Source organism: Pituophis catenifer, unplaced genomic scaffold (genome assembly GCF_029215685.1).
Source record: "Pituophis catenifer annectens isolate HBS135680 unplaced genomic scaffold, rPitCat1.0.hap2 SCAF_18, whole genome shotgun sequence".
Taxonomy (NCBI): Eukaryota; Metazoa; Chordata; class Lepidosauria; order Squamata; family Colubridae; genus Pituophis; species Pituophis catenifer.
The window spans coordinates 3,602,299-3,742,949 of NW_027256898.1; the positions used below are offsets into that span (position 1 = coordinate 3,602,299).

At 44.6% G+C, this 140,651-nt stretch overlaps 7 protein-coding genes and 1 long non-coding RNA gene across 13 annotated transcripts in view; 6 read left to right on the forward strand and 2 right to left on the reverse strand.

Moving 5' to 3' along the window:
* Nucleotides 1–15,221: 15,221 nt before the first annotated feature.
* Nucleotides 15,222–29,701, reverse strand: TMEM88B (transmembrane protein 88B). The gene is made up of 2 exons (XM_070956354.1): nt 29,432–29,701; nt 15,222–15,491 (listed from the first exon to the last, which is right to left on the reverse strand). The coding sequence occupies exons 1-2, from the start codon at nt 29,699–29,701 to the stop codon at nt 15,222–15,224; spliced, it is 540 nt and encodes a 179-aa protein (XP_070812455.1).
* Nucleotides 29,702–40,629: 10,928 nt separating this feature from the next.
* ANKRD65 (ankyrin repeat domain 65) lies at nt 40,630–50,989 on the forward strand. Its single transcript, XM_070956283.1, has 6 exons — nt 40,630–40,830; nt 41,540–41,785; nt 47,480–47,657; nt 48,301–48,529; nt 49,691–50,240; nt 50,603–50,989. The coding sequence occupies exons 1-6, from the start codon at nt 40,630–40,632 to the stop codon at nt 50,987–50,989; spliced, it is 1,791 nt and encodes a 596-aa protein (XP_070812384.1).
* Nucleotides 50,990–53,950: 2,961 nt separating this feature from the next.
* MRPL20 (mitochondrial ribosomal protein L20) lies at nt 53,951–59,404 on the forward strand. The gene is made up of 4 exons (XM_070956105.1): nt 53,951–54,197; nt 56,019–56,129; nt 57,445–57,522; nt 59,152–59,404. The coding sequence occupies exons 1-4, from the start codon at nt 54,111–54,113 to the stop codon at nt 59,323–59,325; spliced, it is 450 nt and encodes a 149-aa protein (XP_070812206.1). The 5' UTR covers nt 53,951–54,110; the 3' UTR covers nt 59,326–59,404.
* Nucleotides 59,405–61,964: 2,560 nt separating this feature from the next.
* Nucleotides 61,965–83,101, forward strand: CCNL2 (cyclin L2). 4 transcript variants are annotated; one of them, XM_070956294.1, is made up of 11 exons: nt 61,965–62,339; nt 66,396–66,470; nt 67,903–68,012; nt 69,263–69,383; nt 71,437–71,501; nt 75,007–75,106; nt 76,670–76,774; nt 77,801–77,939; nt 79,321–79,441; nt 80,496–80,588; nt 81,642–83,101. In XM_070956294.1, the coding sequence occupies exons 1-11, from the start codon at nt 61,977–61,979 to the stop codon at nt 82,000–82,002; spliced, it is 1,653 nt and encodes a 550-aa protein (XP_070812395.1). In that variant the 5' UTR covers nt 61,965–61,976; the 3' UTR covers nt 82,003–83,101. The 4 variants fall into 4 exon arrangements, with proteins under 4 accessions (XP_070812395.1, XP_070812398.1, XP_070812396.1 ...); XM_070956295.1 differs by lacking the exons at nt 61,965–62,339; nt 66,396–66,470; nt 67,903–68,012; nt 69,263–69,383; nt 71,437–71,501 and adding an exon at nt 72,575–72,669; XM_070956296.1 differs by lacking the exons at nt 61,965–62,339; nt 66,396–66,470; nt 67,903–68,012; nt 69,263–69,383; nt 71,437–71,501 and adding an exon at nt 72,580–73,341.
* Nucleotides 83,102–85,833: 2,732 nt separating this feature from the next.
* AURKAIP1 (aurora kinase A interacting protein 1) lies at nt 85,834–89,644 on the forward strand. 3 transcript variants are annotated; one of them, XM_070956101.1, is made up of 4 exons: nt 85,834–85,896; nt 86,090–86,152; nt 87,742–88,217; nt 89,491–89,644. In XM_070956101.1, exons 2-4 carry the CDS (start codon nt 86,101–86,103, stop codon nt 89,596–89,598), a joined length of 636 nt encoding a protein of 211 aa, XP_070812202.1. In that variant the 5' UTR covers nt 85,834–85,896; nt 86,090–86,100; the 3' UTR covers nt 89,599–89,644. The 3 variants fall into 3 exon arrangements, with proteins under 3 accessions (XP_070812202.1, XP_070812201.1, XP_070812203.1); XM_070956100.1 differs by having other exon boundaries at nt 85,869–85,908; XM_070956102.1 differs by lacking the exon at nt 85,834–85,896 and adding an exon at nt 85,901–85,916.
* Nucleotides 89,645–104,672: 15,028 nt separating this feature from the next.
* Nucleotides 104,673–123,328, forward strand: MXRA8 (matrix remodeling associated 8). The gene is made up of 10 exons (XM_070956108.1): nt 104,673–104,985; nt 109,969–109,992; nt 110,873–111,166; nt 112,510–112,611; nt 114,994–115,455; nt 119,486–119,644; nt 121,020–121,050; nt 121,353–121,429; nt 122,054–122,131; nt 123,201–123,328. The coding sequence occupies exons 1-10, from the start codon at nt 104,937–104,939 to the stop codon at nt 123,224–123,226; spliced, it is 1,302 nt and encodes a 433-aa protein (XP_070812209.1). The 5' UTR covers nt 104,673–104,936; the 3' UTR covers nt 123,227–123,328.
* LOC139326022 (uncharacterized) lies at nt 119,415–122,333 on the reverse strand. Its single transcript, XR_011601131.1, has 2 exons — nt 122,278–122,333; nt 119,415–119,706 (listed from the first exon to the last, which is right to left on the reverse strand). It is a non-coding gene; the product is annotated as an uncharacterized lncRNA (long non-coding RNA).
* Nucleotides 123,329–131,085: 7,757 nt separating the features above from the next.
* Nucleotides 131,086–140,651, forward strand: part of DVL1 (dishevelled segment polarity protein 1) — a 52,167-nt gene continuing 42,601 nt past the window's right edge. Inside the window, 1 exon segment of the mRNA XM_070956284.1 lies at nt 131,086–131,623. Coding sequence (XP_070812385.1) covers nt 131,454–131,623 — 170 coding nt within the window. The 5' untranslated portion in view covers nt 131,086–131,453.

Sequence of the window (140,651 nt, forward strand, 5' to 3'; positions counted from 1 at the left end):
TTCTCCAGAACGTGTCAGAACCCGCTGGATTTCACCCCTAGATTGTGGGGTGCTCCACCATCAGAGGTTTGTAAGGAAGAGACTGGACAGCCATTTATCCAGAAGGGTGTAGTCTTCTTGCTTGACTGGAGGGTTAGACTAGAAAACCTCCGAGGTCCCTTCCGACTCTTATTTTGTATTCTGTAACCTTGGCAACTTTAAGACTTGTGGACTTCAACTCCCAGAATTCCTTGCAGACTTCCACTCCCAGAATTTTGGGAGTTGAAAGTCTTAAAAGTTCCCAAGATTGGACCCACACATCACACCGATCAAAAGTATGCTTAGAACTGGGGACTTTTGAGGTCCCCTATTCAGAAGTAGCCTTTCCAATTCATGCTTTTTTTTTTTAATTAAAAGCCTTTTTTTATTATTATTACTTTATTTTTATTAAAAGCCTTTGTGAGTTGGAGCTCGTTATATTGGGCGCATGATGAGGTTTCTGCCTTTTAATAACATCTGGAAAGGATTTAATGACATTGAACAGAAAGATTAGCTGGTAGCAGAATGAAAAAATGCCTGAAATTCCACACAAGGGCTCTTTCTAAGGTTTAAACAAGGTTTTAGTTTTTTTTCACTAAATTAAAACCAAATAGAAACGAAAACTAAATTAAAACTGAATAAGTTTTAATTGCACCGTCATCTTTAATAAAATTGATTGTACATTAAAAAAAAAGAAAGAAACCAGCTGGTATTTGCATGGCCCCACCCCTTCATTAGCATGGCTCCGCCTTGTATTCTATTTGGACGAGAAGAGATAACCAAGAAGCTAACAAAAGGCCAGCGAGAAAAGTTAGGAGTGATTTATCCTTTAGGTTGTTCAGGGGTGAAATCCAGCAGGTTCTGGCGAACCGGTAGCGGAAATTTTGAGTACTTCGGAGAACCGGCAAATACCACCTCTGGCTGGTCCCAGAGTGGGGTGGGAATGGAGATTTTGCAGTATCCTTCCCCTGGAGTGGGGAGGGAATGGGGATTTTGCAGTATCCTTCCCCCAGGAATGGGGATTTTGCAATATCCTCCTGGAGTGGGGAGGGAATGGGAATTTTGCGGTATCCTTCCCCTGGAGTGGGGTGGGAATGGAGATTTTGCAATTTCCTTCCCCCATGAGTGGGGAGGGAATGGAGATTTTGCAGTATCCGTCCCCCATGAGTGGGGTGGGAATGGAGATTTTGCAATGTCCTTCCCCCATGAGTGGGGAGGGAATGGAGATTTTGCAGTATCCGTCCCCCATGAGTGGGGTGGGAATGGAGTTTTTGCAATGTCCTTCCCCCATGTGTGGGGTGGGAATGGAGATTTTTCAGTATCCTGTCCCTGGAGTGGGGAGGGAATGGGGATTTTGCAGTATCCTTCCCCTGCCACGCCCGCCACGCCACACCCCGCCCACAGAACCGGTGGCAAAAAAAAAAAAAAAATTGGATTTCACCACTGCCACAATCTCTGCTTTCTATAAAGCACGCATATACATTTAATCATAATTTTTTTAAAAAAAACCCTGTTCCTTGCCTCTTCCGCTGCAAATCTGTGGGGCCCAAGAATGACGCTGGCTGCCTCCCCTCCTTCTTAAACCATCCTTCTTTCTTTCTTTCCTTCTTTCTTTCTTTCTTTCTTTCTTTCTTTCTTTCTTTCTTTCTTTCTTTCTTTCTTTCTTTCCCTCTTTCTTTTTTTTTGGGAACTTCTTGACCTCGTGCTAAACGGTGCAGCTTTTTTCGTTTCCGGAGGCCAGTTTCCAGACACCTTTGTGACTAGTTTTTCCCAACTTGGCGTAAATCAGCAGGGCTCCCCGTGTGCGCTATTTTTCATTTGCTCTGTCTCGGGCATAAATAATTTCCCGGCCTCCCCTCTATGGCAGGGTCGGCTTCCTGAGTTATTTCTGATAAATGTTTCATAGCAGAGAAGGCAGCAGACAACCGGAGGCCCATCATGAAATATTTCATAAGGACGGTGGTTTTATAAGTAACCTTTATAAGCCTAGATTCCCACTTCTTCTCTTCTTTTCTTTTTAATTTAAAAAAACAACAACAACCCTAGACATAATTTTGAAGCTAAGGAACTTAGGAGGGTGACATCAGAAGGTTTCTTTTTACGGCTCTCCACTTTTTCCCAGAGGTGATCCCAACTGAGTTGTCAGAACACCAGCCAGATTCAGTTATTTTTTTATTGATCGGTTAGATTAAATCTACTTTACTCAGGTTATTCTCTGGTGAATATTTGGGGGACATTTTAAAAAAGAAAGAAAAAAAAAAGAAAGGCTAATGTGCCTTTGAGCAAAATAGCTCTGCTGCTTTTAAGCATCCTTATCTGCTGTATTTCTAACACGGGGTGAATAATCTGTGAGTAATTTGTGCTCTGGGATATCTTTGAAAGTTCAAAATACTTCCCTGGCACCATGAAGTTTGGAGAGAGAGAGGGAGAGAGGAGAGAGGGAGGGAGAGAGGCAAGGGAGGGAGGGAGGAGAGAGGAAGGGAGGGAGGGAGAGGGAGAGAGGAGAGAGGGAGGGAGAGAGGAGAGAGGGAGGGAGGGAGAGAGGAGAGAGGGTGGGAGAGAAGAGAGGGAGGGAGAGGCAAGGGAGGGAGGAGAGGGAGGGAGGAAGAGGCAAGGGAGGGAGGGAGAGAGGAGAGAGGAAGGGACATGAGGGAGGGAGAGAGAAGAGAGGGAGGAAGGGAGGGAGAGAGAAGAGAAGGAGGGAGGGAGGAGAGGAAGGGAGGGAGGGAGAGAGGAAAGGGAAGGAGGGAGAGAGGAGAGAGGGAGGGAGAGAAGAGAGGGAGGAAGGGAGGGAGGGAGGGAGGGAGGAGAGGAAGGGAGGGAAGGAGAGAGGGAGAGAGGAAAGGGAAGGAGGGAGAGAGGAGAGGGAGGGAGAGAGGGGAGGGAGGGAGAGGGAGAGGGGAGGGAGGAAGAGAGGCAACGGAGGGAGGGAGGAGAGAGAGGGAGGAAGGGAGGAGAGAAAAAACTCTTTCCATTTCCCTTGTCTTGTGGATTTTAACATTGTTGTGGTTACTTCACTCTTAAACAAGTTTCTGTAACATGTTGGGAAACTTTTTTTTTTTTTAATTGATCAAATGTATTTTCTTTGCCCCCAAATTTGCAGGCATTTTGGGTTATCTGGAACGAATTTAGCTGCCGATTGCATCAGAAACATCTCCCAGTGACGGTTTTGGGTGGATCGCTGCATTTTGATCCCAAAGTGTCAGGCAGGTAAGTCTGCATAAAAAAGAAAAAAAAATACAAATTCAATTAAGTTCTGCCGTGCGCGTCAGAAGCTTGGTTTAAGATGAAATGACTTAAGATCAGCTATATTTTTTTCCCCACCGGTCCTGAAACTTAATTTTTCTACGGCTCTTTGATTTTCCCAGGGATAATCTCTACCGAGTAGGAATTGTGAGTCATCATGCCACCCAAATGTATCTTGGGAAAGTATCTCTGAGTTGAGATTTCTTCCTTTTTAGGTAGAACTCTCTAAACCAGGGGTCACCAACCTTTCGTACCTCAGGGACCACTAAATTCATAATTTTAAATCCTGCGGGCCACTAATATGATCGGCAGAAAAGGTAATCACATGCTTCAAGATGTTGGGTGAAGAGATGCTGAGAGCCCCTTGGTTTTATACCCTCTCTTTGTTCTGCCCCAGCTACGGACCCCAAAGAACGCAGCACACACAAAGTCTGTTTACTAAATTAAATCAGTCTTTTTTTCAAATAAAGGCTGTTAATTGACTTTCTTAACAGCCTACAAGAATCCAAAGAATAAATAAACGTAACCTTACTATGGTTGGCAGAAAGCCCAGAAGCAATTTGCAGGAAGCTGACAAGAGAACTAAGATCCAGACGCGAAGGAGAGTGAACGAAGTTGTTCCCTGCAAATTGCTTCAGTCGGTGTTCCTCCTTAAATAGGCTAAGGGAGTGGCTAATTAGCCCCAAGCCTTACTCTCGAGGAGACCTCCTCCTGAGGAGCCTTTTGGCAGCTCTGCGCGCCCGTGCATCGAGAAGAGGCTCCTCCTCTTCTTCCTCTTCACTTATGGGAGCTTCTGGAGGTTCTGAAGATCCTGGCTGAATCCCCGCCTCTGGCACCACATCTTCTCCAGCCTCCTCACTTGTCCGACTCGAGTGCCAACTGCACAGGCTGCTGGCACAGCACCAATCCAGCCTCCTCGCTGTCGGAATCAGCTACTAGCTGCACAGACCGCTGACGGGCCACAACATTCTGGGGGTCCCACCTTAGTGTTTCCTGTTCCCGTATAAGAAATGTGCCCTGATTGGTTGTCAGACTCCCAGGAGGCGGGGGGTCTTAGCTTACTTTGTAGGTGGTCTCCCAAGCTTGCTTGAGCCTGGCTCAGACCTTAATGGTCCATTGACAAAGGGGGGGGGGGCGCAGGGTTGTCTTTAAAACATGTTTCTCCATTTCTCTATTATATTTCCCTTTTTTGATATTTCCTAAAATATTTCATTCTTCTAGGAGTGGGGTGGGTTTTAACTTCCTCCAGACCTTTGTTTTGTTAGAGAAAGTATTTTCCAATTTTGTTTTGTTAGAGAAAGTATTTTCCAAAAGGATTTGACAATGCCAGAACTCAAGTAAGCTGGAAAATCAATTTCAAGCGATGACGATCCCATTTGGCTTTTTTCGCTCTGAGCCAGGCCTGTGTTTTTTACTACGTCTCACACAGCCTTCAGTGTGGCCCTTTTTTCTCATTCGGTGCCTGAATCACACACCTCATCATTTTAATGTCGCCCATTTCGACTCGACACACACAAAATAAAGTATAAAACCCAAGCCACCGGATTCAAGTTTTGCACACCACGGGCAGTGGTGGGTTTCGATTTTTTTTTACTACCGGTTCTGTGGGTGTGGCTTGGTGGGCGTGCATGGCGTGGCTTGGTGGGCGTGGCAAGGGGAGGATACTGTAAAATCTCCATTCCCACCCCATTCCAGGGGAAGGATACTGCAAAATCCCCATTTCTTCCCAATCAGCTGGGACTTGGGAGGCAGAGAATAGATGGGGGCGGGACCAGTGGGATTTTTACTACTGGTTCTCCGAACTACTCAAAATTTCCGCTACTGGTTCTCCAGAATTGGTCAGAACCTGCTGAAACCCATCTCTGACCACGGGTATTTGCAACATCGGTGAGTTTAGCACAGTTTATTAATAAACACTCTTGCAAAGTTGAGTGGGAGAATATAAATGAATGCAGAGGGGACATATACGGTATATATATATATATATATATATATATATATATATATATATATATATATATATATATATATATGTTTTCTCAGGTTTTCGCGGGTGTTTGTATGTAGGTCTTTGGTTATTCGGGTCTTCTCCCACGTAAAATTGGAAGTGTCTTGGCGACGTTTCGACGAAGTCTCATTCGTCATCTTCAGGCTGGTGTTCTCGGCTTCATGCTTCCAGGAGCAATGTGAGATCGCAGCTGTCTCTTCCTTTTAACTGCTAGTGGGGGTGTGAGCTGATTGGGTGGGAACTTGGCTGTGTTCTGATTGGGTGGAGGTGTATATATATATATATATATATATATACAGATATACAGAAAGATATATATGTGTGTGTGTGTGTAGGTCTTTGGTTATTCGGGTTTTCTTCCGCGTAAAGTTGGAGGTGTCTTGGCAACGTTTCGACGAAGTCTCATTCGTCATGTTCAGGCTGAAGATGATGAATGAGACTTCGTCGAAACGTTGCCAAGACACCTCCAACTTTACGCGGGAGAAAACCCGAATAACCAAAGACCTACACACACACACACACACATATATATCTTTCTGTATATCTGTATATATATATATATTTGTTTTCTTCTCTTATCGTAGGCCGTTTATGTGTATTTCTCCTCAGCCGAGTATTTTCCTACGTAAACCAAGATTTTAAAATGCAGCCATAGCTCAGTGAAATCACATCCACTAGTTCTAGGCTATTGGTCAGCAAGCAAGCACTTTGCTGCCTTTTGGGAGACTAATATAGATCTCTTTCGGACTAATTAGTCCTCATCAGTTAGCCACACCCTCATCCCATGTTTCCTCCCCGTAGAGGTCAAGTATTTGTTTTCTTCTCTTATTGTAGGCCCTTTATGTGTATTTCTCCTCAGCCGGGTATTTTCCTACATAAATTTTGAATGTTTTAATTGGTTTGTATTTTTAATTTTGGGCCAAATTTATATATATATTAATTGTTTTTAATATTTGTATTTCATGTTTTTTAATTCTGGCTGTACACCGCCCTGAGTCCTCAGGGAGAAGGGCGGTATATAAATTTAAAAATAAATAAATAAATAAATAAATAAATAAATAAATAAATAAATAAATAATAAATAATAAATAATAAATAATAAATAATAAATAAACAAACCAAGCTTTTAAAATGCTTGCTTGCTGACCAATAGCCTCGAACTAGTGGATGTGATTTCACTGAGCCATGGCTGCATTTTAAAATCTTGGTTTACATAGGAAAATACCCGGCTGAGGAGAAATACAAGTTCGAATCCAAGTAAGGGTATGGCTAGCTGATGAGAGCTAAATAGCTTGAAATAGATCTACACTAGTCTCCCTTTATTTCTTTATCAGCGAAATATATATATATATATATATATATATATATATATATATATATATATATATATATATATATATGTTTTTCTTCTAGCCAGGTTTTCCCTAAGTACCTGGCTAGAAGAAAAACACACATAAACCCTACGAAGAAGTAAGAAATATATATATACATATATATATACATATATATATATATATATATATATATATATATATATATATATATATATATATATATAAATATATATATTGCAAAGGACAGGGATTTCAGTAAAGAAGTGATGCAGAGGCTGTATGCAGAAAGGGAAGAGATTCTGCATGAGGCACCGCAATGTTTTTCCGTGCCAGAATAAGTGTCTTGCATAAGTGTGTGTGTGCACGCACTGGGGGAGAACAGAACAAGTGTTTTTTCTTGCGTTGAATTAGATCAAGTTCTACAATAGAGGCAGTTCAGCAAAGCAAAGTTTCTTTCAAGCTTGTTGGCGACCGTCAAGGGAACCCACAAACACAATCTCGCCAAACAAAAAAATGCTTAGAAGCTTTCGACTTTGGGCTTTTCTCTTGGGGAGGTGGGGGTGGGTGGGAAAGAAACAAATCTATTTAAATTAAATTAAGCCCCCCCCCTCCCTCCCTGCTTGCTAAGCCTTTGTATTTTTCTTCTACTTCTTATTCTTCTTCCCCCTCTCCCTTTTTCTCCTTGTTCTTCTCCGGCGCCAACATAAACAGCCGCCTCATTCTGTCATAAAATCCACCCAGTTTTTTTTCTGGGTCGTGTGGAGCATCTGTTTGCGCCGTTCCATAAAATACTGGTTAGGAAATATATATATATATATATATATATAGGCAGCAGTAAGGGGGGAGGAAAAAGCTGCCCGTTTCTTTGAAGGACACTGGGCAGCTACGTGGCAGGCGGACTCTCTCGGAATACTGATTAAAGCTGCACCAATACGAAAGAGAAAACCTTGGCCTTTCCACCCCCTTCTGCCAGCATGTGGTGCTGATCTTAGAATCTTTGAACGGGAAGGCTCCTCAGAGGACATCCATCCCAACCCCCCATCTTAGTGAACAAAATGAATACACAGAGCCCTGGTGGCGCAGCAGACTAAAGCGCTGTTAAGTAGCACCAGCTGCCTGCAATTACTGCAAATTCAAATCTCACCAGGCTCAAGGTTGACTCGGCCTTCCATCCTTTCGAGGTAGGTAAAATGAGGACCCGGATTGTGGGGGCAATAAGCTGACTTTGTATAAAAAAAGAACACCGCTTTGGGGGGGGGGCGAAAGCCCTACTAAGCATGTATATACAAAAGTATGAAGGCTATCGCTTAACGCATTGTAAGCCGCCCTGAGTCTCCGGAGAAAGGGCGGCATATAAATCGAACTAATAAATAAATAAATAAATAAATAAATAAATAAATAAATAAATAAATAAATAAATAAATCTCTTCTTGAGTCTGAGAGAAAGGACAGGTGCTTGAAAAAAGGATGAAGGCTAGGGAGAATGGATGGTCCTTTCCCTTCACTGGAAACTTTTTCTAAGTTCTCTCAGAAGCTTGTTGCAGAGGCCTAGTTCCTGGCTGTCATAACATCTCCCATCTTCCCCAGCCAACACTGGGGAAGCCAGTGGGAAATGAGGTGTAAGAAATGCATTTTGACTCCGCTGTGGGCTATGAGTGTAGGAGGAACAGCATCTGAAGCAAGGATGGAGGGGAAGCGAGAGGAGAGGAGAGGAGGAGAGTTATAGCTTAATAGAGTTGGAAGGGACCTTGTAGGTCATCTAGTCCAACCCCCCGCCCAAACAGGAGACCCTACACCATTTCTGACAGAGGGCAGCCCAGTCTCTTCTTGAAAGCCTCCAGGGATGAAGCTCCCACAACTTCCGAAGGCAACTTCTGTTCCACGGGTTGATGGTTCTCCCTGTCGGAAAATTTCTCCTCATTTCTAGGCGGAATTTCTCTCCTTGATCAGTTTCCATCCATTGTTCCTTGTCTGGCCTTCGGGTGCCGTGGAAAACCGCTCGATCTCCCTCTTCTCCGTGGCAGCCCCTCCAAATATTGGAACGCTGTTATCATGTCTCCCCTGATAGACTTTAATGTCACGATCTTCGATTCACCCACGCTAGGCTTGGCTGCCTGAATCCATTAACACTTTTCGGGTCTCTGCACAATATATTAACTTCCCCATTAAGCAATAGTAGCCTTGTGAGTTTGCATAGGATTCGCAGATGGACCGGAAATTGCAGCTGTGTAAACATCATCCGATCCAAAGCTCCATTGCAAATCTTGTTTTGTCCAGTTGTGCCTGCTATTCGGAGGGCCTTGCTACTTTCATGTCACATAGTGGTACAGAGAGGATACTGTTACCATGGAAATATAATTTCCGCCATTAACCCAAATTAAGAGGAGAAAGTCGATTTGCATTCCCGGCTGTTGGCCTGGACACACTCGTCCTGAAGAGGCAGAATTCTGCCCAGGTAATTCCATTTATTTTATTTTATTTTATTTTTTTCCCTTAGATTTGGAGAAGCAATCATTCATCCCCTTACTCTCAGTCATACCGTCCTTCCCTCTAATTTTATTTTTTTAAAAAAAATAATCTTTATTTACATTTCAGTTAAAAAGAAAAAAAAAGCAACACAACACAAAATGACACACAAAACACAATACAGCAATAAACATACATACTTCCTACTTACATATAGTTCCTTAATGAACAAGTATTCGGTACTATAGCTCTAAATTATCCTTCCCTCTAATTTTAGACCCTTTATAGTCAATGCATGTAGTTCTGAACCAGGGGTGGGCTGCTGGCAGCAGTGAAATCCAATTTTTTTTTTACTACCGGTTCTGTGGGCGTAGCTTGGTGGGCGTGGTGTGGCTTGGTGGGCGTGGCAGGGGAAGGATACTGCAAAATCTCCCTTCCCTCCCCACTCTGGGACCAGCCAGAGGTGGTATTTGCCGGTTCTCCAAACTGCTCAAAATTTCCGCTACCGGTTCTCTGGAACCTGTCAGAACCTGCTGGATTTCACCCCAGTTGGTTCGCAGGGGTTCGGGAGAACCTCTAGCTAAGATTCTGTGCAGTTCGGAGAAACCCCAAAATCCCACTCCTGGCTGGCCCCGCCCACCCTGCCCCTCCCCTCCCAGGAGTTCCCATGCGGCCTGTTTTGGATGCAGGTAAGTGCAGGGCACGCGCGGAGGCTCGGGGAGGGCGAAAAACAGGCCTAGCGGAAGTTCAGGAAGGTCGGAAACTTCCAGAACCTGGGGAGGCCATTTTCGCCCTCCCGGAGGCTCAAGAAAAGCCTCCGGAACCCGGGGATAGCAAAAACGGCCCCACCCCCTAGCTGTGGTGCAGGAGGCCGACTAGGCCACACCCACCGTGGCCACGCCCACCGGGTAGAGACCCCCTTGCTAAAACTTTTGAAGCCCACCCCTCCTTACCACCATTGCAGCATCCCCATGGTCATGTGATCGAAATCCAGATGCTTGCCAACTGATTCGTCTTTATGACGGTGGCCGTCATCCGATCCCCCTTTTGCGACCTTGTCCCGAGCGAACTCAACGGGGAAGCCAGATTCACTTTAACAGCCGTGTGACTAATTTAATAATGGAAAAAGAATCACTTAACAACCTTGGCAAGAAAGGTCGCAAAACGGGGCACTTAATCGCTGACTTGCTCAGCAGAGGGAAACGTTGGGATCAATTGGGGTCGTAAGTCGAGGACTTCCTGTAACGACACGGATCGAAGTGCTAAACTTGCCACGAATCTTCTTTTTGGCTTAACTACATTTCCCATGGTGCCCTCCCCTCACCGCAGCATTAAAACCCCAAGCCTAGCATTTTACAGCTGAATTTTGCTGCTGTGGTTTTTTTATTTAACAAGCTGCGTTTCAGCTTTGCTGCCCGAGTTTTCACCCTGGCATCTTTCCCAGGTCCTAATAAAATAAAAGAGAGAGAGAGAGAGAAAGAGAGAGAGAGAGAGAGAGAGAGAGAGAGAGAGATCTTTGGTAGGGAAAGTAAGGATACAGAATTCAACCCTATTAATATTTGATATAAACGGCTTTTTTTTTTTTAATTTGATTTATATGCTGCCCTTCTCCGGAGACTCAGGGCGGCTTACAATGCGCTAAGCAATAGCCTTCATCCTTTTGTATATTTATACAAAGTCAGCTTATTGCCCCCACAAACAGGGTCCTCAATTTACCCACCTTAGAAAGGATGGAAGGCTGAGTCAACCTTGAGCCTTGGCGAGATTCGAACCTGCAGTAATTGCAGGCAGCTGGTCTTAATAACCAGCTTAATAACAGGGTGCCTTAAACCCCTGTACTACCAAGGCTTCTGATTCCGTGAGCCTGATTTTCCGAGACGAGGAATTTGCTTGCCGTTTAACTTATTGCGGTATTTATTTATTTATTTATTTTATTGCGATACGGTAAACCCTTCCAAAACGCCGCCACAGAGTTAATTAAGGAATGGATTATCCTGGGCAGTCAAGGAGCAGAGAGTCTGGAAATTTAGGATTTTGAGAAAGATTATTATTTAACGCATGGGTGATATCAGAAAGACACAGAAGCGGAGAAGGGGAAGGATATATGACATCATTTATCTCCTGCCTACTACACAGTCCTTTAAAGCAGTTCCAAAAAGGCTCCATGCCAGGGGTGGGTTCTAAATTTTTTTACTACCGGTTCTGTGGGCGTGGCTTATTTTGTGGGTTTGGCTTGGAGGTCATGTGACTAGGTGAGCGTGGCTAGCTGGTCAGAGTCATTTCTGGAAGGTCCTCTCACTACCAGTCCTCGCACTTACGACCCAACTCATTTGTTTGCTTTTAACACTGATCAGCTGTAGGACGGCCCTTTGAAGCCCCCTGGCAAGAGTTTAAACAGTATATTTTCCCTCTAGTCATCAGCTGGGACTCAGGAGGCAGCAATAGATTGGGGGTGGGACTAAATAAAAGGTAAGAATAATGTTGGGAGGGCGGGGGGGGAGAGAACCGGTTCGGTGATGTCATATCGTCACCGCTACCGACTCGGCCGAACCGGACCGAACTGGGAGGAACCCACCACTGCTCCACGCCCACTTGCCCCACTCAGGTGACTCACGAGGACACAGACCTAACTCCAAGTGGCCTCAAGGACTCTCTAAAAAAGAATGCAAATGACCAGCTGTCTGCAAAGACTATAAATCCAGCAAAGAATAAAATAGAATAACAAGAGTTGGAAGCAGGGGTGAAATCCAGCAGGTTCTGACAGGTTCTGGAGAACCAGCAGCGGAAATTTTGAGTAGTTCGGAGAACCGGCAAATTCCACCTCTGGCTGGCCCCAGAGCGGGGTGGGAATGGGGATTTTGCAATATCCTTCTCCCTGGAGTGGGGGGGGGGAATGGAGACTCTCCGCAGCAACACAAACGTTCATTGCACGTATCTGGTCCAGGGGTCGTAGTTTGAGGAGCCCTGTTTGAGTGCAATCTAAAAAAACGCAAATAATTTTTCTGCGGACTTTCAGTTGGTGACGGCTGACTTGGAGGACTGAGAATTTCCATCGACCTGATCTCAAGAGAGTATCAGGAGCTCAGGGCAGCTGAAGGGGTTAAACCCCCACCCTCCCACCCCCAGAAAAAACAAGACAGCTTATGAAAAGCCGGAATCATGAACAGAGACATTTAGCCCGCATCATATCCGATCAAGGAAGTAAATGAAAGCTGTTTTTAATTTCACCCCTGAAAGAGTTGCCTCCGAGACGGAAGGTTAATAGCTGCCTTTTGGCACATCCATTTTTCCCCATTGACGGTATTAACGCTCCTCTCCAGGAAATAAAACGAGTGAATTAAATCTCCGCTGATGCGTCTTAAAACCGGGATCGTCGTTGCTTTGCAGTTTTGTTTTTTTTTTAAATAGAAAAAGCAGAGCTTAGAACGGAGGGAAAGACGGCGGACTTTCTCTCCCTTGTCTCAAAGGAGCAGAATTTGGGGTGGAGATGGAAAGAAGGTACACAGGGGAAACCTCGTAATTGAGTCCAAAATTTCTTTTGCTAAGCGAAAACATTGGTCGCCTGAGTTGTTTGTTTTTTTTTGGTCCCCTTTTTACGACTTTTCCTGCCACGGTTGTTAAGTGAATAACTGCTGTCGAGTCACCTGGCTAGAATGATATAAGCTTGCTAAATGTAATCAATACGATTAATAACTGTTCTATTTTTATTAAAAGGGATGACACTTAGAATAGGGTGATTGCAGTGGTGGGATTCAGATTTTTTTTTACTACCGGTTCTGTGGGCGTGGCTTGGTGGGTGTGGCTTGGTGGGCATCCCACCCCACTCCAGGGGAAGGTTACTGCAAAATCCCCATTCCCACCTAACTCCAGGGGAAGGATACTGCAAAATCTCCATTCCCTCCCCACTCCAGGGGAAGGTTACTGCAAAATCCCCATTCCCACCTAACTCCAGGGGAAGGTTACTGCAAAATCCCCATTCCCAACCCACTCCAGGGGAAGGTTACTGCAAAATCCCCATTCCCACCCCACTCCAGGGGAAGGATACTACAAAATCTCCAGGACAGAGAGAAGGAAGACCAAGAACTTAAGGAAACAGACGATGGGAAAAAAAGGAGTTAAATACTGTAAATAAATATAATGCTGAAACTGGAGGCAATGATAAATGATTGTGTTGACAGTGGCCAGTCACAAAACACTTGCCAGTTGTGGCACATTCACTCCTGTAGTGTTAAGGAGTTCAGAAGACCCATTTCCCGCAACAGAGAAGAAAGACCGATGGACATGCATATTTTAAAAGAATCTTTAATATCTAGCTAGACAGCGTAGGAGCATCGGGCATCGTCTGTGGTGTCCCCACAATACTGATACACAACAGCAGCTGGAAGAGTTACACAGGACAGGAAGAAGAGTAGCCAGAAACACCACTCCGTGGAGCTCACAATCGGTGCGTTACAGGAAGCATCTCTTTGCCCAACAATGACGGGTTTCAGAAATATTACACCCCGGTTCCCGTTTTAAGGATAGCCACGAGACATCGGCGAGGGCACAGCTGGACTGCCAAGCGAAAATGTAGCTGGCTCAGCGATTCGGGAAACATTTGGGCGCGTTTCAACTACACCTCGTGTAGTTGCGAATGCAGAGGTGACGTGCCATGTCCCTGCCTCGCTGCCGCTGCGCCAGTCCTCACTGCATTCATGAGCTGGCGCATCAAATCAGCTGGAAGCCACGAAAACCAGCTGGGTTTGGAGCGGGATGTGACCCCAACGCAGCACACAGCGAAATACGGAAGCTGCTGCGGCCGACGGAGGGCCCGAGGGCGAGGCAACTCTTGCTAATGGGGATAAAATTTTGGATTAAAGCCTATATTGGGGAAAAAGGGGGGGCTGACTCTTCCCGCTATGCTGCGGAGGTGGTATTCAGGCGGTTCGGACCGGTTCGAGCGAAGTGGTAGCAGAAATTGCAGGTGGGCCTGCCCACCCGCCCCGGATCTATGCCGTCCTATTTAGGCATGTTTTTGTGGCCGTGCACATACGCGGAAGGCACGAGTGCGAGCAAAGCGCATACACGGAAGGCCGTGCGCATGTGCGGAAGTGGCGCACACGCTCACATTTGCAAACCGGTAGCGAAGGTAGGTGAATACCACCCCTGAACGGCGCCTCCTTGGATATTTTCCATCTGAGGGAATCTTAAGAGACCCTCAGAGTCGCCAATGTTGCCCTGTTTGTGAGAGTGAAGCGTTTTCATCGTGTCTTCTGACTGCTAGTTGACGTCCCGCATTTTAAGAGGTAACTAACTATCTCTTAATTTAAAAAAAAAATGTATTGAAAAGAAGGATCGCTCATCAACCTGCAAACTAGGGCGTGAAATTGAGGATGGTTGCAACCAGGGGACATCCTACCTTATTGTCAGGATAATGACGATTTAATAGCTGACCAGCTGCCGTAATGCTGTAATGAGGATGCAATGATGAGGAATGAGTCAGCAGAGTTATTTGACTGTTATCACTTTAAAAGGCTGTATTATAAGAGAGGCCCTGTGAGGGTGTATCTCTCTCTCTCCAAGTGTGCTTCCATGCTGTACATTGCTGATTGTTTGACTTTTGCCTAGTATGTGTATGTATATATCCTTTTGTAGAGATAAACCACTATTTATTATTACAAACCTCTGTTTACTGTATTTGCTCCTGGGTTATCTCACCTAACAACACTGTGTGCATTCGGACACTTATCCTGAATTAATCCATTTTCTGGGTTTGTGGCACACATTGACTCCATAAACTCACCTAAAATGTATGAATCACAAAGTAAGCGAAGTTGCAGAAAAACCAAATCGGAGACTCGAAGTCATCGCATGAACCGGTGAAGTGAATTAGGTGGGAATGGAATGCTCCCGCCCACTTGGGCTCCGGCCCCACCCACCACTGCTTCGGCCCCGCCCCTTGTGCAGCTCACAACGACAAATAACAGACAGCCCAATGGGATTATCTAGCCCAAAGCTGCCTTGAAACCCAGGGAGGCCTTTAGCCCGGCTACTCCTTAGCACAAAGAGCCCGCGGGAAAAAAACATGGCGGTGGGTTACTATCACTGCTCTTCCTTGGTGCCCCCCACTGAAAATAACCAAGCTGCATGGAGAGGCTGGGAGGACCAGCTCAGACCCAAGCCTTGACTTGGTGGTTCCACTCCTTCGCACACCCGCACAGCCCCCCTTCTTCGTACCACCGCCACTTCACGCCTTTGTACACGGCCCGGGCGCATGGTTGGAAGCAGAGGAAGAGGTGCAGGCGCCGGGCCAGGCTGCAGTAGAGAGCCATGGAGACCACGATGAGGGGAGACATGATGACGAAGCCCAGGATGATCAAGGCCGAAGAGCTGTTGTCGTCCAGGATGGTCTGGCAGTAGTAGGCAGTCGAGTGGAGCACCTGCGAAGAGCAGAGGAAGTGAGTCAGGGGCGGTGGAATAGAATAGAATAGAATAGAATAGAATAGAGTAGAGTAGAGTAGAGTAGAGTAGAGTAGAGTAGAGTAGAGTAGGGTAGGGTAGGGTAAGGTAGGGTAGGGCAGGGCAGGGCAGGGCAGGGCAGGGTAGGGTAGGGTAGGGTAGGGTAGAGTAGAGTAGAGTAGAGTAGAGTAGAGTAGAGTAGAGTAGCGTGTCAGGTTACGATGTCGTCTCAAATAAATTGCATTTCCAAACAAGTAGTCTTTGATGAAATCTTTCATTGATTGAGCACAACAATCTATCCCCGACTCCATCGTAGTCAGCACTGACCTTCTGACCCCAAACCCTCCCTTTCCGTTCCCCAATTCTCTGCGTCTCATTGGCCATCTTCCAAGTCACTCTCCCCATATCTACTACTTCAGCTCACAGGAATGTCCCCCCCTCCCATCCCATCTCCTAGGGGATATTATCTTCAGGGAAAATAAGTAGGTGAAGAGTCAAGTGTCCTCTTCTCTTCCTTATGTCAGCACTGGAGTGAATGTAGCTTGGAGTGCTGGCATAGCGTAGCGTAGCATAGTGTAGCATAGCATAGCCAAGGACTAGCTATTTTCTCACCCCGTGGATCCCAACGCAGACTCGCTGGAGATGAGGAACTTCAGAGCCAACGGTTTTCCCCCCCCCCCTCTCTACAATTGGCCCACTCGACACCAGGAATCTTCCCCCACGAAATATTTTAGCTTTTCTAGAAATAGAATACCTCTTAATAGAAGATCTGTTCTATTCAGAATTAAAACAGAGGTAGAAACTAGAAAGGGGGAAATATTATTGTGTTATATTTCTATATAACACTTTAATTAATATGTAGATGTAAAGATCAGAAGTTGAAAGATGTTCCTATTAGGTATACCTAAATAATACCACTATGGCTATTAGTATTGTGTATTAAAATATTGAATTAATTAAACGATGAAGGCTTATATACAGGGTGGAGGAACGAGTAACATGTCAACAACTTTAATTTTAATATGTAGAATAATTATTAGAATTATATGTGTTTGATTAATGTAACTAATATTATCAGTATTATCACTGTCACTGTGTATTGAAACGAACGATACCAGACGCCACACTGCTCATGTATTCAATGCTTGCGTCCATTTAAAAATAAAAATAAAATATTTCAGCTTTTCTGATCCTACAATCTGGAGAAAAATCTATATTTTATCTTGGAGAGCACGTTGAATCAGAGGCGGTGGTCCAGATCGATTTTCTTCAGGCTGAAATCATATTTTCTAAATTGAACGCCCACGCCGAAGCCTCGGGGAGCCCAAAAGCAGAAAAGCAACCTCGATTCAATTTTATTTACATTTATGGATAGTTCCCATCCAATCCAATCCTCTCTCTTGTCATGTTAAAGTGCCCATTTGGTGGGTAATTGGCTTTTTTGCTTTGCCGAAAGGAAAAGAGGAGAGAAAAAGAGGAGCGAAAAAAAGGAGAGGAGGAGAGATCAGGGAAGAAGAAAAAATCAGAATGATACTTTGAGTGCTAAGTCTGAGGCTCCGAATTCTTTCTCATGGTTTAAAAAAAAAAAAAAAGGATTGGAACATTGAACCGCATTGAAACAAAACCAGCAACCTGATGTTTAGCCAGTCCTCGACTTATGACAGTTCGTTTAATGACCGTTCGAAGTTACGATGACACTGGAGGGGGGGGAAAGTGACTTACGACGGCTTTCCACACTTACACGACCATTGCAACATCCCCATGGCGATCAAAGTGATGAAAATTCAAGACGCTTGTCAACTGACTCATATTTACGACAATTGCAGTGTCCTGGGGTCACGTCAATTGGGAAGCCAGGTTCACTCAACAACCTTATCAACTGCAGTGATTCACTTAACAACTGCGGCAAGAAAATTCGTCAAATTGAGACATAACTCACTTAACAACCTGTCTCGCTCAGCCACAGACATTCTAGGCTCCATCGGGGTCGTAGATCGAGGGATTGGATTCGCCTGTGTTGAATTTTTCATTCCCCTTTACAGCTTGGGAAAGTCGGCCATTTTTTAAAAAAAATATCCCAGTGCTGTTTTCTTAAACTCCCGTATCCATTTTGGTTTGCTTTCCTTGATTAATTGGCTGTAGAAAACAGAAATAATATCCTTCTGTGTTCCCTAATTATCGGAAACGGGCAAAATTTTGGCTTATATTATCAGAGAAAACTCATCTTGGTCTTGAGGGCTTGTTTAACATTCTACATTCAGTGATGGGATTCAGCCGGTTCGGGCAAGTTCAGAAGAACTGGTTTTCGCTCCCGGGGGGGGGTGCAGGAGGCCGACTGCTGCCTGTCACACCCTCTGGCCACACCCACCATGGCCACGCCCACACAGCCGGTCATTAGGGCAGAGAACCTGTTGTTAAATTATTTGAATCCCACCACTGTCTACATTGGAAGGGTTTTTGCGTTAAGCCAGGATTTGTTTTAGAAAGTGGCTGGGTACAGGCCAGACAAAGCCAGAATCCAAAACTCATATCTTGGCTTGACTTCTGTATGTAAATTCAAACCGAGATTTAACATTCTATAAAAGGGGGTGGGGTTTTTTTGGGGTTAGGTGAAAGAGATGCTTAATTAACATCTAATTTTCCTTAGCAAATTACCCTCTTTGAGCTTTTTGCCTTGATTGATTGATTAATTTATATGGCAATCTATCAGCGTGTCTTCCTTGGGCAGCCCGCAGAGCAAAGGAAAACAAAATAAAACGTTACGGCTTAGCAAAATGGACTGTAATAATAATAATAATAATATTAAAAAAGACAGCAACTCAATATTAAGACCGGGAGACAAATTTCAGTGAAAGGCAACGGCCTCAATTACTATCAAGAACTAAAAATTGGACAGACCCACCAAGAACCTAGGAAGCGTTTAAGAAAACTTGGCAGGGGTGGATTTCAAAAATTTTAGCAAGGGGTTCTCTGCCCAGTGGCGTGGCCATGGTGGGCGTGGCCTAGTCAGCTTCCTGCACCACGGTGGGAGGGTTGTTTTTGCCCTCCCCAGGCTCCGGAGGCCCTCTGGAGGCCGGAAATGAACTTCCGGTAGGCCCATTTTTCGCCCTCCCCCGAGCCTCTGCGTGTGCCCTGCACTTATCTGCATCCAAAACAGGCCGCGTGGGGACCCCGGGGAGGGGAGGGGCGGGCAGGGTGGGGCCAGCCAGGAGTGGGATCTGAGGTTCACTCCCAGATGGCCCTGGCCCCAACTCTGCCTCCGACGCAGAGCCCTCGTCTGGGCCTTCCCCAGACTCCAGGACTGGCCCATGTTCCTCCCTCACTGTCCTACTCGCTGCCAACTCCGTGGGCTGCTGGCGGACCACAACTAATAAGTTACACATTGCTTTTCTACCTCTTGAAGATAAATCTCTTTGATTTTTCAGTTTTCTATAGATACCTAGATGCTGGACCAGGATGAATAATCCTACCATCCTATAAATACATGTGTCCAAGCCATCAAGGTATAAACTCTGTGAGCCATTTCACCTTTTCAATATTCCCTGTTATGCCAAGGTGCAATTTATTTCTCTCACCTCCAGCGAGAGGCATTCTTTGCGCTTCTGCCTCCGTGTGCCTTCGATTCCCATTTTTTTATCATCTTTTGGGGAAAAGATACTGTAAATGGCAAAAGAAATGTGAAACCTAAGAGCGAATGGAAAAAAAAAAGCAGGGCGTTGAATTTTCATGTTTTCCTCTGGAAGCTTTTCAAGAGGGATACCGGACACAAGAAGAAGTACAACTTGAATAAAATCTCCGGCAGCCGGAGAGAGGTGATCCAGGCCATCTTGCAGAAAAAAAGATCAGTGTTCACAAAATAAGAAAATAAGGCCCAAGGTGGCAAAGCAAATATTTTTGATATCTCTCAAGCAGTCAAAAAGTCAAGATTTGTATTAAGGGGACTTATAATTTGACGTTGATATGATGGCTGTTGCTTTGCAAAGGACACAGATGATTCAGAGTACATACAACAAACCGGCTTTCCCTGGGGAGAATCCAGTGATGGGATTCAGCCGGTTCGGGCCAATTCGGACAAACTGGTAGTTAAATTGCTGGCTGGCCCCACCCCACCCTGCCTCTTCCAGGAGTCCCCATGTACCCCATTTTGGCTCCGAGGCAAGCGCAGGGAGGCCTCCTAGGCCCAAAATGGGGCACGGGAGGGGGGGCGGTGCTCTCCCCCCCCCCATGTGGCCCGTTTTCGCTCCCAGGCCCGTTTTCGCTCCTAGGAGGCTTCAGGGATGCTTACTAGGCCCAAAACAGAGTGCGGGGGGGGGCATGTCCCCTCCACGGCCCGTTTTTGTTCCCAGGGGGTTGCAGGAGGCGGAGTGCTGCCTGTCACACCCCTGGCCACGCCCACCAAGCCACGCCCACAGAACCGGTAGTAAAAAAATTTGAATCCCACCACTGGGAGAATCCACCCTGCAGACCCTTTCTCCATTTCTTCCCTTTCCCCGCTGCCGAAAGCAGTAGCCATGACAACCATTGGGGTAGTGAGTTTACAAGTGGTTCGACAGGGGAACTGACTGCCACAAGATGTCACCGCTTCCGCTTTAGCTAGCTGGAAAGGGGAAGAGCTGGAGGGAAGAAATACCTTTGCCAAAGTTGAAATCTCCCAACAATTATTGGTAAAAAAAAAAAAAAAAAAGACCTAAAGCTTGGCAAAGACTTCTAACTCCACAACCCTCCATTCCCCACTCCGCTGAATACTCAATCATCCTGCCTTCTCCCTTAATGGCCTACTTTCTAAACTAATTCCAATGCCAAGTTACTTTGTAAGGTTCCAGTATCTAGCGGTTTCTGTTGCTTTGCTTCTTCGGTGTTATCTTCTCACCGCAGCAGTGAGATTTTTTATTTCCCCCCCCCCCTTTTTTTTTTTTAGAACTGTGATAAAATGGTGGGAATCTCCTGCAGTCTTATGGGAGGCAATTAGGGTCTATAAAGTCCAGGAGAGTTTGATTGTTCTTTAATATGCGGTAATAAACAACTCCGGGGAGATGAGCCCAGATTAAGGAAGCGCCTGCGCTAATTTCTGCAGGGACACGAGATGGGGGAGAGAGAGAGAGAGAAAGAGAACGGGGAAATTAAATCATGAGCTGCTTCAGAGGTTCCCAGTTCTCTTTTTCCTTCAGGACTGAGGGGAAACTGTTGCTCTAAAAATACAGGAACCTCTGAAGATTTGCAGGGCTGGGATTCACCCGGTTCGGACCAGTTCGGGGCAAACCGGATGCTAATTTTATATCTGGTTCACCGAGCCTGTAGTTGCAAGGACTGGCTGACACCACCCGCCCTGTCCCGCCCTGCCCCTCCCAGGAGTCTCCACGCGGCCTGTTTTGGATGTGAGGTAAGTGCAGGGCCCGTGCGGAGGCTCTAGGAGGGTGAAAAATGGGCCTACCAGAAGTACCCGAAGTCCAAAAATGGGCCCGTTTCTGGCCTCCGGAGGGCCCCCAGAAGCCCTCCCAGAAGCTCAAGGAAAGCCTCCGGAGCATGAGGAGGGCGAAAATGTCCCCCACACCTGTTGTAACTCAGGCCCACGTAGTTGATACTAAATGCAAACAGTTCCAAAAAACAAACAGATTTTATTAAAACCGCTCATTCTGAGAATTAACTCATTCTCAGCGTATTCTAAATGAAATGAAAGCAAAGTCCTCGAAACACCATTTATCGCTGACCTTGGGATAATTAGGCAAACCGCCAAAGGCTTTTCTTGGCAACAGTTCAGGAACAGAAGAAATAACTACAGCCAAACTAGAAGTAAATGTCTCAACGGTTGTTTTCCGGCAAAGATCCCAAGAGCCTTTGCTGCTCTTTTAAGCCTTATGGGAGGGGCCAATCATCTCCTGGCCTTACTCCTGAGTCGTCCTCTTTGGTTTAGCTGCTCTTGCCTTCTGGCAGCTCTTCTCATGCGTGCACTAGGAACAGGCTCCTCCTGTTCCTCTACCTCTCTACTGTCAGCCTCTGGAGGCTCCGGAGTCCGCACATCACTCCCCGATGGCCCTGGCCCCATCTCTGCCTCCGACGCAGAGCCCTCATCCGGGCCTTCCCCAGCCTCCAGGACTGGCCCATGTTCTTCCTCAGCCTCATCGCTGTCCGACTCCGCTGTCAGCTCCGCAGGCTGCTGGCGGACCACAACACCACCGTGATGCAGGAGGCCAAGGAGACCACATCCACCCAGCAACAGGGCAGAGAACCGTTTGCTAAAATTTTTCAATCCCAACCTTACACACAGTCTGCTAAAAGTAACCGGGGGGGGGGATTTCGAACATAATGTGGGCAAACCGAGCTGCGAAAAGTTTTTTTCTGTTTCATTCCCGGTCGGCCGAGGAAAACATAAGCTGAGTAATGGGGAAGGGAGCTTGCCTGGGCTTTGCATTCCCTCGTGTCCCATCTGCAAGGGATGGCTGAGTGACTTTCCAGAGAAGTTCCTGCTTGGATAATGCGACCGATATTCAGCGCGTAGTTAGTAGCAGCATCCTGATCTGTTGCTGCTCTGCGGGAACCGCTGGCCTCAAAAGCTGACATCCTGGGGAGCCATTAGCTAACCATACTCTTGAATACCCAAAGGTGTCATTTACCTCTATTGATGGTCTGTTTGCCACTATAGAAAGGAAAATAACCATCTGGCATCTCCTGGGGTGGGTGAGTGGGTGGGTGGGATGGATGGATAGATTTTTTGTTCGCTACTCATCTCAAACGGGGGCTCAGCCTGGAGCAGCGGACAGCCGCTGCTTTGCAAACGTCGCCATCGATTCCAGAAGAGGTCATTTAGAGAACAAAGTTACAATCCGGGATTGATTTAGCATTTTAATCGCCCCCCTCCCCCTTTAATTAAGCTGGTTTGAACCGCCGCTGGGGCTCCCGCTCTCCCATCGATTAAAAAAGTAATTGGGAGGCAGAGGAAGCAGCAAAGGATTCCATCAACTGGTCCCAGATCAGATCTCACCGAATGGACATGCTGTGGGTCCTGTCATCGAGGGAGATAGATTGAGTGGCCTGCCTTTTCTGCTGGGGGGAATCTCCTCCCACCCCCCACCCCCCCAAAAAGTGAGGATGGCCTCATCCCTCTCACAAGAGAGGGTTATGCCAGCAGGCCCCGGGGATCCCAGGGGATGGACGAAATAGTGGGGAGGCTCCATTAATATTAGCATTCTCTATCTATTATTCCTGTTTAACAGTTTTTATCGGGTTATTTAAATGCTCTTTATATTGGTTAACGGTAGTGATTTTAGATATTTATTGTTTGCTTTGATGTACGTCACCCAAGGTCATTTGCTGGTGAGATAGATAGATAGATAGATAGATAGATAGATAGATGATAGATAGATAGATAGATAGATAGATAGATAGATGATAGATAGATAGATAGATAGATAGATAGATAGATAGATAGATAGATAGATATCCTGTTTCCCCTGATAATAAGCCCAATCAGGCTTTTGAGCACATGGCAATAAGGCCATGCACTTATTTCAGGGTTCAAAAAAATGCAAGACAGGGTCTTATTTTCAGGGAAACATAGTAGATAGATAGATAGATAGAGAGGGAGAGAGAGAGAGATGGATAGAGAGAGAGAGAGAGAGAGAGAGGTGGATAGAGAGAGCGAGAGATGGATAGAGATAGAGAGAGAGATGGGTAGAAATAGATAGAGATGGATAGAGATAGAGAGATGCATAGAGAGGGGTAGAAATAGAGAGAGATGGATAGAGAGAAAGTTAGAGAGATAGATGGATAAAGATAGAGAGATGGGTAGAAATAGAGATGGATAGAGATATAGAGAGAGATGGGTAGATAGAGATGGAAAGAGATGGATAAAGATATATATATATATATGGAGAGAGATGGATAGATGGATAGATGGATGGATAGAGATAGAGATGGAGAGAGATGGAGAGAGAGAGATGGAGAGAGTTAGAGATAGAGAGAGATGAATAGAGATAGAGAGATGGATAGAGAGAGATTGATAAAGATAGAAAGATGGGTAGAGATGGATAAAGATAGAGAGAGATGGATAGATAGATAGATAGATAGATAGATAGATAGATAGATAGATAAACAGACAAAATATTTTTTCAACACTTCAAGACCATGGACAGCTCCTGATATTTGCATCAGGACTGGCTGATGAGGGAATCTTGAGGGCTTTTCCCCATTTTCCCAACATAGACCTTTTGCCTTTTGACATTTTCCGTGGGGGGGGGATCAGTCCCCTTTTGGTATTGCTCTTCCCGTTAAGAGAAAGTGCCTTCCCCACCCACTCCCCACCAAACAAACCCTTCTCATTGTAAGGGACCCTTTTGATAAAAAGGCGAAAGAGAAAGCAGTCGTATCCTCTCTTCCCTGGGATTCATCCTCAGACCATCCAAAGCACATTCTCTCCATCCCTCCTAGGTTTTTCCGGTGCCCTTCCTGATCATCCCGCCCCCATTGCCCTTTTCTGAATTCCTGATTCTGAAAAAGCCCCCCCCCTCCTTTTTTTTTGCGAGGGGTGGGTGGGGGAGAACTTCTGCAAGGAAGGTTTGATAAAGCTCAAACTTCCTAGGGATGCAAAGGAAGGGAGCAGATGAAATGCCTTTTGAGTAGATTTGTCCCTAATGGCACGCATGCACTACCTTGGCAGGTCGATCCGCAGAATACTTAATGAGAAGAAAATGAATTTGTCAATCGGAATGAATCAAGGGTTGGTCGAGATGGCCTGAGCCCAAAACCTCCACGCTTGAAGCCATGGATAATATTGATTCAGGATTTTTAACAGATGAACAGAGTTGGAAGGGACCTCGTGGGTCATCTAGTCCAACCCCCTGCCCAAGTAGGAGAACCTACACCCCTGGTGGTGAACCTATGGCGTGCGTGCCAGAGGTGGCACACAGAGCCCCTCTCTGTGGGCACGCGTGCTGTCACCCCAGCCCAGCTCCATCGGGTTTCTTCAGGGAAAGAGAGGGGAAGAGAGAAAGGGAGAGAGGGAGGGAAAGAGAGACAGAGAGAGAAAGAGAGAGAGAGACACAGAGAGAGAAAGAGGGGATGAAGAGAGAGAGAGGGAGGGGAAGAGAGGGGGGAAGAGAAAGGGGGAAAAAGGGAGGGAGGGAAAGAGAGAAAGAGAGGGAGAGGGAGGGGAAGAGAGGGAGGGGAAGAGAGAGGGAAGAGAGAAAAGGAGGGGGAAAGAGGGAGGGAGGGAAAAAGAGGGGAAGAGAGAGAAGAGAGAGGGAAAGAGAGAAAGAGGGAGGGGAAGAGAGAGGGAGAGGGAGGGAAACAGAGAGGGAAGGAAAGAGAGAAAGAGGGAGGGAAAAAGAAATGATATTACAAAAGTTTTTCTTTTTTATTGTTGCTAAACGTAATATTTCAAAAGCAGAAAAAAATGAAGGGGCATAAAAGTGCATTGATCATGTTTTTCTTAGAACAATTAGCTGAACTCTGCCTTGTTTATCATTATTTTAGGTAGTAAAACCTCAGTATTCAGGTTAACTTGCCGTATTGGCATTTTGGTTTTGGGTTGAAGTTTGGGCACTCGGTCTCTAAAAGGTTCGCCATCACTGCCCTACACCATTTTTTTCAAAAAACAACATCTTTTATCTTCTTGAAGATTTGCTGCAATCTGGAATCCTCTCCTTGCTTTTCCCAAATGCAGAATATTTTAGAAGCATTTCTGCCACCACTGGAATTCTTGGGCCATTTTTTCCCCCCCAATCAGAAAATAGACTCTTAGTTTTATAGATTTGGGGGTGTTTTTTTTCTCATCTTGGTTTTTTTCCCCCTTTTACTGACCTCCGCGCCCCTCCGCCCCACTTTTTTTCTCCCTCCTGTCTTTAATTTATCAGACAAATCCTGGAGACTGACTGCGGTAAGTGTGTGCTGGGGGGAGAAATCCTTAATTAAAAAGACATTAAATGGAATTCAGTCCGTGTCGGCAAATACAGACAGAAGCTAAGGAGCAGGAGGGAGGCTGGGAGAAAAAAAGAGAAGCAAGCCACACACACACACACACAAAATACTGTTAGAATTAGACAAAAATTCTGCAGGAGCCAAGAAAGAAAGAAAGGAAGGAAGGAAGGAAGGAAGGAAGGAAGGAAGGAAGGAAGGAAGGAAGGAAGGAAGGAAGAGCTCCTGTCAATGAAGATCTGGAATTTATTGAGATTGTAATTAATTACTGAAGAGGAAATTTAGATCAGTGTGTATGCGTCTCCACCAAGAGACGCATAGTGCAATAACTTGAATTCCTCTCTTCTCTTCCTGCTCTGTTTCCTACCCCAAAACTGATAACAAAGCTGTTTTTCCTTAATATTACGGGCAGACTGTTCTTACAATCCATTTGTAAGATTTGTATACATCAGTGGAAGCTTTTTGAATGACAGAGGCCTTGATGGGACACAAAATTATCTGTGTAGCAAATTTAACTTTTCTCCTAAAAGGTAAAGGTTCCCTTCACACATATGTGCTAGTCGTTCCCGACTCTAGGGGGCGGTGCTCATCTCCCTTTCAAAGCCGAAGAGCGAGCGCTGTCCGAAGACGTCTCCGCGGTCATGCGGCCGGCATGACTCAACGCCAAAGGCGCACGAAACACTGTTCCCTTCCCACCAAAGTTGGTCCCTGTTTTTCTACTTGCATTTTTTACCTGCTTTCGAACTGCTAGGTTGGCAGAAGCTGGGACAAGTCACGGGAGCTCACCCCATTACGCAGCACTAGGGATTCGAACCGCTGAACTGCCGACCTTTCGATCGACAAGCTCAGCTCTTAGCCACTGAGCCACCGCATCCCCATATCATATAAATACTGCAACTTATTTATTACATTTTACGGCAGTTTTTTATTCATACTAACACATGCCAATAAAATAAACATATCTTTAATTTGATCAACCATTTACATTTTTATTCCTGTGAGTAGTTGTCGTAGGCTAAACCCCCCCCCCCCCTCCTCAGTACACTGCTTTGCCTGGGGGCCCGTAATGCTGTTAAGACAGCCCCTGGAGCAACTCTTAGCAGGTTGAATCCGATGCCCGTGCCAAAAACAAGCCTGATCAAGTTGGCTTTTTAAAACAGGATGGAATTCGGAAAGTCAATGAAAGCCGTGGACTCTTTTCAAGATTACAGTATACAACCGCCCTCATTCTCAACCTCTTAACTGGGGTAGGATGCAGCCAAGATAGGGCGACAGCTATGCTTGCTAGGAATGCTAGATTCCCCATATTTGGAAAATTGGGAAACAGATTTAGTTTTGGTGGGCACGATGTAAAAAAGATGTGGAGACTCTAGAAAGAGTGCAGAGAAGAGCAACCAAGAGGATTAGGGGACTGGAGGCTAAAACATATGAAGAACAATTGCAGGAACTGGGTATGTCTAGTTTAATGAAGAGAAGGACTAGGGGAGACATGATAGCAGTCTTCCGATATCTCAGGGGCTGCCCCAAAGAAGAGGGAGTCAAGCTATTCTCCAAAGCACCTGAGGGCAGGACAAGAAGCAACGGGTGGAAACTAATCAAGGAGAGAAGCAACTTAGAACTAAGGGGAAATTTCCTGACTGTGAGAACAATTAATCCATGGAACAACTTGCCTCCAGAAGTTGTGAATGCTCCAACACTGGAAGTTTTTAAGAAGACGTTGGATAACCATTTGTCTGAAGTGGTGTCAGGTTTCCTACCTAAGCAGGGGGTTGGACTAGAAGACCTCCGAGGTCCCTTCCAATGCTTCTATTCTATTCTATTCTATTCTATTCTATTCTATTCTATTCTATTCTATTCTATTCTATTCTATTCTATTCTATTCTATTCTATTCTATTCTATTCTATTCTGTTCTGTTCTGTTCTGTTCTATTCTATTCTATTCTATTCTATTCAGATGCTGCAAGCTTCACCGGTCCCTCTCTTGGGTATTAATGACTGGTGGCTACTAGCTTTCCAAGAGATCCTTTCCCCTCTCTTGCAGGGTGAGGGAGAACAACCTGGATTTTTGCAGAGAACTACTTTCGTATTCATAAAATTACAGGGTTAGAAGGGGCCTTTGAGATCTTCTAGTCCAACCCTCCCACATACACATACTTAAGGAGGAGATCCTATACCATTCTGTCCAATCTCTTCTTTAAAAACTTCCAGTGTTGGAGCAACCCACAACTTCTGAAGGCAAAGTCGTTCTACTGGTGAATGGTTCTCACTGTCAGGAAATTTCTCCTTAGAAATTCTTAGGTTGGATCTCTCTTTATAGTGATTTTCAACCTGTTACTTCTTGCAATGGGTTATTCAGGAGAAGGAACCAGCAGTTGAGAAGAGGGTGGGGTGGGGGTCTTTGCTCACTAGGGCTAACAGTCTGAGAGCCAGATAACTTCCAAAGAAAAGGCGTTTTCTTTTAGACTAAGATCCTTGTTCGAATCTGACTTCTGTTTAAGAAGGGCATTTTGCACAAAGATAGTAACAAAAAATTTAGAATGTGCCGAAATGAACAAACTGAACATTTGAAATTAAGGAAAAGGAAGACACTGAATGTTTCGAGGTATGGGATCTGTTCTAGCAATGGTTACGTAAGAGAAACAGGAGATAGAACTTCAAAAAGCATAAGAGAAAGACTAATCTTATTATTAGGATTGTTTACCGTAACTTATTGATTAATTTTGATTAGTATTAACAATTAATCTATATTGATGTTACGAGGGAATTACCCATGTTAGTGTGAGATTACGATTAGAGAATACTATCATCATTACTGTGATGCTTATTGCTCAAAAGAACTGTAACCAGACAACACATATATATAAAATCCACTATATGGATTTTGAATATGTTGCTCTTGTTTATTTATATTAATATATATATATATATATATATATATATATATATATATATATATATATATATATCTTTTTTCTTTTTTCATAGGCTTTTATGTGCATATTCTTTCTAGCCAGGTTTTACCTATGTAAACTATGTAAACTACCTAGGTAAACTTAGTTGTTCTAGGGCTGTAGAACAACTAAGTTTACATAGGTAAAACCTGGCTAGAAAGAATATGCATATATATATATATATATATGCATATTCTTTCTAGCCAGGTTTTACCTACGTAAACTTAGTTGTTCTACAGCCCTAGAACAACTAAGTTTACCTAGGTAAAACCTGGCTAGAAAGAATATGCACATAAAAGCCTACGAAAAAGGAAAATATATATATATATATATATATATATATATATATATATATATATATATATATATATAGTATTTTGCAAAGGCGAACATTATCTTTTCCTTGTCATAGCATCACGCCCCATCAACATCATGTCTGTCAACAGCCAGCATTCTTTCTCTTCACAACGAAACAAAGCCAACGAAGGAACTCCCCGACACTTGAGGAAGTGAACAGGTTGGCTGTTTTTGGATCTCTACCCTCCCCCCCCCTTTCCTTAACAACTTGAGTGTACAGTCAACAATGCCCTTTGGGTAGGACTTAGTGGGTCAAGTCCCATTTAGCATTATGCGTCTGAAGCATCCATTGCATCGAAGCTACCTTGTGATGCTTGTCATCCAACGAAGGACCACATATCCCATGCTGGCAGAGCGATTAAGGGGTTGGGCAAAGACGGAGGAACTCCAGGTTCCTTTCTGTCCCTTATCTATGAAGCTTCCTGGCTGACTTTGGACCAGTCACTCTCTCAGCTCAACCTAGCTCACTGCTCCTGCAGTGAAAAATAAGAGAATGGAAACACTATGTAAATAGATCTCCTTGAGGTCATTGGATGAAAGGCAGAATAGAAACCTACGGGGAGCCATCAAATCTAGCACAGTGTGATGACTTAACTGACGACAGACGATGCCTCTGAGAACAGACAGAGTACAAACCTCCCCTATCCACTAGGCTTCTCTCTCTATCCTCACCCAGAAAGTTCGGCTTGCTGTATAATACTTACCCGGGAGTGACACTGGAATCCGAAATAGACCACGACGATGGCGGGCAAAAGGACCACTGAAAAGATGGCAGCCATCAGAAGGAAGTTCAGGAGAAAAGCCAAAGAGTTCATTGCCCCCACCAAGCAAGTCCAGGCCCAACAGCCACAGGTGCTACGACGCTCCATGGGCAGGAGCTGGTCCTCCATGTTGTAAGGTGGGAGAGTTTGGATGGTGTGGGACGTGTCGGAGAAGTTGTCCCCTTCGTAGTCGTCAATCTCCTGATCGGACATCTTCAGGAAGATCAAACCGGGCGTCTCAATTCCTTAATTTCCTCCTCTCCCTTTTCTGTCCGTTCAAAATGGAGCACCCCAAGTTAGGGGAGAAGATAGTGGCCGAGGTGGGTTTTTCCCAAAGTGGTGCCCACTTCCAGGAAACAGGAGATTGAATGGAGGTGGCCTTGGGAGCATAAGACAGAAGTTCTTACATGTCCTTTCGGGGATCAGGTGGTTGCCTCACCTGAACCGGTGGGACGAGACGGAGAAGACCTTCCAAGAGATGGGATGAAGTTTTCCTAGAGGGTGGACAGTTCTCCAGCTTTGCCTACTGGAATTCTTGGTGCCAGAAGAGCTTGCCGGTGTGAAATTTGCAAGGGAAGGGGCCAAACACACACGCCATCTTCTGCTTCCACCTTGTGGGTTTGAGTTTCCAGCGAGATGCTCAATTTTCCAGAAGTTCTACACCGGTCGCACCGGTCCTTCCCTCGGCACTCCTCAAGTCTCCACGGCAGTTTGCGCTGGATTCATCCCCTGATTATTTGGGCAGGGTTCGGTCCTTCAACTTTTCACTTCCCCCCCTCCTTCTCTTTTGTGATGTCCCGGATGCAAGGAAGGCTCCCTCCCTGCCTGAGCCGATGGCTCCTTTCCCTCTTCTGAGCCGGCTCTGATCTCAGTGCTGCCGCTTAGAAGCAGCTGCACCGAATTTTCTCCTGCAGGCATCCAATCCTTTGCTGCTGCTGCTGCTGCTGCTTCTCTCCACCCCCTTCGAGTCGCTTACTACGTACCCGTTTCCATCCAGCCAGGCCCACTGCTGATCTTTTCCTTGGTGTGTTGCTGCTCTCTGTTCCCTTTTGATGGAGGGAACCGGACCAGCAGGCTGAGGAAGGGTGCCAGGCAGAGGACAGTGAGAGAGGGGGGGAAAGGAGATTAATGAGAAGGGATGAGAAGGAATAGAATAGAATAGAATAGAATAGAATAGAATAGAATAGAATAGAATAGAATAGAATAGAATAGAATAGAATAGAATAGAATGGATTAGGAATAGGAATAGGAATAGGAATAGGAATAGGAATAGGAGAGTAGAGTAGAGTAGAGTAGAGTAGAGTAGAGTAGAGTAGAGTAGAGTAGAGTAGAATAGAATAGAATAGAATAGAATAGAATAGAATAGAATAGAATAGAATAGAATAGAATAGAATAGAATAGAATAGAATAGAACTAGGACTATAGAGTAGAGTGGAGTGGAGTGGAGTGGAGTGGAGTAGAGTAGAATAAGGATTAGGAATAGGAATAGGAGTAGGAGTAGGAGTAGGAATAGGAATTAGGAATAGGACTATACAGTAGAGTAGAGTAGAGTAGAATAGAATAGAATAGAATAGAATAGAATAGAATAGAATAGAATAGAATAGAATAGAATAGATTAGGAATAGGAATAGGAATAGGAATGGGACTATAGAGTAGAGTGGAGTGGAGTAGAGTAGAGTAGAGTAGAGTAGAGTAGAATAGAATAGAATAGAATAGAATAGAATAGAATAGAATAGAATAGAATAGAATAGAATAGAATAGAATAGAATAGAATAGAATAGGACTAGGACTATAGAGTAGAGTGGAGTGGAGTGGATTGGAGTGGAGTAGAGTAGAGTAGAATAGAATAAGGATTAGGAATAGGAGTAGGAATAGGAATTAGGAATAGGACTATATAGTAGAGTAGAGTAGAGTAAAGTAGAGTAGAACAGAACAGAACAGAACAGAACAGAACTGAACTGAATTGAATTGAATTGAATTCTTTATTGGCCAAGTGTGATTGGACACACAAGGAATTTGTCTTTGGTGCATATGCTCTCAGTGTACATAAAAGAAAAGATACGTTCATCAAGACTCATAAGGTACAATACTTAATGATAGTCATGGGGTACAAATAAGCAATCAGGAAACAATCAATATAAATCATAAAGATACGAGCAACAAGGTTACAGTCATACAGTCATAAGTGGAAGGAGATGGGTGATGGGAACGATGAGAAGATTAATAGTAGTGCAGATTTAGTGAATAGTTTGACAGTTTGAGGGAATTATTTTTTTTAGCAGAGCGATGACGTTCGGGAAAAAACTGTCCTTGTGCGTAGTTGTTCTGGTGTGCAGTGCTCTATAGCGTCGTTTTGAGGGTAGGAGTTGAAACAGTTTATGTCCAGGATGCGAGAGGTCTGTAAATATTTTCACAGCTCTCTTTTTGACTCGTGCACTATACAGGTCCTCAATGGAAGGCAGGTTGGTAGCCATGATTTTTTCCTGCAGTCCTAATTATCCTCTGAAATCTGTCTGTCTTGTTGGGTTACAGAACTAAACCAGACAGTTATGGAGGTGCAGATGACAGACTCAATAATTCCTCTGTAGAACTGGATCAGCAGCTCCTTGGGTCATACAAGACGCCCGGTTCTACCTTTGCCTCTGACTTGCAACTTTTTTTTTTTTTTTTTTGTATTCCAGATTTATTTCTGGCACAAGCCACCCCATTGCAGTAACTCTGGGAGATTTGCAAAAATGTAGGCATCTCTTGACACCAGCTAAAGTGAATTAAGGCGCCGGATCCATCTCTGAAGTCAACTTTTCAGAAGTTTTTTCAGAAGTGTTCATGGAAGTAAAAAGGGGAAGAAATCCAACTACAGGTAATCCTCAATTTACAACACTTCATTTAGTGACCAAAGTTGCAAAGGCGTTGGGGGGGGGAAAAAGGACTGTTTTTCAAACTCACAACTGTTGCAACATCCCCAGGGTGGCGTGATCAGAATCCGGATGTTTGGCCCCTGATTCATATTTATTCACGTGGCAACTAAGAGGCATAAAAAAACAGGGAAAGCCTCTTTCTTAGTGGAATGGAAGCTGCTGAGAAGGTTGGAGTTTTGGTGGCCAGGAAGGCTGGAGAACTTCAAGGGCAATTGTCCCAAAAGGATTCCATGCCACCAGCTTCCAACTCACGGTTCTGCAGAATCTCCCTCACCTTTCTCCTTCATCCCACATCTCAAAGTTGTTTCTCCTCCGCATCAAGCCGATGTTGTGAAGCTGATAATTGGCGACGGGAGGAGATGGAGAAAGGCAGCGTGTAAAAATAAAAGGAAGTGCCAGAAGTCATCTTAAAAATAGACACTTCGGCTGGCAGCGTCAAGTGTTCCCCCCCCCCAGAGTGGCACGAGGAGAACGATAAAATACAGTTAGTTCTCTGGCAGAAAATTGGAGAGGCTGTAATGATTCCCTGGGCACTTCGGAGGAAGGAAGTGGCGTGAGCACTCGCTCGCACAATTGCGTTTTGGCGAGTGTGAATATGTCTAACCTTGTCCCGAGGAAGCATGCCCAAGGGATCAAGATCAAAATATTTATCAACCTACTCAAAAGAAACGTCTGTCACTCCCAACGAAAAAAGACTCCAAGGCTTGACTTTCCTCAAAGTTCCATTTTATTAGAGATGTCACATCTGAGAAAACCCGAATCTGAAAGCTTCCAGGTTTCCCCCAAACCAAAAGAAAGTTCAAGTCCCTGCCCAGCACCCACATGTCCATCACATGCTCCAATCAGGCACCATCCAAAACTGATAATGCCTCCCAGTCACCTCATCGCAGCTGCAGGGCACTGTGGCCTTGACTCTCTGAGAAAAGAATGTTATTTTGACTACATATCACCCATACTCTATACAATCCCCTCCTCCCATTTTCCCACAGTAGAAAATGTGACAGGCCTGAAGGCCCAACTGTAAAAGATGGCTTCCAGGTCTGACACACACACACACACACACCATATCAGAGGAAGGGAGTGAAACGAGTTTGGGGATACCCAGTAGCGTGCAAAATGTGTAAGCCAACTTGGCCTGATATCTATCCATAGCACCTAGAACCAGTCAAGCACAGGGTATTTATTGGCTCTAAAATAAATATGTAAGTTCTGTTTTGGGGAGTTCCTAGAGGTCTCGTCTTGCAGGACCACAGAATCAAGTCAATTCTTCTAAGCCAGACCTGGGAAAAATGCGTCTGGGCTGCTGTCACTCTCCTTGGTGCTGAACCTGATTTCCTGTTGATTTCTCCAAAAGCTTATCCAGATTGCTTCTCTCCATTATTGGTTCGATTTATTTATTGGTTCGATTTATATGCTGCCCTTCTCCGGGGATTTAGTCCGGGGACTAAGGGTGGCTTACAATGCGTTAAGCAATAGTCTTCATACTTTTGTATATACCTGCTTAGTAGGGCTTGCGGCCGCCCCCTAAGCGGTGTTCTTTTTTTATACAAAGTCAGCTTATTGCCCCCACAGTCCGGGTCCTCATTTTACCTACCTCGAAAGGATGGAAGGCTGAGTCAACCTTGAGCCTGGTGAGATTCGATTTGAATGATGTTGGACGAGAGATTCTGAGGAAGCGGGAACTGGCCAGTCGTTGAACTTGAGCTTGCCGAAATCCACTTGCTTCTTGTCGAAACGGCTTCATCCTTTCTCTGAATGAAAGGCAAGAGTTCCCTCTAACAGGGTTGGATCAATGAAATAAATGGTGGCTGGATTGGGAGCCTCAGTTCGGTGCTTTTAAGGACTGCAGACAACGCCGCCTTCTTCGTGACCAGCATTAAAGTCAGATTCAGCTGCCAACCAGGTTAATTTTTAAACATGAAATAGTAGCGAGAAGGTATTACTTTTCCCCCCGGGAGCCAAAAAAATATTGGGAATCGCAGCTTTCGAATTCCCCCCTTTCCCTCTGATGAATATTTAAACCTATTTACGGCCCTTTTCCCAGCTTTGAAATAATTCATTCCTTTCCTTTCTTAGACGTAGCACCCCCCCCCCACTCATCTTAGCCGCCAAAAGAAAAGTTGCACGGCTGATTTTTATCCTCAGCCATTGCACTTAAAATAGCCCGGCATAATTGCATAAAACCCAGATGGCGTCCAGGGTGCAAACAATCACGACGGATTGCACAGAATGTTCTCCGGAGATACGTAGTGTTTGTGCCTCACAATTGCTCTTTCTTTCGCCTTTCTCCTTCCCCCATCCTCACCGCTCTCAGGACTATCATTCCGGACAAATGACTGTCCAGTCTCTTCTTGAAAACCTCCAGCATTGGAGCATCTTCTGGAGGCGAGCTATTCCACTGATTAATTGTTCTAACTGTCAGAAAAATTCTCCTTCCTTCCAGGTTGAATCTCTCCTTGATTAGTTCCCACCCATCGCTTCTTGTTGCCAGGGCTCCAAGTAACATCCCCAACGAAAGAAAACTCCGAGGCTTAAGTTCCCTCAAAGTTCCATTTTATTAGACGTGTCATATTGGCACATCTGGGAAAACCCAAATCCGAAAGCTTCCAGGTTTTCCCCACCCAAAGGCAAGTTCAAGTCCCCGCCCAGCCCCCACATGTCCATCACGTGTCCCAATCCAAGCACCGTCCCAATTGGAGATGCCTCCCAGTTTCATCTGTCCAGGGACAGGGCAAGATGTCCTTGACTCTCTGAGAAAGGAATGTTGTTTTGACTGTATTATCACCCATGCTCCATACAGTCCCCCCTCCCAATTTCCCACAGGGGTAAATTTGGCAGGCCTGAAGGTCCAATGCAAAAGATGGCTTCCAGGCGTGACAGGCTGCCCCCCCATTGGAAAACCATGTCCTGAAACAAGAGTAGCATAGTGGTTAATTCATCATACTAACTATCTCTCCCTCCCCTTTGGCTTATTGGGAAACTTTTCGTGGAATTGTTTTACTAGCTTATTAGCTTTAACATTCCAGCTTCCAGGAATTGACATTTGTCCTGCCCTCAGGTGCTTTGGAGAAGAGGCTGACTCTCTCATTGTTGTGACAGCCCCTCAAATACTGAAAAACTGCTATCATATCACCCCTAATCCTTCTCTTTGTTAGGGTAGAATATACTCAGTTCCCTCAATCGTTCATCGTACAGTTCAGCCACTAGACACATGGGTTTCCAACTTTGGCAACTTTAAGACTTGTGGACTTCAACTCCCAGAATTCCTCAGCCAGCTTTGCTTTGCTGACTGAGGGATTCTGGGAGTTGAAGTCCACAAGTCTTAAAGTCGCCAAGGTTGGAGACCCCTGCTCTAGACCAGTGGTGAAATCCAAATTTTTTTTTTACTACCAGTTCTGTGAGCGTGGCTTGGTGGGTGTGGCAGGGGGAGGATACTGCAAAATCTCCATTCCCACCCCACTCCAGAGGAAGGATACCGCAAAATCCCCATTCCCTCCCCACTCCTGGGGGAAGGGTATTGCAAAATCTCCATTCCCACCCCACTCTGGGGCCAGCCTGTTCTCCAAACTACTCAAAATTTCCGCTACCAGTTCTCCGAACTGCTCAAAATTTCCACTACCGGTTCTCCAGAACCTGTCAGAACTTGCTGGATTTCACCCCTGCTCTAGACCCCTTATCGTCTTTGTTGCTCTTCTCTGCACTCTTTCTAGAGTCTCACCTTCTCACCAAAGGGGGTCCCTATTTTTCTACTTGCATTTTTATACCTGCTTTCGAACTGCTAGGTTGGCAGAAGCTGGGACAAGTAATTGGAGCTCACCCTGTCACACGGCACTAGGGATTCGAACCGCTGAACTGTCGACCTTTCGATCGACAAGCTCAGCGTCTTAGCCCCTGAGCCACCCTCTAGTCTAGGTCATCATGTTTGTTTTCCATAAAACAGAGAAACTACATAAATATGATAGTTGTATTTTTTTTTCTGGCTTATGGTTTGATATCGCTTCCTTCTGCTCTGAATTTAGCATCTGATATACGCTAACTTTTTTGGGGAGTGGGGGTGGGGGGAGATTGGGGGGAGTGACTCAGTGGTGAAATGTAAAATTTGTTACTACCGGTTCTGTGGGCGTGGCTTGGTTGGGCGGGGTAATATGACTGAGTGGGTGTGACCAGCTTTTTTTTTTTTTACTTTTAAAACCATTTTTTCTACAACCTCTTCGGCTGAAGCGGTTGTAAAAAAAAGGTTTTTAAAGCCTCTGATGATCCCAGCTGACTTGCCTGATTGACAGAGGCTTTCTTTTTTTAAAAAAAACAACCTCTGATGATCCCAGCTGAGCCACGCGATCATCAGAGGCTTTTTTTTTTTACTTTTAAAAGCATTTTTTTTTGGCCAAATAGGTTGCAGAAAAAATGCTTTTAAAAATAAAAAAAAAAGCCTCTGATGAATGCTCGGCTCAGCTGGGCAATTGGGGGGGGGGCAGGAATTTTTGCTACTGGTTCTCTGAACCATCTGCCTCCATTGCTACCGGATCAGGCGATCCGGTCTGAACCGGGAGTATTTCATCCCTGGAATGACCAAACTGGATGCAGTATTCCACGTGCTCCGATTTATTGCGAGTTTCATCTCTGAGCAACGGCTTTCTGGATTTTTAACTTTTAATTGGTAAAGAAATGAGGCATAAGGCTCAACAGAGTTGAGGGGGGGGGCAAAGAACCTTACCGTACAACAGTTGTGGCTTTTATGGGAGCGCCCGCACCATTTTCAACAGCTTCGCCTTTTAGTTATGGGTCTAATTAGCTTGTACTCCTGAAGATGAACCTCTGGGGGGAAATACAAAGGCTCGGCAACCGCACAATTATGCCGCAAATTTTTATCATTACGTGGACAAGTCCGCAGCTCGCCTGCTGCCTTAGTTAATATCTGAATCTGCCTTTTATCCACGGGGTCAGTTAGATAGAATAGCGGGCATGCCATTCCTGGTGCAGCGGGAGAAAAGTAATTGGACAGGCCGAGTGGCTCCATATCAAACACAAATAGAGGTGATCTGAGGATTTGGAAAAGGGAGATAGGCCTTTCTATCTCTATCCATCTCTCTCTCTATCTCTATCCATCTCTCTCCCTCCCTCCCTCCCTCCCTCTCTCTCTCTATCTACTGTGTTTCCCTGAAAATAAGACCCTGTCTTATATTTTTTTGAACCCTGAAATAAGCGCTTGGCCTTATTGCCATGTGCTCAAAAGTCCGATTGGGCTTATTATCAGGGGGTGTCTTATTTTGGGGAAAACAGGGTAGATAGATAGATAGATGATAGATAGATAGATAGGTAGGTAGGTAGGTAGGTAGGTAGGTAGGTAGGTAGATAGATAGATAGATAGATAGATAGATAGATAATGATATAGAGAGATAGAAGATAGAGAGACAGTAGATAAGATAGATAGATAAGATAGATATGATAGATATCGTGTTTCCCCGAAAATAAGACCCTGTCTTATATTTTTTTGAACCCTGAAATAAGCGCTTGGCCTTATTGCCATGTGCTCAAAAGCCCAATTGGGCTTATTATCAGGGGATGTCTTATTTTGGAGGAAACAGGGTAGTTGCTAAGTCGACAAAAGCCTGCTTCCTCATTCTCTGCAAATCCAATATTTGTTCAGTGCGCCAAGATTGTCACATGTCCGCCTTATTTCCCTTTGTTTACGCCTCAGCACATCTCAAATAACAAGGGCCTGTGTGAAGAGGGTAAGATACACCCTCCTTTGCTCCGGCTTTCATTACATACAGTATATTTATTTATTTATTTATTTATTTATTTATTTATTACATTTCTCTCTTCAGCACTGAAGCTTTGAAATATTGGGGGGTTGTAAAAAATAATAATAATAATAATAAATCCCGAGCCTCCCCAAATTGGGAGAAAATAGGTGAAAATGTCAACTCCAATGACACATCCTGCCAGTCTGCTTGCAGCCCTCCTAAGCCTAAAATGATCTTTAAAAAACACACATTGAAGATGGTTTCCCCAGTGAAAAAAATTAGAGATGTGTGCACTTTGTTCCCTGAATAGTTATACTAGGTGCAGAAACTTACTGCACAGATGCCTCTTTCCTTGGTCTGAAGGAAGCCAAGGGAACAGGGATTTGGTCTAGCTATGTAGCTAAAGAAAGTTATTCCCAAACAGAGGAAGGAAAGGAAAGAGGGATAAGAAGGGAAGGAAAGGGGAAAGGAAAGGGGAAAGGAAAGGAAAGAGGGAAGGGGAAGGGGAAGGGGAAAGGAAAGGAAAGGAAAGGAAAGGAAAGGAAAGGAAAGGAAAGGAAAGGAAAGGAAAGGAAACGGAAGGAAACGGAAGGAAACGGAAGGGAAGAGGGAAGGGAAGGACAGGAAAGGAAGGAAAGGAAAGGAAAGGGGAAGGGAAGGGAAAGGAAGAGGGAAGGGAAAAAAGAGGGAAGGAAAGGAAAGGGGAAAGGGAAAGGAAAGAGGAAAGGAAAGGAAAGAAGGAAGGGAAGGAAAGGAAAGGGGGAACGGAAAGAGGGAAGGGAAGGGCAGGAAGGGCAGGAAGGGAAGGGAAGGAAAGGGAAGGAAAGGGAAGGAAAGGGAAGGAAAGATCTCTTAATCTTTCTGAATATTCCTTTTTAGGCATTTTCAGATTTTTGCTTGGAACTTTTGCCATTGGAGGACTTTCTGTTTACCCCCAATTTTATCCTTAGTCCATTCTAGTTCATCTAATAGGCTATATAATTCTCAAAAGCTGCATTTCACACCTGTTTTTTTTTCCAACTGTCTTTTAACCTTGTAAATGATTTACTTAACAGTCCCACCCCCTTCTGCAGTCACACTATATTTTTCATTCCCACTATATTTCTTCAGCTGCATCTTCTGGCGATTTTGAAGTCCGTCATGAAGCTTCCTGGCGACTCCTTGGCTGTTCCTGAAAAAAAACCCTTTTCCCTGATCCCTCATCCTTATTTTATGCAGCCAAGATTTTATTGATTCTTCCGGGCGGTGGAAGCTCAGAGGCATTGGGAACAGGTTTGCTAAAAAGGCATTAAGAGTTGCCTAGCTTCTTCTCCGGCAATATTGAACTGCAAACTAAGGCATACAAAACCTTTGCCAGACCAATTCTTGAATACAGCTCATCTGTCTGGAACCCGCACTGCATATCGGACATTAATACAATCGAACGAGTTCAGAGATATTTCACGAGAAGAGTCCTCCGCTCCTCCGCTCACAACAAAATACCTTATGCCACCAGACTCGAAATTTTGGGCTTAGACAACTTAGAACTTCGCCGTCTTTGGTCTGACCTAAGAGTAATACATAAAATCATCTGCTACAATCTCCTACCAGCCAATGAATACTTCAGCTTCAACCACAACACTACAAGAGCACACAATAGATACAAACTCAAGGTAAACCGCTCCAAACTCGACTGCAGGAAATACGACTTCAGCAACAGAGTTGTCAACTCCTGGAATGCACTACCTGACTCTGTGGTTTCTTCCCCGAACCCCCAAAACTTTAACCTTAGACTGTCTACTGTTGACCTCACCCCATTCCTAAGAGGTCTGTAAAGGGGTTTGTGCATAAGCGCACCAGGGTGCCTTCCGTCCCTGTCCTCATGTTTTCTTTTATTCGTATCCTTTTCATGTCTTTATAATGATGTTTACACCTGTATTTGTCATCAAATACATGCTTGACGAAAATAAAAATAAATCAAATAAAAATAAAGGCCAGGGCTCATAGAATTGAGCATAGCTATGCCTTTGTGTTCCCAGCCAACCCTTCCGCATTTCCAACGAAGCTTGAAGAGCAGCAAAGGAGGCCCTTGAGTCTAATCACCCAAGCTGAATCTGGTCTGAGAAACCAATCCTGAAACCCAGAAACCAGGTTCCCCCCTCCCCCTTGGTACCCGAAATAAATTATGGAGAGCTCTGTTATGGAACAATTTGTTCCCTCCCTCATTAGCATTCCTAAGAGGAAGCTTTGTGCAACACGGGCCCTTAATCATAGAGAAACACTACCGTCTCTCTCCTTTAAAATAATAATAAAAAGGTTTAGTTTGAAGACCCATTTCCAGTGGGTGTTAAAAACAGTGGCGGGACTCAAAAGAACGAACCCTTGCAATTAAGTCCTTCAAGCATCGTTTTTATCATCCCTAAATGCATCTGTTACCTTTGTTTCATTCACAAAGCCGGAGCCTGACTCAGTGGCCTCTCCCAACACAACGGAAGCCATGGAAACCAGCGGGACAGGGACGGCGGTGTCATTGTTTCCCTATCTCTGCGAGGATTTCAATTTTTGGAGTAACAAACCGCGATGCACGGCCCCGGTCTCTGGCTCTGGAGCCAAGCTCTCACTGGGTTTCTCGAGTAACTCGGGCCTTCTCTCTGGACTGGGCGCCCGTAACCTGTCAGAGTGCACGCAGTATGACTATGTGAGATGACAACCCAGGAGCAAATACGGTAAACAGAGGTTTGTATTCAAATCGTGGTTTTATCTACAAAGAATATATACATACATGTACTTTAGTCAGACCTCAAACGAACAGCAATCAGCAATTACAGCAAGGAAGCACACACGGGGGGGAGAGAGAGAGACGCCCCCAACAGGGCCTCTTCTTATTACAGGCTCTTAAAGTGATATCAGCCCAAAAACTTTGTTGACTCATTCCTAGCATTACATCATAGTAGTAGCTGGTCAGCTCTTAAATCATCATTACCCTGATAGGTCGGAAGCTCTTTTCTCTTGGGGACAGTTGTGTCCACCTCTGAACATCTACCTCCAACCTCCAGACTGAATTTGAATCTCTACCTGGTAGCGTTTTAGGGATCCCTGGGTCCTACTCTGGAGTAGCAGACATATTCCGAAACCCAGCTCCCCGAGATGGTAGAGTTAAAAACAACCTAATCCATAAAGCATCTTTCTCTGTGGAAAAATGGCCTACTTGTTCTTCAGTTGAGCTCCATCCTAGACAAAGAGCTAACCAGAGCTTTGTATCTGCAGCTCAGTGGGTGATTCCTCGTAAGGGATACTTAGATCCACAGAATGGATGGAAAGAGAAGGATTTATTTGCCCTGAAGAAGAAGTCCCTCCTTTGATCCCAAACCTGCTCTCTCTTCTGGCTTCTTGTTGTGGCCCGCCAGCTGCCAACGTTGCTGGTGCCAGACTCGGATGAGGTGGAGGTTGGGGAAGAATTTGAGCCAGTTCTAGAGCCTGGGAAAGGCTCTGATGGATGCTCAGCGTCAGACACAGAGATAGAGCCAGGGCCGTCCGGCATTTCCCAGCCACCAGAGAGGCAGCTGCCTTTGGAGGCTGAGATGAGTGAGGAGGATGAGGAACAGCTGGGGCCTGTTGCTCCAGATACACCAGTGGTGGATTGCCCCCGGTTCGTACCGGTTCGTAAGAACCAGTAGTAAAACCGGCGGGAAGTCCCGCCCACCGCCCCGGATGTCATCATCGGCGATCTGCGCATTCGCAGAAGCTGCTTCTTCAGTTCGCGCGATCCCGTTGCAAACCGGTAGTAAAGGTAAGTAGAACCCACCCCTGAGATGCACGTATGCGCAGAGCTGTAGTGCAGAAACACTACAGTGCCCATCATCCACAGCCAAGCAGAACTGCAATTCTCCCACCTTCAGTGGGATGTCGAAAGTGGCCAACGGGGCAACGATCTGAAATGGCAAAATTTGGGAGTAAATGTTCGGGATTTGAAAAAGAGGGTTAAATCTTGGATGGTGGAACGACCCCTCACAATGGGCATCCGCAGAAGAAGAGGGGTCCAAAAAAAAAAAAAAAAAGTCCAATTACTTCTGCCATTTTGACTTTTTAAGACTTTCTCTTGCCACCTCTCAGCTGCCTTTACCTCTGTAAGAATTGATAGAGGAAGAAGTTTAGACGATCTTAAAGGCTACGCTGCTGCGGTGAGTTAACTAAACGTACAAATTCATCTTTATTACAGCCAAAGGCCAAAGATATCACTGGAAAGCAATTACTTTTCAGGATAGTCCCTGACTTAACATCCATTCATTTAGTCTGTTTCTTGTTTCTGCTAAGGCTGGGTCGGAACAGCCTCTCCTGATTTGGACCAGAGGTGAAATCCAGCAGGTTCTGGAGAACTGGTAGCGGACATTTTGAGCAGTTCGGAGAACCAGTAGCGGAAATTTTGAGTAGTTCGGAGAACCAGTAGCGGAAATTTTGAGCAGTTCGGAGAACCAGTAGCGGAAATTTTGAGCAGTTCGGAGAACCGGCAACTACCACCTCTGGCTGGCCCCCGAGTAGGGTGGGAATGGAAATTTTGCAATATTCTTCCCCCAGGAATGGGGAGAGAATGGGGATTTTGCAGTATCCTTCCCCTGCCACGCCCACCAAGCCACCCCACACCCACCAAGCCACGCCCACAGAACCCGTAGTAAAAAAAATGTGGATTTCACCACTGATTTGGAGGTTCGACAAAAGTAGGACAGAGATTTCTAGCAGGCCCAACAGTGGTCAGCCAAGCGCTAATGAAGTTAACAACACTAACACGATAGCATTAGTGCCATGAACGGTTGCCGGAAACGATCACTTAATTGGCGCAGATAGCACTCTTCTTTGGCATTTTATCGCTCTTGGGAATTCGAAAATCCTCATTTTATTCCTCTCCGCCCCCACGGAAGCTATATATATGAATTTTCAAAGGAAGGACCTGTCGCGAGGGTGGATTGTAACCCACTTCTCTTGACGCAAATATCCTCCTTGAGATCTTTCTGTGGCCACCAACGGGGATGGTGGCCCTCTCTCTTTTCTTCTTGCTTACAGCACCATCTTGTGTTGAAGAAGAAAAAATATCTCGCAGTTGTAAGGGACGCGATGGCTCAGTGGCTAAGACGCTGAGCTTGTTGATCGAAAGGTTGGCAGTTCGGCAGTTCGAATCCCTAGCGCCGCGTAACGGGGTGAGCTCCCGTCACTTGTCCCAGCTTCTGCCAACTTAGCAGTTCGAAAGCACGTAAAAAAAAATGCGAGTAGAAAAATAGGGACCACCTTTGGTGGGAAGGGAACAGCGTCCCTTGAGCCTTTGGCGTTGAGCCATGCCGGCCACATGACCACGGAGACGTCTTCGGACAGCGCTGGCTCTTCGGCTTTGAAATGGAGATGAGCACCGCCCCCTAGAGTCGGGAACGACTAGCACATATATGTGAGGGGAACCTTTACCTTTACCTTACATCTTGTGTTCATCCGATTTGACGAAAAAAATCTCCTAGTTGTAGCCCATCCAAAGCTGGGTTTTTTTTCATAAGGCAACTGGGCTTCCTTTGTTTTTTTTTCCCCTTGAAGACGTTTCGCTTCTCAGCCGAGAAGCTTCTTCGGTTCTGACTTGAATGGTCAGAACTGAAGAAGCTCCTTGGATGAGAAGTGAAATGTTTTCAAGAAAGAAAAAAAAACTCAAGAATGTCCGGTTGCCTTTTTGAAAAAGGCACCTTTGGGACAACCATGACCCACCTGGATGACTTGAGAATCTCCATAGATATTTAGTTGTTGTACAGTATCTCTCCTTTCCTTGTGCCTGATGGATCAGTGCTGGGCACTTTTGAAATAAAACCAGCAAAGGAGATTATTCAAAATGTGAACATGGGTCCAGAGAGAACTGGAAATAAGCAAACAGAATACAGAATAACAGAGTTGGGAGGGACCTTGGAGATCTTCTAGTCCAACCCCCTGCTTAGGCAGGAAACCCTACACCACGAGAGAGAGAGAGAGAAAGAGAGAAAAGGAGAAGGAGAAGGAGGGAGAGGGAGAGGGAGAGGGAGAAAAGGGGGGAGAGAGAGAAAGAAGGAGAGAGAGAGAAAGAAGGAAAGAGAGAGGACAGAGAGAGAGAGTGAAGATAGAGAGTGAAGATAGAGAGTAGAGCGAGGAAGGGAGAGAGAGAAAGAAGATAGAGAGTAGAGAGGGGGAGAGAGAGAGAGAGAGAAAGGAGATTGATCTGGAATTATAGAATCACAGAGTTGGAAGGGACCTTGGAGGTCTTCTAGTCCAACCCCCTGCTTAGGCAGGGAACCCTACACCACGAGAGAGAGAGAGAGAGAAAGAGAGAAAAGGAGAAGGAGGGAGAGGGAGAGGGAGAAAAGGGGGGAGAGAGAGAAAGGAGAGAGAGAGGAAGAAGGAAAGAGAGAGAAGGACAGGGAGAGAGAGTGAAGATAGAGAGTAGAGAGAGGGAGGGAGAGAGAGAAAGAAGATAGAGAGTAGAGAGGGGGAGAGAGAGAAAGAAAGAAAGGAAAGAGAGAGATTGATCTGGGATTATAGAATCACAGAGTTGGAAGGGACCTTGGAGGTCTTCTAGTCCAACCCCCTGCTTAGGCAGGAAACCCTACACCACGAGAGAGAGAGAGAGAGAGAGAGAGAGAGAGAGAGAGAGAGAGAAAAGGAGAAGGAGGGAGAGGGAGAAAAGGGGGAGAGAGAGAAAGGAGAGAGAGAGAAAGAAGGAAAGAGAGAGGACAGGGAGAGAGAGTGAAGATAGAGAATAGAGAGAGGGAGGGAGAGAGAGAAAGAAGATAGAGAGTAGAGAGGGGGGAGAGAGAGAGAGAAAGAAAGGAAAGAGAGATTGATCTGGGATTATAGAGTTGGGAGGGTCCTTGGAGGTCTTCTAGTCCAACCCCCTGCTTAGGCAGGGAACCCTATCCCATTTCAGACAAACGGTTGTCCAACCTCTTCTTAAAAACTTCCAGTGTTGGAGCATTCACAACTTCTGGTGGCAAGTTGTTCCACGGATTAATTGCTCTTACTGATAGGAAATTCGTCCTTAGTTCTAAGTTGTTTCTCTCCTTGATTCGTTTCCACCCGTTGCTTCTTCTCCTGCCCTCAGGTGCTTTGGAGAATAGCTTGACTCCCTCTTCTTTGGGGCAGCCCCTGAGATACTGGAAGGCTGCTGTTTTTGTTTTGTTTTGTTTTATAAAAAAGGACCTTCCTTTCCAGATTTTGGATCCCTAAGCAATTCTGGTGCCCGTGATGGATTCCTGGGCCTCCGGGCAACCTTTACCTCTCAGGCCCGTAAAGAGCTTGGGTTCAGGGAAGTGTTGTTACCCTTTTAAAAAATTCATTGTGTAATTTACAAGCCGGGAGGGTAATGATTCAGAATGCCAAGGTGTCAAAAGGCCAGCTGGCGAGATCACGGCAGAGAAACCAAGTTAATGATCAGGTCTAAATAAATTTCTAGACACAGCTCCGGGTGCCAAGTACATAATCCCCGTAGGATCACTCTTCTCTTATTTATTTATGTTAAAAAATTCATAAGTATTCGGCGGAGTGTCTCTTGTTATTTTAACAAGTAACATTCATTTAATTGTTGTTGTTTTTTTTTTTAAAAGGAATTTCAGGCTTGAGTAACAAAAGAAAACAGGGCATTAAATAACAGAAGTAACCTCAGCTTGGAGACATGTCGGAGCATGCCGCATTGTCTGTCGGAAAATCGCCCACTTGTGTTTGTGTGTGTGGTTTTTTTTATCGCCCACTTGTGTTTGTGTGTGCGTGTGTGTGTGTTTTTCCTGCGGTGCCTCTCAAGGTGAAGAGTCGCTTTGCCGCTAAGCTACTCATTCAGGGTGTTTTTTTGGTTCCCCCCCCCCCAGAAGCTGCAAGGGCAACCAGCAACCCGGCACTGAGTCAAACTGAGGTGCCCAAGAAAGAGCCTTCCGTTCTTCCCCTTCCCCTTCATACGGTGAAGGGCGAGTGAGGATTCGGTTCAAACCTTATATTTTAAAGGTTTGATTTGGTTTTTTTTTTTTTTTTTTAAAGAATCCAGCAATGCAGGTCTTTCGGCAATTTGTAAACACTGGGTCTGATTTTTCAAAACACGACCTTGCTTTATATGGAGAACTTCACACCCTTCTGCAAATCCTAAACAGTGAGATTTCATCTGGGAGGCAGGACATCTTGGCCTACAACCCCCCCATCTTTTCCTCCTCATTGTTGCTTCTTCTTCTTCTCCTCCTCCTCCTCCTCCTCCTCCTCCTCCTCCTCCTCCTCCTCCCTCTCTGTCTTCCTCTTCCTCATTTTCCTCTTCCTTTTTTCCTTCTTCTTCTTCTTCTCCACCTCCTCCTCCTCCTCTATTCTCTGTCTTTCTCTTCCTCCCCTTCCCCTCCCTCTCCTTTCTTCTTCCTCTTCTTCCTCTTCTTCCTCCTCTTCTTCTTTTTCTTCTTCTCCACCTCCTCCTCCTCCTCTATTCTCTGTCTTCCTCTTCATCCCCTTCCCCTTCCTCCGCCTTTCTTCTTCTTCTTCTTCTTCTTCTTCATTCCTCCTCCTCCTTCCTCTTCCTCTCCGTCTTCCTCTTCCTCTTCTTCCTCTTCCTCCCCTTCCCCTCCATCTTTCTTCTTCCTCCTCCTCCCCCTCCTCCTCCTCCTCCTCCTCCTCCTCCTCCTCCTCCTCCTCCTCCTCCTCCTCTTCTTCTTCTTCTTCTTCTTCTTCTTCTTCTTCTTCTTCTTCTTCTTCTTCTTCTTCTTCTTCTTCTTCTTCTTCTTCTCCACCTCTCCTCCTCCTCCTCTATTCTGGCTCTTGCTCTTCAGGCAGCCTCAACCATTGCTAATTGATGTTGTCGTAATACGTCTTAGATATTGCCTCTCTCCACCTTCTTCTGGGTCTGCTTCATATTCCTGGATATTCCCCTCTTTTTATATACGCCTTCACCCCTCCCCACCCCATCACTACTACATTATTTTCCTAGCTGCCTTCCCAAACCTGAAGTCCATGCCTGTGTTGGACTACAAGCCCCATGTTCCTCAAACATCAGGCTGCTTCAAAATCTAGACAGATTTCAAAAGCGTTTCCGTCAGGGTGTCTACCATGTGTGTGTGTGTGTGTGTGTACACACAAAAGGGAGGCCAACTGGCTAGGTGACATCCAATCACCGATACATAAGACGGTCACGTCTCCTTCCCTCCTTAGGTCTACTTAGTTATTAAGTAAACAGCTCATTGCACGCTCGAGCATAGATTTGCAAGGAACAATCTGCTGGACTCAGCTCGCCGGCTGCATTCCTGGATATTTATGAAGCAAATATTGTCAGAATAAAAATAATAGGCCTGATTCTTCTTGTCTTCCTCCCTTCCCTTTCTTTACAGAGCTGCTTTGGAAATTCTGCTTCGTGTACCAAGAGTAGCTACACACCACCCTGCGCTCACCTCTCGGGCGATAAAAGAAACTCTGGAGAAAAGATTGCCAAGTTCTCTGAAAAGAAGCAACTCAAAAGGTGTGTGAACACGCCTTTCCTACACATCCTTGGAAAAGCAGCATTGTGCGGTAAATCAAAAAGTCGGCAGCAGAAGAGAAAAAAATGACCGGTAGGTAATAAAAATGTCTCCACCTGCTTTTTATGCTTTTAGAAGGAAGCCAAAAATCTCAAGTTTGGATAAGATCAGGGATGTCCTACCTTGGTAACGATAAAGACTCATGGACTTCAACTCCCAGAATTCCCCAGCCAGCCATGTGTTGGAAGAAATATCCCTCTGGGTTCAGTTCCAAGCCGGGAGAAAGACACTGGAAACATGGAGGCTGATTGGAAAGAGGGTTTAATTAATGGTGAAGCAGAACCACCAAGCACATGTGATTCTGGGTAGCTGACCACATGGAGTAGAGAGTGACGGTTCTTTATACCTTCTCTTGGGCTTTGAACTTGAGCTTCCTATTCCTGTGGCAAGAGCATGTATTCTATTTGCTGTAGTCAGACTCCCATGGGGCCGTGTACAAATCCTGGGAGTTTGTCTGAGATACGTTTGGTTGAAGTTTGGCTGATGCAATGAAGGGGCTTGTTGGGCAATTCCTATTATGGCTACCAGTTTTCAGAACCTGCTGAATATCACCTCTGCTGCATCTTTTTTATTTTTTTAGATGCACAGACTCTAATGCTGATCTGGTTTCCCCCCCCCCATCCTTCCTTCAACAGCGGCAAAAACCCAGGCTGAGCTGATGAGAAAATGGATGGTGTTGGCCGAAACCACCGGCGAGGGAATCCGAAAAGAGGAAGGCTTGGAACCTATCGCAAAGGGTACCGATAATGGTTTGGTCCCGACAGCCAAGGCACCAAGGTGGAGGGAGCTCCATCAGGCAGCCAGGAATGGGGACCTGCGGCTGGTAAAACAGCTGTTGCAGCGAGGGGCATCTACGAACAGCAGGTGAGGCCTGAGGACACCGGTAGAAACTTCCTGCTATTGCTTTGGTCAGGTGTCGGTCGCTCCTTAAAAACCTCCAGTGTTGGAGGTTAAGCCACGAATCATGATTAGCACGTAGCTGCTAGTTTGCAAAGGCCATCTAATCACCGGCCCTTTGGTTCTCGAGTCTGGCTTTCACACAGGAATGGAAATCGGCCAAGAGGATGGACGGGAGGAGCGGAGACCTTTCTGGATACGAAAGAAGAAGAAACACAAAAGAAATGCTCGTTAGGAAACCCAAAACCTCCTTTGCTGGGGGGGAAGGAGAAAACATTGGAGAAAATTGCACATACACAGCGTGTATCAAAAAAGCCATACATACTGGGCTTCACATCTAAAGAGAACTGGCTGCTACGGAGAGGGATGGGCTTCAAAAATTTTAGCAAGGGGTTCTCTGCCTGGCCTTGTTGGCTTCCGGCACCACAGCGGGGGGAGGGGGGGCGTTTTTTGCCCTCCCCAGGCTCTGGAGGCTTTTCTTGAGCCTCTGGGAGGGCGAAAATGTCCTCCCCAGGCTCCAGAGGCCCTCTGGAGGCAGGAAACGGGCCCGTTTTCAGCCTTCCTGAAGTTCCGGTAGGCCCGTTTTTTGCCTTCCCCGAGCCTCTACGCGTGCCCTTCACTTACCTGCATCTACAACAGGCCGCGTGGGGACTCCTGGGAGGGGCAGGGTGGGCGGGGCCAGCCAAGAGTGGGATTTGGGGCTTCTCCGAACTGCACAGAATCTTAGCTAGAGGTTCTCCCGAACCCCTGCGAACCCCCAGCAGCCCACGCCTGGATACGGACCAGGGGTGAAATCCAGCAGGTTCTGACAGGTTCTGGAGAACCGGTAGCGGAAATTTTGAATAGTTCAGAGAACTGGCAAATACCACCTCTGGCTGGATCCAGAGTGGGATGGGAATGCAGATTTTGCAATATCCTTCCCCCAGGAATGGGGATTTTGCAGGAACCTTCCCCTGCCATGCCCACCAAGCCACACCCACAGAACCGGTAGGGCCAAAATTTGAATTTCATTCCTGGTACGGACCTCCAGCTGTGCCTCTATCTAGAACTAAACTTCCCAGCATCCCTCGCTTTCCATCCAAGGCCTTCTTAGCTTTCTTTTTTTTCTATTTAACTGACACTTTTTAGAGATGAAAACGGTTGGACTCTCCTGCACGTCGCATCCTTGCACAGCTACCTCCCCTTGGTGAAGTTTCTCATCCAGCACGGAGCAACGGTCCACACTGACAACATGGCCGGTTACACACCTCTCCATCACGCTGCCTGGAGCGGCCATACCCAAGTTGCCGAGCTCCTCCTGGCTCGGGGGGCACCGGTGATGGACACAACCAAAGGGGGCCTTACCCCGTTTCACTTTGCCGCCGCCAATGGCCACACCTTGATGATACAACTGCTTCTACGGCACGGGACAGATCCCGACGCTTCCGACTGTAACCAGTGGACTTCCTTGCACTGGGCCACAGCTGGCCACCAGCTTCATATAATGAATGGGTTGATTTCCCAAGGGGTCAACCCCAATCTCCAAGGCAAGGGCGGCATCGCACCTTTACACATAGCTGCCGAGATTGGGAGGGCCGAAACGATACGTCTCCTGCTCGCCAAAGGGGCCGACGTGAATCTGCAAGACGACGGCGGAAGGACGGCGCTCTCTGTCGCTTCTAAAAACAGTCATCATGAGGTGGTCTTACTTTTTAGATCAGATCTATACTAAGATCGGTGTTATTATTAATTATTACCGGTGGTGGGTTGCTCCTGGTTCAGCCTGGTTCGGGCGAGCCGGTAGTAGTGATGATATGATGTCAGCGAACCGGTTCTCTATGACTGTGAGCTGGGCCCTCCCGCCTGCCCCCGTGTTATACCTACCTTTATTTGTTGTTTTTTAGCCCAGCTGATAGACGCGGCAGAGTGGATTGCCGCGCCTCAGCTGGGCAGAAATCTAATGCGCTTGCGCAGAGCGCAAGCTCAGCGCAAGTGCAAGCAAAGCGAACTGGGCCATGACTTCCGTGGCTTTCTCAAGCTTTTCCTATCTTCCCTCTTCAGATGGTGAAGCTGTTGCTCCAGAACCAAGCGGATCGGAATTTAGCGGACTCCCATGGCTGCACCCCGCTCCACAAGGCCGCGGCCGCCGGGAGCCTGCCGTCTGTCCGCCTTTTGCTCCAAGGAAGCTCCCCTGCCTGCGTTACTCAAAGAGACGGCCTCCTGCTCACGCCACTTCACCGGGCGGTCCTCGGCGGTCACGCCGAGGTAGCCGGTTGTCTCTTGGAGCACGGCGCGGACGTTGACGCGGCTGGGTGGCTGGGCAAAACCGCTTTGCATTTGGCGGCGGAGAACAAATTCTTTCCCCTGATGGAATTTTTGATAGCAAAGAGTGCCGACTTTCACCGGAAGACTTGGTGGAACGAGACGGCTGAAGACCTGACATTGTGAAGCCAGAAGCCGGAATTTTCTTTAGCTGTGCTCTCTCTGGGGGTCACCAAACTTGTAGGTAGTCCTTGATTTACGCCCGTAATTGAATTTCTGTTGCTCGGTGGAAACGGCGGTTAAGTGAGCTTTGCCCTATTTGGCGAACCTTTCCTTGCCACCGTCGTTCAGTGAATCGCGCCGCCGTCGTTTCAGAACCAACACCGTTGTCAAGTGAATCTGGCTTCCCCACTGACTTCGCTTGTCTGAAGGTCGCCGAAGGGGATCCCGTGACCCTGGGGACACGGCAACGGTCATAATACGAACCAGTCGCCGAGGGTCTGATGAATGTTGATCGCGTGTGACCGCCGGGACGCTGCAACGGTGTGACCTGTGGCCTCTTGTCTTTTTGGCTTGACGGTTCACTATTAAAAAGATATTAAATCGCCTTTTCAAAAGGATCGGAGCTCAACCGACTGGAGATTTTGTGCTGGGTCAAAACTGCCTGGTAATTTCCTGCTGCAAACGAGCTTCGCTTCTCTTTTTCTCCTTATTTCCAGGGAGTTTGAAATTTTCTTTTGCGTTTCTCACGGCGGCCGGTCTGACTTTCCAGAGGTGATGAAAAGAGCATTTTAGGCCGAGATCTCTTCACACCTCACAGTAGCTTCAAGGCCTAGACTCTCAAACGTGGTGTTTCCCAATATCGGTACAGTCCTCAATTTACGACCACAATTGAGCCCCACATTTCTGTTGCCAAGTGAGACATTTGTTAAGTGGATTTTTTTTGCCCCGTTTTACGATCTTTCTTGCCGCATTGGGGCGGTTTCTTCCAGCCCAGATCTGGAAAAAAAAATCAAATTATTTCAGTGAAATTTAGCAAAAAATGTGAGCTGTCCGATTCTTCCATTGGGGCAGCTGTGACAGGAGTGAAATCCAGCAGGTTCTGACAGGTTCTGGAGAACCGGTAGAGGAAATTTTGAGTAGTTTGGAGAACCGGCAAATGCCACCTCTGGCTGGCCCCAGAGTGGGGTGGGAATGGGGATTTTGCAATATCCTTCCCCTGGAGTGGAGAGGGAATGGGGATTTTGCAGTATCCTTCGCCTGGAGTAGGGAGGGAATGGGGATTTTGCAATATCCTTCCCCTGGAGTGGAGAGGGAGTGGGGATTTTGCAGTATCCTTCCCCCAGGAGTGGGGAAGGAATGGGGATTTTGCAATATCCTTTCCCCAGGAATGGGGAAGGAATGGGGATTTTGCAATATCCTTCCCCTGGAGTGGAGAGGGAATGGGGATTTTGCAATATCCTTTCCCTGGAGTGGAGAGGGAATGGGGATTTTGCAGTATCCTTCCCCTGGAGTAGGGAGGGAATGGGGATTTTGCACTATCCTTCCCTTGGAGTAGGGATGGAATGGGGATTTTGCAATATCCTTCCCCTGGAGTAGGGATGGAATGGGGATTTTGCACTATCCTTCCCCTGGAGTAGGGATGGAATGGGGATTTTGCACTATCCTTTCCCCTGGAGTGGGGAGGGAATGGGGATTTTTCAGTGTCCTTCCCCCTGGAGTGGGGGAGTGAACTTTTGCAGTATCCTTCCCATGCTACATCAACCAAACCACGCCACGCCCACAGAAAATTGGATTTCACCACTGCCCTACACCACACTTCAGACAAAAAATGGTTATCCAAGATCAGTTGTTTTACAAATGCAGGCTTTGAAGTGCGGTACGCAGGTCGAGCCAAGAGCCCACAAAAGCCCCTTTGAGCCCCACCCTGGATTTCCTTCTAGAAGACCCATCTGCCACAGCCTGTCCCCAACCAGCATCCTGCCTTCCCATCTATATCCACCCCTGTAGGTTTTTTTTTTCCCCTTCTTCTTCCAACAGGACCAAAGCGGTTTGCCTTTTTCCAGAAAGTTTTATCTCCTCCCGGGCTTTCCTGGTGGTCTCCCCTCCTTATGAAGTCCGATCCTGCATAACGTAACAAGCAGGGCTAGCATAAACATCTAAATTCTATGCCAAGGTCTTAGCAGATACACTAAGTTGACTCAATTTATTATTTACTGTTTATTTAAAAAAAAAATTATTATATGTATATGAAATCTTATTCTGTTCACCGCCCTGAGTCCTTCGGGAGAAGGGCGGTATAGAAATTCAATAAATAATAATAATAATAATAATAATAATAATAATAATAATAATAATAATAATAATAATAATAATAGCTTACATCCTCCGACGATACCTTAACAGTTCCTAGGTCCTTGGTTAGGACTCGAGCTGCTGAGCTATTAACCAGCCTCAAAGGCTGTGAATCTCACTAAAGATTAACTAATAATGATAATAATAATAATAATAATAATAATAATAATAATAATAATAATAATAATAATAATAATAATACTTGGAACAGCTTACATCCTCCGACGATACTGTAACAGTTCCTAGGTCCTTGGTTAGGACTCGAGCTGCTGAGCTATTAACCAGCCTCAAAGGCTGTGAATCTCACTAAAGATTAACTAATAATGATAATGATAATAATAATAACAACAACAACAACAACAGCCTTTCCAAATTAGCCAAAGGGGTAAAAAAACAACAAACAAACAAACAAAAACAAAAAAAAGAAACGCCAGTTGGTCTCCTTTCCCTTCTTTTAAATTCCTTCGGGGGCGCGTCGATCGGAACCGCAGCTGCCTTTTGCTCCACCTTCGGCCTTTCCTCTTTCCTTCCTTGAGGGGCGGCTCCCATTGAAACGAACGGGAAAAAGGGACGGGACGGAGAAGATCGTGCAAAGCCGCGACAACCGTCCTTTTGTGTCCCTTCCCCCACCCCCTACCCCGACCCCCATCTAAACCCGACGGCCTCGCTTCGGCTTTCCTCCTCCTCCTCCCCACCCACCTCTCCACTCAAATGGCGAGTTCCGCCCCCCCCTCCCATGCACCGCACCAGCGCCGGAAGTGCGGGGTTGCGGAGCGCGCGCTCTTTCCCCTTTGCGCCCAGGCATTTTTTTTTTTCTTTTTTGCAGCAATTGCAGCTGAGACTGGCCGGGCAGCCGGAGGGGGAAAAGGAAGGGAATTGCACCGCGTGGCTCGGTCACCTCCAGCCTGCAGCCCGGCGACCGCCTCTTTTGCAAAACTCCGGGTCTCTGGCCATGGTTTTCCTTACTTCCGCGCTTTGGCTCCGGAGCCGGGTGACCGACCGATTTTGGCGCAAGCAGCTGATCCTCAAACATGCCCTGGTAAGGCGAGAGGGTCTCTCCATCCACACCCCACACGCCCCAGTCTCCCTTCCCGTCCTCTTCCCTCCTTTTAGTCCCGGGAGGGGTGTGTGTGTGTGTCAATAACTTGATGTTTTGGGAGCTAGGCTGCCTGGGAGCCGGGGATGGGAGACCACGAGGAAAGGACGATGCTAGAGATTCAAAGAAACATCCTGGAAGGAGGCAAGGGGCAGCCCCTTCCGTGTTGTGGTTGCCTGGAGATGCAACCTGAACATCAGGAGTTGAGCTCCCCTGAAGGGCGTCTTGACTCAAGGACTGCTGGAAATTTACTCCTGATAGTAGCGATAGCACTTAGACGTATATACCGCTTCACAGTGCTTTTACAGCCCTCTCTAAGCGGTTTATAAAGTCAGCCCTATTGCCCCCAACAATCTGGGTCCTCATTTTACCCGCCTCGGAAGGATTGGAAGGCTGAGTCCACCTTGAGCTGGTCAGGATCGAACTGCTGGCAGTGGGCAGAATTAGCCTGAAATATTGCATTCTAACCACAGGGAGGGAGGGAAGAAGGAAGGAAGGAAGGAAGGAAGGAAGGAAGGAAGGAATAGCACGTAGACGTATATACCGCTTCACAGTGCTTTTACAGCCCTCTCTAAGCGGTTTATAAAGTCAGCCCTATTGCCCCCAACAATCTGGGTCCTCATTTTACCAGCCTCGGAAGGATTGGAAGGCTGAGTCCACCTTGAGCCAGACGGTCAGGATCGAACTGCTGGCAGTGGGCAGAATTAGCCTGAAATATTGCATTCTAACCACAGGGAGGGAGGGAAGACGAAAGGAAGGAAGGAAGGAAGGAAGGAAGGAAGGAAGGAAGGAATAGCACTTAGACGTATATACCGCTTCACAGTGCTTTTGCTTAAGTTCCCCCCGCCAGATGTTTAGAACTACAGCTCCCAGAATTCCCTGTTCTCAGCAGCCCGATCTGTTGAATGGGACTTCTTACTACAGATCAGGGGTGAAATGCAGCCGACTCTATCCGGTTCGTGCAAGCCAGTAGCGCCGGCGGCGGGAGGCTCCACCCCCCCCAAACCAGGACGTCATCATGTCCCTGTTTTGACCCTCTGCGCATGCGCAGGCGGCTTTGGGCATGCGCAGACGATGGTGCGCATGCACAAGTGATGGCACGTGCGTGTGTAAAGCGTTCGTTCACGCGTGGGGCGGCGCGCAGATTAGCAAGCCGGTAGGAAAGGTAAGTGCATTTTACCCCTGTTACAGATGCCCGTCTTGGATGGTGCCAGTGCTCGATTTGTGGGTTGAAGGGACAGGGTAACCATTTCAGGTTCGGCACAGTGATGCCAACCTCCAGTTGTGCCACGTATTGTCTTAACACGGGGGTCAGCAACCTGTGGCTCTGGAGCCGCATGTGGCTCTTTCACCCCTCTGCTGCGGCTCCCTGTCACTCGAAATATGCACCACAACCGCCAATGTGCGACACCCGCCAGCACTTGATTTATTGAGCTTTTCAACCCCCAGTAGGCCAACCAGGGATAAATCCAAGAAAAGAAAAGTTTCAGAAGAAAACAGAACGTTTAATTCAACTACATAGGCTAGTTTTGTGGCTGTTCAAGAAATAGTCAGGCACGGGAAGGGTTTTGTGGCTCCCGGTGTTTTCTTTTCTGTGGGAAATGGGTCCAGTTGGCTCTTTGAGTGTTTAAGGTTGCAGACCCCTGTCTTAACACATCAAGCCGCCTTCAAGGGTGGCTTTGGTGAGTTGAGGGATTTCTTGTAATTGTAATTCTTCTAATTTTTGTTCTGCTCTCTTTGTGTCCTCCTTTCCCTTCTCTCCAGCATTTTCGTGGACGGAAGAACCGCTGCTATAGCTTGGCATACCGAGCTGTTCGGAGAGCCTTTGTGTACGCCACCAAGGCCAGATATCTGAAAAAGAGAGATATGAGGACGGTAAGGAAGAACCAAAGACATTTGAGATATTTATAAAATATTGTGTATTCTGAAGTGCCCATCTTCTGCTGGGTTTCTACCTTCTATAATTGCTGGGTGCTCATTTAAGAAAATGTGCTTTATTTACTAACCCACAGAGAAAAAGCAAGCAACAATGCAATTACAACAATGTAAATTGTATGTGTGTGTGAGAGAGGTGTGGGGGGGGGGAGGTATGAAATATGGTCATCCTTAATTGAATATTACATAAAATGTCTCTCATATACGTGTGTGCGTATGTGTGTCATTTTATGTCATAGTTTCAGTTAAGGCTGACCGAATTTCATAGCCATTGTCCATGCATAAGTTACATCCGTCAGCAACATAATACCTAATGTCAAAAGTCTCAACTCACTAAATAATAGCCATAAATTTATTCAGTTTCAATCTAGTCAGCATTCAATTTTGCGGTTACTAAGATTGTTGGCTGAGCAGGTACAAAAACAGCCAGGGAAATTATTGAAGCCTGCGAAACGGGCCTCTTTGTCAGTCAATGGGAGTGCTGATTTACCATCAGCTTATCAGATACTTAGGAGTGGAGGACTTGAGACCACAAGGAAAGAACAGAAACTACTTAATAGCTGGCCATCAACACCCCAGTCAACAACTCAAAAGCCACACACACAACCAGGCACCACATAAATACTACACACAGAATAACCCACATTCAGGTAGAGAGATGTTCCCCGAGGATGGGCTCCAGCATAAGCCCAAAAGCTTGGAAACCTAAACCTCTGGTCTCGGTGAGTGACCCAAATTGGATCCTGCATACATTTATTTTCCCAATGTTGAAGGACTTAATTTCTTGGCCATGGAGAATCCATTTGTATTCTCTAGCTGTCAGTGTCCATATAATACTGTGTCTCCCCCAAAACTGGGGGACCGGGTCTTATATTAATTTTTGCTCCAAAAGATGCGTTAGGTCTTATTTTCCAGTGAGGTCTTATTTTGGGGGAAATGCAGTACTAAACGCCTCCGTCTGCTGACGATTTTAACGGGGGCTTATTTTTGGGGTAGGGCTTATATTACGAGCATCCTGAAAAATCATGCTAGGGCTTATTTTCCAGGTAGGTCTTATTTTCAGGGGAAATTGTATTTTCCACGTAATAGGTAAACACGTTAAAAAACCCTAGATTTAATTTAGCATCTCCAGGTAGGACTAGGGGAAACAGATTTTTCCCTGGCTTTTATGCCAGGGACGGCCCGCAGCTATGCAAACATCTTCACTCCTGTGTTCTTTACCAAAATTTTACGAATATTGTACGTTCTCTTTCAGCTTTGGGAAACCAGGATCGAAGCGGCTTCGCTGGAGCACGGTGTGAAGTACCATAATTTCATGAGCGGCCTTTATAAGGTAATCGGCTTTAATATTTTTTTCTTTCTATTTTAAATTTCCAGACGCTTTTCAACAATTGCATTCTTCCAGAGAGCCTGTAGGCGATGAAATGACGCCACCAATTTATCATTACTTTTGTTAGAATTGCTTTACGTTATCCTTTTTAAATTTACCGTATATTTTGAATGTTTTATTTTACTTTAAGGTGGGGAGGGGTTTTGTCCCGTTGATGGCCTGTGGCTCATCTCGGTGAGCATGAGTGATTTTAAATCTAATTTTTTAAAAAATGGGGAAGGATTGCAGCAGGCTGTCAAAGTTTACAAATGATTTTTTTTTGTACAAAGTTCAATTCTGCTTTTTTTCTTTCTTTCTTGAACTTTTCATGGTTGGATAGGATAAAAAAAAAATACAGGAAATGTACATCCGCGGATAGACAGACATTGCAGAGGGTGATCAGCACGGCACAAAACATCATGGGCTCTCCCCTGATATCACTAGATCGGGTGTCAGCAACCCGTGGCTCCGGAGCCGCATGTGGCTCTTTGGGCCCTCTGCTGCGGCTCCCTGTCCCATCACTGGCTGGCCCCACCCCTCGCCCTCCCCTCCCAGTCACTCCTCACCTGGCCTTGGAAATCTGAGATACAGAGAGAGGAGAGGGAGAGAGAGAGACAGAGATACAGAGAGAGAGAGAGAGAGGGAGGAGAGAGAGAGACATAGAGAGATACACAGAGAGGGGGGGAGAGAGGGAGAGAGAGAGACATAGATACAGAGAGAGAGAGGGAGGAGAGAGAGAGACATAGAGAGATACAGAAAGAGTGGGGAGAGAAAGAGAGAAAAGGGTTTTGTGGTTCCCGGTGTTTTTCAACAACTGGTTCTCTGCCCTAATGACCAGCTGGGTAGGCACGGTTAGGGGGTCATGTGACTGGGTGGGAGTGAGTGATGTGGAGTTGGCCACGCCCACCCAGGTTTTGTGACTCCCTGTGTTTTTTTTTTCTATGGGAAACACTCAAAGAGCTGTTTGGACCCGTTTCCCATAGAAAAGAAAATGCCGGGAGCCACAAAACCCTTCCCGTGCCTGACTATTTCTTGAGCGGCCACAAAACTAGCATATGTAGTTGAATTAAACCTGTTTTCTTCTGAAACTTTTATTTTCTTGGATTTATCCATGGTTGGCCTACCAGGAGTTGAAAAGCTCAATAAATTGCATCCCGACGGGTGTCGCACATTGGCGGTTGCGACGCATATTTTGAGTGACAGGGAGCCGCAGCAGAGGGGTGAAAGAGCCACATGCGGCTCCAGAGCCGCAGGTTGCTGACTCCTGGTAAAGAGGTTTATGTGTTAGTATGATTGATTGGGTTAGGGATTTTCTTTCTTTCACTGTGAGTTATTGATACCGTGTTTCCCCGAAAATAAGACCCTGTCTTATATTTTTTTGAACCCTGAAATAAGCGCTTGGCCTTATTGCCATGCGCTCAAAAGCCCGATTGGGCTTATTATCAGGGGATGTATTTATGTTGTGTGTGTGTGTGTGTGCACGAAGGGTGGCTCAGCCAATCTCATTGTACATTGTGCATTGACAATAAAGGTTGAATTGAATTGAAGAATCAGACCAGCTCATCTCTCTTTTGTCTTTCTCCCACATCACAGTGTCAATTAGAACTGAACCGGAAATCATTAGCTGATCTAGCCATCTATGAACCAAAGACATTCAAATCTTTAGCTGCTTTAGCCAAGAGAAGAGGGGAAGAAGGACTCCTTGCAGCCCAAGGAGAAGGAAAGGAACCCGAAGGAATATTTTCCCGCCTAGTGAAACATCTGTGAAGGGGACGTGCTCCCAATGAGCTCTGCTCAAATGAAAAAAGAGACATTTTAAAAATAAAAATGTTGATTTTTTTTTCTCTCTCTCTCTCTCCCTGCTTGAGCCGAAGCAATGATTTCTGAAAGTCATCCACTTTGGTCCGTGGCTTGTGGCTATTCAAGTTGGGGCATATATCCAGGTATGTCCCATCTGCATTAAGTTGTTGGGTAAATTCTAGCTCAGAGACTTCATTTCCCCCCCAGTTTTTTATTCAGTAAAACATCGGAAGCAAAACAAAGGTTAAAGAATACTACGCATACTTAAAATGAACTTTAAAGTAGAGCAAAGGGTTTAAATGAACATTTCTCTGAAGCCAAGTTCTCTCACACAAAAATTGAGAGTAGCCATACGAGGACAAATTACGCATTGTAAAGATCGCTTGGAAGTGGGAGATACTTCCAGTGTAACCTACCGGATCCCCTGCATGGATTGCCCCTATGACTATGTAGGATAGACGGGGAGGAAGCTAACGACAGCAAGGACACAAGCGTGAGGTCAGACGACGAGAACTGAACTCATTGGCAGCCTCGCATTGCAACGGACAAGGACACGCGTTCAATTTTACAGCTACTAAGATTGTTGGACGAGCAGACACAAAAACAGCCAGGGATGCAATTGAAACCTGGGAAGCGGGGCCCTTCCTCAGTGAACAGGAGTGTTGATTTATCACCAGCTTATCAAGTAAAATTAATAAAACTGAACAACCAAATTAATATTAAGGGCTCCCTAGTTTTCATAGGCGAGGGCCAACGATTTAAAAGCCAGCCATCAATGCACCCCAATCATTATCTAAAAAGTCACATACAACAGGCACTGTATAAATGTAGAGTAGAGTAGAGTAGAGTAGAGTAGAATAGAATAGAATAGAATAGAATAGAATAGAATAGAATAGAATAGAATAGAATAGAATAGAATTCTTTATCGGCCAAGTGTGATTGGACACACAAGGAATTTATCTTTGGTGCATATGCTCTCAGTGTTCATAAGGAGAATAAAATACATTCTTCAAGAATCATAAGGTACAACACTTAAGGATAGTCATAGGGTACAAATAAGCAATCAAATCATACTAGGAAGCTATCAATATAAATCATAAGGATACAGCAACCAGTTACAGTCATGCAGTGGGAGGAGATGACAGGTGATGGGAACGATGAGAAGACTAATAGTAATAGTAATGCAGCCTTAGTGAATAGTTTGACAGTGTTGAGGGAATTATTTGTTTAGCAGAGTTGGGGGGGGGGAAATTGTCCTTGTGTCTAGTTGTTCTGGTGTGTAGCGTCGTTTTGAGGGTAGGAGTTGAAACAGTTTATGTCCAGGATGCGAGGGGTCTGTAGATATTTTCCCAGCCCTCTTTTTGACTCGTGCAGTAGACAGGTCTTCAATGGAAGACAGGTTGGTAGCCATTGTTTTTTCCGCAGTTCTAATTATCCTCTGAAGTCTGTGTCTGTCTTGTTGCAGAACCAAACCAGTTATAGAGGTGCAGATGACAGACTCAATAAATATCCCACACACACATTGCTAAGAGAGAAGTCCCCCCGAATATGGGCTCCAGCACGAGTCCGGAAGCTCAGAAGGCAAAACCTCTGTCCCCGGGACACGTATATTTGCCATCGTCCGTAACCAGGGTTAGTTTTTAACCAGGTTGGGCACGCAGATCAGTCCCACATGGTGAGTTAGGGGGGTGTTGCACCCCCTATGAGTGAATTCATTAACCAGGCCCACTGCCCTGTGCCATCACAACCAGCGCAAGGACCATATAAGGAAATCCACCTCTGATTATGAGCTTTGCAAAGCTTTAGATATGCCAGCAATAATAGGAAATGCTTGCAGTGGATGAGTGATTTGGTGCATGCTCATTCCTGGGAAAGGAGGACTACAATGCCCATAGCTCTGAGCTAGCACGGGTATTATCATCACAGGGTGTTTTGTGTGGTTTTTTTATATATATATATAAAATAACAAGAATAAGATTTAATTCTGCCAATCTTGGCAGCAAAAATCAATGGAAGCTAGGAATTCAGAACTTTGTATCTGGGTTGTACCATTACAACGCAGGAGGGGGGGGAGCCGATATGGAGAAGTTCTTCCCCTCTTGAAAGGTTAAAAATAAGGGGAAAGAGTATCCAAAAAAAAAAAAAAAAAGCCTCCTCTTGCCGTGTTATTTCTTCCGTATTTGGCGAAACGAAAGCCGCCAATTCTTTTCGGGGGGCCCCCCCGCAATTTTGAAGTGGTAGAACCCAACGTTTCCTTTTGAGAAGAAGTAGAAAAGAAACCCCGCGCGCGTTGCATGCCGGGAAGCTCCGATTGTCTCTCGCTCTCTCTCCCCCTCACCCCCCCGCTTCTTCGTGCGAAACTTCCGCCGAGAAGGGAAAAATTGAAAATTTCCAACGTTGCGTCACGCGGGAGGGTGGGTGGGCGGGGAAAGGAGATGTTCTTTTGGCGCTGGCCAATCGGAAAGCCGACGCCTCCCGAAGGCGGGCCAATCGGAGACGTCGCGGCCTCAGGGCGGGGCCGGGCGCCTGGCGCGAGCCGGAAGCCGGGCGCGAGGAGGCCGGAAGTGGGGTGGAAGCCGTCGGAGAGGGAGCGGAGGTGGCGACGTCGTCCGGACAAGATGGCGGCGATGTTGGCACCCGCGACGGCCGCAGCGGCCCCGGCCGGCTTCGGACTCGGCTCGGTTCGGCCGGCCGCCGCTTCGGCCGGCTGCTCGTCGTCTTCGTCGTCGTCGTCGTCTTCTAGCGGCGGTCCGGGCCCTCTCCCGCCGCCTCCCGCGCCTCCTCCGCCCGGGGCGCTCCGCATCGGCGACCGGCTCTACTCGGGAGTCCTGCTCACCTTGGAGAACTGCCTCCTGCCTGAGGAGACGCTTCGCTTTACGCCTTCCATGAGCAACGGCCTCGACGCCGAGACCGAGGGGCAGCTCCGGATCACAGGCTGTGAGCTCATCCAGTCGGCCGGCATCCTCCTCCGGATCCCTCAGGTGAGGACGGGGAGGCCTCGGGAGACTTGTTCGAAGCCCACCCCCCCCCCGGGCGGTTGGAAGGCGGTTAAAAAAAAGGGGGGGCTTCGAATTTTGAGTGGAGGGGGGGAAAAAGCAGGGGACGTTAGTGAGGAGGACGTTTGGGGACTACAATACCCATCTTCCCCTGGGCAAGTATAAACGGTAACCCCAATAAATGGTAACATTGGAAGGCTGTTAAAGGGGGCTTCGAATGGGGTGGGGGAGGGAAGACCAGGGAACGTTAGTGGGGAGGACGTTTGGGGACTACAATACCCATCTTCCCCTGGGTAAGTATAAACGGTAACCCCAATAAACAGTAAGGTTGGAAGGCGGTTAAAGGGGGCTTCGAATGGGGTGGGGGAGGGAAGAGCAGGGAACGTTAGTGGGGAGGACGTTTGGACTACAATACCCATGTTCGCCTGGACATGTATAAACGGTAACCCCAATAAACGGTAATGTTAAAGGGGGCTTTGAATGGGGTGGGGGAGGGAAGAGCAGGGAACATTAATGAGCACGTTTAGGGACTACAATACCCATCTTTGCCTGGGGAAGTTGGGAGTTGTAGTTGGCCGGGATTTTAATGGATTAAAAAAGAAAACAGAATAAAGTCGGTGTAGAAATAGAATAAGTCGGTGTTTCTCAACCTTGGGGCCCCTTGGAGAGGGGCGGACTACAACTCCCAGAATCCCCCATTTTCCAGCTTTCTGGGAGTTGTAGTCCACCCCTCTTCAAGGGGACCCAAGGTTGAGAAACTGGCTCATTCTATTGACTTAATCTATTCTGACTTATTCTATTTCTACACTGACTTAATTCTGTTTTTTTTTATCCGTTAAGATCTCGGCTGACTATAGCTTCAGATGATGGGTATTGTAGTCCAACGTACTCCTCACTGTTTCCCCCCCACCCCCATTCGAAGCCCCCTTTAACTGCCCTTGCTGCCTTCCACTGTTAACTGTTTCTTGGAGTTACTGTTTAATGCTTTCAGATAATTAAGATACTCCTGTAATAGTTAATTTTGTTCAGAATGTCAAAATTCTGCTCTTTTATTAGTTTATAATTTCATCATCTTTTAAGTGGGGGAGAGGGGAGAGTCCCTGAAGGAGCCTTCAGTTGTTTTCTTCCTCTTTTGCAACCTTATCTGTTGTAAGGGAGCTGGGGACAATGGTCCCCATTAGCATTTTAAAAAGGAGGACTTAAGCTTGCCTTAAAACCTTTATGCAGATGCCTTAAACAACCTGGCCAGGGTCAAAGAAAAAGAGGAAAAACAGTGCCTCTTGGGCACATGATCTGCCCTCTTCAACCAGTATGTGGGTTGTGCTGGGTGGAGATGGAAAGCATTGTAACCTAATCTCAAATATGCAAAATCTGCCTGTCTTAGAAATACTAAGCCTATTAGTTGTACAAAAGTAGACAAAAAATAAGGTATGGTGCTGCTCTTTGTAGGAAGTTTGTGTTAGATAATGATTTGTCCCAATTTGTGAAGGAAGAGAGGCTACCATGAAGCTGAATTGTGGACATTTACCATCTCAGTTCATTTTTAATAAAAATGAAGGGTTTTGTAGCCTCTGGTACTTTTAGGAGCTAATTCCAAAATTTGGAATTTGAGGATATTCTGTTCAGAGTTGCTAGTTTGGATCTGTACAAACCCAGACCAGGACTGAACAGTACTGAAACTTCAGAATGAAATTCAAAATTCCAGACAATACTAGATTATGACCTTACTATTATGACATCAATGGTACTGACATATATAGTAAAATCTAATTCTCCTATATTATAGTCCTGTAATCATTCAAAGCTTTTCTTTATTCAGATACTGAAATATAATAGTGGTGATAATCTTACATGTGTTCCTCAAGTTTTGTTTCATTCTTTGGTTGATTCTTCCAAAATATATGTGTCATTGTGCAATATTGATCATAGGATGTTTGTGAGCCTTTTATGTACAAATGTGGTTGTGGAATTCTTGTTTGTATTTGCTAATAGACAACTTTTTAATATAAAGTCTCCATATGAATTGGTCTAGAGTTTCCTGTTTGGACTAGAAAACCTCCAAGCTCCCTTCCAACTTCATTATTGATAGTCCCAAAGGTGCTTTTTCAAGAAGCAACTGGACTTTGTGGTTTTTCTTTGAAGACATTTCGCTTCTCATCCAAGAAGCTTCTTCAGCTCCCAGAAAGTCCATTTGCCTCTTAAAAAAGCACCTTTGGGAGAACCATGATCTAGATGAGTGAGAATCTCCATAGACATATGTTATAGATACATATGTCATTAGGATTGTGAGGGCAGTCTTTCTGCTTGAAGCCAAATAAGGAAAAGGAATTTATAAATATAAAGTTATATTTAAACTGGAAGATGAAACAACTTGGAATTCTCTTCTCAGGACAAAATAACCCCACCCCTAGTTATTTTAAAGTTTTCAAAAACCAGAGAATCTGTGTAGCATGCAGTGTTCTAAATCCAGGAAGTATTTAGAAATGGGCTGCCTCTGAGTTAGTTGTTTCTGCTTTCTTTTGTTTTCCAGGCTAATTAAACCTCAGGACTTTTTTTTTTTTGGAAACAGTTAAATCCAGGCTTGTTTTTTTTTTAAAAAAAAACTTCTTAAGGAGGAGTCCTGATAAGGAAGCGGGGATGGAGGTGGGGGAGAGGCTGAGAGAGGAATATTGCTTTATCGGAAGCTTTCTAACACAGCCCAGGCAAGCCGGCATTCTGTTCCAGGAAATGGTGTGACGCAACAGCCCTTTGGCCTGAAATGACAGTGATTCCCTCCCTTGCAAGTTCTTTGTTGTCTGCCAAGGAAACCAGCTGAGGGCTGCTCTTTTGAGGGCAGTCTGGATGACAGTATGTTTGGAGCTGCAACTCTGGCTGATTCATCCCCCAAATTTCAATCCCCTTGTTGAGGAATCTTGTCTCTGGTTTCTCCTCCCGAACTGTGTTTTAGGCAGAGTGGGTTTTTTCATTGCCTCTTGGTTTTTTTTTTTAAATTGCACCTTTTGAGCAATAAAGAGCCTCCCGGGCCCTTTCATGTTTCAGAGAAAGTGGGCGGAAGGCCATTGAGTGCCTTCCACCTCAGAATCCTTTTAAGTTGTCTGTCGACACCAAATAAACAACAAGTCCGTTTTCTCACATGCCTGCTAATAGGAACCAGGAGTTGTGATGACACAGGGCCATCCCTTTACATACATTAAATAGTCTTCCCCCCCATCATTTCCTTGGGCACTGGGAAGTTTAACCTGTGCAGTGTGTGTGATTGCCAATAATTTTTTTTTTTAAAAAAAGTTACTTCCCTTAAACAAGGAAAAACCTGGTTACTTTGGAAGTGTTTTTCCCAAGTCGAGCTAGGTATAACATTCACCTATGACGGGGGTCAGCAACCTGCGGCTCTTTCACCCCTCTGCTGCGGCTCCCTGTCACTCAAAATATGTGTCACAACCGTCAATGTACGACACCTGCCTTCCCACGATTTATTGAGGTTATAGGCATGGGTTTTGTGGTTCCCGGTGTTTTCTTTTCTGTGGGAAACAGGTCCAAATGGATTTTTGAGTTTTTAAGGTTGCAGACCCCTGACCTATGAAAAGATGAGGAGGGACGCCGTGGCTCAGCGGCTAAGACGCTGAGCTTGTCGATCGAAAAGTTGGCAGTTCAGCGGTTTGAATCCCAAGAGCTCCCGCGACTTGTCCCAGCTTCTGCCAACTTAGCAGTTCGAAAGCCGGTAAAAAATGCAAGTAGAAAAATAGGGACCACCTTTGGTGGGAAGGGAACAGCGTTCCGTGCGCCTTTGGCATTGAATCATGCCGGCCACAGCGCTGGCTCTTTGGCTTTGAAATGGAGATGAGCACCGCCCCCTAGAGTCAGGAACGACTAGCACATATATGTGAGGGGAACCTTTATCTTTTATGAGAAGACGAAGATGATGGAGAAAATACAGCTGCAGATTCTTTATAGATTCAAAGCTCATGTTCCATTTAAGTTTTTTTAACTGGAAGAGTATTAATAGATATTCTGGTTTTGCTTTTTTTTTTTTTTGTTTTCCAGGTGGCCATGGCTACAGGGCAGGTGTTGTTTCAGCGTTTCTTTTATACAAAATCATTTGTGAAGCATTCCATGCAGGTACTTGGTTTAATTTTTGAAAATGGAGGGGGGGGGCTGTAAGCTCAGTTGCCATTTTAGAACATCAGACTATTGAAGTTTTTCTGCTGGACATCCCGAGCTGATATTACTTGCTGATAGATCCTGTTTCTCTTGAATACAAATGTTTTCAGGCCTTCAATTTAGTGTCAGCATGAATCGATAACGTCTTTTTCCTCTTGGGCCACATCCATAATGTATCATGTTGACGCTAAATTTGGGGGTTGATTGAAATATATGCTCCTTTTCCTTCATTGCTGACATTTACGCAACTTTTAAAAGATTGAGAAATTCTACCTCCTGCGTCAGAAAAAGATGACTCACCGAAAACATTTAAAGAAAACCTTTTTTTTTTTTTTTTTACTTTCTTTCAAAAATTATAATGAAAGCAAAGTTGACCTTTTTTTGGGAGTTGTGCTGAGAGAAGCTTAAGGATAAGGTCCCTTCCTGAATCTCGTGTGTGTGAGAAGAGTTAACATTCTGAGTCCTGCAATGGCAGAGCTTTCTTAAAAGCACAGGTAGTCCTTGACTTAACAGCCACAGTTGACCCCAAATTTCCATTGTTATGTGAGAGAATTGTTAAGTGAGTTTTGCCCCATTTTACGACCTTTCTTGCCACAGTTGCTAATTGAGTCATCGCAGTTAAGTTAGTCACACGGTGGTGAAGTGAATCTGGCTTTCCCCTCTGACTTTGCTTGTCGGAAGGTCGCAACACGGGGATGACATGATCCTGGAACATTGGAATGGTCATAAATAGGAGCCAGTTGTCAAGCGGCTGACTTCTGGTCACATGACCATGGAGACGCTGCAATGGCCATAAGTGTGAAAAACGGTCATAAGTCCCCCTTTTCAGTGACATAGTAACTTCAGTCACTAAAAGAATGGTTATAAGTCGAGGATTAGCTGTTTAAAAAAAAGTGTCAGGGTTCCGGACCGATGCCCTAATTAAATCATGAGCCTCAAAGAAATCCAGTTATTTATGAGGAGCTTCATGTCGGCACTTTCCAAGTGAAGCCAACTCTCACCCCACGTAATTTACGCCCCAATCATGACCCTGTTTCTCCCCCCCCCTCCCAGGGTGTGTCATTAATCATATTCGCCAGTGGAGCAATTTCATGGGTTGTCGCTGTGGGTAACCCTGGGAGACAGCCTTGAGAGAGATATGTCTGGAATGTGCATCTGTTTTTAGCTGCCGTGCTGCTTCGTCGGTTTCCCATCCCCCTTGCCTATGGCAACTCAAGAGCAGGCCAGGGATGGTTTGCCAGTTGACAAAAAAGATTGATTTCGATTGGGCTCAGAAACAAAAGGGGCAGCTCGGTGAGATTGGATGGGCTGCGTGAAGACCGGCTCAAAAGCCAGTCGTCCAAATTGTTCTCCCGCAGCTCAGAATGAAATTTCCGTTGTCTCTTTCCAGCATGTGTCGATGGCCTGTCTTCATTTGGCTTCCAAAATAGAAGAAGCCCCACGGCGCATAAGAGACGTGATCAATGTATTCCACAGACTTCGGTTACTGAGAGAGAAAAAGTAAGTCTGAAATGCGGTGGGCTTGGGCAGTCAGTTCTCGCGGTTTCTACTTCGGCCTTCTTGCAAGAATTCGTGTAAGCCTCGGTCATGACACACACACACATACCCATCCACTTCCTTGTCTTTCATGCTCTGGCCCCTTTTCCTGCATCCACACGCAATATAGGGGTGATTTAAGGATCCCGTCTTTCTCGGATTGTGGATCCCATCCAATGCGGAAAGGGGGTTCGCAGCGATTCCTCCCCCTCTGTTCGCGAAGGAGATAGGCGCTGGGGTTCTTATCTCCAGGTTTTTCGCTCCTGAATTTGGCAAAAGGGAGACCGCAATTATATTCCTAGAAACAATATAATTGCTGGAGGCGCTACAATGGAGTGAAGCTTTGTATGGGAGAAAAACTCTGGGGCTGAAGGATCGGTTAAAGAGAGGGAATTTGGGCTTGAATCGGGTGGCTGGCCCTCACCAAAAGGATCTTGAGAGTTCCAGATGGAGAATTTAAACCTTTCTCGATCTGGTTCCCTTCAACTTGATTGCACCAAGGGATGATCTGTTGTGGCCTGCCGGCAGCAGCCAGATCGGAGGAGGAGGAGGAGGAGGCGTGGGAGTCAGGGTCAGCATCAGGGCAACCTGAGAGCTCCAAGGGGGAAGAGGGAATGGAGCTGTCAAAGAGAGAGAGGGGGGGAGGGAGAGAGAGAGAGAGAGAGAGAGAGAGAGAGAGAGAGAGAGAGAGAGAGGAGCCTGGGCCGTCCGACAGCCCTCAGATGGAGAGTCAACAACCCCCAGGTCTGGAGGTGGCTGATGAGGAAGAGGAGGAACAGCTGGGTCCAGTGCCTGACGCGCGGATGCGCAGAAGGCAGAGGAGAGGAGAGCAGTGGAAATCTATGGGCTGGTCCTTGGGACAGAAAAGCCACCGCTACTAGTGAAGCTCCCATCCTAGCTCTAGGGTTAAAAGCCAACGGGCGGAGATGGATAGATGTGGCAGACAACTATTCATCTCCCAGCCGGACAGTCTTGTTAGCCTGCGGTGAGAGAGAAACTTTTTGCCGGGAATGCCGGCGCTCCTAATCTTTTGAGTTAAATTCAGAGGGTTTGTCGTGTTTGGGGAGCTGGGTCAGAACATGAGGGCCGTGGCTTCAATTGAGCTGATTTTTCCATTCAGACCGTACAAAAGCTGGCACTAAGACTCCTACTGTGGGCGTTAGGCTGTCGAGGTTTCAGCCAAGACCTCCCTCCTTCCCTCCTCCTTCACGCAGGAAACCTGTACCCCTAATACTGGATCAAGAATACGTTAACTTGAAGAACCAAATCATCAAGGCAGAGAGGAGAATTTTGAAAGAACTCGGATTTTGCGTCCACGTGAAGCATCCTCACAAGGTTCGTATTGGGTTTCCTGTTTTTTTTTCTTTCCTATATATCTGTTGCCTGGGCAGACCAAAGAGTTGGGGGTTTCTTCCCCAACCTCATTTAAAGAAATACCTCTTAAGGCCCAGGACTGAACGGATGGCTTCCCATTTTAAGCGCCGATCACCTTTCTGTGTTAAGGATTGCTCGTTTTCAATCCGTGTGACGAGTGTCTTTTGGTATGTCCAGGTAACACTATAACTTTCTTCAGTTGTGCATCAGATCTTCCCAGATGCTCAAATCCTTGTGCAAGGGAGTGTGTTCTCTTTCTTCCTCTCTGCTGTATGGCTTCCTTTTTTTTTTTTGGACTCAACAACATTCAAGTACTGTCCCTTTGAGAGCGAAACAAGCTGGCAACCCTGTGGAGCGGAAACCCTGCATCTTCTCGGTGCTTTTAATCCTGAGCCTCTTTGGCAAGGGTGTTCCCATCAGAGGGTGTGCGTGAATTACACTACGCCTGACGAAGAGCTTGGCTTTGTCTCTGGTTGGGCCAGGAAAGGGCACGAGGCTTCCCCATTCAGGCTCCCTTTTACAGTTTCCCAACCAAATCGCATCCCTCTCTCTCTCTAAATCTTTGCGATCAGAGCCCAGCATCTTAATGAAGTAAATGATCGTCAGTAAAGTCCTGGAAGTTTTTGGGAAGCGCGGAGCACAGTGAGTGGACTGTTTGTTCTAAACTTGCTGGCTGACCTTGCTCTGCACTGTCCCTCACTATACAAACCCTGGATAAAATGTTTCTGCATTAATAAAATCTGGTTTGTCAGCTTCAGAAATGAGGATATCGTAGCCATAGTTTAGGGCTATCAGGAGAGGTAGAGATTCCCGTTTCCTATACACTGTGGCTCCTTGGATTTTTCTGTTCCACCATGCTCTTGTTTAATTCCTTTCTGGGAATTTTTTATATATATATATATATATAATAAGCATTGCAGGCTTACTGCTCTGTGCCAGCAGTTCATTCCTGACTGGCTCAAGGTCGACTCAGCCTTCTGTCCTTCCGAGGACCCAGGACAATCTGGGTCCTCCAAATTGAGGACCCAGATTGTTGGGGGAAGATTGGCTGACTCTGTAAACCGCTTAGACAGGGCTGCAAAGCATCGCAAAGCGGTATATGAGTCTTAAGTGCTGTTGCTTCTCAGAATATAAATTCTAGTTTGTGAATCAAGTTTGAGTGCCCTAACTCTTTTTGCCCTGGGCAGTCTTAACTCATTTCTGGGCATACTTTGAAGCCCAAAGTAAGGTAGATTAGTTCTTTTTTCATCCCTTCATCAACTTGTACAGTTTTTGGGGTGGATCCTGAAGGAGATGGGACATAGTGGCTCAGTGGCTAAGATGCTGAGCTTGTCGATCAGAAGGTCGGCAGTTCAGCGGTTCGAATCCCTAGTGCTGCATAATGGGGTGAGCTCCCATGACTTGCCTCAGCTTCTGCCAACCTAGCACTTCGAAAGCACGTAAAAAATTGCAACTAGAAAAATACGGACCGCCTTTAGTGGGAAGGTATCAGCGTTCCGTGCGCCTTTGGCATTGAGTCATGCCGGCCACATAACCACGGAGACGTCTTCGGACAGCGCTGGCTCTTCGGCTTAGAAACGGAGATGAGCACCACCCCCTAGAGTCAGGAACGGCTAGCACATATGTGCGAGGGGAACCTTTACCTTTACCTTCCTGAAGGAGAAAGCTCTCTCCATTTTTAACTTTGGATCAGGTTAAAGAGAGCCAGGCCTGGAAACACGAAATGCCCAGGAGAAAGCTTTGCGTTATGTGTCTGTCCTTCTGAGTCTCACTTCTCTGCTTTTGGAGGGCATAAATACTGCGAACTCCGGAACTTAAGATTTTAAGTTCCAGAGTTCGCAGTATGTCTGCTTCTTTTTTTTTTTTTACTATATATATATATTCATACCTAGAGTTAGCTGTGGCTCAGAGCAGCTTGTCAAAGAGGACCTTAGTTCAGCTGGCCTCCTCTCTAAATTAATACCTCTCTCCGCCGCTTGACCACCTGTATAACTCCGTCACCCGTATCTTCCAGATAATCGTTATGTACCTTCAGGTATTAGAATGTGAGCGTAACCAGCACCTGGTCCAGACCTCATGGTAAGTTGACGTTTCTTGTTTCTCTTGAGGCCAGCGGGGCAGTGGCTGGAATGTGTCATAGTTGTGGGGGCTGTGTGCGCGTGCTCCACTGCCGTGTTCGTGGCCTTCCGTTTTCGTTGTGTTTTTTTTAAAACCCCGGAACGCCACTTCTTGTCCCTCCGAACGGACGGGCTGCTTTGCTAAAAGAGTCAAACACACACTGTGTCTTAAATGGTAAGAGAGCGGATCTCCCCACCCTTTCTGTCCTGAGGGAAATTTCCGGGCGGGGGTTTCGGAGGGAGATCATCTGTGCTTGGAATGGGGATGCCAAACCCATTTTGCGTAGGGAAGGGAGGGAGGGCACCGGAAGAAAATAACCTTGGGAGGGCACGAAAGCAACTTACACGCACAGTGTTTGTTGTTGAAAAACACATTGCCCTGGGTGGATCTTATTCTAGGTGTGGGGGTGGCAATCTTTTAGCACATGGAGTCTCCCCCCCAACCCATGGGCCGCAGCCCACTACCAGGCCATGGCTTCTTTGGAATTGGGCCACGCGAGCAGCGGGCCGGTGCACGCAAGCAGCCCATGCATGAGTGTTCAACTTGATGGGCTGGTGAATACTCACACGGCCCAGTTCCCCTCTCCCACCCACCCCCAGCCAGGCCGCCATGCTGCAACAGTTAGGGACCTCTGTTTTAACACCTACCTTTTGGGTGACTAGTGGCTGCCTGTCACCTTACAACAGCTCCTCCCCGGCAACCCCAAGGTGGCCTCAGCCATCTTGTCCGTGTCCCCATTTCCCAGGTTTTAGATCCTTAAAATATCTCTGTTCTGTTCCGTGTTTGGTGTTTTCTGAACCTCACAGTCCTAGCCAGCCTCTCCTCCCTCCCACTCCCCTTCGGCCCCGTAGTAAGAAAGCTAGCAGCTAAACCTGTGAACCTACCAAGGGTGTAAAAAACATTGATCTCAAAAAGCGATTGTTATGAACTGTCTGGCTGTGGTTTTGAAGGAGAACCTGTTTTGACTTTCTTTCTTTTTTTTCTGTACTCTTTTGATCGAAGGGTAGCCTCTGAGGGTAAGTGACTAAGACCTCCTCTGCTGCCCACGAACAATGGTGCAGGGAATACTGGCGTCTTCAGTCAAACCCCGAGCAGGCTCCAACAGAGAGAAGGCTGACTCTCTAGACAGGTGGTATGCGTCCGCTAGTAGAGTTAAAAACTGGCCGAACTGCTGCTTGTTGATTTTATTTTTATTTTATTCCCCCCTCCCCCCATTTGTTTCCAATCTCTTTTCCATTTCGTTTGCACACTTTTCCCAGGTGAGCCTGTGTTACTTACTGTCCAGGTGCTCTGATGCTATTATGTTTGATATCTCATAGTTCAATGCAAATGTTTTGGCTATTTATTTTTTTTTCTTCTTAAATTGTCGCTGGGCTGGGAAGGAGGGAACGGGGCTCTAAATGCTGGTTATTGCATCTGTAAATCTTATTATGCTTTTTGTATTGTATTGTAATTATTTATTTTAAAAAAAAAGATGTCAACTTTCCTGATTATTATGCACGCCGTATGGCCCAGGGGTTCTGTTTGGACTTTCAAAAGTTGGATCTTCACCGTTGCCTTCCAGAACAAAATGCCTTCCATTGTTGTTGAATTAGAATGTTTGATTCTCTGCTGGAATTATTGCTGTCCGGTAAAGTGGTGGTGGGGGAAAAGTCCAAGATCTTATGTTGCATAACCGCACTTTTTCAGTTGTTTCCAGGTGCTGCCCTTGATCATTTAGCTCCTGTAACTCTGGGAAGCCACCACAGTTAGTTCATTGTGGTGCGTCTTCTAATCTAAACTGACGTAGCTCCATTCAAAGGTTAGTTGGACAACTGGTCCCCCATCCTCTTTGTGGATCTAGGCTGCCACCGTCCAAGAATGGTTATTATTAAGCCCTTCTTTTCATCCCCTGGACCGGTTTTTCCATGCCCCAAGACGGTTGAAAGAGGCCATTCAGAAAATTCCGGCGGGCATAAATACAGGTAGACCTTGACGTCCAACAATCCATTTAGCGACCGTACGAACTTACGACGGAACTGAAAAAAAAAACGTGACTTCTGGCCATTTTTACACACGGCCGGGCTGGCAGGGTCACACGATCAAAACTTAAAAACACTCAGCAACTGACTCCTATTTATGACGGTTGCAGTCTCCCGAAGACACGCGATTCCCCCTTTTGCAACCTTCTGACAACCAAAGTCAAATTCACTTAACAACCGTGTGACTAACTGAACAACTGCCTAACAACTTCACCTAACAACTGTAGTAAGAAAGGTGTTAAAACGGGGCAAAATTCACTTGGCGTCACACTTGGCAACAAATTTTAGGCTCCATTCTGGTTGTAACTCAAGGACTACCTGTATTTGGGGGGAGAAAAGGCATTTTCTGTTAAATAATTGTTGGTTTGCCTTTTTTTTTTTTTTTTTTTTCCCTTGCTTCCATTTTTGCTGCACCTGAGCCATTTTTTCATCACTGTAGACCCCCCAACACACAGGTTGAATAGATAGATTCTTGTTCTGGTAACAAAATGCAGCTCGGAAATTAAAATTCCCCCGTGCGTGCAAACCTTCACAAGAAATAGGCAGGCACCCATACCGTAATACAGCCTAGGCTCCTAAACCCCATCCAGCAGACGACACCTTGGGGAAATAAAATACTTTATAAAACAAATTATAGGTGGTGAAAACGTACTGTGTTGCTTGCATTGCCTTTCATGTTCCGGTGTGTGCAAAAACGGACTGATCAGAGGGTCATGTGCTGTGTATGTTTTTACTTCACGCTGTGCACATTTGTTTTGAGAGACCTTGTTACAGCCGGGCGGCTAAAGAACAACTCAAGGAGAGAACCCAAATCCATGTTCGACTTGACTCATTGCACCCCCGTTGGCAAAGGATGGGACGTTTTTTTCTGGCTGACTCCCTCAAACGGATTTGGGTCCAGTGGTTTTCCCCCACTCCGAACAGAGAATCTCCCCGTCGGAAAGCGGCTTGCGATGGAAGAGGCCGGCTGTTGGAAAAAGCTCTGGATTTCTTCACCTCCCTCCTTCCTCCTCCAAAACCGTTGAACCTGTTCCCGCAGACTTGTTTCTTTTTGCATTGCGGACGCGTGGCGGTGGGAAGAGTCTTCGGACCGCTATGACTTGATCGCTGTTAAACCTTGCGCTTGGCGTAAGACCAGCCCGGTAGATTGTAGCCGAGAGCAAAGTTAAAACAGGTTTCTCATTCCTAAAAAAACAAAAAAAAACAAAAAACAAAACACCCACGTTGCAGTTGATAACGTTCTAGATCGATGTTCTAGATTGACGCTCTTCTGCGAGATGAAGCAGCTCGTTCCCTTGTTGGGGTTCACAGGGTTAGCTAGCAGGAAAAAGTTAGCTCCGTTAAATTGCAAAAGGAAGAGGCTTAGTACTGTACAGGAAGTAATTTTGGGGGGGCAACTTAGCAACTCCTACTTTCTCTTCTTTTCCCTCCCCCAATTATCTCAGGAATTACATGAACGACAGCCTGAGGACGGATGTTTTTATGAGATATCAACCGGAGACGATTGCTTGTGCCTGCATTTACCTTGCTGCTCGGACCCTTCAGGTTGGTGTCTTTAAAAAAATTAGAACCTTTGTGTTTCCTAAGCAGGATTGCTGCTTTTTAGTGAATCGGTTTCACCACAGAGAAAGGGGGTGGGGCAGGGGTCAGCCTATTCTCCAAAGCACCAGAAGGCAGGGCAAGAAGCAGTGGATGGCAACGAAGCAAGGAACAATAGAATAACAGAGTCGGAAAGGACCTTGGAGGTCTTCTAGTCCAACCCCCTGCTTAGACAGGAAACCCTACACCACTTCAGACAAACGGTTATCCAATCTCTTCTTAAAAACTTCCAGTGTTGGAGCATTCACAACTTCTGGAGGCAAGTTGTTCCACGGGTTAATTGCTCTCACTGTCAGGAAATTTCTCTTTAGTTGTAAGTTGCTTCTCTCCTTGATTAGTTTCCACCTATTGCTTCCTGTCCTGCCTTCAGGTACTTTGGAGAATAGCTTGACTCTCTCTTCTTTGGGGCAGCCCCTGAGATATTGGAAGACTGCTATCATGTCTCCCCTAGTCCTTCTTTTCATCAAACTAGACCTACCCAGTTCCTGCAACTGTTCTTCATATGTTTTAGCCTCCAGTCCCCTAATCACCTTTGTTGCTCTGCGTGGAGATTTTTGAGAAGAGACTCGACATCCATTTGTTTGAAATAGTATAGTCTCTCCTGTCTGAGCAGGGCGTTGGATTAGAAGATCTTCAAGGCCCATTCCAGTTTTATTATTCTGTTCTTTTTCTGTATTGAGCATTTAGTGGCTTTTTTTTCTTCTCGCAGAAGAGGAAAGAAATGTAAAAAAAAAAAAAGTAGGCTTTTTTTTTTTTTTTTTTAAACCTAGAAGTAATCCAGTGTTTTCAGGCCTGGGCTTCTACGAAAGTCATGTCGATTCTCCCATCCCACGCCCCAATAAAAACCACAACCTTAAAAATGTACTAGGAGCTCTGAATGTGATTGCAATTCAATGCTTTATATTTTGAGTCTCAAAGCAGGCCTTCCTTAAAAGTTTTTTAAGTTGGGGGAAAAAACTGCCTTTTTTTGGAAACCATCCGTCAGGGAAACTTTTTTGATTTTGAGAAATCGAGGGATGGTCTGAGAAGTAAACCGGAAAGCGGGAGATCCCCAGTAAAACTAATTTGTTTCAGTCTCCCAAGTTCTCCTCCTCTGCCCTTTAGCAATAGCCCTTAGACTTATATGCCGCTTCATAGTGCTTTTCGGCCCTCTCTAAGCAGTTCAAAATCTGGGTCCTCATTTTACGACCCTTGGAAGGCTGAGCCAACCTTGAGCCCCATCAGGATCGAACTGGCAGTGGGCAGAGTCAGCCTGCAATCCTGAATCCTAAACCCCTGCGCCACCAGGGCTCTTAAAAAAAAAAGATCCGTGACTTGGATCTTTGGGTAACGTCTTGCCCAAGGAAGCCATCTTGAGAGCTTGAAAGCTGGCTGCGATTTGGGAAATCCCGTTACTACAACCTGCCGTAAACACTACAAAGAGTCACCCCATTGGGGGGAGGGAAGCGTGTGAAGGGAGGCACGTGCCTTCTCCTAGTTTAATGAACGGGCGATGCCTTTTCTTTGCAGATTCCTCTTCCGAGCCGTCCTCACTGGTTTCTTCTCTTCGGGGCTACCGAGGAGGAAATTCAAGAGGTCTGCCTGAAAATTTTGAAGCTCTACACGGTGAAGAAGGTGAGTTAGCTGCCTCTGGGGCAGGTTTGTGAAATGGGAGGCCACAGTGGTTGGTTAGCAGCAGGCTCTCTTCTCTCTCCTTGATCAACTTTGGGGGCTGGGAAGATTACGGAGATCCCGTCCATCCAGGAGTCCTTCTCAAGCCTGCGATGGGAACCTTACTCTGATTTCTGTGGGGGAGGAATACAAGTCCTCCTCGGCTTACGACCACATTTAAGGGCGGAATTTATGTTGCTAAGCGAGACAGTTGTGAAGCGAGTTTGTCCCATTTTACGACCTTTCCTGCCAACGTCGTTAAGCGAATCGTTGCCGTTGTTAACTTAGTAACACGGTTGTGAAGTGGATTCTGGCTTCCCCGTTGATTTTGCTTGTCAGGAGGTTACCAAAAGGGGGGGAAATCACGTGACCCCTGGGACACTGACTGTCATAAATATGAGTGAGTTTCCGAGCATCTGAATTTTGATCACATGACCATGAGGAGGCTGCAACGGTCATAAGTGTGAACAATGGTCCTAAGTAACTTTTTTCAGTGCCATGGTACCGTGTTTTCCCCGAAAATAAGACCCTGTCTTGTATTTTTTTTTTTGAACCCCGAAATAAGCGCTTGGCCTTATTTTCGGGGATGTTTTATTACTTTGGGGTGCGTGGAACAAGATGGGGCTCCTCTTGCCGTCTTATCTGATTTCCAGCTCTGTCTCCCTAACCCTAACCAGAGGAAATGGCAGGGACCGGCTGTGCATGCGTTTAAATGTTTTTGGGGAGGGCTTATTTTCAGCTGGGGGGGGTATTTTAGCGCATGCGCTCAAAAGCCCGATTGGGCTTATTATCAGGGCATGTCTTATTTTAGGGGAAACAGGGTAACTTTTGAGAGGTCACTAAACAATCTGTTGTAAGTCGAGGACTACCTGTGCTTCATATTCTTGGGTCCTTTTCCTCACCATCCACCTGCTCTTCCTTGCGGCGCAGCCTTTTCAGGTAAGCAAAGGTTGACCCTAAAGCCCAGGTTCTCTCTCTTTGCCTCCCCAGATTGACCTGGCCGTTCTGGAAAGCCGAGTAGAGCAGCGGAGGCTGGCCATGGAAGAGGAGAAAGCCCAGGCCAAAGGCCTCGTGCCAGACGGAACCCCCCATCTTGCCGTGTCAGGTTTTTCTCCCGTCCCCAAACCAGGTGGGTGTTCCTTGTCTTAGAATAACTTTATTGTCCCTTTGGACGTACACTAATCGGCACACATTAAAATGAAATTTCGTGGCATACAACAGCTCTCAAAGGGTCTCCACATCCAATATACAAGACATGAACTTAGGAAGGGGATAGTAGCCTGTCAAAAGAAAAGCTGCTTGTCTTTGCCATTAAGCCGAACGGTCTGTTGTGGCCCGCCAGCAGAGCTGGCAACAGATTCGGACAGTGAGGAGGTTGGGGAGGAACATGGGCCAGTCCTGGAGTCTGGGGAAGGCTCTGACGAGAGCTCCTGCGTCAGAGGCAGAGGGGGGGGGGGCAGGGATGGATGCCAGTTATCAGTTGCCTTTGGAGTCGGACATCAGTGGGGCAGAAGAATCGCTGGAGCCTGTTCCCAGTCTGCGCAGACGAAGGGAACAACTAAAGAACAAGGGTCGACTCAGGAGTAAAGCCACAGGTGGACGATGAATGGCCCCTCCCAGAGGGAATAAAAGAGGAGCGAACGGGGAGGGGAGTTTGCAGGAGACAATTAGTTTGCTTAATTAGTTCGTGACTCTCCGAGACTCCTTGCCAAGTTTTGAAGATATCGGCCTGGCAGATAAGGTCTGCGACTGTAAATTCTCCCTTGAAAGACTTTGCTGGATGTGAACGAGAGGAATTCACAGTCACTTAATAAAAAGGGTTTTTTTGTTGGGACAAGGAGCCTGCTTCATGCTCTTGGGAAGCCTACATGAGGACACGGTCAAGTTGAAACCAGCCATCAGTCCTGGGGATTGATGGGTTAGTAAGATTCCTCAACTTCTATTTGACTTCAGACCAACAATCGAGTAAGCAATACCCCAATGAAGAAACTGCCAAAGAGCCATCAGTAAACAGCCCAACCAAAAAAATCCCTAACCCACACAGACGGGCACAGACACCAGAATATAAACTGAGAGCAAATCCCATTCCTTACTAGCACTGATGACGTTACCTAGTTGGGTAATGAAACATCTGCAAGAAAAACAAACAGGTTCAGAGAGCACCAAGGACCCTTCATTTCAATCAGCAAATATTCTCTTTTATTGGGTTCTGTCCTGAAGCGCCTCTTCTTTGACTTAGCTGTTCGTCTCTTGAGATACTCTTCTGACCCAGCAAGAATTTGTAAATGATCATGTTATAGACCCAATAGGCGTAGGAGGTTTTTTTTAACAGAATCCTGGCTGGACTTGCGTCCTTAAGTTTCGATCGCAGGACCCTTCATGTTTTCAGTTCCCCAAGGGTTCTTTTTTCCCTATCCCGTAGCCCAAGAATCGGGCAGCGCTTGCCTAAATTTCTAATGTTCCCGGATTGGTCTGGGTTTCCTGACCTCTGTCTCTTTCCCCCTCTCTAGAATCTCCCAAAGACACCAAAGGCAGCGTTAAGCCTTCCCCGCTGCCTGTGCAGGCAGTCAAAAATGCAAAGAGGAAGACCGAAGGGATGAAGAGATTGAGGTCGAAAAGTCCAATTAATGGGTAAGGTTTGGGGCTGGAGGCTCTCCTCCGCTTAACGGGAGTCGTGTTGGGGAGAGTTTTTTTTCCCCCAGTTTGAATCCAGATACACCTCTCTCTCTCTCCCTCTCTCTCTCTCCCTCTCTCCCCCTCCCTCCCCCTTCCTCTCTCTCTCTCTCTCTCTCTCTCTCTCTCTCTCTCTCTCTCTCTCTCTCTCTCTCTCTCTCTCTTTCATGCAGTGTTTCCCAACCTTAAGATGTGTGGACTTCAACTCCCAGAATTCTCCAGCCAGCCCTGGGGAATTCTGGGAGTTGAAGTTAGGTTGGGGAACCTTGCTGTAGTGAGATCCTACAGTAGTGGCCAAAATTCTGCAAACCTTTTTGGAAAAGCGTATTTTTTAAAACTAGCTAATAACACCACTTTTTCTTTTTCTTTTTTTTTTTAGTAGTACCATAAAATTATATATCAATGGAAAAATAATTTAATCAAGAATGTAATACAATAACTTTTAGGAAGGATTTGCTATTAGAATAGCAGTTACAGTATAAAGAAGAAAAGTGAAACAGGTAGAAAAAACGAAATAGACAAAAATGATCCCCATAGGAAAAATGAGATAGACAAAAATGATCATCATGTCAGTTAATCCTTAGCTGGATAACCTTTAGCATGAATGACGGCCTTACAACCTCTTCCCATGGAGTGAACCAAGACTTTTAGTTCTGCAGCTAAATCATGTGAAACCAAGATTGAAGGATGGCTTCTATTAACTGGGTTTTATTGCTGGGTCGCTTCTGACTAACAAGTTTCTTGAGTCAGCTCCATAGATTTTCAATTGGGTTAAAGTCTGGGCTATTCCCAGGCCATTCCAGCAGTGGAATAGGATTATCTCGAAACTCCAAAAAAAAGTGGTGTTATTAGCCATCAAATCTCAAAAAATACACTTTTCCCAAAAGAGTTTTCACAATTTGGCCACTACTGCATTTTTAAGATTACCCTCTCATGAAAGTTCATCGTTTCGCTGAAAAAAAAAAGAAAAACATATCCACAGCATCATCTCCCTTATTCTTTGAATCCGCAGCGTTCAGAAAGGCCGCGAGAGCAGGAGTCGCAGTAGAAGCAGAGACCAGAGCTATTCTCGATCCACGTCGCACTCCCCTTCTCCAAAAAAGAGGTAGGCTAACCAAAAGGCTGGAGCTGCCTTGTTGGTTCTATCGGCAGTTGCTTTTAGCGACAAGAACAACCGAAAGGGTCTCTATCCAATGACATTTGCTAGCTGGGCATTTGGCTCTCACGTTTAATGGTTGGAGTCAATTACAGGTAGTCCTCGACTTAATGATGGTTTGTTTAGTGACCGTTTGAAGTTACAACAGTGCTGAAAAAAGGCTTTTGCGACCTTCTGACAAGTCCTGTGGCCTAGACATGGCGCTTTTGGCTCACAATTAGGAGGTGGTGAGTTCAATCTTAAGTAGAGGCATGTAGGATCTCCTGCTTAGGCAGGGGTTGGACTAGATGACCTCCAAGGTCCCTTCCAACTCTGTTAATCTGTCCACGGGGAAAGCCAGATTCACTTCGCCAACTAATGACTAACCTAACAACTTCAGTGATCCGCTTAACAACCATGGCAAGAAAGGTTGTAAAAGGGGGGCAAACTTTACTTAACAACTGTCTTGCTTGGTCACAGAAATTTGGGGCTCCCTTGTGGTCGTAAGTCGAGGACCACCTGTAATAGGAAGCCAGCCTTTTCGGTCTCCACTCCAAGATTGTATGCCTTAACTCAGGAGTGTCAAACTTAAATTTCATTGAGGGCCGCTTGTGATTGACCTCCGGGGCCGTGGTGGGCGTGGCCATCTTGACATCACTCGTGTCGGGAGTGCCTGTCGCTCAAACGCTCCACCAGAGAAAACGGGCTCTCGAGCTCCGTTTTCAGCTGGGACGGCCTCCTGCAACCCTCTGCCAGCAAAAACGGAGCTTGGGAGAGCCATATTTTCGCTGGAAGAAGTACCGTGGGACGGTCCTTGGCTATTTTCAGGGTGGCCCCGTGGGTCGGATCTGGCCCCTGGGCCTTGAGTTTGGCACCCCTGCCTTAACCAGTAAAAGCACAGGAGGAAACAAACGATTAGCCAGGCAAACCGTTCTCAAGTTTTCAACGTTTTTAAAATCTGCCCTGGCGGTTGCAATGACAAGTAACCTGTCTTCCTTTTCTCCCCTCCCCCTCCCCTTCCAGGAAAAGTGAAAGCTATTCCACCTCCAGCTGCTCCAAGTCGCACAGCCGTTCGAGGAGCCGCAGCGATTCGCCTCCCCACCAGTTCGGCCACACCGCTTCCTCCGGTTACCAAAGCTCCAAGATGCGAAACTACAAGAAGGACAAGGGATACAAGTATGGCTCTCCCAAAGCCCGGAGATCCCGTAGCCGGAGCTCCTCGAGATCCCGCAGCCGTTCGCGGGAACGCTCCGAGCACACCGGCAAGTACCGGAAGAAGAGCCACTACTGCAGGGATCAAAGGCCCGAACGACACCACCCATACGACAGGCCGAGCCATCGCTACGAGAGAGATCACCCCGGCCACAGCCGACACCGGAGATGAAGTCAGACAACACAGCCAAAGCTCCCCCCCCCTCCCTGGCTTCAGCCAAGCCCCTCTTTTGCCCAAGGCTGGACTCTGGAGCCTTACAAACATCTTGACTACTAGTTAAGGGCACGGACCCTACAAGGGCAAACGATGAGGATTGAGAGGGGGGGGTCCCTCTTTGGCTGTTTCCCCCCCTTGTCTTGATATAGGGCTGTTGCTTGTCTGCTGGATTTTGTGTCTGCTTCCTGCTGGTGTGATGTCCCTTTGAGCTGTCAAAAGCAGGATTGTGGCCTGCGTCGGATTCTACGGAGGAAAACCTCAGGACACTGTTCAGAGGGTTGAGATTCCCCCTTCCCCATTTTTTTTTTAAAAATCTTTCTTTCTCTCACACAGAGGATCTTGGAAGGTCACCCCAACAACATTTTGCTTGGTGCTAAGAGCATTTTCCTTTCTCTCTGTTCTCTTTTTTTTTTTTCTTTTCTTACAGTGAACCTGTTCGCATTGCTACTACAGAAAAGGTGATTTCCGGATTCTTTAAAATCTAGTGCCTATATTAGGCAGTCTCAGAGGGAAGAAGGATCCGATGCTGAAATGGGAAGGATGGAGGAAAAGCTTTAACCCTTTCAAAGTGCAAAATGTGTTTCAAGTAATTTTTGGAACGAGGAACCCGCATCCTGAGAATGCAAATGTTTACGTTCCTTAACTCGAGGTTTTTTTCCCCCCACAGGCCTACTTCTTCTTACTATTATTATTATTATTTTTTATCCCCGGCAGAAAGAACTATGGAATAGTATTTAAATTCCACATATTGAAAGTGGGTTTTTTTTTAAAAAGAAAAAGAAAAAAAATCCTGGTGCTGGCCACCAATACCAAGCTGCGGATGATTTGATAGAGCTTAACCTTTTACGTGGTTTAGTTAATAAAAAATTTACTCAGGATCTTTTCAAAAAGTCTGAAAGAAATGATTGTTTTTGTCTGTTCGTAGCTTGCTGAAGAGAAAAGTGTTTATATAAAGAGAGAGATGTGTGCAGCACAAGAATATCCGTTTTAGTGGTATATCTGAGCTGTCTTCCTGTTCCTTAATTTCATTAAAGTATTTGATTTTGTATTTAAACAGTTGGACTCGGACTCTTCAACCTGCGTTAGAGTGGCTGTTTTAGTTTGTGATATGTTCTTTTTCTCTCCCCAGTACCAGATTTTACCAATTGCGAGCCTTTTACACAGAGCAGAAGGTTGAAGTTTGGTGTCAGATTGGATCTAGGGGGGACATAGTTTCTGGAAAAAAAATTATTTTTTTTTATAACTGTGCACTTTGCCTTAATGTTTCATTATCTCAAAAACATTTCCACACTCCCAAGTGGTTTTCCGCAAAAAGCACATAGCAACAGTTCATAATACATAGTTGGCCTTGGCTGATGCCCAAAAACTTAAGCAAGTTTTCCTTTTTTTTTTTTTTACTATTGAGGATGAGAGCTGTATGGATGGAGCAGAGGCTAAGAAGAACTGTTGTTGAAAAAAAGGATAGAAGAACGAAAGTTTAATGTGGTGTATGAACTTGGCGTGGCAGCTTCCAGACTTTTCAGTGGAAAATTCGCCCTATAATAGCCATCACAAATGGGATAACTTCCAAGCACGAGGCCAAACGTCTTCAGCAATGCACTTTGAAAATATTCTGAATCTCAAAAGATTCTTGGCTTGGAGCAGACAATGTGAAAATAATTTATTCTACTATTATTAAAGACTTTCGGTTATTTTCTAGGCTACTTTTAAACTCTTAATAAACTTCATGTGGTTTAGAGAAGAATTTCAATGTGAATTCTACTAAATGACCCTTAAATCTCTATTTTTCCCTAGACATCCCTAGGGCAAACGGAACTAGTTTCTAACTCATGAGTATTCTTATTGCTGCCAGGGAGGGCACTAATATCGATGACTTAGGAACTCTAAAGCTGTCTATTTGTCAAGTAATTGAGTAGCTATTACTCCTCCCCCTCAATACTATTAGTTTCAAGAAAGATTTGCCACACAGTTGTGAACTTCAACTAATAAAAGAGATCTCCTTGTGCTGTTTTCTTTCTAGTGGTGATTTTATAACCTGCAATTTAAAACCTCTGTCCATTAGAAACTCCCCAATGGGAGCACATCGGAAGCATTTGATGGACTTAATAGTTGAGCCCACCGGCCCCCAACACATTCTGTGCCCTCCCCATCTTTTAATCAGAACCTGTATCTTTACTGCATTGAAATGTATCTATTTTAATGCTTTTTTACTGTTCGAATGCAAGCTGCCAAGGGTCGTGGGTGGCAAATTAAATAAACAGCAGTGTCACAATTCAACTGTTGGAATAGCATCCAGAAAAGGGGGATGGGGGTGTTAGCGGCTTTTAGTCCACCCTCAGCCTTGGAAGCTCATCAGGTGACCTTGGGCCAGTTCCCCCCCCTCCTACCCCAAGCTACCTCGCAAGATTGTTGTGGGGGCAAAGTAGAGGCAGGAATGGGATATGTCAGAATAAAGCTGGAAAGGACCTTGGAGGTCTTCTAGTCCAACCTTCCTGCTCAAGCCAGAGACTTTTAAGTACTAGAACTATCTATCTTAAGTGTATGAATGTATTTTATTCTTATGTACACTGAGAGCATATACACCAAAGACAAATTCCTTGTGTGTCCAATCACACTTGGCCAATAAAAGAATTCTATTATCTACTCTACTCTACACTCCACTCTCTATTCTATTCTATTCTATTCTATTCTATTCTATTCTATTCTATTCTATTCTATTCTATTCTCTACTCTACTCTACTCTACTCTACTCTACTCTACTCTACTCTCCATTCCACTCCACTCTCCATTCTATTCTATACTTTATTCTCCACTCTATTCTATTCTACTCTACTCTACTCTACTCTACATTCCACTCCACTCCACTCTATTCCTATTCTATTCTATTCTATTCTATTCTATTCTATTCTATTCTATTCTATTCTACTCTACTCTACTCTACTCTACTCTACTCTACTCTCCATTCCACTCCACTCTCCATTCTATTCTATACTTTATTCTCCACTCTATTCTATTCTATTCTACTCTACTCTACTCTACTCTACATTCCACTCCACTCCACTCCACTCTATTCCTATTCCTATTCCTATTCCTATTCCTATTCTATTCTATTCTATTCTATTCTATTCTATTCTATTCTATTCTATTCTATTCTATTCTATTCTATTCTACTCTACTCTACTCTACTCTACTCTCCATTCCACTCCACTCTCCATTCTATTCTATACTTTATTCTCCACTCTATTCTATTCTATTCTACTCTACTCTACTCTCCATTCCACTCCACTCTCTATTCTATTCTATTCTCTACTCTACTCTACTCTACTCCCCATTCCACTCCACTCCACTCCACTCTCCTATTCTATTCTATTCTATTCTATTCTATTCTATTCTATTCTATTCTATATTCCATTCCATTCTGAGAGCGTGTGCACCTAAGAAATTCCTTGTGTATCCAATCACACTTGGCCAATAAAAGAATTCTAGAAGTAAAAAAAAAAAATAAGCTTAAGGTAGAAGTACTATCTTAATCTTCGGTAACATGGGGACAAATATAAATAATATAATATGGGGAATTTTAGGAAACGATCCTTATTACAACACTGGAGGTCCTTATTGCGAAAAACCTCCTGTAGTAATACAACTGGGCTTTTCCCCCCCCTCTCGTCGTCATCAACCTGCGCCATTCGATCCCTAGAGGGAAGCAGAGACCAGGAATACAAAGGGCGGAACCTTCCCCTTTGAAGCCCGCGTTTCCGGGAGGGACTCTTAAAACAACCGGGCCCGGAAGCAAGCGCCTGACCGGAAGTGCACCCTCGTATCGTTTTCCCCCCCGCCTTCAAATTGATGGTAAGCTCTTCGGTAAGGAGGTATACAATACGGTTGTGTGTTTGTGTGTTCATTTACATTGTTGTGTGTGTATGGGTGTGTAGGAGGCCGCCTTTGGCCTCGAATAGGGCCTTTACTCGAGTGGGGGGGCCTGTCCGGCTTTTGGCCTCCTGGCTTCTCTGACGACCCTGTTTCCTTTCTCGTTTTCATTTAGCCGGCCTCGACATGCTGGTCTCTCGGCTGACGGCTCCCCTCGTGAGGGCATCGCGCTGTGCAGGTAAAAGGGCTGCCGCCTTTGCTAAGGGAGGGGGTGGGGGGTGGCCAGGCCGTTTGCCCCCCCAAAAAAGGGGCCTTTCCCATAAATAAATAACTTTACTGTCATTGTACGTGTATACAAAAATATATGTATATGAAATCTTATTCTGTTCACCGCCCTGAGTCCTTCGGGAGAAAGGCGGTATAGAAATTCAATAAATAATAAATAATAATAATACACAGTATATCTCTATTTTCATCTATATCTTTCTTGTTCAATCTAAACATTATTGTGTATAGACAAAGTTTCTGGGTATCATTCCTATTAATCCAATTCATGCTAACAATGTTAATAATAATAATAATAACTTTATTGTCATTATACATGTATACACAGTATATCTCTATTTTCATCTATATCTTTCTTGTTCAATCTAAACATTATTGTGTATAGGCAAAGTTTCTGGGTATCATTCATATTAATCCAATTCATGCTAACAATGTTAATAATAATAATAACTCTATTGTCATTGTACGTGTATATACAGTATATCTCTATTTTCATCTATATCTTTCTTGTTCAATCTAAACATTTCTCTATTGTGTATAGGCAAAGTTTCTGGGTATCATTCATATTAATCCAATTCATGCTAACAATGTTAATAATAATAATAACTTTATTGTCATTGTACATGTATACACAGTATACCCATACAAAGAAATTCACTTAACACCCAAAGACCAGGTCCAACACACATAACAATCCCCAAACACACCCCCACCCAGCCACCACAAATTCCCCACTCCTAAAACCACCCAAACATCCACACAACAGACCAAGTAATGCTGTCCAACAGCTGACTGATTTAGTTCATTGTCGAGTGCAATTATAGCTCTGGGATAAAAACTATTCAGGAGACGTGTGGTCCGAGTTTTAATCGTTTTGGATCTTCTGCCGGAAGGCAACAGTCCAAAAAGATTGTAAGCAGGATGGGAAGAGTCTCCGAGGATGTTATGCAACTTCCTTAAAGGGCGAGATTCGAAGATGTCATCCAGGGCTGGTAGCTGGAGCCCTGATGATATTCTGGGCAGTTTTAATGATTCTCTGTAGAGCATTTTTGTCCACTACAGAGCTGCTCCCATACCATGCAAGAATGCCGTATGTCAGGACACTCTCAATGGTGCTGCGATAGTAGGACAGAAGGAGATGCTGAGATAGATTTATCTTCATCATCTCGTGTCTCCTTTTGCTGGGGATGAAGAATGGAACTCTTGCCTCACAATCAGGAGGCTGTGAGTTTGAGCCTAGGTAGAGGCAGATATTTCTTTCTCTATGGGCACAATGAGAATATATCTGCTGAACAAAGTTCCGCATTGGCGACAGGAAGGGCATCCGGCCATGAAATGCTCTGCTAGCTCCATTCAGTTGCCCAGACTTCACCCCGCAACGGATGATGGGGTCGTTAATTAATGATGATGATTGTTTTAATGCAGGCCAGCCAGAGTCTCCTCTTGGCACGTGAGCAGCAAACAAATAAAATAAACAGGAGTTTATTCTCACAAATTCTCGCAAATACCTATTTATGAATTTCGTTCTCACTTTGTCCACAGGGTGCTTTCTTTTGAGACCATCAGTTGTCCTTCCACCTCCTAGAGCAACCGTTCTGGCAAGTTACAGCACACATCCGTCGAGCAAAAATGGAACCCGGCCCCACCAGTGGTTTACCTTTGACCCTGAACTGGAAGAAATGCTGGTCCCTCGCAAGATGTCCATCTCACCTCTTGAAAGCTGGCTGACGGTTCAATATTTCCTCCCTAAAAATGGAGGTATCATAAACGTTCATGAGAAGAACGCTCCCCGACCGTTCCAACAGTACGATCTCCCTGCTCCTTCTAGGGGCACTGAGGCAGAGGAAGAAGAAGAAGAGGCAGAGCAAAGAGGGGAGATGAACCAGCCCAGAATGGAATGCAGAAACATTTTGAAGATCCGGAGGAGGAAGATGAATAGGCACAAGTACAAGAAGCTGATGAAACGTACAAAATTTTTGCGGAGAAAGGTCATGGAAAAGCGGATGTGGCGGAAACAGGTGAGTTTTCCTGCCCATTGACCTCTAGGTGAAGAAGAGCGTTTGTGTTTGTACAGCATGGTTGAGTTTCTCCTCTCTTGATGAACACACATGAACTAAATGTCAATTTGTAAAGCATTCCTGGCCTGCTCTTGAGTTGCCATAGGCAGGAGGAGGGAAAACTGACGGAGCAACACAGCAGCAACCAGAAGCACAATCCACGCATACGTTTCTCTAGGTTACCAGAGCTCCAGCCAGAGAGGCGTGTTCTCTACAGCCCGCGAAAGTGCTCCGTTGGAGAATGTGATATGACACACCCTGGGAGACGGGGGAAACAGGGTCATAGTTGGCATGTAAATTACATGGGGTACAGCTGATTTGCTGTCAGGGTTCCTACGGATGCCCTAATTAATTCATGAGCCTCGAGCCAAGTTTCAAAAGAAATCCAGTTATTTATTAGGAGCAATATGTCGGCACATACCCAAGTGGAGTCAGCTCTGCCCCACGTAATTTACGTCCCAACTATGATCCTGTTTCTCCCCCCCCCCCCCAGGGTGTGTCATAAATCACATTCTCCAACGGGCTGTAGAGAACACGCCTCTCCGGCTGGCTCTGGTAACCTAGGCTGCAGCCTTGAGAAAGGCATGCGTGGAATGTGCTTCTGGTTGCTGCCGTGTTGCTCCGTCAGTTTTCCCCCCTCCTGCCTATGGCAACTCGAGAGCAGGCCAGGAATGCTTTACGAGTTGACACTATACATGTGCCTCTGTGCAGCAAAATTGCATAGTGATTGACTCCAACCCTTGTCTCTTAAGGCCATGGTTTTCGTCCAGCTATCAACACAGCATGATCATAATTGGTGCAGCCAAAAATAGGTTGGGCCATCATTGGGGAAGGTTAAAAACCATAGATGTGGAATACCTTGAGAGACTCCAATTTTGCCTCGGCTTTTCTAGGATGTCGTCTCTGTTATAAATATGAGAAAATTGGCACCTGAGTGCTTTTGACTAAATCTGACTTGGTTGGGGCATTTTTCCCAAGATACAGATTTAATACAACTAGTCCTTGATTTACAATCATTCGTTTACTGACCAAAAGTTACAGTGGCACTAAAAAAAAGTTACTTATGATCATTTTTCACATGACCATTACAGCAGCCCTGATCATATGAACGAGTTATATCCAGGTGATGACAAGATTGTAACCTCAGCTCAGATGACGTGCCACGAATTCTGCGGTTTGGAGCATCGTTCCCAAGCTAGACTTTCATTTTCTGTTTTTTCCTTTCTTTGTATAGAAAAAATTTGAAAACGAACTGAAAAGGATGTGGAAAAAAGCTGGCTTGAAAAACCCCCCCGAGGGTTGGGTAACTCCGAAGATTTACCTCAGAAATGTGAAATCTTGATGCTGCTTTGAGTAGAAATGTCTTTAATTAAAAACTTTATTTAAAAGGCAAAGGTAATTTTCTTGCTTACCACCCTCCCACCCCCCCACAAGTAACAATTGTACTGCATTTATACAAGAATTTTGAAATGGAGCCTTTTAACAATTATCCTTACGGCAACCTTGTAATGTTGAGTCTCTATTGCAGATTGGTAAGAATAAATGCAGGAAGTGACCTTTTTAACAGTGAGTAAAGGGATTTATTTTGTCTGCTGGCAGTTGTTTAGAAACACAGGTGACTTCTGTCACCCTGTCAGGCTCAGAACACAAACTTCTTTATTTGTGCAAGCGACACAATTCTAACTTGAAAAGACCAGCTATTCTCCAAAGCACCTGAAGGCCAGACAAGGAATAATGGATGGAAACTGACCAAGGAGAGATTCAACCAAGAAATAAGGAGGAATTTTCTGACAGAGCAATCAACCGATGGAACAGAAGTTGCCTTCGGAAGTTGTGGGAGCTTCATCCCTGGAAGCTTTCAAGAAGAGACCGGACTGCCATCTGTCAGAAATGGTGTAGGGTCTGCTTAGGCGGCGGGCTGGACTAGATGACCTACAAGGTCCCTTACAACTCTCTTCATCCGTAGGTGTTCTCTCCCCTCCTCTCTCTTTTTTTCCTGTCCCGATTTTAAGTAGTGTCCGATTGTAAAAGGTTTGAGGTGACTTCAGCGCCTCTACCAAAAGGAGGTGCAGGAAACTCCATTGGGAATTTGGGGGGGGGCAGGTTTTCTCACCCAATCAGGTTAGCTTTGGGGATCAGTTGCAAGGATATTTTTTAGGGGGGGCAGTGGGGGAAAAAACATATTTTGGGCTACTTTGAAGAGCTCGGACAGTTTTGGGGCCAGATATCAAAAACATCCAGGAATGCTAAAACTGAATAACGCATCGCAGGGGATCTTCCTCTTGTGTGTGTTTTTTGTTTTTTTGTTTAATTTGATTTATATGCCGCCCTTCTCCGGAGACTCAGGGCGGCTTACAGTGCGTTAAGCAATAGCCTTCATCCTTTTGTATATTTATACAAAGTCAGCTTCTCTTTCTTTCTTTCTTTTCTTCTTTCTCTTTCTTTCTCTTTCTTTTCTTTTTTTTTTAATTTGATTTATATGCCGCCCTTCTCCGGAGACTCAGGGCGGCTTACAGTGCGTTAAGCAATAGCCTTCATCCTTTTGTATATTTATACAAAGTCAGCTTATTGCCCCCACAAACTGGGTCCTCATTTTACCTACCTTAGAAAGGATGGAAGGCTGAGTCAACCTTGAGCCTGGCGAGATTCGAACTTACATTAATTGCAGACAGCTGGTGTTAAATTACAGTGCCCTTGTCTGCAGAGCTATCCAGGCTCCCCCCCCCAGCACTTAACCCCCAGATCCAGCTTCTCGTTTCTCACCCCACTCACCCCCACTTTCTATCTCTTCTCCCCAAGGATCCCTTTGAGGAAAAAAACGGGGGGGGGTAGCAGGTTTCATGCTTTGCAACCTCCAACATGCCTTAATATTTGGACTATTCACACCCTGCTGAACTTTTTGATACTCTTGATGCAAAGGTCAGCGGTTCGAATCCCTAGTATAGGTGAGCAGGGGGTTGGACTAGATGACCTTGAAGATCCCTTCCAACTCTGCTAGTTACTTCTCTCTTCCTCACCCCCCCCCCCACCTCTTTATGGGTGACTCCTGCTGAGACCAGCCCAGCCCTGGATCTTCTGCCCCCAACCTCGAAATGGGACCCCCCCCCCCACATCCCACCCCACTCCCAACCAAGGGAATTGCATCATCTGCAGAAAATCCAAAGAAAAGCTCCTGGCAAGCGGAGGCATCCGGAAAGGCGTCGCTTTCTTCTCGTGCGCGTGCGCGAGGGCTCCAGGATGACCGGCAACCAGCGCCACCTACTGTTCGCTGCCATTTTTTATTTATTTATTTATTTACTTCCTCGGTTCCGCGCGCTTTGAGAGCCTCCGCCTTGGCTTGCGCAGGCGCAGTTCGCCTCCTGTGGCCCCGAGCGCGCCGTTCTGGCGGGAGTTTTGAGGAGCGTTTCTGAGGGGATTTTTTTTTGGGGGGGGGGCTTTTTTTTTTTTTGGGTGTGTGTTGTTTTTAAGGCCATGAAATTTTGGGGCCGTCCGGCTACCCTGCTGTTGGGACGAATGAGTTTTCCATGAGGGGAAAAAGAAAAAAAAAAAAAGCAATTTTCCCTCACATTAAGCCAGGGTTTGCTTAATTGTGGCTTGTGGAGCAGCCCTGTTGTTGGAGCCCTCATGGGAAGGCTGGCAGGGAGGAGTGCTAGGCCTCAAATCCTGGTTTATCAAACCAGGGTGCTGAACTGGCTTGCTTTTTTTTGTGTGTGTGTGCAAAGCAGTGTGTTTTCAAGCTAAAATTGACCCCCTGCAGAGTTTATCCAGGTTAAATCCAGGTTAACCTGGATTGTTTGAATATAAAGTAAAGAGTAATGTCATTCCTTAGTACAGACAGGCCTAAATTAACTTAGTACAAAATTAACTTAGATTAATAAAATTAACTTAGTACAAAAAGGCCTGAATTTAACTCCATAAAAGGCCCCACAGGGCTTCTTTTTTTTTATAAAAAAAAGTGCCTCTTGCAAAAGTAGAACAGCAAACATTGGAAGTTGCAAGGGAAAACCACAATCTGCCCCATTTTGCCTCAGGAAAATATATATTTTTTAGTTTGGCTGTGTCAATGACAGCAGCCGTGTTGTCCCTGAGGGCTGCAAACCCATCTAGGGTAGTCAAAAGATGTGGAAAAAGGCTTTTTTTTTTTTTATTAGTTCGATTTATATGCCGCCCTTCTCCGGAGACTCAGGGCGGCTTACGATGCTTTAAGCAATAGCCTTCATACTTTTGTATATACCTGCTTAGTAGGGCTTTTTGGCCCCTTTATGGGTTTATAGATGTTTGCAGTGTAAATCTGGTAGCCCTGGGCGAGCCCCCATGTCAGCCATTTTGTGAGAGCACCCTCAAATCAGTTTTCACAAGCCTGAGTGGGAACTCAAAAGGTTGAGGCCTTCCAACTTGGATCAGAATACATTTGCAGAAGGCTGAGAATGACTGATAAGGAAACCTGCCTATTCAGTTAATTGGCTAGTTTATTTATTTCCTTAGTGGGTTTCTGCCATTTCTTTTTACTGTATTCCAGCAAGTTTACAGATTTACAGATTAAGAGAGTTGGAAGGGACCTTATAGGACATCTACTCCAATCCCCCTCCCAAGCAGGAAACCCTACACCATTTCTGACAAATGGTAGTCCAATCTTTTCTTGGCGAAGGTTGTTGAGAGTGTGGTGGCACGACAGCTGCCCAGGCACCTGGATGAAGCTATCTATCTAGACCCGTACCAGTCGGGCTTCAGGCAGGGGCACAGCACAGAAACGGCATTGGTCGTGTTGGTGGATGATCTCTGGAGGGCTCGGGACAGGGGTTGCTCCTCTGTCCTAGTCCTATTAGATCTCTCAGCGGCTTTTGATACCATCGACCATGGTATCATGCTGCAGCGGTTGAGAGGGTTAGGAGTAGGGGGCACCGTTTTGCGGTGGTTCTCTTCCTTCCTCTCCGGCCGCTCGCAGTTTGTGTTGGCAGGGGGGCAGAGGTCGACCTCGAGGCATCTCGCATGGGGAGTGCCACAAGGGTCGGTCCTCTCGCCTCTTCTGTTCAACATTTATGTGAAGCCGCTGGGTGAGATCATCCGTGGTTTTGGGGTGAAGTGTCATCTGTACGCTGATGATACTCAGCTGTACATCTCCACCCCAGACCACCCCAACGATGCCCTTGATGTGATGTCTCGCTGCCTGGAGGCCGTACGGGCCTGGATGGGGAGGAACAGGCTCAGACTCAACCCCTCCAAGACCGAGTGGCTGTGGTTGCCGGCGCCCCGATATAGTCAGCAGGTGCCATCGCTGACTATTGGGGGTGAATCCCTGCCCCCCACAGAGAGGGCTCGCAATCTGGGTGTCCTCCTGGACGCACGGCTGTCTTTAGAAGAGCACATGACGGCCGTGGCCAGGGGGGCCTTTTATCAGGTTCGCCTGATCCGCCAGTTGCAGGCCTTTCTGGACCAGGACGCCTTGCGCACGGTCACTCATGCCCTTGTCACCTCCCGGTTGGACTATTGTAATGCTCTCTACATGGGGCTCCCCTTGAAGAGCACTCGGAGGCTCCAACTGGTCCAGAATGCGGCCGCGCGGGTGGTTATGGGCGCAACCCGCTGTGCCCGCGTGACACCCCTCCTGCGCGAGCTGCACTGGCTCCCAGTGGTCTTCCGGGTGCGATTCAAGGTGTTGGTTACCACCTTTAAAGCGCTCCATGGCATAGGACCCGGGTACCTTCGAGACCGTCTTCTGCCACCAATAGCCTCCCACCGACCAGTCCGTTCCCACAGAGAGGGTCTCCTCAGGGTGCCATCAGCCAAGTTATGTCGGCTGGCGACACCCAGGGGGAGGGCCTTCTCTGTGGGAGCCCCAGCCCTGTGGAATGAACTGCCCCCGGAAATACGCAAGATCTCCGACCTCCGGGTGTTCCGCTGCGCATTGAAGACCTTGTTGTTCCGCCAGGCAGGGCTGTCAATATAATAATTTTAAATTGGGGTATTTTAATTTTTAGAGTTTTTAAATCAGCCAAATCTATTTAATTATTTTAATTTTTAATTATTGTTGTGTCTTGTGTTTTTAAACTGGCTGTACACCGCCCTGAGTCCTTCGGGAGAAGGGCGGTATAGAAATAAAATTATTATTATTATTATTAAAATCTCAAGTGATGAAGCTCCCACAACTTCCGAAGGCAACTTCTGTTCCATTGGTTGATTGTTCTCACTGTCAAAGTTCCTTCTTATTTCTAAGTTGAATCTCTCTTGGGTCAGTTTCCATCCATTATTCCTTGTCTGGCCTTCAGGTGCTTTGGAAAATAGCTTGACCCCCTCCTCTCTGTGGCAGCCCCTTAAATATTAGAACACTGCTATCATGCAGAGTTGCAAATGCTGTGTTGCTACACTTTCAGCTGTCTACCACAGGTTTACACTGACCAATGAGCCAGTCTTAATGGGGCTTGCTTTGAGGCCTACTATCACTGTACTAAATCAGTTGACTAAGGGATGTTTATTAAGGTTTAGTTGAAGGGATTAGCATGAGAAAGATAGAATTTGCAAGCAGTGGCCACTGCAAAGTCTAATGGAGGGGCTTACCTTAACAAAATCTGAATTGTAAATCACCCAGAATCATTGATTGAGATAGGTGGCTATAGAAATTGAATGAATGAATAAATAAAATTCACTGAATTGAGATGAAAATACCAAGGGAATGACATTGCATTGGGATGGCTTGGAATTTTTTTTTTAAAAAAGATGTGAAATAGCTAAATGGACATTTTAATAGCAATAGCAGGAAAAAGTGAAGCAATTTGAAAAGATTAGGGGAATGGGCTGGAAAACTACATTGTAACAGTAACAGAGTTGGAAGGGGCCTTGAAGGTCATCTAGTCCAACCCCCTGCTCACACAGGAGACCTGTACTAGGGATTGGAACCGCCAAACTGCCGACCTTTCTGATCGACAAGCTCAGTGTCTTAGCCACTCAGCCACCTAGTCGTTGTATAAAGATGACTCCTGTTTTTGGCCAAAGCATCCCTAGTCATCAATAGGAGTATTTATCCCAGGCAGCAGCTGCCCGAGTCATGCAAATAAAAGCTCTGGAATACCAGTTAGGACTGGCTGGAGTTGATACATCTAAACTATTTTTGTGCCTGAAGATGTCAGCTTCTGATCTTGATTCCTTCTTTTTCCTTCCAGCTACTTCTGAAGAGACTGCCGCTGTATTCGTGGTCAACGGATGCAAGCTCTGGATGGTGAGTTGACTGGCTGGAACAAAACACGACTTGACAGATTCTCCCTTCAGTCCAAGGGACCTTTCAAAGGTAAGTCCATATAAGCATATCAAAAAAATCTCGAGGCATTGGTTCATCAAGGTGGAGAGAGTCCACAGCTAGGCCAAAGGGATGATTTCATTAAATTCCTTTATTTTAGTATGGATGCAGTTTCCCAAGATCAAAATGTCTTTATTCCTTCTTTATTCACCCATCATTTATAGACTGAATTCTATAAGTATTTATCAATTCTATCTACCGTAGATAAAAGTGGCATTGTTTATGGATGATATGATAAAGTTGCATAGACAAAGAGCATAAATGTTATTCTTTGGTTAGCTTTTATAAGCATACTGTATACAATAATTTTTTAAAATATATTTTTATTGCTTACATATAAATATATTGAATACAATGCAATTGTCCTGGCATTCTACTTGCCATGAAACAAAGGTAAAAACAAACTAACATAGCTAGTGCTGTACAGTTATTTCTGACCATCATATTCTAGATTAGAATATCAATTTATCTTTCATTCTAATACCTACATTCTGATACATACATAGTATCTCATTCCATTTACACCTAACCTGATTCTTCCGCATTCTTCACTTCCACCTCACGTTTCTATGTATACAATAAAAATGTTGTTGGGCAAATAGTTATTTTCATTTTCTTAATATTTTTACTCCATCAGATCTTTTTGAATTTCTTTGAATAAATGTTAAATGCAGAAATACACCAATCCACTCACATTTACATATGAAAAGTTCATGGGTTGTGTGGATATTTAATATTGGACATCGTTTAACTGCTGGGAACAGTAGGGGGAGCACCCACACAAGGAATTTGTAAGCAGAAGGCCAGTGAGTCTGAGCTGGGCTGCAGAGGGCAGGTGAAGTTCCCTTGACCCCTGGTGAATACATGGACATCTACACAAAATTCTATTCATGTTATCACTGTTGCCTTCTGAGACATTTTCCCTTCTTGTCTGTAGCCTTGAACATTCCTGTTACTTTCCTCCCACCCACGCACTACCCAGATCTGACCTTGAGTTTTTAAGATTACCCAAGGATGGCTGGCTTTTGCCACATAAGGATGAGCCCATCCTCAGCTTAATACACTTGATAGCTTCCAAGAAAATTTCACACAAGTCTTTCTGTCTGCTGCAATTACATATGGCCCAATTCTCTTAATAGTTTTATAAACGCTTAAGTTTGGAACCATTCTTCACTTGGAACAATGTAATTCTTTTCCCCTGCAAAGCTGGGAAATTTGGGCAATGTATAGAAATTCTTCTATTCCCTCTTGTAATATATTTGGAGATTTGGAATGTAGTTGTCTTGACTTTAATCCAGCGTTTCTCAATCTTGGCAACTTTTAAGATGTGGGGGCTTGAACTCCTAGAATTCCCCAGCCATCAGGCATTGCTATAATCTTTCAAATTGGTTGCAGAACTGTTGTAGAGAAACTGAAATGTAGATATTCTTACATTTTGCTGATCACTTTTGTACTGTATACCCCCCCCCAACAAGCACCTGATGTACAAAACAGCCTCTCAACAAAATAAACAGATGGGTTCAGTTTGCCAACTCCTGGCTGGAAATTTACAAACAGGCCAGGAGTTCCAGTTGCTCAATAATCTGTTAATGGAAACAAGAGGCATTTTGATTTGTGGCCTCTTTAAAAAAAACACTCATAAATATATTATGAAGGTTCTCTAAGAAGTATCTGCTCCTTTTTCATGAAATTTCTTGAATATATTTGCAGTCAGATGGGCATAGAACTCACATTTACTAGAATAGCAATTTGCAGCTTTGGTGCTTAGATCTCACTAAATCTTCCATTAAACAACCCACTATGAAAATAGCAGAAAGTCTTTATGAATGTATGGAGTCTTTTCCAAGCATGTATTTAAGGCTGTTGTCAATCCAAAAATAATGTCTTAGGGTGACAAGCCTTAGAAGAATCAATAATTAAAAGAAAAGACAGGGAGGTCTCTTCAACTTACTGAAGAAATATGATAGGAATAGTTAAATAGACAGAGCAGATTAGATGACTCAGGCCAATATAAAATACTATATATACATTACCCAAACCTATATAGTTTACCAAGCACTGCAACAGCAGATAATTATCTTACACTCTAATCAGGTTTTTTAGATGGCTAAAGTGGGATTGTTTTATATGGTTACAAATTATATCTATATAATTTGTAACAATTCTAAGAAGATTCTGTTTACTTAGAAAAATGCTACAGTGTAACAGTGATCTAACTTGGAATACTGCTTTTTTGGTAAACTGCAACAATTGTTGAAATTTCATTTCCCCTAGTGCCCCATATTAGCAGCACAACAGACTTGGATGACACGTGTCCTCTTAAAACCTAATCCTAATTTTGCTGGGCATCATTTCAGCGGGAACTGAATTTTGATGAGAACACCAGCAAAAGGAATGTTCTTGCTGGAATGATTTTTCTATTTCCTGTCCAAAGACACCAAGCTGTTTCTAAATCTTCTGCCACCATTTATGTTGAATGCATAAGCTTAAATTTTTACCAATTTACCCCAAACCTCAGATTGTTTCTGAGATCCCCCTAGGGTACCTGTACCATTGGTTGAGGTTGATTGCCTTAAAGCATATGGTAGCTGGCAGTAAAGGATAAGGGAATTAATGTGGTCATCACCAGCTCTGCCAAGATTTGACTCCTCTCCAATAAGTATTTCTATTTATGTCAGTTGTCTTCCAGATAATGGTAACCATGTGCCTACATTTACATTTTTCATCCTCTTTTCCTCTGGGTCTTTTAGAATGCAAGTTAAATCATACTGACAATCTTGCATTAATTTCTTTGGCCAAATGTGAGGTACAAACAATTGCTGTGAATAAATAGGAAGAGCGTGGTTGTATGAGATGCAAGATTTATTTAGTCTTCCTTGCAAATTGAGGCCTACCAGCCTTAGGGAAAGGGAGCTGTGAATTCAGTACTTTGGTTGTTGGACTCCAATCCATGATAATCAATTATCTCTTGCATGTGAGGGATTCCCTAACAAAGGGCACTGATTGATCTCTTTTCCAATGGCTTAGTAAGCCTTCCATAATCTTTTTCTTCCCTTCCAGGAAGCGAGGCACTTCTTTGCTTCTCATTAAAAATAGCTTTTGTAGGAACTAACAATTCATCAAATTCCGGGAAACAAATAAGGATATCACTGAGAAATCGTAAAGGATGATGGTGTGGAAACTTTGGCTCAAACTTTACGGCTGTATGGCCTCTCTTAAAAGAAAGCTGAGCAAAGAGGAAGAGTCATCAGCAAAGTGTGTACATGGGATTGGAAGAACAGGGAGAAAGCCAAAAACAATGTGGTTATGGACTTAGCCTTGGTCTTCATGGCAGTTAGTTACTTTAATATTTCTGAGTCAAGTCCATTTCCTTTCTCACCACCCTGGTGATTTCATCCTGGGCGGGTGTAAAAGATACGATCTGCAAAAGTTCAAGCAAAGTTGTTGTACAGGACTAGCGCTTTAAACTCAAGTCATCTTGCCTGAGACAAAAAAGGAAGCTTAATTGCTGGGAAAAAGCCAGCTGGATACTCCTGAGTTTGTCTTCCTGACCGGCCACAGAATTGGTCAGGCTTCTTAGCTCTTCCTTCCAACATCATACTGCCACTATAGCCTGAGACCATTGCAAAAGGCATGAGGTCCAAATCTGAATCAAAATGAAACACTAGTTATGGAATAATTTGTGAGCCTATCCTTTAACCTTCCTCTTCAAAATCTAGAATGTCTGGGCTTAGATGATTAGAAACCACAAGATGTTTTTCCAACATTCCAGTCTAGTCTATGAGCCTGGAATTTCCTGATATTTTCCTTCCAAGTATGAGCCAACCCTGCTTAGTCTTCTAAGATCAGGTTGATTAAATGCTGACACCAGAGGTGGGTACGAATGAAAAATGTGCCACCTGTGCCTTTTTCTTATGAATTCTTAAGTGAGCCATAAGGAAGAATATTCTAAAAATATTTGTAAGTGGCAGCTAAGCTTTGGCTGGAATCCTGAGAGATATTCCAGCTTCAATTACACTGTTGGTTTGGGGCATTTCTCCTTCTCCGTCCTCAGCTTACTGGCCTTGTCCAGCCATCTGCCTCTTTTGATTCAACATCTTGAACTTGGAGTCACACAGCTAAGAGATATTTATTCTCAAGATGAAACTTGATAATTTCAGAGTTAAAGTGGTATCCTGGTGATGGTCCCCTCAATTCCTCAGCAGTTTTGGGATCAGAAAAAAAACAATCCTGGCTGTACTCCATCTCAAGGCCTCTACATTTGCCACTGGAATTCTACCAACCAAACCACGCGTGGCCTTTTTTTTAGCCCAGGGATCTATTTTGATCTTATTTTTTTTATAAAACACAGTGGTTTGGAAAGCCCAGGCAACTGTTAAAAACAATATTTTTAGGAGAGGTGTAACTTCTAACACAGCCACCGAAAAATAATTCTTTGATCTTGTGGGTGGTTTGGGAACTCCTTCATTTTTTGGGGTCTCCAGTAGGCTGTGATAATGGGCAGGCTTACAAGGTAGAGAGTAATTTAAAAGGGAACAAATATGCTCTTTCAAAGGATAGAGATGCCCCTATGTGGTTTCAGAACGGAGGAGGTAGAAATGCTGTGATTTAAAGCATTGGCAAAGCCTCCCCAAATTTGCTGATCCAGAGTTTACATAATTTCCAGCAAGTGGCTGGGAATTATGGGACTTGATACCCAGCACATTTGGAAACCACCAGCTTGGGTAAAACTGGACCACATGGGTTGTTCTCATACAAAGCATCTTGGCAACTGAATTAAATTCATTTTCTGGCTTTACACAGCAGGTTGACTCATAAGGTAAACCAAAAGGTTGGATTGCGCAACTCCCTAACCACAAAAACACTAATCATGTTTAGTATGTTGTGCACATCAAATGCCACTATTGTCTTCAACTGGGGAAGTGTATGAACAAAACCTTGGTGGCAATCTAGATTTTCAAAATTTCTGGTAAACAGCATATTTCTTTAAAAAAAAATACTTGATTGGCTTACTTTTGAAACATTATCTCCAAAACTGCTGGACAAGAGATGAGTAACAGAGCATGGAATTTTACTTTCTGACTTAGGGAAATTTTGGAAGCAAAGCTGGTGGGATGAGGCCTCAATGATGCTAATTTGATTGCTCTGTTATTTCCTCCCGGTTCTCTTGTCTCTGATTTATTCAAAGAGGAGATGTTTTTCCCCAAAAAAGAAGAATCAGAAACGTAAGAAATTACCTTTTATTGAGTCAATCTGTCTTGTTCTATCCTGATTAGCAATTGCTCTCCAGGGTTCCATGCAGAATTCATCTTTCCAGGAAATTGAACCCAAGACTTTTGGCATACAAAACAAATACTTGCTCTCACGTAGAATCTAATTGCAAGAATGGGGAGGACCCATGTGGCCCTTTTTTACCTGTGGTCAAAGGAATTCCTGCAGCAGTGAAACTTAGCCAGTTCCCTTAAATAGAAGGAATCAGCGTAAATGTTAAAGTCTGCTCATGAATTCCTGTCAGGTTAGGCTGCTATATACGTTCAAAGGATGTTTTTTATATTGATTTATAGTCTTTAAAAAGATATATACCTACAGCTGCAAAACAGAAAGTAGTTAAAGAAGGACAGAAGAGAATCAACTTTTTCTTTTTTCCCCCCTTTCCATGGGTAATACTTTTGTATTATTGTTTTGGAACATTAAAAAAAAAATCCTGGGTGAAGTTAATGTTTTTGTAAATGGTTCCTATTACTGCTGTTTTTATGAATTCCAGGAATTAAAACTGTAATGCTTGCCAGAAGTGAAAAGCTGAGTTTTGAATGTGTTACTCCATCCCATAGGAAGTAATATGGAATATAGGAAAAATATTTTCTGTGAGCATTGAAAGCCATAACCTACATAAATCCTATCAGTAACTGGTGGACTAATAGGAAGAGATCTCTGCTATTAAAGCCTCCTAATTTCTCTGGCTAATATTCAAGCCTGCTTTCCTGACTATATGATACAAATTGAGAAACTCTGGGAATCCTAATATAGTAAATTGCCCAAGTCCAATTCCTAGAAGTTCCTGGAGACAACGACCATGATCAAATCTGTTATTGAGTCCATAGCAGGCATGCTGGGAGATAAAGTCTCCTTTGAGTCAAAACTGTGATAGACATTATAAATAAGAAGGTATTGCAAAGGCACCCTAAAGGGAGATGCAAAATTTGGTTTCTGACCAAGAATCAAGGCATAATTTAACAACATAATAAGGCTTTAGTCTCTGACAGAGATGGAAAAGCCACAGGTGACCCAGCAAAACAATTTCAAGCTTCCTACATGACAGAATGCCTCTGACTGCGCACAGAATTCTCACCTTTGGGTAGCAGCAAGCAGTAATCACATGAAATGCGGCACAGTAGCTGTCGGCTGAGTTTTCTTTCGATTCGGTGAGAATTTTCTGAGGAGACCTTAGATTTGAAATTATTGCTTCTGTTCAGGTCCAGGTGGGCAGCCTTCCACAGGGATCAATTTGACCCCAAGTGTCAATTTGTAGGGGTGGGGGTAAACCAGGAGCTAGCTAGTAGGGAGCAATTAGAGCACAGAAAGACTTCTATAACACAATGTCCCCAATAGATTCCAGAACGGGTGAAGTCATGGGAGTAATAGCAGATTATGTGTGGCAGGCCTATAATTGTGGCTATATTTCAAGGGATGCCTTTATTGCGCAAGAAACCCGCCCTGCCAGCAGCAGAACTTTGTTAACCCTGCTAGCTGGATTCCTTTTAGATGCCTGGCTTGAAGATTTGGGATGCTAACAGGTGCCGATAGAATATTGTTAAACCATGTATCACAGTTGCCCCAACATTCTGTTATTTGGTGAAGAATTTCCTCTTATCAAGAAACCTTGATCCTTTCTGCAAAAAAGGAGGGCATGGAGGGAGGGGAAATACTCCTTTGAGTCCAAGGTCAACTCCTGCAAACTTTGTGGCTATGTCCATGCTGTCTTCAGTATGTAATGGTTTGCTGCTGCCCTCTTCCAAGAAGTGTTTTTGACTTCTTGCCTGGCTTGCAAGTCCTGTGGTAATCTGGTGCTCCCCCATTCAAGGATTGATCAGATCCAGCAATACTTGGCAATTTGAGATCAGCCAAAATGATCAGAGTACTTCAGTTTAAGGACACCTGATCTGTAAAGTACACATAGATACCAGATTCCCACATGCCTCGTCTCCTCGCCCTGATGCTTCTAAATTCCTTCAGGCTTTCCTATTCTTCTCTTCTGGAGGATGAAATGGAGATCAGATTCAATTACGGTACTTCAGCCAAGTTAAAGGATGAATTGACATTACTGTCAGTTAAGTTAGTCTTTTTTGTGGTGTAATGTGAAGCCATTGTTATAATTCTCATCTACCCTAGAGGCTTATACAAAGTCCTGGTTTTGCCATAACGTTTACTCCAGATATGTTTTGATATAATTTTTGAGAGTAAGAAATATCATTGTTATTATGGAGGTCCAATGAGCAGTAACAATAAACTGTAGGCTTTTTTGCAAAAAATAATGGTCATTGTGGAGCTACCACCTCCTCTGGCAATAGCAAGGAAACAGTTCTTAGAACACAGAATCATAGAGTTGGAAGGGACCTTGGAGATCTTCTAGTCCAATCCCGTGCCCATGGCAGGAGATTCTATGCCATTAGTTTTACACAGTTGTGAATAAGACTTGGGGATGAATAAGACTTGTTGGAAGAAATTTCCATCTGGTTCAGTTCCAAATGGGGAGAAAGACACTGGAAACGTGGAGGCTGATTGGAAAGATGGTTTAACGGTGAAGGAGAACCACCAAGCACACGTGATTCTGGGTAGCTGGCCACATGGAGTAGAGAGTGAGGGTTCTTTATACCCTCTCTTGGGCCTTGCCCTTGAGCTTCCTGTTCCTGTGGCAAGAGCATGTATTCTATTGGCTGTAGTCAGACTCTCATGGGGCCATGTGGAGTCACATTTGTCTGAATCAAGTTTGGTTGAACCTTGGACCTTAGACTAACACAGTTCTTCTGAATGGAAACAGCTAATGCCTCAGTTTTGTAGCAAAATTGCTCAGAAGGTATTTTTTTGAAAGGTTCCAAGGGAAAAATGTTTTGGGGAAAATATTTCTGCTATACACCCCCTGCCTATAATGTAGCTTTGATTACCCTGCTTCTGATGTATAGATAAATTGGAATTCCATTATCTTAATGTCTGCATGTCCTTAAATGTTGTGGCATATTTAATCCATTATGACCTTATGATTCTTGACAAATGTATCTTTTTTTTATGTACACTGAGAGCGTATGCACCAAGACAAATTCCTTGTGTGTCCAATCACACTTGGCCAATAAAGAATTCTGTTCTATTCTATTCTATTCTATTCTATTCTATTCTATTCTATTCTATTCTATTCTATTCTATTCTATTCTATTCTATTCTATTCTATTCTATCGTATTCTTCAATTATCAGATCCAGTCATGGGATTGATAGAGAAAGATGCCAACAAAATGCTGAAATCCAAGAGTTTGTTTACAGAAAATGGCACTCATTAGGACATGCATCACAACCAGCATGTTGGCAAAAGCTGCAGAAGAAAATCTGTTTTAGATTATAATGAGGTTCTGTGTGTGTTAGTTTACAAACTGCTATAGAAATCTGAAAATATGAATTTATGAGTGAAAACAGATGGAACTAAGACACACTGAATACTTAACAAAGTCACCTAACCCTGGAAGGTATAAAGACTTTAAATCCAAATGTTTTATTCCTATAGAAATGTGGTCTAATAGGGATGTGGTCTAATAGGTAGTATTCATTTGACCTTGTTTCATCCATATTTTTTCGGAGCTGTTTTGAAGCTGATAGCAAAGCCATCTAGAGTTGAGATGGACAAATCAAAAGAATAAACTTTTAAGAAAAGGAGGGAAACAGAGATAATGAAAAGGGTGCAAGAGAACATCTGGCAGAAAGTCAGCCTAAGCAGGAAAAGAAGAAAGCTGGATTCTGTAAATGCCCAGAAAATTAATACCATATATCCAAAAAGGGAGGAGGGTGGGCGGAACTGTCTTTGAAGCTTGGACTGTGAGGAGCGAAGCCAGCAAAACGTTACTAGATTTTAAAAAATCACTGTTACATCAAAAGTCATTTAGGCTGTGTAAGGCTGCGGAAAGTTCAGATAGTATGTATGTTATGTAGAAGTTGAGCCATAGGATTGGACAGAGGTGGGAGGGCTGGCAAGCCAGAGAAAGAAAGAAGGAGACAGGAGGGAAGGGTTGTGCTATGGAAAGAGGTTTGCTGTATATCCATGTTTTGGGGCTGTAAACGGATGAGATCATAAAAGTGTTTTCAAGCAAGCAGCAAGGGGAAGATTTGAAGAAAAGAAGGAAGAGACATGGAGCAAGCTAGCAAATTCCTTTTAGCTCTCTTGCTGGTTCTCCAGGGTAAGTTTGAAAAATGGGGATTAATTTTCTTTGTGTGTCCTTGTGCAGCCCTCTTTCTTCCTCTTTTCGGGAAACATTAGATTTTGCGTATACTTTAGGAATGACATATGTAAACATGGGGGGCATTGCATTATCCTGGTTAATTCGGGGACTGTCCCATCTATAGCACTTTCATCGGTTCCTCCATTGGAATGAGAATATGTTTTGTGAGTTTTGCACTGCTGAGAGGAAGAGTAAAATACAGCTTTGCTTGGATAGAATTTTATTGATTGGTTGGTCAGTTGGTTTTGGCTAAGAAGACCCTTAGCCACAATCTGGCTAAAAAAAATCAAGCTTGGCTTGAGTTTATTTTGGCCACTTGATGTATTAGATCTATTTTTTAATGACAGCATGAAGCATATACTTTTATTAGATGCTGTCTTTCTGGTACAGCACATACGATAAGCAAAAGTTTCTGTGGTACATGTCTCTCAGCCAGCATATGCAGAGGAACAGAATCAGCAAGGAAAAATTAACGTTATATTAGTATTGTTCTTTCTGTTGCCATCCTGAGAGTCTGGTTGGGAAAACTTAGAACCTTACTTTTCTATCAGTGAATGTAATTCCTCTAGCTACAACTGTCTGTTTGCAAAATGGAACTATCCACCAAGTAACTATGCTTTGCCGGAGGAAAGAAGTTTTTCCAAATAAATGTGAAGCATTGGTGAAAAAAGCAGCACATAACAAAAGGGAGAGAGGAAGTATTAAAATAACTTTTAAAAACAAGGCTCTTTAAATATTAAATAGTAGCAGTGGTAGTCAAAGTGAATTTAAGTAACTGGAGATAGCTAATTTTAATAGATTAGGTTGCTATTTAATAATTAAAATCCTGATGTTATCTGTGATATATTGACTGTAACCCCGATTAAAATCTATACATTTTGTTAAAAAAATCTTGATGGTGAAGGAGCTATTTCAGAAAGATTTATTTATTCGATGCCTATATCCATCTCAATCAATTATTCTGGGCAGTTTACAATTCCAGAACTATAAAAACATCCAAAATATACAAAGCAGCTGAGATACTTAACCAATTAATATTAAAGCCAAGATTTGGAATCTGCCAATTCAAGCAGATGTATACTTTTGGATATACTGAATTCTTCCTTAAGTAAATAAAGAATTTGGTGACATAAAAAACACACACCCTTCTTATAACTTCTGCCTTTTCTGCAGCACAGATCTAGAAAAAAAAGACTTTGCAGCCCTTGTTTTTATTTCTCTCTTTATCAAAGAGACTTTTACATTTGCTAAAGACTACTTAAATCAAAGTTGGACTTGTGATTAAGGATTTGTATCTGCCATAAACCAACAAAAACCTTTTATATTCAGCCATGGAAATTATTTGTACTTTCTTCCTCCTTTCTGAGACAAAGTATTCTGTTTGTTTTGTTTTAAAAGAGGTATGTGATCATATCTAAAGTAAAAATATTTTATAAGAATAGAAAAGTGAAGTTGTTATGGTTGTCCTCTCTCCCTCATCCTAAGCACTTTTGTTTTCACCAAATATTATTTATTTTTATAATAAGAGGAATATGCAACTATTCAAACAGAAGATTCAATTCAGTAGTGGTCTGATCACATCTCAGAATCAGATTTTCTTTTTGGGCTGAATTGAAAAGCCAAGTCTGATTGTCAAATTCTATCAGAGACCTCCTCCAAATTGATTTGACCAATTGCTTCAAAAATTCAGACCAACCCAATTGGACAGTTCGATCTGAATGTCTGAATTGGATCAGATTGATTTTCTAAATCGAGCAGGATTACCTCAATTGGCTGAATCACATCAATTGTGCAAAAGCTGATTTTTACCTGCTTCGTGCAGACCTGGTTGAGAACTCCCTAAGCAGTTGGGAGGGGGCTCACATTTTCAATAATTTTTAATCTGATCTGAATCTTTGTTTTGGGGCAATTTTTAAAAAACTTTAAAAAACTTTTTCTTACAATGAGAAGGATCTCCCAAGACAGCCTGCATTTAAAAAACACAAAAGCAGAATTAAGACTAAAGTTATTTTAATACCTTCAGCAGTGATGGCTAACCTTTTTGCTGTTGTGTGCCAAAAGCGGCGGAAGTGGGGGGGGTCATGCTCCCCATAATTCAATGCCCCCCCACTTTTGGCACGCCACGGCAAAAAGGTTACCGGTAGGCCCGTTTTTCGCTCTCCCCGGGCTCCAGAGGCTTTCTTGGAGCCTGGGGAGGGCGAAAACAGCCTCCCCCCACCCCGAGGCCCTTTGGAGGCTGGAAATGGCCCATTTCCTGACTTCCGGTGGACCCGAAAGGCCCGAAAATCAGCTGACTGGCTCGCACATGCATGCTGGTGCTGAGCTAGGGCAAGGCTCGTGTGCCTACAGATATGGGTCCACATGTCATAGGTTTTACAGCATACAATGTTTGTACAGAGAGGAAATTAGAGTGCAGATTGACATTTTGGAAATTATCTGGCTGGATCAAAGATGTCATTCTGTTACCTGGCTGGAGCAAAACATCTGACCCGGAAGCTCTTAAAAAGTTCCACAGATATAAGTGTACATGTAGTCCTCAACATACAACCATTTGTTTAGTGGCTGTTTGAAGTCACAACAGCACTGAAAAAAATGACCGTTTTTCACACATACGACCATTGCGGCATCCCCACACTCCATGTGACCAAAATTCAGACTCCTGGCAACTGCCTCATATTTATGACGCTTGCAGGGTCCTGGGGTCACATCATCCCCTTTTGCGACCTTCTGATAAGCAAAATCAACGGGGAAGCCAGATTCACTTTACAGTCGTGTTACTGACTTAACAATTGCAGTGATTCACTTAACAACGATGGCAACAGAGCTCGACAATGGGGCACGGCTCACTTAATAACTGTCTCACTTAGCAGTGGAAATTTTGGGCCGTAAGTCAAGGGCTGCCTGTACTATTCAGGTGTTTCCTGTGGCATTCCAGTTGGGGGACAAAAAAGTAAGATGGTGGGGGGGTGCTCCCTTGAATCCGTGGAATCAAATCTTTACGTTTCCTTAGTGCTGTGCCTTAACCACATCACTTGTATATTTTGGGCTAGATTGTCTAAGCACGGCATCCTGTTTCCAATAAGTGCGAAGTAGGGCATGAAAAAGAGAGTTTCCTTTTCTAAATTGTCCCTGCATAGCAAGTGGAATTCTGAGGTAGACTGCCAATAAAACCCAGGTTCTATTGCTCTAACAACCACAGGACTTCAGGCAAGAAGGGAGAAACCTGATGCCTTCCCAGCAGGAGTTGTAGGGAAAAAAAGTTGGTCCGTTTTGTTTTATAAACACCTGTGTGCATTTTTTTTTTTTAAATTACATTTACAGTCAGAGACCAAACAAACACCGTTTCCTTTGATCTTCAACTAAGGTTAGCAATGCCAGAAGGTCTGGGGAGGGCTGTGTGTGTGTGTTCCCTCTGCATCTAAATTTGGCGGAATGAAAAAAAAAAAGGGTTAAAGGGATCTGTGCAATTCTGAGCAACAGCACATCTGGTGAGTTTCCTGCTTTCTTTGGAAGAACAACCAATCTCTCTTTTTTTCTTCTTCTTCTTCAAATGAAATTGTCCGCAGTTGAATCATTGCAATACGCAAGTATATTCTTTACATTAAACTGGGATGCACAAAGGGTGAAAATAGTCCTCCCCCAATCCCACAAATAGAGATACCATGGAAAAGGTGTGTCCCAGGGTCACTGAGTTCCATCAGACTAGTCTTGTTAAACAGGAGTTAGAGCTCTCCAGACAGGGAATGTCCACCCTGACATTCATAACAGTACCCATTTAGCAAATCTCTTAAGAAATCACTGTGAGACTGGAACTCAGGCTGGTCACGTCTTTTTCAAGGAATAAGGAAAAAGATTTGCCTAATGTCCCCTTGCTTCCAGTCTTTTTTTTTTTTTTTGATTTGATTTATATGCCGCCCTTCTCCAGAGATTCAGGGCAGCTTACAATGCGTTAAGCAATAGCCTTCATCCTTTTGTATATTTTATACAAAGTCAGTTTATTGCCCCCACAAACCGGGTCCTCATTTTACCCACCTTAGAAAGGATGGAAGGCTGAGTCGACCTTGAGCCTGGTGAGAATTGAACTCGCAGTAATTGCAGGTAGCTGGATGTTAAATGCTGCCTTAGGAGGCATTAGCCTCCTACGCCACTCAGGCTCCTTTGGGATGGAGACTTCAAGGATCTGCAGGATTCAGGGTTTTTTTAAAAAATAGCAACCAGACTTATGGTTAAGATTTACTTAAGGTGTTACAGAAAGCATCACCACAGATGGCTGTCCAGCTTTAGTTTGAACATCTGAACATTTGAACAAATAAAGTAGAAAGATATGGGTTAGACAGCATCCCCACCAGATGGATTGGTAACTGGCTGACCAACCGCACTCAACGTGGAGTCCTCAATGGAACTGCATCTACATGGAGGGAAGTATGCAGTGGGAGAACCCCAAGGCTCTGTTTTAGGTCCAGTACTCTTCAACATCTTCATCAATGACTTGGACGAGGGGATAGATGGGGAACTCATCAAATTTGCAGATGACACCAAGGTGGCAGTAATAGCCAACACTCCAGAAGATAGGCTCAAGATACAGAAGGATTTTGACAGACTTGAACATTGGGCACTTTCTAACAAAATGAAATTCAATGGTGAAAAAAGTAAGGTTCTACATTTAGGCAAGAAAAAGAAAATGCACTAGGGACAGTATAGGTGGTACCTGGCTCAATAGTAGTGAGAGGAATCTTGGAGTCCTAGTGGGCAACCATTTAAATATGAGCCAGCCGTGTGCAGCAGCTGCCAAAAAAGCCAACACAGTTCTAGGCTGCATCAACGGAGGGATAGAATATACCTTCTATCCTGTGTAGGACTTGGCACTGGTGGCGGTGGTTGATATTGTTACTTTAAAAAATTGGCCTCTGACACTAAAAACTTCCTTTTCTCCCCTTTTAGAAGCTGCTGTTCATCCATATTCTGGTAAGTGAGAATAAGAATATATATATAGCTTTACATTCCGGCGTTTTTTTAAATAAGAGGCATGCATTCCATTCAACAACCCTCTTGTATACCAGTCGGATTATTGTCAAGTAGCAGAAATACCATAGTGGATTTATTTAAAGAGATGGCTGCTTACTGGAAGCTGCCAAGGGCTTTTCAGAATAATAATATTATTTTTTTTAATATAGATGTGATTCTCTCTGAAATGACCAGGCTGCCTGTAACCTTTGGCCAAGAAGGACTTTTCCCATAAGCCCCTTTTAGTTGCAAGTGTCAGGAACTGACCTTGGGTCTCTCGTGTGCCTTGTGCCGTGGGTCAATGAAGCCTTCGCACGAACCTCTTGGCTGTGCCCTGCACTTGCCTCCTTTGGCTAGAACAGGGGTCTGCAACCTTAAACACTCAAAGAGCCATTTGGACCCATTTCCCACAGAAAAGAAAACACCGGGAGCCACAAAACCCTTCCTGTGCCTGATTATTTCTTGAGCGGCCACAAAACTAGCATATGTAGTTCGAATTAAACGTTCTGTTTTCTTCTGAAACTTTTCTTTTCTTGGATTTAATCCATGGTTGGCCTACCGGGGGTTGAAAAGCTCAATAAATTGTGTGCCAGAGGGTGTGGCACGTTGGCAGTTGTGACGCCTATTTTGAGTGACAGGGAGCCGCAGCAGAGGGGTGAAAGAGCCACATGCGGCTCCAGAGCCGCAGGTTGCTGACCCCTGGGCTAGAAGAAGCACAGAGGCCATCTCCTCCCTGACTTTCGTTAGGTTTCAGATCAATATGTAGATGGACGCTCCCATTTTCAGTTGAAGGCCTCTCTTATTATACACCTCCTTTCCTTTCCTCCTGTTGCAATCCCAGCAGATGCACCTAATCTGGAAAGCATGGTGGTGTCCGTAGTAAACATCACCGCCAAGGAAGGCTCCCGGACAGTTCTCACTTGCAAGAGCTACCGGATGGTCTGGACTCAGGACAATCTGAACGATCGCCAGCGGGTGGTTCATTGGGATCTCTACAGAAGCCAGCAGGATGTGGAGAGGCTGTGCGACATGTACTCTGCCGGGGATCGGCGGGTCTACCACACCTACAACCAGGGGCGGATCTCCATGCCTGAAAACGCATTTACGGAAGGCAACTTTTCATTGATGGTCCAAGGTAGCTGCTGCCCCTGCACATATCCGTTAATCTTCTTTTTTTCTAAAAGGGAAATGTGGATTTATTCATCAACTGAAATTATTTCCCCTCATGCTTTTTTTTAAAAAAATGTAGTTTCCAAAAGGGCTTGCCAAAGGACTAGTTATCGTAGCCACAAAATCCATAGAAATTTGTATAAGATAAATGAATGAAAAATAAAAATGCAGCAGGGTGAGTTGTTCTCAGGTGCCAAGTATTTTCACTTCCTCCTTTGGGGTTCCTTCTTCCAAATGTGCCCACTGAAGAGCCTCATTTCCACAGAAGGAAAATATTGTCCCTCTCTCTGGTACAGTACATACCAATGGATTCCTTAGAAACACTGAGTTTATTAATACTGAGGTTAGTTGTGGGTTTAAAAGTTAAAAAGTTTCTCAAGTTGAGTTTGACTCTTAGTAACTACATGGATTATGGCAGGTAATTTCCTTAGCCACTGTAGTGAAGAGGTTTGCTCTTGCTGTCAGCCACAATGTTTCTCTTTTCCTTCCCAATTTTGCCTATAGCTGTGATCTCTTGGTGGTGTCATGAAACAGTGGACCAATTAGATCCAACCTTGCTTATCTTTTTTCAAGTTCTGCCAAGATCACTTGAAACCTAATTCACCAGCCTCACAACCCGAAACATCACTTTAGCTTTTCCCTGTTAGTTTGTTTCTTTGTTTTGCATTGCAGATAGTTCTCTCCCTTCAAGTTGCTTATTCTCTAAAATGGCAGAAAAGGGGGTTTGTAACCAGAAGGAGAAGGGACGTGGTGGCTCAGTGGCTAAGACACTGATCTTATCGATCGAAAGGTCAGCGGTTCGAATCCCTAGTGCCGCCCTAGTAACAGGGGGAGCTCCCGTGACTTGTCCCAGCTTCTGCCAACCTAGCAGTTCGAAAGCACGTAAAAAATGCAAGCAGAAAAATAGGGACCATCTTTGGGGGGAAGGCAGCAGCGTTCTGTGCGCCTTTGGCATTTAGTCATGCCGGCCACATGACCATGGAGACGTCTTCGGACAGCGCTGGCTCTTCGGCTTTGAAACGGAGATGAGCACCGCCCCTTACGAGTCGGGAACGACTAACACATATGTGTGAGGGGAACCTTTACCTTTAACCAGAAGGAGGGGTTTTCCTAACATGGCAAGTTCCCCTCACAGATGTTTAAAATCAGATGTGCCTTTGTTTTGAATACTTATAGTTACAGGATTCCTGCACTGTTGTAGATTGGACTTCCAAGAATGATACCGGTATTATTTACCTTCTTCCTGTCGTTCTAATATCTAGTGGTCTAAATGATCTCCTTCTCTTTCTCTTTATTCCTCTAATCAAGATGTTGCTGAGAGCGACCAAGGAATTTATTCCTGTAACCTCCACCACCATTATTGCCATCTGTATGAAACAGTGAAGCTGCGGCTTGAGGTCACTGAAGAAGGTCAGGAGTTTTGGGGTCTGGGGGGAACCTCCTGAATGGGAGGAATGTGTGAGTGGGAATCAACAGGAGGAGGAATGTGTGTGCACGTGGCTTTTTTCTGCAACTTTATTTTTGCTCCCCTTTGGTGTTTCTCAGTCATTAAATCATGTAGCCTTGTTTGAAGCAATTTTGGAAGGGGCCTTTCTGCTGTTCAGCATGGAGCAAATGAGAAGTCTAGGGAGTTGTAATTTAGATGTTTGTGGCCAACCAAGCATTTCCCGTCACAAGGCTGCAGAGAAAAGGCCCGGAGAATTAAGATATCCTTTTGTTAGTGAAGAAAATGGGATTTACGAATTTTTTTTGGAAGAAAACTTTTCCTTTCAATCTCTGAGGAGAAGTAATCTTGCTCTGATTGAGAAAATAGAAATATGTCGGTGCCTGAGCTGACTCTGTTATTATGCTTTTAGGGATCCTTGTTGGATTTTTTTCTTTCTTTTCTTATTTCCCTGCCTTGTGTGTCAACTCTCTCCATAATGCATCTTGGTGTAGATGTAGGATTTAGGGCCAATGCATTTTCTTTGGCTTGATCCAGGAAAATTCTTACATTTTGTGTTCTTAATGAAATTTTCTCTATAAGATTCTTACCAAGCAATGTCATTTCTAGAAGGGAGGGTTGGGTTTGTTTGTTTTTGAAAAAAGGTTATCCCCACATACACACCCCACAAAAATTTGCAGGACATTTTTAAAGAACTTTCCGAGAGCTTCAATACAAGGAAGCAAAGAAAATGTACTATTTTCCTATTTTGGAAAGGCCGGACTGTTTTGGCAGTTTATATACCTTATATTGGAGTAGGATGCATCTCATTAGAAAGATAGAACACTTCCTAAAAAGTGCATTTTATTTAAACAGCAAGCCTGAGAAGTAAGTTCAGCTGAGAGTTAAGACTAAGAGACCCATCAGCTACATGCCTGATACGGGATTGGAACTCGATTTTTCTTTTTTGCATTTGATGCACTGGAGTTAGTCAGATTTTTATTTATTGGATGTTTATTAGATATTTTTGTGGCAATTCATTCTTATGTCCAAGTTACAACACACCATTTGTACAGTCCCTCTGTTCTTCTGTGCAAAGCGGAAAAAAACAAGGCAGATGATCAGCATCTGGGTTTTGTCCTAACGTAGCCAGTGATAGAGACCAAGATACCGCTTAATGGACAATTTGGCTTGGGTGGCTGATGTCTAACGCCAGCTTCAGAATGGACAGTATTTTGACTCCCACATCCTCCACACAAAGAATCGGTGGAGAGAATTGGAAAACCATGATGGATCTAGGTTTTAGAAAGACTAAGAAAATCCGTTCTGCCTTTGTACTTGCTTTTGCATTCTCCCTGACATCCGATTATTTATTTATTAAAATTGTCTGCCACCTATCTCTCTACGAAGCGACACTGGGCATCTTATCATTGTAGAAAACATACTCTGAACAACATGGGTGTGAAGGGTTCTAATAGGGTGAAATCCAGCAGGATCTGACAGGTTCTGGAGAACCGGTAGCGGAAATTTTGAGCAGTTCCGAGAACCAGCAGTGGAAATTTTGAGAAGTTCGGAGAACCGGCAAATACCACCTCTGGCTGGCCCCAGAGTGGGGTGGGAATGGAAATTTTGCAATATCCTTCCCCCAGGAATGGGGAGGGAATGGGGATTTTGCAGTATCCTTCCCCTGCCGCACCCAGCAAGCCACATCCACCAAGCCACACCCACAGAACCGGTAGTAAAAAAAATTGGATTTCACCACTGGTTCTAATGCTCTCTCTATGAGAACTGGAGGGAACTGTATAAAATAAAAGAGCCTGATAGTACAGTGGACTAAAGCACTGTTATTAACATCTGCTGCTTGCAATTACTGCAAGTTCAAATCTCACCAGGCTCAAGGTTGACTCAGCCTTCCATCCTTTCAAAGGTAGGTAAAATGAGGACCCAGATTGTGGGGGCAATAAGCTGACTTTGTACAAATATACAAAAGTATGAAGGCTATTGCTTAACGCATTGTAAGCCACCCTGAGTCTCCGGAGAAGGGCGGCATATAAATTAAAGCCAAAAAAAAAAAATGGCATTGTAGGAGATGACCAGGCTGAGGCTGAGCCCAAGGGAGGGGTCAACTGTATCAGTTGGGAGTTTCTTCATGCCCACAAGAGCTTTAGGTTCATCGCACCTTGAATTCCTTCCAATTTTATCTCCTGCCAATTTGCTTTGACCCTTTACAGTTCAGATTCTTGTAGAGAGGTTAAGTTTGCAATAAACCTTTATATTCATTTGAACTGCCCGATTTCACATTTCCCTGGCACATCACAAGCCTCCCCGCAAGCAAATTTATTCTTTTCTCTTGTGTGTGATTTCTACAGCTGAAGAAGTCCAGAGATACTGGGATGGAGAGAAAGTGGTGATTATTGCCCTGAAAGGGAGCGCGGTGATACTTCCTTGCATCAACCGGAACCAGGTTTGGACCGGACGAGATGAGGAGGAGGATCAACAAGTCGTCCACTGGGACAGGCAACCCCCAGGGGTGCCTCATGACCGGGCCGATCGGCTCATTGACCTGTATGCCTCTGGCGAGGGCCGTTTGTATGGGTCTTTCTTCCTCCGGCAAAAGATGAACATCACCGAGAAGGCCTTTGCCCTGGGCGACTTCTCACTGCGGATCTCGTCTTTGGAGGCGGCGGATGAAGGGATCTACTCCTGTCACCTGCACCACCACTACTGTGGCCTCCACGAACGGAGGATCTTCCAGGTCTCGGTGGTGGAGCCAGAACAGGAGAAAAAAGTGGTGGTGAATCTGACGCGCCCCAATCCCCCAGCAGCACCAGGTAAGCAATTAACCTACTTAAGCAATTAGCTTAAAGCAATTGACAATTGACGTCTAACAAAGAAGAACGGGCTCTCTCATCCAAGGAGCACTTCTAAATTCCAGAAGCTGTCCACATATAACGTTGCAAGGACTGATGTGAAGAAAAAAAAAATTTGGACTTGCTAATTCCAGGCGCTTTGGGCAATAAAAGTATGTTTTAGGGCAGATTTTTAATTGAGGTAGTAGCCAGTTTTATTGCATTGCACATTTCCTGCCCCTGAACCAAGGAGTCAGTTTTTCCATCTTTCTAAGATTAACTTATTTAAAAAAAACAATCAACAGATAGAGGGCGGGCGGGGGGGGGGGGGAAACCCTGCAATTTTAATAAATAAAATGCCTGACAAATAAAAAGAACGAACCTGTCAGGCATAGTTCTTTGTTTATTAACAATCTAAAATATTTATTGCTTGTTTAATATTTAGTACCTGCTTAATAACATCCCTGGCAGCACCGCAATTAATTTTTTAAACGGCCCAGTACTGCTAAGGTTTAGCTCTTCCAGGGCTTCAGAGAACTTCACCGCGAAGGGGATGCTGAGAAAATCTCAGGGACCATATGGCAGATCTTTCCAAGCCAGCTCCTTCTAAATGGCTCAGGGTAACTCTCTTCACAGCACGGTGGACAGGGACAGTGGGGCAGGTCGTAGGTGGGAGAAAGCTACCCATGGCAGCAGCAGTCTTAAAGAAAGAGCGGGCCTGCACTTCTCTTTCTGGGCTCTAGAGACATGGTTTGTTGAGGGTTGCTGTCAGAAAAATAACAAACTTGGTAAGGCAAACCCAGAAATTTCCCTTTATTTCCTTTACATTGTAAATATAGCTCATAGGATCACTCTTAAGGCATTTCCTTTTGCCTATTTCAGTTATAAGCTGATAATGACTTTTGGTGGCTCCTGGGGCATCATCATTTAGAGTTTCAAGGAAGGCAGATGACCTTCCTGCACCTCGGCTTGGTTTTAAGGGGACAAGTCACAAGTCTTGACAGCCCAATCGTCATTTGCAAATGAGAAAGCAGAGGAATTGTTTGACCCAGTTTCTGAGCTGTTCCGCTCGTCTGCCTTCTGGCAGCTGCAACCAGGAAATTGGTCCCAGATCCCCAAGAACTTCTTTCCATCTTGTGCAAAACATCTTTTTTTTTTTTCTTTTTAGCTAACTCAGACTTCCGTTGGAAAATCCGTTCGAAGAAAACTCATTGAATCAACTCCCTCTCCCTCTCAATACTTGCAAGGATCTTTGTTTAATAGCAGGAGAAGTTCAGTTGATTCCTCAACTCTTGGAGATCAAACTCTGGGAGGAATATAGCTTTTTGTTTCAAAGAGGAGAGCTAGAAGCTTCTCCTTGGGTCTTTTAATGCCAGGCATAGTTCCAAGGTTTTGGAACCCTTTCCTAACAGGAAATTTTATTCTGCTTACAAGATCAACATGGCCTATTTATTTTTACTCCGCCTTCCATCAAGATCTACTGTTAACCCCTTTGAGGCTCTGATTTTAAGTACAAGTTCACTCAATTCCTATTCTTTTTTTCAGTCAGAATTGTGGTGTGGATTGAGGGATGGTATTATCCATTGCTGTGCTGCCTTTAAATACATGTGGCAGTTTGTTCTTTGGATTTTGTTATCTGCTTCTCCTCTCTCAGTGTGGCTGCTCAGCAATGGTTTCTCAGAGGTTTCTCAGTGCTTTGTATGTGGAGGTTTTGTTACAAATCCTCAAGAGTTTTATGAATTCCTTTCTGAAGGACTTCTGACATAGCATCTTCTTTCTTGTACTAGTCAACCAGATAATAGTAATCCTGCTTTCTCTTGCAGTTTTTTTCTGAATGTCATTCAGAGGTAACAATTCTCTGCATGGACATTCTGCCTATAACTGTTGTGACTAGCCGTCACTGAGAGAATCTTCCTCCATGTTAACTGTGCCACAGATTAGCCCCTTTCCTTTTCTGTGTCCTGAATACCGCAGAAAGCAGACCGTCAGTCCCTCCAAACTGATTCCCCAGGACAATTATTTTAAAAATAGACGGGATGATATTACCGGGGGCAACATGTGCAGTTTAAGAATCTGCCAACTCTGAAAGAATCACATGACATCAATGTCAGCTGATGTAAACAGTGACAGAAAACTCAGTGAAACTAAAACTTCTCTTTCTGTTAAAAGTGAGGGTCGCCCCTAGACTCTGCTGCTGTTCCCCGCAGACTATATCCCCCACTATGTCAAAGAAGAACTGGGAATGAGGACAGTGGCAGTCCAAGTCATCTAGGCAGTCCCAGGCCATGCACTCATTTGAAAAATAAAGGTTTATGGCATTTCTTGGGATGGATCAATAAAGGAGAATCTTTGTAGCTCAGGTTTGATATGGGGGTCCTTGGTACTCTCTGAGCTTGGGTGTTTTCTTGCAGATGTTTCATTACCCAACTAGGTAACATCATCAGTGCTAGTGTAAAATAACTAGTGACTAGCACTGACGATGTTACCTAGTTTGGGTGTTTCTGCAAGAAAACACCCAAGCTCAGAGAGCACCCCTCATTTCCATGATCGCTTCCTTGAAAGATGGCAGGAACTTGGTCTTCACAGGCAGTTCAATCAACTTGTGCAAGTTTCTACCATAAGATCCCTCCTACAGTTGTCAATGTGCTGATAACTGAACTAGGATTTCCCCTTAGGCCAGGCTGCTCACCAGCGAAAATCTTCTATGTTTCATGTTTAATTTCAGCCTCTGGTTCTCCAGATGGTTTGTCTGAAGCTAAACATTTCTCTGCCTTCTTGTCGTCCAGTGCTGAACATTTCTTCCCAGGCTGTATGTGCACATTGTGGCCTCAAGAAAAATGAGTGGTTTCCAAGGAAGAAAATATAACTGCATGCTAAAGATCTCTTTGCCTTAGAAACTTTTGCAATCAGTTTTCTTCCAATGTTTGGCTATGTTGTGTTTCATCTCTGAGGTTTCTCCAAAGTCACTCAAAAAGGAGTTTCTTTGAGATCTTTTGGGATCTTCCCTCTTTCTCGATGTATCCAAATTTCCCTTTTTTCATATGAAATGCTGCTGCTCCGAGTCCTTGTCTGCATTTATATAACCCTTTGACTTTTGAAAACAAGTATTTCTCCAAATGTCTCTTTTCTCTCTCTCTCTCTCTCTCTCTCTCTCTCACACACACACACACACACACACACACACACACGTCTTCATGAACTGCATTTCACACTGGCAACTTGCTCTTGCTTTCCCTTCTCTGCTTCAACACAAAGAACTGCTACACCCTGCATTGGAATGGATTCCTGGCTTGAAACCTATATATATTCTTTTGTCTGTGTGCACACATCTGTGGTTTGATTTTGTTTAATTGAAACTCATTCTTTTGGTATGTACATTCTTCTGTCACTCCACTGAACTAGACAGTTTGATAACATAAAGTAATCCTCAAACAGAGACAGTAGCAAGAGCCAATCTGGGCTGGTCATCGGGATCGGAGGTTTTCACTCGCAAGCTTTTGGATTCGTGCTGGAACCCATCCTCAAGGGACTTCTCTCTAGCCTCTCTCTAGCTAGAGAGAAGTTCCTTGAATATGGCCTCCAGCGGCTCCCTAGGTGGCTGAGTGGCTAAGACGCTGAGCTTGTCGATCAGAAAGGTCAGCGGTTCGAATCTCTGGTATAGGTCTCCTATGTGAGCAGTGGGGTTGGACTAGATGACCTCCAAGGTCCCTTCCAACTCTGTTACTGTTACAAGTCCAAAAGCTTAGAAGACAAAACTTCTGGTCCCAGTGATTGACCCAGATTGGCTCTTGCTACTGCAGCATTATTCTGGGACACATATATTTGCCTTCATTCGTAACACTAGGGAGAACTGGACTGAAGTCACTCCTGAGGAAAGGAGTGAAAAAAATTGAATTTCACCACTGATCTGGTTGGGTAGTAGGATTGACATTAGTCGTGAATTTTCCTAATTGTTTTATAGCTGTGAATCAACCCACTGAATTAAAAAAAAAAATCTTCCTCTACCATCTAGATCCTAATTTGGGCCGGACCCACAATGTGATCAATGTCATCATCCCTGAGAGCCGGGCTCATTTCTTCCACCAGCTGGGTTATGTCCTGGCCACTCTCTTGCTCTTCATCCTCCTCTTGATCCTTGCAGTTCTCGTGACTCGCCAGCACCGCAGGAGAGGTGAGCTCAGGCATCTGTCACTCCTTCACTTGCCTCTTCATTTTATAGGACCCCATTTTCTCCTGGGAAGATAGAACTGTGGTTATCACATAATTTCTCCTCTACTTTTAAGATGCAGAATGCCATTTCCCACTGCTAGGGCTTAAGTGAGCTTGTGAATTCATCCAGATGCTACGTGGAAAAAAATGGGTTTGAAGGAATTTAAGACAGGAACACCAGAGGGTGGAGCTGGCGTCGCGACAGCACGACGGAAAATTCTAGGGCTCTAGGATCACCATTGGTATCTCCACAACTGGACGGTCCTTTTTGGACCTCACAGTCCCGTTGAGACTGTGATAGTGGAGGGCACATCCTGTCGATCCCAGGGATACCGCAAAGTTCCTAGTTGATCCAGGAGAAGCCCTTTTTCCGGTGGTGGGGTGACAGCCATTGTAGCTGCTGAAGTTGAGACAGCTCCAGAACGGAAGAAGATAGGAAGGCAGTGTGTCAATTCGCTTTCGTGACCACTTCACAGTGAAATAAATCAGACGTGAAATAAACAGTTGCAAATGGCCATCCAAAAGGTGCATTTTTTTCAAAAGGCAACTGGGCTTTGTTTTTCCTTAGACATTTTGCTTCCCATGCTTCTTCAGAACGGAAGAAGCTTCTTGGATGAGAAGTGAAACGTCTTCAAGGAAAATCAAAGTTCAGTTGCCTTTTGAAAAGAAGCTTCTTAGATGAGAAGTGAAATGTTTTCAAGGAAAAACAAAGGAAATCCAGTTGCTTTTTGAAAAAGCATCTTTGGACAACCATGACCTGGATGACTGAGCATCTCCATAGACAGTTGCAAATGGATTTATTTTCAGGAATATATTTTGACCAGCTCTCATTTGGAAGTGGGGTGGGAGGGTGAGCTTCTCTTTTTTTAAAAAGACTCTAGTGACTATCCCTATGTGGTTAACATTTTATTTTCCCAGGATCCTCGGAAGCAACATTGTTCAGCACTGGTTGATAAAAAAAATAATAACATAGTGTTTTTCATTGAGGAGAATACCCTTTTCTCCCCAAAGACCACAATGGCTGACAATGCTGGGAAGACAAAATGGCAGCTGCCAAGAGACAATTGCCAAAAAATGAGGCAAAATGAGACAAAAAGCATCTTCTGTTGCCACAAGTAGTGGCAAGAGAAAAAAAATTCAAATACCCATTTCACCAGGGCCTAATTTGCATATGAATGTATATCGTTCAATGAAGCTCCATATCGTCTCAACTCTAACGTGTTTATTTCCATTTAAAAAATCCTGTGTGTGACTTCACTGGGCTGTTCTTATTTATCTGTGCTGGCAAGTATCTCCCTGGATATGTGTTCATATCTGTTCTTTATTCTTATTTTTAGGTTTTCAATACAATGTGAAAAAATATGATGAGTAAGTAGACTCATATTCCTTGTGTTCAAAGATATAATGTGATCCTAGAAAACTTTTCTCAAAATAGCTATAATTAAATCTGAGAATCTTCTGCATTCTAGTAGCCATCCAATTCTGGGGTGCTCCTCCGATATCTTTTGCTATTAATTGCATAAAATGTCCACACTCTTTTGTATCTACAAATTGATAGAAGCAGTAATTGGAAACGTATCTGAGAAAGATTGGTTGCTGATATGCTATGCTGATAGTAATACTGCAACAATTAAAACAACGCAATTATAATTTTGTCTTTGTATTTCCAGGAAAGAACTGACTCTCAGAGAGGTTCCATTTGAGGCAACAAATTTGTCGAACTACAAAAGTGAAGATTTTAAATTGGGTAAGTCTTGGAGGGTGGAGGGTTTGAGGAGGGGGTGCTTTCACATGTTCCACTGCCACATACTGACCTGACACCATGCAGCATTTTTTGTTTGGTTTGGCATTTGCATGGTGCGTGAGCAAACCATTGTATTGTCCAAATCCCACAGTACATCACCAGTTCCTCAACAAATTCTGGTTAAAAAAGCCAAAAGGTCCATTCCATATGTGAATTCACCCCAAGTGTGTCTTCATTCTGAAGCACTGCTTCTTCAGTCTCTATTCTCATCAGTTTGCATGATTGCCTAACTTTAACCTGAAGATTTAAGATCTAAAAGAAAATCCCACTTCCTCCCATCCCCCACTCCCGGCATCCTGCTCCCTCCCTCCCCATCTGTTAACTGCATCTTCACTTGCATTGTTATTCTATTTTTATGGTTTTTAGAAAGAGTAATAAAGAGAGAGAGAGAGAGAGAGAGAGAGGGAGGGAGGGAGGGAGAGAGAGAGAGAGAAAACACTTGCATTGTTGTTCTATTTTACTGTTTTTAGAAAGAGTAATAAGAAAGAAAGAAAGAGAAAGACAGATAAATAGATAGTCTCCTTTTTCTAAATCATGTTTTTCCTTAACCAATTTCCCTCCTTGCAGATTACAAAAACAATATCCTGAAGGACAAAGCTGAACAAAATAGGATTCTCCCTGCCAAGAATATTGACTTAGATAAAGGTGAGTGGGCAGCAAGAATAGACGGTGATTCTCCCTCTGCCCCCACCCCCCATTAAATGTCCCATTGTTTCACTTCTGAGAAAATGTGTGTCACCCTCTTTGTTAGCAAAGAGAGGGATATTTGGAAACTGCTTGATGAAACTCACCCTTGCAGAGTTGGTCCTTCCCCACAGTCTTTCATTAGCTCACCACAACTGACTGCCAAAGGGGTTTATTACAAAGCCCTTCGCTGCGGGTGAGTCATTCTTTCCCTCCAGGAAAGGCCGATGGGACAAGGCTCCAATGTGCCAACATTATCATTGGGGGACCAGAGCTCTGCCTTCTTTGCTCCAGGCCCGAGAACTCTTTCTGCTACTTGACAATCTCTTTTGCCATGCCAGACCTCGCACCCTAATTTTCGAACGTAGATTGCATTCTAAGCAAATCCACATTTCGGCTTTTAAGAAAGGTCTCTGTTCCAGGAAAACAGTTCTTCAGAGCAGGATTCCAATTCCTGAACGAGCCTGGGCAGTGATAAAGAATGATGGGAGTTGAAATCCGGTATATTAATGGCCAGATATCATCTGTTCCTCTTCTTACAGACTGTACAGTAATTCACTGCATGTTTCACCGCCACCTCAAGTCCTTTCACTTGAGAATGCTTGAAAAGCCTTCCCCACCCCCTCGGCCTCCCCCCATCTGGTGCAGTGGACTATAAACCCTTTGTCCAGCAGGTGATTTAATCCAGTGTGTTGGGAAAAGCCATTTTGAATGAATGCAGCAGGCCTCATAATCTGGAATCACATTCCCCTAAATACTTAACATCTGACATATTTGACCAGCAAACTGGGTGTCCTTTTATGGTCTTTTAATTTGGTCTTGTGAACCTCCAGCCAGCCAGGGTTTTAAATTAAAAATAACATAATATTAGATTCCACACAATGCTTTGCCTGTCATTTTTTCAAAAAGGAGTCAGAGAACGTAGTGAATTAATAGCACCTAAACATATGGAATTGTGGCTGAAAATTCTGCCTTGCCTAAAGTTTAACCCACCACTAATTCTAGATTTCTTCTATTTTTTTTTTTTCAGAATTCAGGAAAGAAAATTATAAATGAAAACAACAACTCAAAGCTACTGGCTGGACCAGAAGCTCCCTTAAGAATTTAAAAGTACAAGAGAACTTTGTTTTCCTTTTTTTTAAAAACGTCATCCTTCCAGTTACCAAGAAGTTTCTGTAGACCTATTTTTTCCAACCTTGGGCCTATGAAAGCATACAAGACACGTAAGCTGTAAATCCTATGCACGCTCATTTCGTAAGGTTTACTACCAGGTAAACAAGTATAGGGCTGCCCTGTAAAACTTCCTCTTTATTATCTTATAATATATATGATATTTTTAAAAGGGAGGGTGCAGGTCAGCTTCTTCGTTCTTTTATCTTGTGAGATTGCTTATACTTTCCCTCCCCCTAAGGATTTCATCCCTTTAAATAGTTTTGTTTCAATTGTATTGATGATTTGAGATTTTTTTTTTAATTGCTTAAAAAATAATAAGCTGAAAAATTAGATGCTTGGCTTGCTGTTAAACATGGAACAGAGAGCATATTTTTTTTCCTGGCACCAACATTTAAAATATGGAGTTATATGGAAAGCGAGAAAGAAGGGACCTTTCTCCACTACTGAGTTAATGTGCTATCCATGTCTCCTTGAATCAGGAGAAAACAATATTTTCCTGATTGGCAAGTTTTCTCCAGTTTTTCTTGCTCTGTTCTTAAGTCGTCGCCTTCCAAGATAATGAGTAACAAAACCTAACAGATTTTTATACTCTGCGAGACTGCCATTTGAGGATGCCAAAAATAAGGAGGAAAGAACGACATTAAAAGTCTTATGATGAAGGACAGCTAAGCCCGTTGCTTGGGGCTGAGATGAAGGCAGCTCTGAGAGACAAGGAGGAAACTGCCGTTATCAAGGAATCATTATATCATGATAAAAACATACGGGATGAAAGGCCCGAAAATAAAAGAGGCTGACAAATCACAACATATGGACCAGGTTCTTAAATTGTGGGGACATGTCGACGTTTGCATCCCGCAGAACTCTTCATCGGAAGCCTCAGTATATTTTTCATCAAAAGGTTTGAGTCAGGAGTTCAAACTCAGTGGGTCTTCTTTTGGTAGTAGAGTCTGCTTAAGAGGTATATCTGGGCCAAATCCCTGGAGTCTGAACCAACCATAAAATGACTTAGAATGAATTTGCCAATCTGGGATTGTTGAAATAACAAGAATGTCCACTGTTGGATCTAAAGTTTCTGTCTCTGCTATCTTCTTCCAAGCCTTCCTGACTCCGTTGGTTTGAATCCCCTGTTAAGTATATGATCCTGTCCTTCCCAATATTTGACTTCGGAAGCAACAGGGATTTGAAAAGGAACCAGAATTCTTGTACAGAAGTCTTGGAAACCCACGGCAACTCGGTGCTGGCTCTGTTCCTCCCAGTTTCCTCTTGGCTCATGCGATTATGACAGATAATCATCCATCTCCTGCTGCGTAAAGGAGACAAAATGTAGGGTCCCGTGCAGGGGTGGGCTTCAAAATTTTTAGAAAGGGGTTCTCTGCCTGGTTGCTGGGTGGGCGTGGCCATGGTGGGTGTGACTTAGTCGGCCTCTTGTACCACGGCAGGGTAGGGGGGCATTTTTTCCCTCCCCGGGCTCCAGAGGCTTTCCTTGAGCCTCCGGGAGGGCAAAAACAGCCTCCCCAGGCTCCAGAGGCCCTCTGGGCCCTTCCCAAACTTCCGGTAGGCCCGTTTTTCGCCCTCCCTGAGTGTTTTTCGCTCTGTACTTACCTGCATCTAAAACGGGCCGCGTGGGGACTCGGGGGAGGGGAGGGATTTGGGGGTTCTCCCGAACTGCACAGAATCGTAGCTAGAGGTTCTCCCGAACCCCCAGCAGCCCATCCCTGGTCCCGTGGTTGGTTGTGATCCTTGGACATTGCAAGACATGAAATGACAGGCTGTATATACTAACGGAGTATAAGAACCCGTAAGATCTGCCAGGATGGGGAGGGGATCTTTCAACAGAAGGAGGATGCCTTGATTCTAGATTTCCATCACTTAGCTGGAGAACGTAACAACTGACCTCCGATGTCCCTCCAACTCAAGATTCCTCCGTCTTCATAGGTATACGTAGTGGTGAAAACGTATTCATTTCCCTGTATTTAACCTCTACTGAACTGAAGGAAAGGACACAACTTTTTGAGTGAGTTGAGTTTGAGCTACTCAGAGTAAAAAGGGTGCAGAAAACCCGTTAAACAGGCTATTAGCAAAAAAAAAAAAAAAAAAAAAAAAAGGAGGAGGGGAGGGAACTGTCTTTGATCAATATGTACGCCTGGAATATTTTTCCTTAAAATCACGATGATCTTTTGCAGTTAGGCATGGTGAGAAGAACTCTTTTAAAGAGGTATTGCTAACAAGGACTACCTGATCTGGCTAATAAAACGCTAAACAAACTCACTGATGTTTGGACAAGAGATTTTATTTTTATTTTGGTTTGCTTTTGCATTGCTGGGACTTTAGCCGAGGCGAGAGGTTTTGTGTGTATCTTGCGCTTGTTATGGCTTGTTTCAAGCATCTCCTGCCTACCAAAATTTGGAACGGGGTCACTTGGCCATCCGATCTCTCTGCCACGTTAATATTTTTCTTTCAGCTCAGCCTGGCTTCAATACTGCTTGAAGGAGAAAGGGGTGGGAGGGGGGGAAAAAAGAAAAGAAAAGGATTGCTATTATTTCTATATGAAATTTAGAGACTTCTTTTAAAAAGTGGTAACTGCTTCTCTTCTGATACATTTTGTGTTCTTCCACTGATTTTCTGCCAAGTAAAATCACCTAGTAACTTTTTCTAGGTGGCAGAGCAGAATTCTGGACAGCATTTTCCCAGGCATCGGTCCTGTCTATGTCAACAGAGAAATGACCCTGACAACACAATTTGAGAGGCATCATTTTGTCATAATGTCCCACAAAATGTTACAGTGCATATTTAATCAGTAATATGCTGATTAACTCCTTTGCCCAGATTCAATGAGGTAGTTTTCAGCAGATTCCAGACTAACAAAATGAAGATGGTTATGTTGACCTGTCCTACAGAATTGTTTCAGTGATTCGACAGAATGTTTTAACAGTCCAAAAAGTTTTGTTTTCATGAAGAATCGGCTCATAAAATAAGAGTTTTTTGAATGCTCCGAGGAAAAACTGTAAAAAAAAAAAAAAAAGTCCATAGGAAAATCAATTAGCTGCTTGAGATTAAAATTTGTCAGCCTTCGAAATACCAGCTTTACAAAGTGCCATTTCTCTAGCAAACCTATGGAATTCTTGTTTGCAAAAAAAATGTATCGGATATATATGTGATATGCTAACTCCAAGGTAAACTGACCCATTATGTCTGCCAACTTTTGATATTTGTTTTTGTTTTGTTTGTTTTTTTGCACCTGGAGAACATTTTATTGTTACACCGTAGAGGGAAGACTTCCAAATTTTTGCATGCTTACTTTAAACCAAACTCGAGTAACGATGAACAAATAAAATACGACATTTATCAAAATGGGGATGCGATTTTGGAAATGGGAAAGAAACAGTTTCTATCCTGCCATATATTTTAAGGAAGTGTCATATTCTACGACTTACACATTCAACTATTTAGAAGGAATAATGTTTAAAGTTGGGGGAAGGAAGGAAAGGAAGGAAGGAAGGAAGGAAGGAAGGAAGGAAGGAAGGAAGGAAGACTTTTGGACATAAAAAAGAGGACAGCTTTATTTTATTTCATCCTTCGGGAACTCTGAAATCTGTATTTCCTTATTCTGCATTTGCAGCCAAGAGAACATTCTCTCATGACATTGACACACACACACACACACCCCAGTTGGTTGAGAGTTGCCGTGGGAACAAAACTTGAGCATTGCAGCCTGCTCCAGAGCAGATAACCAGCACTTTTTGGAAAGCCTCGCTTGCCTTGATCGTCCAGCATTGAGGGGGCGAAATGCCAAGTTTGATTTCTGCATAAACTGTTCGGAAAAAAATACCCATGAAATGGCCTTTGGAAAGTTCATTGGGGGGGGTGTTGAATAGCTTCTTTATCCTCTTCTTCTGACTCGGTTTGAGTCTGGGGTCAAAACCAGCAAAGGGCAAGACTGTCTGGAAGCCCTTGTGATGTGAAAGGGGGCAGCATTTCTAGCAACCATTGGCAAGCGAGACAGTTCCCCATTGGTTGAAAGTGCCATAAATACCCCCCCGTGCTTCCCTTGTTTAGCCAACACAGTGAGTCAATATCTGATAGGAACATGGCCTTCTCGGTGGTGGCATCTCTGTTCTGCAATGGTCTTCCCAGAGGTGATGGTGGTTATATTGCGATCATCATGAGGAACGTGGTGATCGTCAGGCTGCCTTTCTTTCAAACCTTTTGCATTTCCAGCAAAGAAAATTTCAACTGGCCGTATGTCCCAGTAAAGGTAAAAAGGTTCCCCTCGTACATATGTGCTAGTCGTTCCCGACTCTAGGGGGCGGTGCTCATCTCCGTTTCAAAGCCGAAGAGCCAGCGCTGTCCGAAGACGTCTCCGTGGTCATGTGGCCGGCATGGCTCAACGCCAAAGGCGCACAGAACATTCTTACCTTCCCCCCAAAGGTGGTCCCTATTTTTCTACTTGCATTTTTTACGTGCTTTCGAACTGCTAGGTTGGCAGAAGCTGGGACAAGTGACGGGAGCTCACCCCATCACGCGGTGCTAGGGATTCGAACCGCCGAACTGCCGACCTTTCGATCGACAAGCTCAGCGTCTTAGCCACCGAGCCACCGCGTCCCTTATATATCCCTGTACTTAAGTCATTTAAAGCATTCTGTAATTTGAATTTTTTTTCCCCCAGCTAAGGGGAAGGTATTTGTGCTCGGGTTTTTTCAAATAGTTTCAAATTGATTACATTATGATGTTTTTGTTTCTGCATTATAAGACATCCAGAGAACTTGTCTCGATAGGCAACGATATACCTAAAGTAATTTGTTTTTAAAAAAAATCACAATATACGAGACTGACAGAAATTGGACAGCACCATAAATGTCATTTAATAAGTAATCTTACTTCATTACTAGCATGATCTCCTTTCTCATACGGAGGTAACAAAATCAAGTCTCTTTTGACTTGTTCCCAGCAATTTCATACACACTTTTTGTGTAATTTTCTTTATGCTCTCTGTTGTACTAGACTAGAGAACTCGTTTGGTTCTATGGGTTTGCTTCCCCCTAGTGGCCATTTCTCTTACTACAATCTTTCCGAACCGGATTAAAACTGAAGGCAGCTCCAGCTTTCAAAGATCAGGGATTGAGGGGTTTTAACCATGGTTTAATAATTGGCCATGGACTGAGTTTGCTCAAGATCCTGGTTTCCACACAGCAGCGCTTGGCTTCATACCACACATTAAACCAGAGGCTTTTAGTGCCATGTGTGAATCCAGCTGTGGTGAGGCTAAGTGCCAGGTGTTTTTTTTTTCCCCAATGGTGGGAAGTGTCAACTGTGTGACTGATAGGAAAACAAAACAGACATAGGGCCCTTGGTGCTCAGAGTGGTTTTCTTGCAGACGTTTCATGACCCAACTAGGTAACATCATCAGTGTCGGGAGGGAGTAGGGCTTGCTCTTGGGAAAACCTTTGTGGATATGTGGAAATTTCTGGGAATTAAACGAACCCCTGGAGGCCAAAGGCTCTCTCTGGTTTTACCCAAAAAGGGAAGTGTGCTTTAGGATTTTTTATCCCAACATCCGGTTAAACCCACTGGGGGGAAAAGATTGCAGACCAGATTAGCGGTGGTCCCTTTGTGTCCGGGCAGCCCCTCTGGAAACAAACCGGAATCCAAGAGGCATCCAGGATGGAAAGGAAACTTTGTGCTTAGGATCTCTTCCAGGTGTTTGTTTGAAGATCTGAGAATAGAATAGAATAGAATAGAATAGAATAGAATAGAATAGAATAGAATAGAATAGAATTAGGAATAGGAATAGGAATAGGAATAGGACTGTAGGGTAGAGTAGAGTAAAATAGAATAAGGATTAGGAATAGGAATTAGGAATAGGACTGTACAATAGAATAGAATAGAATAAAGGAGAAGAGAAGAGAATAGAATAGACGGAATAGGAATTAGGAATAGGACTGTAGAATAGAATAGAATAGAATAGAATTAGGAATAGGAATAGGAATAGGACTGTAGAGTAGAGTAGAATAGAATAGAATAAGGATTAGGAATAGGAATTAGGAATTAGGAATAGGACTGTACAATAGAATAGAAGAGAATAAAAGAGAAGAGAATAGACGGAATAGGAATTAGGAATAGGACTGTAGACTAGACTAGACTAGACGAGACGAGACGAGACGAGACGAGACGAGAAGAGAAGAGAAGAGAAGAGAAGAGAATAGACGGAATAGGAATTAGGAATAGGACTGTAGACTAGACGAGAAGAGAAGAGAAGAGAAGAGAAGAGAAGAGAAGAGAAGAGAATAGACGGAATAGGAATTAGGAATAGGACTGTAGACTAGACTAGACGAGACGAGACGAGACGAGACGAGACGAGAAGAGAAGAGAAGAGAAGAGAAGAGAAGAGAAGAGAAGAGAAGAGAAGAGAATAGACGGAATAGGAATTAGGAATAGGACTGTAGACTAGACTAGACTAGACTAGACTAGACTAGACTAGACTAGACTAGACTAGAATAGAATAGAATAGAATAGAATAGAATTCTTTATTGGCCAAGTGTGATTGGACACCCAAGGAATTTGTCTTTGGTGCATCTGCTCTCAGTGTCCATAAGGAGAATAAAATACATTCTTCAAGAATGAAAAGATACAACACTTAGTGATAGACAAGGTTACTAATAAGCTATCAAATCGTATTAAGAAACAAATAAAAGCAGTATTAATTGAAAGACACAAGCGGCATGGTTATAGTAATAAAACCCACGTATTAGATACGGAGTTAGTTCGCCTCCCACCGCTCCCGGCCCCCCCAACCCCGCTGTTTGGGAAACAATGGGATTTGTAGTCCACCGCATCCACAGTGGGCTTCTCGGCCCTGCTTGTCTTTGTAGGTCACCACCACCCCACCACCCAAAAAAAAAGCCCCCTTCCCGGGAACTCCCATCCCAACTAAGGGCAAAAGGGGGTGTAGGCAGCACCTGATCTCCGAGGAGCGATTCCATTGGGCGGCTCTGCAGAGGAGGAGGAGGGGGGGCTGCTCTTCCCCGCTTCTTAAAGCGGCCCCCCCTCCCTGAATCGCCTGAATCGGAAAGGGGGGGGGAAGAGACCCCTCTCATCTCACCTCGCCTGTCCCTTTGAGTCGAGATTCCGCGCGTGCGTAATAGCGCGGAGCCTTTTTTTTTTTTGCCCAGAGGAGACGGGTGTTGGTTTTTTTTGGGGGGGGGGGAAGGAGGGGGGGAGTTGTATGTGTGCGCGTTCGCTCGCTTGCAAAAAAAAAAAAAAACCAACCTTTAATAAAATCGGGTCCCTTTAAAACTGGGTGGGCGGAGAAGGAGACTGTCAAGGAGAAAGGAGGGCTTTGGAAGGAGAGCGTTGCTGCTTTTGCTCGCCCTGCTCAGCTGCAGGGGTTGCCTTTCTCTCCACCTCCCACCCCCCCCCTCCACAAGCCATAATAACCCTCCCAATCCAAAGCTGCCTTGCTGGTTTTTTATTTTATTTTATTTTTTTAGCATTTGCAATATTTAATATTTGCAACACTGCTGTCAAAGGCAGCAGAGGGAAATCAGCCCAAGAAAAGAAATAAGCAGCTGTGGTTTTGTTTTTTTTGTTTTAAATCTACCTTCTCTCTCTCCCTCTCTCTCTTGCGTTCCCTCCATCCTTCCTTCCTTCCTTCCCGAATCTTTTGGGTACAATTTGAATGCCGCTGCCTCTCTAGAAAGGGGTGTGTGTGTGTGGGGGGGGGGAGAATGCTTTGCGGGGAGGCCTGGCCGAGCCCCCCTTTTCCTCCTTCAGCCGCTGGAGGGCGGTATGGGGCGCCCCAATCCTTCCGCGCAGGCATCGTAGCAGTCAGGCATTTTCCCTTCCTGTTTGGAGACCAACCTTGCCTTGTTTAAAAAAAAAAAAAAAAAAAACCAACCCTGGAAGACTCCGAGGGACTGGCGCCTTGAACTTGGCCTTGATTTATTTCCCCCGCCCCTCCTTCTTCTCTCCCTTTTCCACCCCCTTTCCTCGAGCCTTTGCGCCCCATTCCTCTCCTCTCTCTACCAAACCTCCTCCTCCTCCTCCTCCTCCTTTTTCTCCTTCCCCTCTTTTCCCCCTCCCCACCCCACCCCCCCCCTCCTGTCCTTCTTCCATGGCGGAGACAAAAATAATTTACCATATCGATGAAGAGGAGACCCCTTATTTGGTGAAATTGCCCGTTTCTCCGGAAAAAGTCACTTTGGCGGATTTTAAAAATGTCCTCAGTAACCGGCCGGTACATAGCTACAAATTTTTCTTCAAGTCGATGGACCAGGATTTTGGGTAAGTTGGGTCTTGCCTTATTGTTGTTTGTTTTTTTTTTATTATTATTATTATAAGGTCTTTTTTTTTTTTTTGGAGGTTGGTCAGCACTGTAACTGTCCTTGATTTTGCATTTGAGAACAGCTGGCATTCCCTTGCCTGCCTTTTAAACAAGCGTGTTTCTTAACATTTTAGGGGTGGGGGCAAATCTGCTTGGCTTTTTGGAGCTTCCTTGCCATGCACCTGTTTTACGGGGAAGGCCAAATTATACGAGGGCTCTGAACCCCTGTGTAATTCTTCCCTGTCTTGGAAATAAAAACGATCTGTACATCAAAATGTCATATTTTACAGAAGAGAGTCTTTTGTGTGTGTGTGTGCTTGATAAAACAAGTCCCAGCTAAAATGGGACATGTGAAGGTCTGGGATCAGATTTAAGGTCCTCTTGTGTTCTACCTAAGCTGTCATTTGATGGTAGCTGGGTAGAAATGTTGATAAAACACGTGGAAAGAAAAATACCTTGTGCCACACTGGCAAAGGTGGGCATGTTCAGACGGCAAGGGCAGAAATATGAAATTTTAAAGAGGTGGAGCTTAGATTTTTCTGAAGGAGGAGGCCCTGAACAGAAGCTGGGCATGTGTGACACTCTGGTGGCCTAGAATTATGAAAGTTTTGGCAGGCAATTCTGTGAGAGGTTGTGGTGGGGAGGGGGCTGTCCCTTTACTCCACCTCCTGCCAAAGCAGCCTGAAGTTTAGCTTTCCAAATGCCAGGTAGGCAAGCAATGGGCAGGATTAGCTTTTCTGCTGCCAGTTGCTGTTTCTGAGTTGCCAGTTAGGCCTATTTGAGTGATTGATTTGCTCTTGCTATAAAGAAAGACTTGACACTGGGGAAATGTGTAGGTCCCGCTGATCTATTTTTTCCTAGAAGGGGGGGAGGGAGAGAGAATGATACTGTGATACCGATTGATCGTGTTCCTTTTCTTTCTTGGGAAAAGCAAAACAATTGTGTTTTCGCCTGGAGGTTGGTTTTTGTCTTTCTGTCTGGGCGATGCCATCTAAGCAGGGACCAAAAATAAACTTAGGTGGCTAAAAAGAATTGGGAGTCTGTGTGGATTATATATCGATCATCCTCTTCCAACGCTCTCTACATGGGGCTCCCCCTGGGGTGCACCCGGAGGCTCCAGCTGGTCCAGAATGCGGCCGCGCGGGGGATTATGGGGGCGACGAGGCGCTCCCACGTAACACCTCTCCTGCGCGAGCTGCACTGGCTTCCGGTGGTCTTCCGGGTGCGCTTCAAGGTGTTGGTGACCACCTTTAAAGCGCTCCATGGCTTAGGGCCGGGGTACTTACGAGACCGCCTTCTGCCACCAATAGCCTCCCACCGGCCAGTACGCTCGCACAGAGTGGGCCTCCTCAGGGTGCCGTCCGCCAGACAATGTCGGCTGACGACCCCCAGGGGGAGAGCCTTCTCTGTGGCGGCGCCCACCCGCTGGAACAACCTCCCCCCAGAGATACGTACAATAACAGACCTCCGGATTTTTCGTCGGGCCCTAAAAACCCATTTATTTCAACTAGCGGGGCTGGCTTGAGTTAATTTTAAATTGATTTTAAATTGGGTTATTTTAATTTATGGCCAATAATATTTAATTATTTTAAATTGTTTTTAAATTTTGTATGTATTGTTTTTTACTCCGGCTGTTCACCGCCCTGAGTCCTATTCTGGAGAAGGGCGGTATAGAAATTTAAATAAATAAATAAATAAATAAATAAATAAATAAATAAATAAGGTGCGATGTTTCGGCGTTGGGATGTTTTATATTAAGGAATGGTGCCTGTTTTGGCTTCGGTGGGCTTGGATACCTCTTAATAGATCTATATGGCGTTAACAGTGTAGGAGTGCTGTGCTTTAAAAGCGTTGGATTTTTATTTGTTGTGGGCTGACGATGACAATAGCTGGAAGACGTCAGAGCAATTTCCCAGGTCTACACAGCGTTCTTGCTCTGGCTGTTGAAAAGACACTGAGATTTCTATTCAATGATAATTATGTGTTTCCAAAAGGCTTTTACGTAAGAGAGAGTCAGCCAGGCGTGCAAAATTATAAATGAAACAAAAGTCGTTAAATGTAATAGTTAATAAAGGGGAAAGGGAAAACACTCCTAAGAAGGGTTGTGTCTCCTTAATAAAAGACACAAAGTGGGGGGAGAAAAGCTATGCCTTAATGTCATTTTGACATCAGCAACACCATGCCTGTAAATTACCAGTTGCAGAAGAACAATAGTGGAGTCTCTGACACCCCCCCTTGTCAGCACCCCAAAAGCATCTGGTTGGACGTAGTGAAAAACAGGAACTGCTGGACCAAGTGGACTTTGGCCTGATCTTGTGATGGTCTCCTGGGATGGCTAGGAACAAAACTGAACACTTTCATTCCAAAAGTTTACTCTGAGTGTGGCCAGTTCTGAGATTTTGCTACTGTTTATTGTGTGGAAGAGAATGGCTAAGCGGCTTAGATCACCAAGGTGTATATCAGGGGTCCCCAAACTTGGCAACTTTAAGACTTGTGGACTTCAACTTCAAGCTATACTCGCTTTTACCAATCTGAGTATCGGCAGGGCTGTTAATTTAACTTCATTAACAGCCGACAAGAATCCAAAGAATAATAATAACTCAATTCTGAGGCGCAGTATTTCAGATAACCGTAATCTTACTGTGGTTGGCAGAATGTCCAGAAGCAATTTGCAGGAAAACTGACGAGATAAACAAGAGCCAAATCAAACGTTTCTGAAATCAAGATGCAAAGGAATATGAACAAAGTTGTTTCCTGCAAATTGCCTCAGTCGTTGTCCTTCCTTAAATAGGCTAGGGAGTGGCCTATTATCCCCAAGCCTTACTCTCGAGGTGACTCCTCCTGAGGAGCCACTCCTGCCTTTTAACAGCTCTGCGCGCTCGTGCATCGAGAAGAGGCTCCTCCTCTTCTTCCTCTTCACTTATGGGAGCTTCTGGAGGTTCTGAAGGCCCTGGCTAAATCCCCGCCTCTGGCACCCCATCTTCTCCAGCCTCCTCAATGTCCGACTCGAGCACCAGCTGCACAGGCTGATGGCGCAGCACCAATCCAGCCTCCTCACTGTCGGAATCAGCTACGAGCTGCACAGGCCGCTGACGGGCCACAACAGCCGCCCAGCGCACATGTGTGCACAGGGAAGATGGTCTTCTGGTTTCCAGCACGTGCATGCGCACTGGCCAGCTGGTCTTCACATGCACATGCACGCCAGAAACCGGAACAGCAGCTGCCCGGGGCGTCTGCACGCGCCAGAAACTGGAAGATAATCTTCTCGGCACACGCATGCAGACCAGATGGCTGCTCTTTCAGTTTCCGGTGCTCCCACATGCATGAAGACCAGCTGGCTGGCGTGCCAAAGCCCAGAAGAGTAACGGGCGACAGCTCGCATGTCCGGAAAGATGGCTCTGCATGCCACTTCTGACATGCGTGCCATAGGCTCGCCATCATGGCAATATGGCAATGAAGATGCAGCAAAATGTCTCAAACTAACAACAACCACAAGAAAAGTCCAGTTGCCACGATTCAGTCTTCAGACTACTTCTTAAATAAGATTTTTCCCGACTGGATTTGATCTGAATTTGTACCTTGGCAAGCGTACAAATTATCTTTAGCTACGTATCTGCCCCAGATGGCTTACGTACACTATAAATTTACACATGATAATCCTGGTTTGAATTTTCCCATTATTTTTTTTTACATACAATATTTTCAGTGTTCTGAATTAGCGGTCAATGTTAGCTTGAAGAACTTTCAACACAAACTTATTTAATTGGCTTTTTTAAAAAATAAAATAAAATAATGGGTTGGACAGAGTTATAAAGAAAATGTTTCCCAGTGGTTATTGACATTATTTGATGAAAGAGGGATTAGACATAGAAAATGGTTCCAGATGCGAGGGAATAAACAAAAAATAGCTGTTAGTTTATTTTTAGTTGTGAGTTCTCCAGAAGTAGCTGCTGTCCCCCTTTCCCAGTAAACTGGATCAAATCCGGCTTATTATATGTGAATGAAATGAACTATAAGATTAAAATCTGGTTGGAAGAAATGATACAGCAACGTATTGAATTTAAACCAGAGTTGTTCCTACTGGGTATCTTTCCAGAAAAAATTAGTAAGGAAAATGTATATTTGATCATACATGTAATAACAGCTGCAAGAATTGTGTATGCTCAAAATTGGAAATCAGAGAAAATACCTTTGGAAGAAGAAGTAATAAAAAATTTTTTAGATTGTGCAGAAATGAATAGATTAACCCTGATGATTAAAGATAAGGAGGAATCAGAATATTTTAAAACATGGAATTATTTTTATAGTTGGCTGGAAAAGAGATATAAATGACTGATACCATAATTATGTATAAATGATGATTACAATATTGATTTAGCAACGAAATGTTAGAATGGTTTGGATGAAGATAGAAGAAACTTATGGAAAGGGAAGGGAGTATTAAATTGATGTATTAAATGTTTGCTTGTCTTAAAAAATAAAAATAAAAAATACTAAAAAAAAGAAATGAACTATGAGTTGAAATACGAAGGTGCCTAATTTAAGTCCTTTAAGGTGGAGTCTTTTTTTTTGTTGTTGTTGTTGCCCCATGGCTTTTAAATGATTTGTTTTAAAAAAGAATCGTAACACCCAGTTCTTTTATTACTGTCATGAATCAGCGTTTGAAATGTAATAATTGCTTGGTAATAAAATCTGTTGGATCTGTGGTACCTGGATCTATTTCTAGCTTTGAGGAACTGGTGTCGTATATCACTTGCAAAGGTCAGAATCCGAGGAAGGAAAGATTGTGGAAAAGCACCAATGGATTTTTTTTTTTTGTGCCCTATGATTCTGTAAACATGAGATAGAATTCTGTACCTTTGTCTTCTTTTTTTTAATCTTTGATTCCCCCCAAATCAATTCCAAGCCCTTCAGGTTATAGAAAGATGTACGCCCACAGAGAGAAAATCAATGGAGCTTGATGGCCAAATAGTATTTTCCATAAAATACTTGCTAGTAAGGAGCATGTAAGGAGCCCTGCCCACCCCGCTCCACCCCTCCCAGGAGTCCCCACACGGCCTGTTTTGGATGTAGGTAAGTGCAGGATGCACATGGAGGTTCGGGGAGGGTGAAAAACAGGCCTACTGGAAGTTTGGGAAGGCTGGAAACGGGCTCGATTCCAGCCTCCAGAGGGCCTCTGGAGCCTGGGGAAGCCGTTTTCGCCTTCCCGAAGGCTCGAGAAAAGCCTCCGGAGCCTGGGGACGGCAAAAATGCCCCCCCCACCATGGTGCAAGAGGCTGACTAGGCCACGCCCACCATGGCCACGCCCACCCAGCAACCGGGCAGAGAACCCTTTGCTACAATTTTTGAAGCCCACCCCTGATGCCGCGGTTGTCAAACCAATCACTACAGTTGTTAAATTAGTAACCCAGTTGTTAAGTGAATCTTGACTTTTGCTTGGCGGAAGTTGATCACACAATCTTCAGGGCAGTGCAACGGTCATACGTACGTGCCAGTTGCCACCGTCTGAATTATAATCACGGCTGGGATTCTGCCACGGTCATCAGTGTGAAAAGCAGTCACTTTGTTTTCAATGCTGTAACTTCAAACGGTCATTAAACAAATGGTTGTAAGTTGAGGACTAACTAATAGTACTGTTTTCCACTGTAGCCATCCCATAAATAATACATAGAAAGATGGTATTTCTTCCCTTCAAATCCCTTCTTATTCTGGAGACGGCATATACATATGGTAAATTTCTTCTCTATGAATTGGCCTAGTCTCTCTCTTTTTGTTGTTGTTAGTTGCGAAGTCGTGTCCGACCCATCGCGACCCCATGGACAACGTTCCTCCAGGCCTTCCTGTCCTCTGGAGTCCATTTAAGGTCACGCCGACTGCTTCAGTGACTCCATCCAGCCACCTCCTTCTCTGCCGTCCCGTTCTTCTTTTGCCCTCCATCGTTCCCAGCATTCGTCTCTTCTCCTTCCTTCTCATTCGGTGACCAAAGGATTTGAGTTTCCTCTTCAGGATCCGGCCTTCTAAAGAGCAGCCAGGGTTGATCTCCTCTAGGACTGACTGGTTGGATGGCCTTGCAGTCCAAGGGACTCGCAGGAGTCTTCTCCAGCACCAGAGTTCAAAGGCCTCCATTCTTTGGCCCTCAGCCTTCCTTATGGTCCAACTTTCACAGCCATCCATTGCAACTGGGAAAACCATCGCCTTGACTATACGCTCTTTTGTTGGCAGGGTGATGTCTCTTCTCTAAAACTACCCAATTGCTTGGCCATTGCTATTTCTTGCGTCAGTGGCTTCCTCTAGTTATGACATACCGTGCAAACAGATCCTTCCATAAATTCTTTCCAGTTGAAAGTGATGCCTTGCAGTATTACTTAAGGATGAAAAGCACTTTATAATCTGATTTATAAGTGAGTCTCTTGTTGACCTTTCACACGGAGATCCCGGCTTTCCTTGTAAACGATAACGGGCAGATCTTACTCTTCCGGAAAATATTTCTCTTTAAGGTCCTCTCCCTATCCCACTGCAAGTGGTAATTAGATTAACTGGTACATCTTGAACTAAAAATCCAACCTCGTTTTCTTGGCACAGTTACAGGCTGGCTGCACGGAGCTATAATTTGGCAAGTGGTTTCCAGCTTGGTGTGGTGGGTTTTGTTTTGTTTTTTTTCATTCCCCCATTGAGAAGCACAGCCAGGCGTGGGGAGAGAAAAATACTCTGGCATCGGGAAGACAAATGGACGTTGAACCAGGGGAGGACTTCAAAAATTTTAGCGAGGGGTACTCTGCCTGGTTGCTGGGTGGGTGTGGCCATGGTGGGTGTGGCCTAGTAGGCCTCCTGCACCACGGCGGGGTGGGGGGAGAGACTTTTTGCCCTCCCCGGACTCTGGAGGCTTTCCTTGAGCCTCTGGGGAGGGCGAAAACAGCCTCCCCAGGCTCCAGAGGCCCTCTGGAGGCTGGAAACGGACCCGTTTCCAGCCTTCCCGAACTTCCGGTAGGCCTACTTTTCGCCCTCCCCAAGCCTCCGCGCACACCCTGCACTTACCTGCATCCAAAACAGGCCACGAGGGGACTCCTGGGAGGGGAGGGGAGGGGTGGGTGGGGCCAGCCAGGAGTGGGATTTGGGGGTTCTCCGAACTGCACAGAATCTTAGCTAGAGGTTCGTCCCGAACCCCTGAGAACCCCCAACAGCCCATCCCTGCGCTGTGCCTTGCAGAGACGCTGCCTGGCTGGTGGATCTGCTGTGTAAATATCGGACATATTGTCATAAAAGCATATCCTTTTCCTGGTTCCTCTCAGAGGAATCCTGGAAACGGTACAACATGGCTCAAGAATTCCCTGGACGGCTGAATTGGTTCCTGTCCACAAAGGCTAAGGGGGAAACTCTGGTCAGGCATGGACTGGATCTCAGCCAATATCTAGATAGAATGCACCTATGATCAAGGATCCGTTTCCTCCGTTATATATTTCGTCAGCTGAATATTTAATGAATACATCACAGAGCTGTGATTGGAGATAACAGAATAACAGAGTTTTTTGGTTTTTTTAAAAAATTTGATTTATATGCCGCCCTTCTCCGGAGATTCAGGGCGGCTTACAGCGTGTTAAGCAATAGCCTTCATCCCTTTGTATATTTTTATACAAAGTCAGCTTATTGCCCCCACAAACCGGGTCCTCAATTTACCTACCTTAGAAAGGATGGAAGGCTGAGTCAACCTTGAGCCTGACGAGACTCGATCTTACTTTAATTGCAGACAGCTGGTGTTAAATTACAGTGCTTAGTCTGTTGAGCTATGCGGGAGAATTGGATCGGGGGTGGAATGGAGGATGCTTAAAAAGGGCACTTTCGGCTGGCCGGCATCCTGGTTAGCACTGATCCACAGTTGTAGGATATAGATGGGAGGTGTTCTTGGAACCGTTCCCCTTGGCAGGGTGTTTGCAAGCTACTCCAGGCCAACAGTTCTAAGTAAGCAGCTGAACCAAGGAAGCCTTTCTCGACCCGTGCTGGGTGGGGCACGTTCTTTATTACACACAAACATTACGGAAAACACGGCAAGGGATGCTGGAGAACCATGACTGCTTCCTGCAATGTGGGTTTGGAGGAGAGGCCCCTTAGAAAAACAAACAAACGGCAGGACTTCCTGCGCTGCCCTTTCCAAAGGAAGTTATTTTCCCCTGGTTAAGGATTTTTATTTTTATTTTTTCAAAAAATGTATTTCTTTGCCAATATTGAAGGCTCTAAAGGGGGCCTCTGTCTCTATCCAGGAGCTGGATACTGAGCGAACACGGACTGCTAAGGAGATGCAGTGGAAAAACAGTTTGCCCCCTTTCTATTTTTTTTTTTAAACTTTTATTAATTTAAGAAACCACATAATACATTTATAAATGCAAGTAAAACAATTTACAACAAGCATCATCTTAATGACATCTACCTATAATATCTGAATTGTTACAATATCAATATCCTATATTCTTCAGTCTATATTATTTCTCTCACCTTATATAATGATATTATTTTATTGTCTCTTTCTTAAATTTCATTTGATGTAAAAATTTATTTTACCCTATTGATTTTTTTTATTTAATTTTTCTTTCTTTCTTCTTCTCTTTTTTTTTCACTTCCCTCTAACCATTTATACCACTTTTGCCAGACCAGATAATATTCAGATTCTTCCTTTCCTTGGATCTCCTTGGTGAGTTTATCCATCTCAGCGCATTCCATAATTTTGGATATTAATTTCTCTTAAATCGGGACCTCTTCTTGTTTCCAATTTTGTGCGTATATGATTCTTGCTGCAGTCAAAATGTGTGTTATTAAACATATTATTTCTTTTTCATATTTGCTTGTAGGTATTCCTAATAAGTAAGTTTCTGGTTTTAATGGTACCTTTTGAGTTATTATTTGTTCCAGTTGTATTTTTATATTGTTCCAGAATTTTTTAGCTTTGGGACATGACCACCATGTTTACCCCCTTTCTAAAAAAAAAATGCTCGTCCC

Bases quoted from the DNA above. Each gene is read 5' to 3' on its own strand.
- MRPL20 (XM_070956105.1), top strand. From the start codon at position 54,111: ATGGTTTTCCTTACTTCCGCGCTTTGGCTCCGGAGCCGGGTGACCGAC. The intron at 54,198-56,018 runs GTAAGGCGAGAG...CCTTCTCTCCAG, and splicing joins TGATCCTCAAACATGCCCTG to CATTTTCGTGGACGGAAGAA. The intron at 57,523-59,151 runs GTAATCGGCTTT...CCCACATCACAG, and splicing joins TCATGAGCGGCCTTTATAAG to TGTCAATTAGAACTGAACCG.
- CCNL2 (XM_070956294.1), top strand. From the start codon at position 61,977: ATGGCGGCGATGTTGGCACCCGCGACGGCCGCAGCGGCCCCGGCCGGC. The intron at 66,471-67,902 runs GTACTTGGTTTA...GTCTCTTTCCAG, and splicing joins TTGTGAAGCATTCCATGCAG to CATGTGTCGATGGCCTGTCT. The intron at 79,442-80,495 runs GTAAGGTTTGGG...TTGAATCCGCAG, and splicing joins TCGAAAAGTCCAATTAATGG to CGTTCAGAAAGGCCGCGAGA.
- ANKRD65 (XM_070956283.1), top strand. From the start codon at position 40,630: ATGGAAACCAGCGGGACAGGGACGGCGGTGTCATTGTTTCCCTATCTC. The intron at 48,530-49,690 runs GTGAGGCCTGAG...GACACTTTTTAG, and splicing joins GGGGCATCTACGAACAGCAG to AGATGAAAACGGTTGGACTC. The intron at 50,241-50,602 runs GTGGTCTTACTT...TTCCCTCTTCAG, and splicing joins CTAAAAACAGTCATCATGAG to ATGGTGAAGCTGTTGCTCCA.
- AURKAIP1 (XM_070956101.1), top strand. From the start codon at position 86,101: ATGCTGGTCTCTCGGCTGACGGCTCCCCTCGTGAGGGCATCGCGCTGT. The intron at 86,153-87,741 runs GTAAAAGGGCTG...CTTTGTCCACAG, and splicing joins GAGGGCATCGCGCTGTGCAG to GGTGCTTTCTTTTGAGACCA. The intron at 88,218-89,490 runs GTGAGTTTTCCT...TTCTTTGTATAG, and splicing joins AGCGGATGTGGCGGAAACAG to AAAAAATTTGAAAACGAACT.
- TMEM88B (XM_070956354.1), bottom strand. From the start codon at position 29,701: ATGTCCGATCAGGAGATTGACGACTACGAAGGGGACAACTTCTCCGAC. The intron at 15,492-29,431 runs GTAAGTATTATA...TGCTCTTCGCAG, and splicing joins GATTCCAGTGTCACTCCCGG to GTGCTCCACTCGACTGCCTA.
- MXRA8 (XM_070956108.1), top strand. From the start codon at position 104,937: ATGGAGCAAGCTAGCAAATTCCTTTTAGCTCTCTTGCTGGTTCTCCAG. The intron at 104,986-109,968 runs GTAAGTTTGAAA...CTCCCCTTTTAG, and splicing joins TCTCTTGCTGGTTCTCCAGG to AAGCTGCTGTTCATCCATAT. The intron at 121,430-122,053 runs GTAAGTCTTGGA...CCCTCCTTGCAG, and splicing joins AAGTGAAGATTTTAAATTGG to ATTACAAAAACAATATCCTG.